Here is a 121,896-nt window from a genome sequence, read left to right as displayed (position 1 = left end):
TCTCAGCAAGACTCCCAGCTTTTTGCTGTTAAGAGGACCTCAGCATCAGTGCAGATCAGTTTTGCTGCGGACTTCATCTTTTCCAGGTCAACCTTAGGGTTGTCCCAGATAGTTTGGGGCCCAACACATCATTTTAAAAGGAAACATGTTGGATTTGCCTCTTTACAAAGGGCAGGATTCTGGTGATCTTGTGTGGCTGGTGGCATGGATAGTAAGCCATTGTCATCGCCTGCTAACTGCCTGATTTAAGGGGTTTGTGGACTCACGGCTCCCCCCCCCCCAAGGACACATAGCCAGTTCATATGATTCATCCCTGGAAACTTTTGGGTCTGCATGGTTCCCATAATGCAAGGATAAGGAACCTCAGGCCAAATGCAACCCTCCAGGCCTTTTTTGTCTGGCCTCTGGGACACTCCTCAGGCCACGTACCCTCTCCCCAGACCACATCCCTCACTGGCCCAAGTGTTTTTGCCTGGTTCGACTACATCCTTGTTTCCTTAAATGGAGGAAACAGTGTAGAAACAACTAGCCCATCTTAAAATTCACATTTGTGGTTGCACCTTCCCACCAGTGACATATGGTCCTCAGAAAGGTGCCCAGGAGGGAACACGGTTCTCAGGCCGAAAGAAGTTCAGCTCACCTGCCATAACGCTTTGGGAGAATTAGATAGCGGCATGTTATTGATCCCATGAGAGGAGGGTGGAATACTTGTTTTAACTAGGCCTATAGACACTGCTGCCCACACAGAAAGACAGATTGAAGGAGACAGACAGATTTAGTTGAGGGAAGATCTAATGTAGACGTGTGCAACTAAAACTCCCATCAGTCCCAGAAAGCATAGTAAATGACCAAGAGTGATGGGAGTTGTAGCTCAGCAACTTCTGGAGAGGCAAAAGTTCCCCACACCTGTGCTAAAGGGAAAGATGCTGAAAGTAACGTTTATTTTTTCGTTCAATAGTTTGTTTTTTAATGGTTGGATTGCAGTTGTTGTTGCATTTGTTTTTATATTTGTAAGCTGCTTTCGGTTTTCTTCTTAGCCAACAAGCTGCTTTGGGCAACTCCGTTGTGGAGGGGAAAGAAGGAATATACCGTTTTTTAAAAACCATTAACCATTTCTCTCTCTTTTTTGACAAAGTTACAAACTTGGTGGATTAGGGGAATGCTGTGGATGCAGTGCATATTGAGTTTAGTAAAGCTGTTGACAAAGTCCCCCATGATATTGTTGCAGAGAAGTTGGAAATGTGGACTGGATGAGGTACTTCTAAGGTGGATTTGTAGCTGGCTGGCTGACCAAACCCAAAGAGTACTCATTAATGGTTCCTTGTCATCCTGGGGAAAAGTGACAAGTGGCGTGCCACAGAATTCTGTCTAGGGCTCGTTGTTGTTCAACGTCTTTAAAAACAACTTGAACAAAGGAACTGAGGGAACGCTCATCAAATTTGCAGATGACACCAAACTGGGAAAGGTAGCTAATGCCGCAGAAGACAGAATTGGGATTCAAGATGACCTCAACAGATCGGAGAACTGGGCCCAAACAAAATGAATTTCAACAGGGACAAATGTAAGGTTCTATACTTAGGCAGGAAGAACCAGCCACACAAATATAAGATGAGGAACACGTGAAAAGGATCTAGGGGTCTTAGTAGACCACAAGTTTAACATGAGTCAATAGTGTGATGTAGGGGGGGGGGGGAGCTAATGCTGGTCTAGGCTACATTAACGGAAGTATAGTGTCCACTTCAAGGGAAGTAATAGTTCTGCTCTGTTCTGTCTTGGTCAGACCATACCTGGAGTACTGTGTCCAATTCTGAGCGTCACAATTTTAGAAGAACGTTGACAAGCTGGAATGTGTGCAGAGGAGGGGACCAAGATGATCAAGGGTCTGGAAGCCAAGCCTTGTGAGGAACGGGTGAGGGAGTTGGGTATGTTTAGCCTGCAAAAGAGAACACTTAGAGGGAACATGATAGCCATCTTCAAATATCGAAAAGGTTGCTACACTGAAGATGGAGCAGGCTTCTTTCCCCCTGCTCTGCATATGCATCCGAGTATTATATTAGTGGCTAAAATTTAGTCAGTTACGAAACAGAACAAGTGGTTGGTGACTTTTCACACTGTAGTGTGCAGTGAGTTCCACGATAGAAGGAAGGGAGGACACACCATAAATGTCCTAAATAAATAGTACGTCAGTGAAGAAACATTCCAGACAGACTTCATTCACTTGCAGGCTGGGGGTGGAGAAGATACCCCTGTACATTTAAAAAAGAAGAAAGGCTCTGGCAGTACATATATAAGGCCCATAAAGCCATATAACATACAGGGGGCAAAAGTACTACAACACCAAGAGTTCAAGGCAGTTTCATTTTAATCCCTGTGCCATTGTGTGCCAATCCAAGCCTCAGATAAAATGTAGGGCTTGATTTAAAAGTGATGGCAGGGACGAGCAAGTACATGGAAACACAGCGGCTGAATTTGATGATGAATTGTGTTCAGAGAACATGGTTGTAATCCCTTTGGTGGAGGAGCTCCAAGTGGCTTCATCTAAGAAACCTAGCAAGGACTTGATCTGATGTGGGTTTGTCAGCCCATAGGGATGAGCAGCCAGGGCAAGCAGGTGTCGCCTGGTGCTTGGATGAAGTGCAGGTAGGTCAGGAAGGCAAAAGGGTACCCACCGTGCTTGGATTTCTATGTGCAGAGATGAGCTCTGTAGAGCTAGTCCCCCCTGAGCAAGCCAGCAGACGGACAGCGGGATTAACAAATGGGATGAGTTTTCTCTTTTGGTCCTGTGCTCTCGGAGGGAAGGGATTAGCAAAGCCTGCATCTGCCATTCCTGCAGAGCTGCAGCTGAAAAGTTGTGACGTGGATGATTCCACATACAGATAGTACTAAGTGTCCCTGGCTCGCGCTTGAACAGTATTGGTTGGGATACAGCTGCTAGAACCAGCTGCCGTCTTTATTCTATGGGGGGAGGAAGGGGGATCTCCCCCATATTAATAGGAAGCTTTTAATTTTGAATATTTTTAACAAGATTTTTTTTTATTTTTATGGATTTAGGACCAATCTTGTACTTGGTTGTCATGGTTAAAAAAATCAGTTTGCACATGCTCATCGCAAAAATAATAATAAATAAAACCCTCACAGAGAGGGATATTTAAATTTAAAATTATTTAAATTTTAGAACTGGGAAAGGAGATAAACATACACATTCAGAATGTCACATGGTGACTACCATTCTACCCCCCCCCAAAAAAGATATATTTTTTTAGAAATAAAAACCACCTATTCTATTTTTCCTGCTTTTCTTTTTCTTTTTTCCCTATGTTCTTACTGTATTTAGATCAATGTTTTCATTTTGGATGAAAAAAATGATATTATGCTTTGTTTTTCTCTGTATAAATACTAATAAAATTTATTTTTAAGAAGAAATAATAATAACCACCAACAGTGGATATCCTACCCATTATAGCAGACATAGGCAAACTTGGCCCTCCAGATGTTTTGGGACTACAACTCCCATCATTCCTAGTGGTCAGGGATGATGGGAATTGTAGTCTCAAAACATCTGGAGGGCCGTGTTTGCCTATGCCTGCATTATAGGGACCACATGCGAAGGAGATCAGAGCACTAAAAGCTCCAGAGGCATGTCTCTGAGCTGAACCGTGTCCCTATCTAAAAGGGTGCCCAGGTTTGTCCTGAGACCCTAGCAGATGGAGGCAATGGGTTTATAGGAAGTGGGAAGAGAAAGTAAACAGTTCAAGGCTATTGCTATCGGGAAAGAGGCAGGACGGATCTTGACCAATCACTTAAAGAGTCAAAGGGCATCAAAGCATCTCATAAAATTAGAGAACAACTAGACTCGCCCAATAAATGAACCACTGTAACTATTAATAAATAATGTCCCAACCCTAAATCAATTACCAGTCACTGGGCCCAGAGAATTGCTGGGCTAATTGGGTCAATGATGTGAAGTAAGTCAGTGGTTTCTCAGACCTCTTTTTCCCCCAGACTTCTTGAAAATTGCTGAGGGTCTTCGTGGACCACTTAATGATTTCTCTGCCTCTGGTAGCAATTGTAACATGCTATGCTAGCTGCTGGACGATCTTTAATTGCGTTTTGATGGCTTCTTTTCGTTTCTTATATATTTTATAAGTGCCAGGCAATATATAAGAAACAAACCATCAAAAGGCAATAAAAAAATCAATGAGAGTATTTAATGCAATGGATGTGCCATCTGCCGTGTTCGGTCGCAAATCCAAAGACCACCTGAATGAAGCTTGAGGCCACAGTTTGGTAACCCCTGAGGTAGGTGTACGATGTCTGATAATGGCTGCTGTTTGGGTGGCAGCTTCTGCCTCTCGTCTTCTCGGCTGGTCAGAATTCACTTTACTTTCTGCTGCCTACTCTTAATCGGTTTGTTCCCTTCTCTCCATTTCCTTCTTTGCCAGACCACTTTCTCTTCAGTTTTTCACCGCCTCTTCTCTTCTCCTCTTCCAAGCACCGCACCAACTTTCTCTCCCTAATTGACTTCTTTAACCCCATTTAACACCCGTCCCAACTGCAGAGATCACAATCCTAGATGCTAGGAGCAGGTGTTAGCAGGATATTACCATGTTCTTCCCTCCTAGGTAAGTGTGTACAAGAGTGCAGTTTTAAGGTAGCTGTGTAGGGTAAGTCTATACAGGGTGGGTTGTTTATTATTATTATTATTATTACCACCACCACCCATTTTTCTGTGTATAAGATGACCCAATGTATAAGTATTTTGAACCCAAAAAAAATTTGAACCCCAAAATTTTTTGAACCCAAAATTAAGAAATCAATATTTCTTGAGTTGTTGAGCTTTTTGGGGGGAGGTCGTCGCCACTGATCACCCGCTTGCCACAGCCACCAATCGCCCACTCACTGCTGCCAATCACCCACCTGTCGTCCCCCCCTACATTCACTACTTTCACATGGCTTGGATTTTTTTAAACAGGAAAATACGGTGTTATTATTATTAACATTTATATGGTGCTTTCCCTCCACCCCCACCCCATGGCAGTGGCTCAAAGTGGCTTACAAATATAAAACCAAGAACAAAAGCGACAGGAGTCCATCTATCAAAACACAAATTAGCAAACTAAACGCAGCAGCAAAATACAACAGGAGAACCCCCACAAACTATGTATCTGCAAGAGCTTAAGATTTACCTAGAAAACAAAACCCCACCGTACTGTACAGTATATGCAAACAGAGGCTCTCCCACAGACCCATCCCCCCCCCGCCCACCACTTTCACTTTGTAGTGGGTTTATATGTGCCAGAGTTCTAGGTCCAATTCCATGATCTGACCTGCCTATCTTGCATTGCCTTGGGCACAATTCTTAGCCACCCGATACGGAGATGCTCAGTTTGTCCTTGGAACAAGGATGATAAAAGGATGACGTCCTTCTAGCTTTGCAGTCTGATTAAAATGCATGTATATTTGGGAAGAGGTCACACAGAGATCCATGGGACTCACTAGGTCAGGCAAGCTGGGGGTATATTAAAACACCCAAGGCCGAATTCTTAAGCTCTGCTCTTGCAGGAAAGATATGCAAAGACTAGTAAACTACAGAATTCAGCCACTAGAGGGCATCCCTTTATTTTCAGATTGCTTTGACTGGACTTGCCTAGATTTCCATAATTTAAAAGTAAGATATGCTTAATAATAATAATAATAATAATAATAATAATAATAATAATAATAATATATTATTTATACCCCACCCATCTGGCTGGGTTTCCCCAGCCACTCTGGGCGGCTTCCAACAGAAATATTAGAATACACTAATTTCTTAAAGATTAAAAGCTTCCCTAAACAGGGCTGCCTTCAGGTGTCCTTTAAAAGTTTGATAGTTGTTTTTCTTTTTGACATCTGGTGGGAGGGCATTCCACAGGGCGGGTGCCACTACCGAGAAGGCCCTCTGCCTGGTTCCCTGTAACTTGGCTACTCGCAGCGAGGGAACCACCAGAAGACCCTCGGCACTGGACCTCAGTGTCCGGGCAGAGCGATGGAGGTGGAGACGCTCCTTCAGGTATACTGAACCGAGGCTGTTTAGGGCTTTAAACGTCATCACCAACACTTTGAATTGTGCTCAGAAACGTACCAGGAGCCAATGTAGGTCAAGACCGGTGTTATGTGGTCTTGCCGGCTGCTCCCAGTCACCAGTTTAGCTGCCGCATTCTGGATTAATTGTAGTTTCCGGGTCACCTTCAAAGGTAGCCCCACATAGAGCGCATTGCAGTAGTCTAAGCGAGAGATAACTAGAGCATGCACCACTCTGGCGAGGCAGGTAGGGTCTCAGCCTGCATACCTAGGTGAGATTCACATGTTCTTAATTGCCCTTCCAACATCAGGCAGGCAGAGAGCATGCATGACTTGTTATAAGATTCTGCTGGAAATTGCCAGATTTATTAACTTTTGTAAATTCTTGGCATTTATCTGGGACCATTTGGGGGCACAAAGCACTTCACAAATTATCTCAAGAATTCTCACATTGCTTTCTAGATAGGGCTCTGAGGCTGAAAGAAAGGTTCACTCAAAGTCATCAAGGGAGTACATGGCTAAGATTACACAAACCAGAGATCTGACAGCTCACACACTAAGCTCACTGCAACTTCCCTCAGTAAAGTATCACTTTTCAGAACGGGGACACAGTATGAATTTGCAAACAGTCTGTTGGGTTCTTTAGACGTCACTGACACTTTATCTTTCAAGTTCACAAAAGATAATCATGTATTCGTGGAAAAGAACATTCCACACCAGTGGGGTTTTGTTGTTTTTTTCAGAGAAGGGGGGAGCTTTCGTAATAAATTTGTGCTCTGGTTTGCTTTTTTGGTTGGTGTACTTGGAATTAAACACATGCACGGGGTCCTAATTCTTTGCTCAAAAATTTGAGATTTTGCAATGGGAATCTGAGCAATTGTCTTTTGCAGAGCAGGATTCAAAGTTCCGATTCTGACAAGGGCCCATTGCATCTTGTGAGGCTGCACCACCTTTGCCGCCTCAGTTCCATATCTGTGAAATGGGATCAATGGGGATCTGCCAGGATGTGATGAGCATTACAAAATATTGTTTGTGAAGGTGTCAAGAGTTTCCCTACAAGGTTGGGAATACAAGCCAGTAGTTAAAAAAAAAAAACTAAGTTTACTATGGACATGCTTTGTATTGGACAAATATTTATTGGCACCCAATGTTTTCCTAAGAAGCATTACAGTGGTACCTCGCTAGACGAATGCCTCACAAGACGAATTTTTCGCAAGACGAATGCGTTTTGCGATTTCAATGGAGACTCGCAAGATGAAGTTTCCTGTGGCGCGCTTCGCAAGACGATTTTTTTCGTCCCATAGGGTGCCTCGCAAGACGAATTTTTTTTATTCGTCTTGCGAGGCACCCTATGGGAAACCGCACTTCAATGCGTTCCTATTGGAGCCGCTTCGCAAAACAAATTTTTCGCTATACGAAGCGACTCGCGGGACGAATTAACTTCGTCTTGCGAGGCACCACTGTATATCCTACTGCGGGTCTCTGATCCAAATTTTGGCCTAATCGCTACAGTAATACCTCCGCGAACGTCCACCTTGCCTAGCGTCCATTCCGGCGAACGTCCGCAGCAAACCCAGAAGTACCGCAACGGGTTACTTCTGGGTTTGTCGCTCACGCATGCGCAGAAGCGCAAACTGCTCCGGGCGAGACGTGGCGCTTTGCCCTGCGTCCTTTTCAGCCGGGGCTCTGTGCCTGAAACATTACAACCGATTCAGGACTTCCTTCTAATTGGCTTCCCAAGAATTGCTGGGAGCAGCTGAAATCGTGTGTCAGCAGAACAGCACGGCATAATCGCAAAAAGCAAATGTTGGTGTTAGATTGAATCCCACAAGGTGCAAAGGCTTTTGCTTTGGCCCATACCCATGTGCATATTCTCCAAAAGATCTAGTTACAATTCAGAACTCATTCTTTTCCCCTGTTTGTACTTTCTAAGAGACCGTCCTTTTCACAAGGCATTTTTGCTGCTGAGATATCAAACTATATTGGTAGAACAGCATCTGTTTACCTCTGGCGCCTGTAGGGTAAAAATGCTGTCACTGGTTATTTTATCGTTCTTTATATTCCGAAGCCCAATAGAAGTATTTGCAATGCTGCGTACTGCCTACCCAACACGAATTTGTTACAGTCAGGCTTGTGGTTGTTCAAAGGTTGCAGAAAACATTTGCTGAGGTCATTTTAGAGTGAGTTGTTAAGGTGTTACTATACCTGATATTTTTATTGATTATAGTCCAGCTCTCATAAAACCAGGAGAAAAAAAAGTGTATCGTTTTGTGGATGCTAGCGGTTTAAAACACACACACACACACACACACACACACACAGAGAGAGAGAGAGAGTGAGAGACTGCTGATAACATGTTTTTTGTCTTCTTTTATTTATAGTATAATTGTTGTAATGACATATTGGTTTAAACAATAAATACTGGAGAGAAAGATACTGTACTAAGTAGATAGTTCCAATGTGTGGGTCATGAGATGCATAGCATTAAAGGTGGGATCTTTAACCAGCAGAAGACCAATTTATTTTCTTCATCTTTTTACAATCTACAGTGACTGGAGACTTAAATTCAGAGGGCCTTTTCAGGGCAGCTCTTCATCCAATAGCAGAAAGGCCTAGGATTCTGTTGCCCCCACATTTTTTTTTAAATAAAAAAAAGCAAGAGGCCACAGGAAACCAAAATTCAGAGCTGGGGAAACACACACATGCAAAACACTAAATGGATCCCTTACTTTACATTTCTGAAAAGTAGTTTTATTTACACCATGGGTGGAACTCAACACCCCACAATGGCAAATGTCTCATCAGCACAAACATTAACCTTGCAAGATGGAATTATCCATCTCCCCCCCCCCATTTTATGGGGGGTGGGCTCTCCTGGAACCCCCCCCCCAAGTCAATATTGGAAGATGCCAGGGGAGGGGAAAGTCCTGTTGCACAAGCTGACGCCCTCGTGCAGGGCTTGTGCAGATGTTGCTCCTTAGGTGAAGCCCATCCTATATTTTAAAGTGTGCATCATATAAGAGAGATTGTTTGTGCATATGCTCAGGGAGGGGAGGGGAAACAACACATGCATTCTCTAGCTGAAGCTTTACAAATGGGGTCTGGGGAGAGGCAGGATTAGCTGCCCTGCAATTTCTCTGACGCATAACAAGTTGTGCTTATTTTTTTTTAACTGATGGTCCGAATGCTTATATACAAGACCAAGCAAGTTTACCTTCTCTCTCCCCCACCCCCCACCCCCCCACCCCCTGCATTTATTTTCACGTATTTACAAAGCACTTTTACATAGAGGAACGGCAGATCAAACTGCGGGGGCCAGACAGGCAATGAAGTTAAGTAAGGGCTTGAGTGGGCAGCGTGGAGATCACCTTTGGAGCATAAGTTTTCTGTGTTAGGTGGACGGGTCCTTTCCCAGGGATGTTTGCTATGAAGGGCTGGTACCCATCACCACAACAGCCGCATCCCTTGAATACACAATAGAAACACCCTGCCTCCTAGCATGGGTGCTGGGTGTTCGAGGGGATCATAGCAGAAAGCAGAGCTTGGTGGAGGTACTAAGCCTCTGTCTCGCCATGGTTTTGGCGTAAGACAAAGGGACAAGTTCTCTCGCTCGATTACAAACACCTCCCTTTTCCCAAGCCAGCCCCTTGCAAAATAATTTCAAGTTTCCCCAGGAGGCATGCCATTTCCTTTTTTTAAACCTGGTCCTTCCCTCCCTCCCGATTCGTCCAGAATCTCTGTCCCAGCTTCGATGGGGACGCAAGTTCGCTACTTTGAACCAATCCCTGCTCTCTGAATTCCGTTTCTCGAGAGCCATGGGATTAGGCTTTCTTTGTACGGCAGGCAGGCTACGGTGCGGAGGAAAGGTGCCCCACACCATGGGGTTTCTAGGAGAGGGAGCTGGGGCTACCTGCACTTCAGAGGTGGTGGGCAGGTTCGCCTCGCTCCCTCGCTGCCAACGCTTTCCTTTTCTCCCTCTGGGTGAATTCAAGGACCCGACTGATATGGGAGGAAGCCAAGGGATGCATCTCACAAACACCCCTAATAAGACAGGGCTAACCTTCCGGTACCCCCTGCCCCTTTTGCATCCAAGATAGTTGAGCCACAATCTCCAGAGGAGTCACTTAGTTACTAAAGCACCTTCTTTCTGTGTGTTCCCTTCGCCCGGGGTTCAATTCCTTGGTGCGACTGTAGAGCATGACCATGGTTCGGAAGACACACAAAGCCACTGGGAGCGATATGGCTTTTTTTGGAGGGGGGGTCTCTCTCCAGTCCCAAAGGCAGGAAATAGCTATCGCTATGACTCCATAGATTGCAGCTAGGTACACAGTTGAGAGAGACCCAGCGCTTGCCCTCAGAGGACTTGGAAGGCAGAGGGGAGGCTAGGACCCAAGGGGAATCCTGGCTTTTCAGGGTTGGCAGAGCTCAGTGAGGATGCCAGCGTAAAGGCACTACCAGCTGGAGAAATTTCACTCTGCTTTCTATGAAGCTCTCTGCTGGTGGCTTTAAGGGGCCCAGGAAAAAAGGAAGGCAGGGCCCCAGAATAGTTTCAAGGGGAATTAAGGCTGTTTATGTTTTCCGTCAACCCAGGCCAAAACTCAGGATGGCAGGATCTCAATATTACTGCTGTGTTGCTAATAACATAATTGATGCAATTAGTAGCAAATTAGCTCTACGCTTGGCAGCATTAAAGAACATGCCAAATACAGAGGGGAGAGAGAGGGAGAGAGAGGGGGGAGAGAGAGAGAGAGAGAGAGAGAGAGAGAGAGAGAGAGAGAGAGAGAGAGAGAGAGAGATGAAGCTCAGAAAGGCACCTCTGCAGAGCTCTTTAGAAGGGGGTGGGGGTGGTGATGATGGCTTGGCCCCATGGCTTATTAAAAAAACCCAAAAACACCCAGGGAGAAAGTCCAGCAAGCTGTTAAAGCCACGTGGCCACTTTAAGCAAAATATGGCTGCTTCAAATGCAAAAACAGCTTGCTGGGATACATCCCTCAAACAAAGGCATACACAGTTTCCGTTTCTAGTCCTCATGGCGGCGAAGGAAAGCCACCGAGCTGTTTCTAGCCAACAGACGAGTGTAGTTACAATTGGCTTTAAATGCATCTTTAAGTCCCAGGCAAGGGATTCAGCGCCCCTCTCCCCTTTTTCAAGGAGAGGCTCAGGCTGTCAGGGGTGCAAAAGGGCTTTTAATAACCCTTCCTATCTCCTGCCCTTTCCCCCTGCTGAAAGATCACCCTCGCCCTAATTGGGCAGCTGGGGCTTTTGTGCATCCAGCCGCATAAGAGTGCACAGCTTCGTCCACAGGGTGAAACTCAGCAGTAGCTTCTTCAGCTGGGGAACCAGGGGCCTTCCAGATGTTGCGACTCCAGCTCCCATCAGCCCCAGCCATGGCTGTCCATAGCCAAGGCTGATGGGAATTGAAGTCCAGCAGCACCTGGGAGACTTCTAGACTTCTGCCTAGAATAATGGCATGCCTTAAGATTCCCACCCCATCTACCTACGGCTCTTACGAAAAGGTAGAGAGGCAAGATTGGAGAGATGGGGACGGAGTTGTACGCATCCCACCCTCCTGGCTAACACTCTTAATCCAGGGTGATGACTTCAAGGGACGTATTTGAAATTAAGGCATTTTGGGGTCCATATAGCAAAATCCGCAAGGACGGAAGGAAAGAACTGGCAGCAGGGAATTGTATGCAGCAATGAGTGTGCCGAAAGAAGGGGAGCAGCCACTGGGTAGACCCTGCTAAAAAGGCTGTGGAATTCAAGGTCCCCAAATTATTTCCCAAAGAGGGCAATGAAACAAGGGAACCAGATCAGAGCACCGGGTGGAAAGAGGTGTCTTATGAAATGCAAACTCGCTGTACCCGACAGTGAGGCTCTAAACACAACAGTTACACTCGCCAAACTATTCAACGCCTGTTTTATAGGAGAGATGATCACATTAACAGCATGCCAAGCAATGCTCCGTAGCCTTCCGAGTCCCCTTCCATAAAGCCAGACTCTGCATAGACTCTGTCCTACGAGGAAAAATCTAGTGGCTTCGTCAAAATCGGAGGCCACCCACTCGCATTTCTGGTAACTTAAGCCCCATAATGGAGAAATAACCCCCCTATCAGATTTTCTCCTGAAAATAACACGTCTCAGGAAGAAGAACACAACCCTGCAAATGCTGGACTTTGCCCTCGGGGTCCCGAGTTCAAATCCCATCAGGAGGTAGCTGTTGGCAGGGAACAGCTCCCCAAAAGTTTAAGCTTCTCTGCTGCAGACACTATGATAAACCAAGAATATGCGCCCGGCCCCACTATGCCCGAGATACCTGCAAAGTTTCCTCCACTTTCTCTCAACCGTAGCATATTGTGCTTCACCTATAGAGACAGGGGTCACTAACTTTTTACCCCTCCCATCACCCCTGACCACACTGGCTGAGAATCAGAGTCCAACTTCTGGAGGGTCCTCCAGACTTCCCAACCATGAGACAAAGGTCATTCCCAGAATCTATGCTGTCCCAGCATTGCCTTTGCGTTTCAGGGTGGTTATGGCAAGAGATTACGGCAGGCTTCCTCAACCTCGGCCCTCCAGATGTTATGAGACTACAATTCCCATCATCCCTGACCACTGGGTCCTGCCAGCTATGGATCATGGGAGTTGTAGGCCAAAAGCATCTGGAGGGGCCGAGGTTGAGGAAGCCTGGACTACGGTTTGCATCCCCTTCAGTTCCTAGCCTACTTCAAGTTAGGTGCCCAAGTGTTTCCTGCTTGGTTCTGTCGACAGAGCAGAGCAAAAGGCAGTCACAGCTATGCTATTTGTGCTCAGTCTAGAGGGGGGAGGAGGGCAGCCAATTTCTTAGATCCCACAGAATGGAACTCATTTAAGAGCCTCCTTAAAAAAAAAAAACCTAACATCGCACGATGTTCAGGGTTGCCCTGTGATGCCTGAACCGAGGCTAAAGGCTGCTCAAGGCGGGCAACCACTCATCAGTGTTAACAGAAGACCTTCCTAACAAAAGCATTTGCATTGCTTTAGAGAACCGCCCCGAAAATATGCAGAGTTGCAAGCAAGGTGTGGGACATTTCAAGGGTTTAGAGCAACCTCTCACGTTTTACCTTTGTTCATTATACTAAGCTAGGCGGCTTCCTCTTGCTTTAGAGAGAAAGTAAATGCAATAGCGTCTGAATCGGTATGACCAACTCAGAGGTTTCCCCCCCTCCGTCTGGCCCCGAAAGAAGAACTTTGCTTTTAGTTGCATATATATAGAATAATAATAATAATAATAATAATAAAGTTTAGTGGGCCTTGTTGACTTAACGGCCACTTCACGCCTCCCAGCGCTCCAACGGAAGCTGAGGAAAATAGTCCACTTTTGGATCCAGTCTGCAGCTTGAAATCTTCCCCCGCCAAAAATAAGGCAACGACTTGCAAGAGGCACGGCTGAAAAACCCAACTGCATTCCCGGGACAAGAGTTCACAGCTGCCGCGGAAGGAGAACTACAGACCAGAGAATCGGCCCCTCTCCATGGATCCCGCCGAGAAAAACTTACATTCAGCTCCCTCTCCTTTGCGCTGAATAGTGAACAGACACCTCTCTGTGTAAACATGTGCACCTATTCAATGGTTATAAATATACCGAAGAGCTCCTCCCTCAAAAAAACATAAATAGATCCTGTTGTGCTCCCACACCCTCCCGGTTCTGTAAACATTTGGCAATACATATCTATATCTATATATACACACATATACACATATACATACAGATTGCTTCCAGCAAACAAATGTGCAAAACGTAGCTGTCTTGTATAGAGGACGAGCAATGAGGTATACTGTGTTTGTGTGGATTACCCGTAAGCTATTCCAGACCTGCTCTTCAGGGCCTCTCGGGAATTGCGATGCCCGCCCTGAGTTGGCCTGGCTCTCGACACCCCACCCCCTCCCACCAGCAGAACGGCTTCCGGCAGGGGAAAAGGAGGATCGTCACATCAGGATGCAGCCGCGCTGTTCGCCGTAGGAGTTGTCCACACGATCGATTTCCTCAATGATCCTGGTGAAAACACCTTGGGTCATCTGCGAGGCACAGAAAAGGCAAAACGCGCCTGGGTTACCCAAGAGCAGAAGGGGACCGCTGCTGTTTTTGTCAGGCTTTGGGGAATCGGATGCCTCTCCCGGCGGGAGGAATTAAGCAGGCCAAATGAAAGGAGGGTTCTTAGAATCATAGAATTGTAGAGTTGGAAGGGACCACGAGGGTCATCTAGTCTAACCCCCTGCAATGCAGGAAACTTTTGCCCAATGTGGGCTCGAACCCACAACCCTGAGATTAAGAGTCTCATGCTCTGCTGACTGAGCTATCCTAAGTTATTTAATAATCACGCTATAAAATGGTGTTGCTTCCAGTAAAGGCTCACCCCACCCCCACCCCCATTAATCTATGTCACTCCTACGGTACGACGGGTAATCCCAGAATACCTGAAGGAGCGTCTCCACCCCCATCGTTCGGCCCAGAAACTGAGTTCCAGCTCCGAGGGCTTCTGGCAGTTCCCTACTGTGAGAAGTGAGGTTAGAGGGAACAAGGCAGAGGGCACCCGCCCTGTGGAACGCCCTCCCATCAGATGTCAAGGAAATAAACAACTATCTGACTTTTAGAAGACATCTGAAGGCAACCCTGTTTAGGGGAGTTTTAATGTTTGGTGTTTTATCGTGTTTTTAATATTCTGTTGGGAGCCGCCCAGAGTGTCTAGGGAAACCCAGCCAGATGGGCGTTGTATAATTAATTAATTAATTAATTTATTATTATTATTATTATTATTATTATTATTATTATTATTACTACTATTACTAGAAGGGGGGCTTCTGGAATGCTGTCCAAGGACACTGAATCTGCCAGCTGTGTCTCCCCCTGTGTTTGCTCTTCTAGCTGCTCACTCAGTATTTCCCAGCTTTACCCCTCTGGACTATGCCCTTCTGCAAACCGCTATTCTAAATCAATACTGTCCTCCTGCCCTTGGGAAGGTTCAGAAAAAAGGGGGGCGCTCCCACCTTCCCTCCTCAGTCCAGTCCCTGACATTTTGAGGATGGCGAGGATCCTTTTTGTGGGATGCAAAGGGTTAAGTGCAGTCAAGTCACAACAATCCCTAGAGAGTCCACTTGGAGGACTGTGGAGGAACACATGACTAGCTTGGTTTCCTGTTCTTCCACATGCAAATGAGTTGGGGAAGCGGCAGATAAATTCACTAGCGAGAAGCCATTTTCTTCTCTTGGACCAGACCTCTTGGACTACACACATCTAAGAAGCAACATCTTAGTGAGTCTCCCTCTAGGCTTCCAGCCCAGAGAGAGATGAGATGGAGTCTCACTTCCTATAAGTGAACTTCACATGTATATATCACTTTTTACCTAAGCCAGTCTACCTCTTGAGTGTGCTGTACCTCGAGATGCTTGTAAGTAAACATCTTTGATACTTTTAAGAGCATTGTGTCATGTCTTTTAAGAGGGAAAAAGGGGGAAATACCAGGAAGATACACTTTATTTTACAGGCTTAAATCAAGCCTGCACAAACGCTTTTCTGCTGTGTATTTTGAAAAAGGGGAATGTTTTTACTCTGCTAAGTTTGGTGCTTGCTAGCGCAAGCGGGGATAGGATATATTAAACAATATCTCCTCATCCACATCCCTGAACATTCCCACACTTTTGAGGTTTGCAAGGATGTTTGCCTTCCTGCTGCAGCGGTACCTATTTATCTACTTGCACTGGTTTGCTTTCGAACTGCTAGGTTAGCAGGAGTTGGGACAGAGTAACGGGCGCTCACCCCATTGCAGGGATTCAAACTGCTGACCTTCTGGTCGGCAAGCCCAAGAGGCTCAATGGTTTAGATCACAGCGCCACCCGCTTTACAGGCAGTAAAGAATAAGCAAGGAAACTGCTCATTCCTAGATACAGGGGCTCTGAAATTCTGGAAGCTGAAACAGAGGCCACCTGCTAATTCCACATCAAAAACAAAGCCATGGCAATGCTCAAACCAATGGAAGAAGAAGGAGGTTTCTGTGGTCACACTCGGTACCCTGTAGACCTCTCTTTGCCTCCCAGTGCAAGAGTACAACAAACAGGTATCGAACCTGGTTTTCTTTTGCTGAGGATTCCAAGAACACGGCGCCCCAAGAATCGGCAAGCTTCCGGCCTTCATCAGTCTTCACCTGACGGCTAAAACACACACACAAAGGGGAGGAGATGAAAGCAGGGCAGACATCAGTTCACCACTATGTTTTAAATCAGTTCACCACTATGTTTTAAATCAGACCGTGCTGTAAGCTGCCCAGAATGGTTGGGGAAACACAGCCAGAAGGGTGGGGTATAAATAATAAAATTATTATTATTCCTATTATTAGGAGAGCCAGTGTGGTGTAGTGGTTAAGAGCAGTAGACTCATAATCTGGTGAACCGGGTTCGCGTCTCCGCTCCTCCACATGCAGCTGCTGGGTGACCCTGGGCTAGTCACAGTTCTTTGAAGTCTCTCAGCCTCACTCACCTCACAGAGTGTTTGTTGTGGGGGAGGAAGGGAAAGGAGAATATTAGCTGCTTTGAGACTCCTTAGGATAGTGATAAAGCAGGATATCAAATCCAAACTCTTATAATAATAATAATAATTATTATTATTATTACTTTGCATGCATGAAAAAAGGTATGGGTGTGTTATGGGAAACATTTGGACAAGTACAGAATTAGTTAGGACATTATTTGGGTTGCAATATTTTGTTTTTAGACAAAGGGGAAAGAATAAACTTGTTCCCATCCCTGCTCAGTTCTCATTTACATTCAAAGCTTTTGGCTAACACTGATGTATCTCGAAAACTTTTATTGCCTCCAGGAGGACTAGAAGCCTCCTTAAAACAACAACCCTAAACCCAGAAATGCTGGATTTCCCCCTATGTCAATCTCAAGAGTCCCGTTTTGATGTAGAAATGTTTTACATTTCAGAAACGCCTGACCCCGATCCCTAGAATTAGGAATCAACAGACTCCTTTGGCACTTACAACAGGGGCCTATTCAAGGCAGAATTCTACTTTGGAATGTTATGAATGTTAGGAATATGGCAAGATTGGAGCCCAGCAAGAAGTTGGTTGGCTCACACAATGCACCATTGATACTATGGCATGGCGTGCGCAAGCATACCTAGTGTAAGAGAATACATGAAAACAAACCCCCCAAGAAAACACCACCCTCCCATTATTATCATCATCATCAAGGAATGATAATAGAAATGATCTTCAATTAAGGGAAGTTGCTTATGATCCTAGTGAGAGACATAAAGAAACAGCATTTGTTCTAAGAGATCAAAAATTTAACCACAAAAAATTTAACCTCCCCAATCCCAATATGGCTGGTTTTATGCTCGGTGTTTGAGAAGAGACAGACTTAAGGCTCAGGCTATATGTTCTCACCAGGGTGGATTTGATTTAAATCACGATTTAAAGCACTAGTCCATAAGACTTGATTTAAATCACCAGGCAGTAAGACTTGATTTAAATCAAAAAAAATTTACAGAAAGACTCATTCTCACTGGTATAATCTTAATATTTACAACCAGATAAAGGTTTCATTTTTGGAATAAATAAATTTTCAGAGTAGTTTTTATGGTTATATCAAAAATTACTGATTTGGTTATACTATCAGAAATACAAAGACAGGCAATTATGAAATTATTGTTTCCATTTGGACAACTTTTCTGCTGTACTTTATTGGAAGGAGGAAAAATAATCATTTCCTTAATAACAATTTAAACAATTTATTTAACTAAAGCAACAACATTGTAGCATATGTATCCATGTTTGTTAACCGATGCGAGTTTTAGCACACATGAAAAACTTAAAACAAATCCTTATTTCTTGATGAATAGCCTTTGGACTATAATGTAACTTAAATAGAAAACTATCTTTAGAAAGATTTTTTTTTCCTCCCAAAAGCATTTTATTTGAAAAATCTGATTTAAATAAAAAAATCTGATTTAAATTTAAAAAATCAGATTTAAAAACCAACAAAACCTTGCCTTTAAAAACATATCATTGATTTTTATCCACCCTTGTTCTCAGGCGGGAGACGGCAAAGCTCTTACCTTTCTAGAGACAGATCAGCTTTATTGCCAACAAGCACTACCGGCATCCTGCCAAAGGAGAAAGGGGACACTCTTAGGGAAAGTGGAGGGTGTAACGCCAAAACCACTCGCCAAAGCACTTCCAACAGCCAGGGGTTCAGTATGTTATCAGCTCCTGCCTCAAAGGCTGCTCCTGCATAGGAGCTGGCAAGACAAAAACTGTGGCACTTCACTTGCAAGGACATGCATTTTGGCGTTTGGGATCCAAGGTACAACTGTATATTGCCTGGTCAAAAATTTTGAAATATTAATATTTACCTTGTCTTCCCTCTGCTTTCATATAACTTGCTGTGTAAAGACTTTACCACTTGAAAACTGAGAAGAAAGAAAAGAAGGAAGAATGATAGGACGTCACTTCTCAGATACAAGACAGTGTCACTCAAGTTAAGCTACACAGACCACATTCACGACATGCATTTAAAGCGCTACGGTACCCCTTTCCTTTCACAGAGCTACAATTCCCAGAGTTCCCTGTGAAGGATTGACTATGACGAAACCACTCTGGGAACTGTAGCTCTGAATGTGGTCCTATTGACTTTGCATGGAAGTAGAAAGCTCAGCCTGGCTCATCTTCTCCCCCATTCAAGTGCTTAGCTCCAACAATTGATTGGAACATGTGGGGGGGAAATAGCATTAATCTGAATGGTTCCATTTAGAACAGAAAAAGAACAGAGGCCATCAGTTGTGGGGCATTTAGAAAGGGTTATGGAAACGTGGAAAACGGGAATTGGGAAGAGAAAAGCTAAGGCTATTACTGGACCTTCTCAAATCATTTGAGTAGATTTGCAAGGCAACAAGGCTCTGTACCGTCAACTAGGGCTGGGCGATATATCGATATATCATCCAAAACTGGTTTTAAGTCCATAGCATGAAACTGGTTTCATAATTTTTGACCAGGCAATATACAGTTGTACCTTGGATCCCAAACGCCGCAAAAGCTGGAAGTGAGTGTTGCGGTTTGTGAACATTCTTTGGAAGCCGAACATCCGACGGGGCTCCCGATTGGCTGCAGGACCTTCCTGCAGCCAATCAGAAGCTGCACTTTGGCTTCCAAACGTTTTGGAAGTCGAACGGACTTCTGGAACGGATTGTGTTTTAATTCCAAGGTATCGCGAATCTGTATCGCGAATCATGTGTGTGTGCGTGCGCTATGCAAAAACCACAATGTGGGAAAAAACGTAAAGCCAGCCAATGCTTCTCTCGATTCCTGCAGCCCATTAACTTTTACCGACTCAGCTCTCCACTTGCCTCCTGCAGGGGGCAGTGAATCACAGGAGCAGGCGCCAGCAAAAAACACAATGCAGGAAAAACCCGTGAAACCAACCAATGCCTCTATGTAGTTCCATCCTTATTTCAGATATTGTGATATATGGGTATACAGTGGTACCTAGGGTTATGAACTTAATTTGTTCTGGGGGGTCGGTTCTTGACCCGAAACCGTTCTTAACCTGAGGCGCGCTTTCGCTAATGGGGCCTGCCGCTGGCGCGCGATTTCCGTTCTCATCCTGGGGCAAAGTTTGTAACCTGAGGTACTACTTCTGGGTTAGCGGAGTTTGTAACCCAAAGTGTTTGTAACCCAAGGTACCACTGTATCATGATGTTTAGCTGTATTGCAATATTGAAAACCAGTTATCGCCCAGACCTACAGTCAACCATCCTACAATGCTCAGAGCAGCCTCCACCAACACACCAAACTCTTAGCCTTCTTACCTCTTGAGAGATGTAACGGAATACACCAGCACGTAGCCATGAATGCCAATGGTAAATGAGTGAGGCAAGATCGTGTATTCATCCTGGACAGAAACAAAACACAAGAGGAAAAGGCACTTTTGATATGTTTTGTGAATCTGAAGACAAGCCAGTTCAGCAACTGGCCCATTTCGAAGCCCATGAATGCACATTAGGGTGACGACTTTTTTACAACCTCATTTCCCTGTATCATAATTTGATGAGCTTTCATTAAAGATTAGATAAAATCTTACTTTCAAAGAGATTTGATTAAAAAAAACCTCACACACAAAATGATTAAAAAAATTATTTATCAGTTTTTGACCATTTTTGAAGTCACTGTAAGCAGATATAAAATTGAACCCAAGCTTTAGAGTCACATATATACAACATTATATAGGGTCATCAAACACACAAGGAGGCTTTTTTTAGCTGCAGTAACAGTATAGACACCGCTAGAGGACGATGTTTTGCTACCTCTCCTGTAGTTTCTTTTCCCAGCATGCCCGGCAGGGTCTGCTGGCTGAGTTTTGAGGTCCAAAAAAGGGGCTTTTACCTTGCGCAGGTGTGACATTTATATACCCTATGTTGCTAAGAACACTCCCCATTGTGGAATGTGGTGTTGTGTCCAAATTTGATACAAACTATATATAGAATTGTTAATACAATTTTATGAAAATGGTAAAACGGCATACAAAAAAATTTAAAACTGTTTGTGCGTGACCTTTTTTAATATTTCAATGGAATATACCTCATTTTAGTCATTACTAGGCAAAAGTTCATCCATTTGTGCTACAGGAAATAATTTTTTGAGGGGAAAAAAGAGAAAAACTCATCACCCTAATGCACATGTGTCCATAGCCCATTTCAGTACGGGATGCTTCATCTAGTGAGGTGGCAGTGACCAGGCTTCAGGAAGTGACTCCTGCGCAGATAATGGGTCTCTGGCAAAATTAAGATGAACTTCCTCGAAATACCTCCCTGTACTATAGGCTTTTCGCGACTATGTGTCAGTGCAAAAAATTAATCCCCTAGGCCACAGTGCTGCAGGAGAGCAGTGAGGTATCAATAGACAAACAAGGACAACCTCTCTTACCTGCCCGGCAGTGTCCACTAGTTGCAGATGGAATTCATCCTTTCCCAGCATCAACATTTTGTTGTAAGCTAAAGTGGGAAGCGAGGGAAGAAGGCAATTTACAGCAATGTTGCCCTGCGCCTGCTGCACCCCTCCCCAAACTAAGCCACATCCTTGGCTCCACCCCAAAGTTCTGTGCTCAAGCTATTTTTATCCACCACCACCCCTTTCTCCCTCTTTCTCCTCCTGCCAGTTTAGTCCTCGGCCAGCCACTATAACCTGTCCCTCGCTTCCCCATCACTCCCTGGCAGGCAAACCAATGCTGTTTCACCTGAGCTGAGAAAGCAACAGCAAAGCCATTGCTTTCGCGGCGTCTTCTCGCAAAACAGACATTGGGAAAACTCTCAGCGAGCAGAGGCCTTGAAAATATAGGCATGTGCTATGTGCACATGCAGGGCTCGTTTGTTGTGGCTTTTCTGCACGTCGTAAAAGTGTTTTAAAAAACCTGGGGAGCATAGCTGTCAAGTTTTCCCTTTTCTCGTGAGGAAGCCTATTCAGCATAAGGGAATTTCCCTTAAAAAAAGGGAGAACTTGACAGCTATGCTGGGGTGTACGGGAGACCCACAAGGGAGATTTTAAGAGTAAATTGGCAAGCAGAGACCATGTGCGTATGTTGCGCACACACAGCTAAAGCAGAAATCAACAGCCACAAAAGCCCAGGTGCAGACATGGATTGTTTTGATCATAGCCATTACGTTTTTTGGAGCATCTGCCTGGAGTAAATTAGCTTTCCCCAAAGCAGCTGCAGAAGACGCTGGCTGCAAAAGGACCCCTGAAACTTTTGGCTCCAGTCACTGCTTAGTAGAAGCAGGCAAAGCGGTTCTACAAAACAGCCCGTTCACACACCACGGGAAAAGATGCTCGTTGTGCGTGTCGTGACAGTTTATATCCGGATCCCATGCAGAGTTAGATTCACCTGATTATTTGCAGGGTAGCACCAGAATTCGCAGGAGCTGCATTTGCTCAATAGGAATGGAAAGGCATTCTGCATGTGCTCAGGGGCACATTTACTATTCTCCCACCGGCTCGTAGAAATAATTGTCAGCTACCAAGCCCAGGAAGTTACAAAGGAACAAAAGCGGCAAGCTCCGATACATGCACAAACCCCAACAGACAATTATTGCTAAAAACATCTGATGCCATACCAACTGCCCTCACGGAAATGTTTTGGGTAGATAAATCTCTCCACCTCCCCAAAAAAATATATTTCCCCATGAGTGATCACCACAAAGGGCAAACTGGAAGTGGACAAGACAGATTTATGGGGAAATCGGCCTTCAGATAACCTAAAAAATATTCCGCTGTATGAAGTGGGTGTGAGTGGCAGCCCCCTTCGAAAACAGGAAAGGACTCTTGCGATGAGGGAGGGTTTGCGGCCTGGCAGGAAGTGAGAAGAGGTGCTACTGAATCCATTTATCACTGGGGAGCAAACTCTTGAGCTTTCCACACAACATCCCAGCTATGCAGAAGAGCTATTTTACTTTTAGCATCACCTGAAACCCAAAACAGTCCGTTTTTGCTTCTCTTGGTACAGAAATAGGGCTCTATTGTCCTGCCCATTGTCAAAGAAAACATTTATCTACCAATGGTCAAGACTTCCCCTTTATCTTGCTCACGGCTTGACTATAACAAACAAGAGCCTAGATATACCCAGAAAAGATTTAACCACAACACTTACTGCTTTCCACTGTAGGATCATAACACTCCACAAACTCCCCATCAATGAACTGGTGTGCAAGGGATGTTTTACCTGAAGAGGAAAGATACGAAAAGAAAGCCTTACTGCAGGTGTGCTTTTTGGATCTCAGCAGCCAATAAACTCAGATTTCAGAGGAAAACAAACACCTCCATTAGGTCCCCCCAAAATTTACACTGATTCCCAGTTTAAGATCACCCCACCTGCCAAGGAAACTCCCATGCTTAAGTTCTGGGGTGAGGCAAAACACAGTGATAAAGCAAAGTAATTTAGTTTTAAACCACTATCGTCCCTACAGTAATTCAAAAGTGGGCAATGGACAAATGGTCGAGAGCTCTAGAATAATCCGGAGGAACTCAAAAGAGGCAGGGGGAATTGTTTCATGAAAACCTAAAAAAATGCAAATGTGAATATTTAGCCTGGTGACAGATCTTCAAAGGGGGGAAAGTAAATAATGAAAGTTGTCTTCATGGTACTATTTGATATACAGAAAACAGGAACACGTTCAGTTGATTTGAAGATCTGATGTGAATTTGCGGAATGGAAGGCTTTTCGGGGGAAACACTTTATCTTTGAATATACTTGTCACAAATTGTAGCTCTTACGTTTCGTGCCTTTTGGGACCCTCTGTTTACAATTTTCTTCGTTCTAGAGCATGTGTATGGATGGGCATGCCCACATGTATTCTTAATACCTGCCAGCCAATTATAAACTTCACACATTCAATAAAAGTGTTGTGAAACTTCCCTGTTTTTTCTTATCCTTTACAGACTGTACATGCAGGTACAACCAGTCCACTTGCGGACTTTCGTACACAAAATGACGTGATAGCAGAAGATCAACGCTAACTCTCTTCAACTTTGTGCACTGTTGGATAAAACAACCCCAGGTGTTCAAGGCGCCATAAAACTCTCAATAGTTCATCCTCAGCGGTGTCATTTCATGCTTTTAATTTTTAATTTTAACAAATTGATTACATCGCTTGGTTATTCAGTCAAGAAAATTAAAACATACTCATTGCTTAATATCAATTGTCTTGTTGATTCTCTCTTAAACAACAGAAGTGTGCATGCGCACGAAAGCTCATACCAAAATAAAAACTTAGTTGGTCTTTAAAGTGCTACTGAAGGAATTCTCTTAAACAAATTAATCTACCGGTAGTAAATTTACAGCTCAATGTATATAAATAACCCTTTGCAGAAGTAAGACCCATTACTTTCAGGTAAATAAGCATAGGACTACAGTCTTAGATATATGTACAGTGGTACCTCGCAAGACGAATGCCTCGCGCAACGAAAAACTCGCAAGACGAAAGCATTTTGCGGTGTTTTTGGTGACTCGCAAGACGAAGTTTTTTATGGCTGCACTTCGCAAGATGAATTCTTTTTGCGGTTTTTTGTTTGTTTGGTTTTTTGCCGCGGTAAACCGCGCTTCGCAAGACGAAATTATCACAAGATGAAGCGACTCGCGGAACGAATTAATTTCGTCTTGCAAGGCACCACTGTACCATGTCTCAAATCCTGCAGTATTAATCCAGCTGAAATGAGAAAGGGTGTTTTGTCCCCCCCTCTACAATCAATATGTCAGCAGCTTTTAGCCAGTACCTATTTGTAAGTCATTGTTTTGGGGTCAGTTCAGGAAACGTTGTTTTATTTAACTCCATCAAGCAAATACAGCATTCAGTATTGCGGATCAATATTTGGATAGCCACGTATCAGCTATGGGATCCTCCTCACCATAAATCGAGTTTGGCAACCCACACACGTCTCTGAATGCAAGGAGACAGGCTCATGGGCTGCAACGTTGCGCCTAATTAGGCTACAAAGCTGGTTCCCCAAGGCTGTTCATGTGTTGCCAAGTAGTCTGGAGGAAAACGGAAGAGCCAGCAGCTTAAACATCTGCTGGTACATGCAGAGTGGGCCTCATCTCATGCCTTGGGGGAAGCTCACAAGCCCAAGTGGTCATCTGGAGCAGAGGATGGGATGAGCAGAAGTGGGGAAACAAAAGGCAAGAAGACGAGGTCTTTGCTCTTTCCTCTTCTTGGTGACAAAAAAAGAAAAGAAAGGGCTGTGCCCAGGTACGTAAGGATTTAGTGAGCTAGCCAAACATGTTGCATCCCACCTGGTGGACCATGGAGGAAGTGCCACTAGAAAACAAGATGATCTGCAAAGATTTGTCTCCTCGATGCAGCTCCGGGGTGTATTAACAGCAGTTAAATTTAGCATATTGCTCCCGCACTTGCCTCATGGAAGTATCTAGGCTCACGTTCACATCTTTGCACATAAAATGTGTACAGAACAATTTATGAATCTGTTTAGCATGTACATCTTGTTGTTAACTCTTGCCCTCCCACACTCAAGATCTCGTAGCTGAGTCAGCATCATTTTTAGTTTAAGCCGGGTGCCTTAGATCTGAGTCTAATGCACTACAACAGCCATTCCCCCAACCTTGTGTCCTCAGACTACAACTCACATCAACCCCAACTCACATGACTCTGCTGGTTCCCACTAATGGGAGTTGTAGTCCCAAACATCTAGAGGGCGCTAGGTTGGGAATCTTAGGTTGGCACGGAATCTTAGAATTCTCCTTGCTGTGTTGAAAGAAATATTTTCAAATTCCTTGAATATTTAGGAACTTGGGCAACCTGATACCCAGGGTTCTTCCAGTCCAACTTACTAGATCCTTCTGATATCTCTAAATTATCTGTGAAGCAAAGAGAGGCTTTTTATTCTTTCTAATGGCTATATGGGCTCTAAACATAGGAAAAAAGGGGGCAGCACGCCCAAGAAACAAAGTACGGTAAATTGAAATGTAAAGTCACTGTCTTAACCTCATTCAGGGGAATCACATGGCTAGACCCTCCCCTAAATCACCATTTGTTTGCATGTGCAAGCAACAACACAGTCCCAAGGCACTGATGTTCAATGCTGCAAGAGAGCAGAGGTGTGCAATTAAATATGGCTGCATTTACCCATTTTGTTTTGCAACAGCCCCGCACCACCAAAGCAGAACTTTTGCTACAGCTCACCCCCTTTTTGACCTGTTCAAGCAAGGCACAGATGGTTGTAGGAGGAGGATCAACAACCCAAACATGCACATTACGCACGCAGGGTCCACGCCAACTAGAAATGTATTAACCCCTTCTGTCGCAGAAAGGACCCCTAGCTTTAAAAGCAAATTCTCACGCACAGGCACATCAAGATTTTATTACCCACCCAACTCCAAGGAGAAAAGGCTGCCAAAGGCTTAATATAAGAAAATGAGCCATTTCACCACCCAGCCTCCCATTATGACCTCTGACCTCTGGTCATTTCCTCCCACTGCATGTGGATTAATAGAAAACAGACCCCAAGTGACCTCTTGCATTTGTGTTCAGGGAAGAGGTCAGATGAGCAGGGAAATGTGCGTGTGCAAATAACTCCCCAAGGATAAACTAGGAAAGGTCAGGCAATAAGCTGTCCAGAAGCTACAAGTTTTCTGGACTCAGGAGCCACTAAAGCTTTTCTGGACAGGCAAGGAGGGCTCCAGTTCACTATAAATAGGTGACTAGGGAGGAAAAGGGGGGTGTTACTCTTGGATGCAAATGCATGCAGAATTTTAACTCCGTCACTGCAGAGCTGCACAAATTCCCCCAGCAACTTATACCTAAACAAGTATTTAATAGGACATGCTAAGATTTGAAGTTTGGGGCAGGGGAGGGGTTGTAATATCGTTGTGATTTTCCCTGAAAACACACACACACACACACACAAATTCCCCCCTCCCCCACACACTTGGCAGAGATTTATGGCACTTTGCAACAACTATTCTGTGCAACCAGCAAAGGGAGAAATGTATCTGTCTCAGGATGTACAAACTTCAAGCTCAGGAAGCTCACAGACAGGAAACCCACAACATAGAGAGCAGGGCAGCCCATCCCCAAACACAGGCTGCTAGGAGAATCAAAAGGCACCAATCCCCACATTGCTCCATTTTCCATTTGGCCTGATCCTGTCAATATTCAAGTTCAACGATTTTGGTGTCAGCCATTCCCGTTATTTTAAGCATTAAGATCAGGATGCAGATGGTGTTACTATTCTTCTTATTTCCCAAATCACCCCTACCGGTACCTACGTTTCCCAAGACCCCAGCAAAGTCGCCCATACCGGTATCAGACCTACCTGACTAGTCCTAGACCAGGGTGGGTCTCTCCACCTCACCCCCTTCAACTTTAAGAGAGAGCTGTAGAGAAAGGAGCGAATCTCGGGCAGGTGCTCCTCGCGCGGCCACACCTGCCGAAATCCTCCCTTCCACGCGCGCAGCACCTGCTAAAGGTGCAGAAGCTCATCTCCGCTTTCTAACCTGGAGATGCTGATTTCCGCCCCCCCCCCCTCGTATTCCCCTAAAACAAAAGCCTTCCCCGATATAAAAAGTCATTTATCCCAGCTCCTGGCAAATCCTCGCCGCCTTCCCCACCCGCGCTCCGGATGGCAAGGGCTGCACCGGGCGCACCACGTGCATCGACCTCGCCACACGCACCAGACCGGCTTCCTCCTCCTCCCCCGCTTTCCGGTCCCCCATCCTCCGGCCATCCCCCCACCCCACCTATGGCATGCTTCCAGCACACCCCACCCCGAGGAACCTCGCTCCGCGCGACCCCTGACATCCACCCGAGATCCTGCACGCCCTTCCCCACGCGCCCTTCGATTGTTTCAAGCCTCCGCCGCCAGCCCCTCGTGCAATCTCCTCTCCCCGCCCCGCTACGCGAGGACCCCCCCCCCCCACTCCCTCGCCGCCTCCCGGGTACCCACCCCGGCCACGTGCCCCCCCTCCCCGCCACGGCTGGCACCCATCTTTTTCTCGATCTGGACCACTTACTCACCCACAGAGCGATATCCCAGGATCACGACCTTCCGATAGCGCACCAGCGGCATGGCCCGGCGCAGGGCGTGGGGAGGGAGGGAGGGGGGCGTGGGGTGCCGCAAGGCGGGCGGGCCGCGCGATAAAAGAGCCCGCCGGAGAGTAGAGCCGCGGGCGCCGCAACTACAAACGCCCACGTGACCACAACACTGGCCTACAGCCGCCGCTCCTCATTGGCCCCGGGGAAGAGGGCGCGTGCGCGCTGCGGAGGGCTCCCGTTCCATTCATGAAAAACGGCGAGGGGGTGGGAGGCGAGACGCGGGGGAGGATGTGGGGGGCGTTTCCCAACGCGCAAGTGAGGAGCTCCGCCGGGCGGGAAACGGCGGGCCGCTTAGCCGGCCCTTCCCTTCTTACTCTGCGCGGTTCCTCCGCGTGTTTACTTGGGAGTAAATGACTCGAGCTCAGTGGGGATTCAATTACGCTGAGCGGCGAGGGGCGGGAGAGAAGGAGCGACGCGGGAGGGGATTACAATAGAGAACTTTCCTCCCCGCCCCCTCCAGCAGATGAAAACATTAGCAGGATTGAAATTTCACGTGTAATCGGTGCTTTTTTTTCTAAATTAATAAAAAAATGCTTAGGGGTACTCTCATTTTGACTCAAGAAAATCACCATTTTATAGTTCAAATGGGTGGAAAATAAATACAGTAAATGGACAAAAGTAGAAAGATTCAGAAAATGTTTAGGGGTATGCGTACCCCCAGAAAAAAAGCACTGCTTGTGATGTAACAAATACTTTGGATAATATGGAGGGATACAAAATATAGCTTATGGGATGATATGCAGTTGTAAATGTTCACAATAGGAACCATGGAGAGGATGGGGGGGGGAGTCTCGAGATTCAGAGTAATCTCTATATATGGATATGTATTTGGATTGTTATAAATTTTTACTTGTAAAATCCAATAAAAATATTTTTACATTATTTTTTAAAAGGAGAGAAATGAGAACTCCCCCCCTCATCCATTCATTCCTCCTTAGATAATGGTTGTGTTGGACGAGCCAAAGCTTATGCACCTGTCTTTTAAAAATATGTTTAAAAAATTTATACTTTTCAAGTTTATACATTTCACTAATTTTATACACATTAAATTTTACCATCATTTTGACATTTCACAACTTGACTTCCTTCCCCCTCTTTCTGTGGTTCCTTAAATTCCTTTTAATATCTTCTGCATATCCAAATTAACCAAATTTGCTCATTTATTCATCTTCTTTAAATATATACTCTTATGAAACTGCAGGTAATTACAATAGTCCTGCCAATGCTTTTATCTGTTTACAGTTTATAAATATTTAATAAGCCATTTCCATTCTTTTATAAAAAGTCAGTTATCTTGATTTCTTTATTCTTCTATCATAACAATGCAGATGATGCCATTTTCCAAGTCTATGCTTATGGAAAAGTTATTGCCTTTATACCAATTCAAACCATTATTAGTCTGTCTAGCTCAGTATTGTGGGCACTGATTTGCAGCATTCCTCCCAGGACTCTGAACCTGGGACCTTTGTTTATAAGCATAGGGTGTGTGCTCTGTCACATGGATAAGGCCCCTCTCTATCTTCACCCAACAATCCAAATTATTTGCATGCTTCCTTGATTCTCCTAAAAAGGTCAAAGTAAAGGACCCCTGGCAGTTAAGTCCAGTCGCAGACGACTCTGGGGTTACGGCGCTCATCTCGCTTTACAGGCCAAGAGAGCTGCCATTTGTCCGCAGACAGTTTTTCCGGGTTATGTGGCCAGCATGACTAAGCCACTTCTGGCACAACCAGAGCAGCGCACGGAAATGCCGTTTACCTTCCTGCCGGAATGGTACCTATTTATCTACTTGCATTTTGACGTGCTTTCGAACTGCTAGGTTGGCAGGAGCTGGGACCGAGCAACGGGAGCTCACCCCGTCGCAGGGATTCGAACCGCTGTCCTTCTGATTAGCAAGCCCAAGAGGTTTTTGTTTCTCCTAGGGATGTCTTTTCCCAGTTGTTTGGATATCTAGAATGCGAGCCTATAAAAGCAGGATTGGGGGAACCTGCCACCCTCCAGATGTTGTTGAGCTCCCTGCTCCCATCCTAAGCTATGCCAGTGGATCAGGGATGGTGGGGAGTTGTTAATTATTAATTAATTATACAGCCCTTCATCACAAGGGTAACAACACATGTACATCATGGCTTTTGGGGTGCTCAAGTTTTTAAAGCTAGGTCACTCCTAGCCTTTCCCGGGTCTGTAGTTACACTCACTGATGCCATTATCAAAATCTGTGAAGTTGTAATGGTGCATTTAATTTCTGACCATTATAATTTTGTTGTTAATAAGAACTAAGACCAGAAGCTGCTTCCATGCATTCTTGGGCTGGGGCACTAGAGGGCATCTGAAACCATGCAGCTTAAAGATTACATGTTTTATCCTGTGTTTCCTAACAAACAAAATCCAGTAGCCACAATCACATCAGTGTTAAGCACATTTGAGTCTGCAGTGATGTCAGTGGAAAAATAATGTATGTGCTTTATTCTTCCATTAAGGTCAATGGGGCTTTGAACCGTATAATATCATGCCCTACCTATGTTTTGGCCAGCAGATTTCCACATTCGATTTCTTTTGCTCCGTTGCTCATTAGTGCATAAGATGTGGCAGTAGTGTGACACTTTGCAAGGTGTCAGGTGCCACATCATTATTACAGCCTCTGCCTCGTCTATCCAAAGTTCTCAAACTATAAACTTCTCCTGACACACACACCTCTTCTTTGTCAAAACTTTTTTTTAAAAAAATCAAACCTTTATTGGTTTTCAGGTCACAACAGGACAGAAAAGCTGTAGGATTATCCCAGCATGAGACAGACAGAATATGTTATCCACTCCTCTGTTTGTATCATTTTGGCTCTTTCCTGTAGTCCAATCAGGACTGTGAGATGCCTGCAAGAAACTCTGATCTCCTCTGTCCTTCCTCTCCCTTAGCGGATGTATTGGCAAGTTCAAATAACAGAGCAAAAGCAAATCAATTCCATAAAATTAAGAGCCACCTTCCCTTTTTATGTGATTGGCCCTTCCCTTCAAATTTTGCAATCCAACCTATGAATAATTGCTGAGCAATTGGAGTGGAACTGAATAGCCAAGGAAGGATGTGTATCTAGGATTTTAGCCTTGGTCCTGTCACCAAGTGAGCATCTATCTGCATACCAACCAAGCCAGAAGCAGTAGGGCACCCATTGGTTCAGTGCCTGATCTTGCAGCAGGTCCACAAAATATGAGAAGGGGATGCACCATTTTTGAACCTGCCGCCTTCTTGTTGCTACAGGGGAGGCTGCCGTCCAACACAGCCACATTTAATTTCCATAGCCTTAAATGCCTGGATTGTTTTGCAAGTTAGTAGTATCTTCAAATTGTATTGTTTGTGGGGAGGAAGGGGGCAGAAATATCTGTCTGGGAGATGCCAAATATCTTCCTGCCTTAGCAGGCTCATTCTGGCAGACTGAGAACCTCAGAACTAACCAAGAGCATGTTTTGGATAGTTCTAACTACTCTTGAGCACAATGAGCCAGGGAGTGTGTTCTGCTGGACCCAGTAGATCATACATCTAAGCGAGCGTGTTTGGAATCGGATCGCACAGAGGAAAGAAAATGTAGGTGCATTGAAGCTGAAACCTTATCGCTGTTCCACTGCGAAAAAGTGCCTGAAAGCATTCAGTCTTCATAATTTTGTGTTTGATAAAAGCCTTTATCCCCCCTCCCTTACTTTTCCGCAGGAGGGATTGATCTATAATAATCCGATGGCTTTTCCTACAAGGTACGGGGGCTGGAGGTTTCGCAGTTCCGATCCAATCTGGTGATTATTTTGGAGGAGGAACGAGCAAGTTGTATAGGCGGGAGAGTCATCGGAGATTAAGGGAACAGGTGAGGGCATTCGTATGTACCCCACACTATCACCACTTTTCTAATCTCACATCCTGTGTACTGGCAACTCCTAAAGCCTTCAAGGCAATACAAAGGAAGCCAAGCCAGCTGCTTCACAATATCACCCCCCCCACACACACACTATGCCTTTAGGGATGGATAAAGCCATTTCCCTCCCACTGCTCTCTCCGCAGACAGGGCTGTGGGTGCAACATTCTCCAAATAAATAAAACTCCTTTCAGGGTTATGGCTTTGTTTGGTGTTCTGATGTGGCTGAGAGGCTACCCGAAGGACTGGCGTCCACCCATTTTTGCAAGATAATGCACACACACACACCAACTACAGCATTTTGTTGCTAGTCCATTCATCTTGCTTTGAAGGAAAGGCGATGTGCATCTTACTTAGGATAATAATGTGGATCAGACGCAGCCATGAAGCTGTCAATGACACGACAGTTTTAAAAAACGACCCTGGGTTGAAGCATTTGTATTGCTTAGTTTAGCTTATAATGCATGCCAGAAATTGTGTGCAAATAAATCTAACTTTTAACATGAATCTCATGCTGTCGCCGTTACCCTATGTTGATCCATACCAGTGGTGATCACCAGAGGAGCAGCTGTGTTAAATCTGTTGTTGCAAGAACAGAGGGTTTTGTGGCACCTTGAAAGGCTAACAAATCTCACGATGTAAGCTATATGTATGCGCGCGCACACACACACACAATCAAGACATGCATATACACGGTTGTAAGAGAAGGAGTTTTGAGCAGTGGAGTCAGAGGGAAATGAAATGTAAAGATGGCGATAATTCAATTAGGACTAGAATGAATGAAAAATAAGCAGCCGTCCTGTACAATGCAGTGGTTGTTTTATTGACTCAATAAACTTCTGTAGTAGGAAAGGAAACTATCATCTCTATTCAGACCCAAATGAATAGAGTTGAACTTCTCGATGAATTGTAATTTGGCAGTTTCATGTTGCAACCTCCCTTTGAAATTCCTTTATTGAAGCATGACCATTTTAAAATCTGCAGTGGACTGCTCTGGTACTCTGGCCTGAGTGGAAAATGGTTTACTTTCCCACTACGTAAGTTAACTAAGTACCGCACTTTTCCATGTATAAGGGAGGACTGGTCTGTCCCCTCGCCCGCCCAATTGCCACAGCATCAGCCAATCAACACCAGCCATTGAGGCAGCAACCAATAACATGCCCAATAGCCGCTGACAGCCAGGGCAGCAACCAATCAAACGTCCATCCTATGCACTATCCATGTATAAGATGACCCCCACTTTTAAGCATAATTTTTAAAGAAAAAAAACCCTAGTCTTATAAACGGAAACATACGGTAGCTTTATTATGTATTATTATGTTGTAAGGGGCTCACTGTGTTTATTACGCATGCTTTCTGGCTAATGGAATTACCGGTTTGCATTTCGTTTCCCTCCCTCTCACCCCACAATTTTAACTCCTTCCTTTACAACTTTGTGTGTGCATGCGCATAACTGAGGATTACACTGGATGCTTCTGATGTAGCGGACACAGAAGCTTCTGTTACAATTTGTTAACTTTTCAAGGGGCCACAAGACTTCGCTTTCATCCCACCCTTGTGCTGTGTGTTATCCAACACACAATGGGTGTTGGATAACACGCTCTGAAAGGTAGGGGATCACTGGAGCAAATGAGCAGAGGGAGGAGAGCAAGGGAAGCTCTTTCACATCTGCTTATGGGATGTTGTCCATTGCCCAGGATTTTTTTGCCATCCATGTGTACAACGCTCTCCCACTTCTTCTCCAGCAACTGCTGTTCGCAGGCCTGCTGCTGCCTCAGAAGCTGGACATAGCATATTGGCCAAAGCTTTGCACGTAGATTGCTTTCAAAGATTTCTGCTAAGAGGGTTTTCTTCCCGGATGCTGGTCGTTCTGGGAGTTGTCACAGGTACGGCTGGTGACACAAACACTCAGCGGTTTATTGATAATGAGGATCATTAAGTGCATGGTGTCGTGTCTGTGGGAAAGCCCTATAGAAAATAAAATGATGAAAATGAAATGTTTGCTGGAAATCGCCTACTTCCTTCCCTGGGGATCCTGCCCACTCCCCCTGAATCCACTTCAACCCGAGGCATAGGTGGTGCCTATTTTGACGAAACGGCAAGTTGGGCATCCTTAGGTACCTTGTCTGTCTCCACGCAGAGAGGAAAAGAGCAAGACTAAGTCATGGAGGGGGCTCTTTAGTTGCAACCATAAAATGAATAGGCCAATTGCATTTTTGGGTGGTGATCAACCTGGATCCAATTTTAAAAAAATGATTACAGTGGTACCTTGGTTCTCAAATGCCTTGGTTCTCAAACGCCAAAAATCTAGAAGTAAGTGTTCTAGTTTTCGAATGTTTTTCGGAAGCCGAATGTCTGATGTGGCTGTCGGCTACTGTTTCCGGGGCACCTGCACCAATCAGAAGCTGCACCTTGGTTTTCGAACATTTCTGAAGTCGAATGGACTTCCGGAACGGATTAAGTTTGGCGCTTTTGTTTTTGCTATTCAGGTTGCGTCTTTGTTTTGGAGGCTTTTTGGGTTAATTTGTTTTTTGTGACTATGTGGAACCCAGTTCAGCTACTGACTGACTGATTGATTGTGTGACTGCGAAAATGGATAAAAGCCCCCCATCCAAACAATGACTATCATCAGTGCAGGTAAGAAAATAATAATAATTTTAATTTTCATCATTTACAGTACTGTCTTATTTATTACAGTACCTTGATTATTGTTTTCATTTTATGAATCAATGTTCTCATTAGATAGTAAAATTCATGTTAAATTGCTGTTTTAGGGGTTGTTTTTAAAAGTCTTGAACGGATTAATCTGTTTTGCATTACTTTCTATGGGAAAACGTGCCTTGGTTTTGGAACGCTTTGGTTTTGGAACGGACTTCCGGAACGCATTGAGTTTGAGAACCAAGGTACCACTGTACTACCTATGCCTGCATGAGATGAGCAATGATGCTACCGGTAGTATGTGTTGGGAAATTGTCCCCTAGGATAAAAATGCACCGATTCCCTGATCCAACCGCCTCCAATGCAGAAATATGCAGCTGCTCCATATGGGAATGGAACTTGCAACCTTGGCATTATCAGCACCACGCTCTACCCAACTTAGCTACGGGAGGTGAACATAGTTTGACAGTGAAAATCAGATTCTCCCAGGCTCAAATGTTGTCATCCGAAAGCCCCGCATCTCCCGCCGCCGGGTCACACACACCTGCTAAGGAAGGCACAGTGACCCCCACACAGGCGTACAGCAGCAAGGGGGGTCGTGCGGAGGAGAGGAAAGTGGGGCTAGACAGAGCAAGAGAGGACATTGAGGCAGCCAGACTTCACGCCCACACAGCCCAGTGTAAACAGTTGCGCCTCTCAGCTCCCGGCTCGCTCTTGACCTTCATTATACAAATGCCAGAGGCAGGAATGCGAAACAGGATCAGGAGGGTACGAAATGGTGGCACAAAGTCAAACCTTCTGGCAGGAGGTGACGGGGCAACCTCCCAGGCGTGACTAGCAGCGCCAACGAGGCAGGCTGCTGCTCTTCAGGACGATGGCGTGGCTACACACCACAAAGGGGAGGGTGGGCGAGCGCCCACCACCTACAGCAACCAGTTAGCAATTCTCCGGCATGCCAGGCAGAGCTCTCGGTCCTCGCCCTTTTCCCCGCCGGCAGCAGCAGGGACTGAACTTGAGACCTCAGGAGCGCACCTGAGTTATGGCCTCATTACTGCCACCAGGGTAAAGACAGAGGATACACTCTAAGGAGTGTATCAGACATAACAGGTGAGAGACAGGGTCACACACAAATGCAGACAGTTCAAAGGCACCCTGATCCCCGGTCCTACATGAGCTCCAGTGACCACATGGGGCAAATGCTGACCTTTTAAGCCCTAAACAGCCTCGGGCCAGTTTACCTGAAGGAGCGTCTCCACCCCCATTGTTCAGCCTGGACACTGAGGTCCAGCTCCGAGGGCCTTCTGATGGTTCCCTCGCTGCGAGAAATGACGTTACAGGGAACCAGGCAGAGGGCCTTCTCGGCAGTGGCGCCCCCGCCTTGTGGAACGCCCTCCCATCAGATGTCAAGGAAATAAACAAGTATCTAACTTTTAGAAGACATCTGAAGGCAGCCCTGTTTAGGGAAGTTTTTAATGTGTGATGTTTTATTCCTGTTTTTAGTGTTCTGTTGGGAGCTGCCCGGAGTGGCTGGGGAAATCCAGCCAGATGGGCGGGGTAGAAATAATAAATTATTGGTTTTATTATGTTTTTATATATGTTGGAAGCTGCTCAGGGTGGTTGGCGCAACCAAATCAGATGGTGGGGAATAATATAATAATAATAATAATAATAATAATAATAGCACGCACACATGTGCTTCTCTTTGGATCATGGTCTGCACTCTTAATGCACAGTGTTTCCTTGTGTGCATGCATACGCCATCCATCACATTCCAGTGAAATGCCCTGTTGGTGCTTCAGCGTGTCCCCCTCCTACTGGTTTGGGAGCCTGTAGCCCAGGCATAGGCAAACTCGGCCCTCCAGATGTTTTGGGACTACAACTCCCATCACCCGTGACCACTGGTCATGTTAGCTAGGGACAATGGGAGTTGTAGTCCCAAAACATCTAGAGGGCTGAGTTTGCTTATCGCTGCTGTAGCCCTTTGTTGCCACATCACGAATTGCTTGGTGTTAGTAGGAAGCCCTGTATTGGGAAGTTTTTAATGTTTGGTGTTTTTAATATTCTGTTGGGAACCAACCAGAGTGGCTAGGGAAACCCAGCCAAATTGGCTGGGTATAAATAAATTTATTATTATTATTATTATTATTATTATTATTATTATTATTATTATTACATACACAGAGTGCCCCATTCTTCTCCTTGAGGACCATGGGTTCATGAACTGAAAAATGGTGTGGGTGCACTGAAATCAGCGGGACAGCAACAGTGAGCTCCGTCTGCACATGCACTTTCGAGCTCCCTCACCCGCAGGAAACAACTGGATTTGGAACAATGTATGGAATCCCAGTGGCGTAGCGTGGGTTGCCAGGGCCCGGGGCACCCCCTAACCCCTGGACTGTGGTAAAGAGCAGGAACAGAAGCGGCTTCCTGCCCAAGCCAGGAGCTCCCCCCCCCAAAAAAAATTTATATTGTGAGAGGAGTCAGAGGAATTATCTTTAGTAAGACACACGTAAAAATACTATTGTAAAAAAAGGGGTGGGGGTGGGAAGGAGACGTTAAAGCACAGCTTACAAAAATAACCCCACCCCTTGCAATCTTCTTCCTGGCAAAACGTCAAATGAATACCCACCATGAGACAAGAGGTGGCAACAGACCACACTTAAATTACTACTTTATAAATACAAAAATAAAAACTCTGAAGCGGCAGCTAAGAGTTACAACAGGCTTCGTAAGTGTGAAGGAATGGACTTTTAAGTTTCAGCAGTGTTAAGTGTTAAGATTGCCCCCACCCCACAAATGCACAGAGTGGGGGTGGGGGGTGAGCTTTGCATGAGGTCCAGGTGGCAGAGAAAGGAAGGGGCTGTGGCTCCCCATCACAGAACCAGCCAGTTGCCCCAGCCTACAGAATAAGAAGATAGGCCCTTTCTCTGCGAGAGACTGGAGTCTTCCTTCTTGAACCCACCCTCCCCCTCCCACCTTGCTTCCCATTGAATCCAGTGTTGTGACCTAGGTTAAGTCAAGGATGCCAGGTTAAAGTGACCCTGTGCACGCCAAGTTTCAAAGCACCCGCGCTGCGAATAGGACCCTCAGGCTCATTGCCCAGCCCTGTCTGAAGACCCCACCACCACCACCACATCATTGCGGACGCACCTCTAGATTTAGGGGCAGCCAATGGAACCCCTTGGTTATTTTTGTATGTCTTCTGAATACTGCAGTGCACCTCTGGAGGTGGGGGGGGAGGTGGGTAAGGGCAAGGGCACAGACCCAGACCCAGACCTCCTTGGCCTGAGATCTCTCATTTGTGCCTCCCCCACCCTTGCCCCACTCATCTTTGTGGAGCGGTCGGGACAACCATCTGGAATGAGGGAAATCCATCCCACCCACTAAAAACCAGACAGTGGGGCTTACGGGCTTTGTGCTAAATTTAGGAGGAGGAGGAGGAGGGACGGAGAGTGCCTTTCGGTGTTTGCAAGTTCCATAGGCATAAAGCTCAGGGCCTTCTGAATGCAGCCCACGACAGGCGCATTCAAGTCAGGCATTCCAAATCCTACGCTGCTCTCCCTGCCGACAAACCCTCTCCCTCTTCTTTCGCTGCAAGTGGGTTCAGGAGGCATCATCTAAGGCAGAGGCTTTCAACCTTTTGGGGCCCAGTTAGGTCACCCCTTGCCTGCAGAGGTGGCAGCCCCTCACCCCTTTCTGTAGTCTTCCCTTGGCCTCCTCTCCTCTCCCGTCTCCTTGGGCGTCCTCTGGGCAGCTGCCGCCACTGCCCTTGGTCTCTGAGCTACCCCCCTCCCCACCCCAAAGAGAGATGCCTCCTCACACTGCCCCCCCAGGGGCCTGGGAAGCCCCCCATGGCCAACCCCAGAGGCACCATTCTGCCTTTGGGAGGCAGAGACGCAAGAGGGCATCAGAGGAGGGAGGGAAGGAAAGAGGGACAGAGGCCAGTGTTGCCCATGACACTCCTGACCATTGTTCAAGGCACCCCAGGGTGCCACGGCACACCAGTTGAAAACCACTGATCTAAGGAATTATTGCCAATAGGGCATGGGGCCAAGCCGGAGTCCAAACTCCCTGTCCTTGTCTTAAGGCTTGATGAGCTTAAATCTGCACGGCAGGCTGGAGTCTCTCTATGGGTGAAGAGTGTCCTGGCCCAGCACGCGCCATGCCAGCCGGTACAGGAACTGTGAATACCAATGCATGCCCGTCTCTTGGGTGCTGCAGTTCCTGGCTTCGCCTGCGAGAGGCAGCAGCGAGAGGAGGCGGTGAGCCAACCTTAGCGGGGTGAAAGCACGATGGGCCCACTGGTGGCTTTCGAGGACGGCGTAGCACGAAGCCAGCACCCCGTTGACCAGAATGGTGCCGTGCGAAGTCAAAGGGGCGTACACCCCGACGCCCTCTTGCCGCCACACGCGGACCACCCGAGCAGGGTGCAGCTGGCGGCCGCCCGCCCGGTGCGCCAGCACAGAGTCCCCCACGCGCACACGGCTGGCAAACACCGGAGAGAAGTCCGCCGTGCTGTTGGCCGGGTCCCGTGCGGCAAACACGAGGTGCGAGGGCGTGAGGAGGAGCCGGCGCACGGGGCCGTCCGTCTCGATAGCCACGAAGGTGGTCCGTCGGTGCTGGTCCCGGTCGAGGAACAGCAAAACCTCGCTGGGAGTCACCTGCCCGCTCTGGTCGACGCTGAGCACGTGGTCCCCCCGCCGGAGCTCCGAGAGGCCTCTCTTCTCACCGTTCCGCAAAGTCACCGCTGCGTCGCCAGGAAAACAGCCCCCGGCACGGATAGCCATGGAGTTATCTAAGGGAGCAAAAGGAGATGATGATGATGATTTATTATTCATACCCCACCCATTTGGTTGGGTTCCCCCCAACAGCAATGCTGGATTTACATATAATCTAAACAAGCTATAGCTTAGGGCCCCACTCGCTTGGGGGTCCCCCCAAAAAATTAAAGGAAAAAACAACAACTGGATGTACATTTCCAAAATATAAGATAAAAAACAAAGAAAATAAGCCCTTTAAATAAATACTTTGTTATGTGCAGATGGCTTTAGGTACCTATTAGGTCCATGGGGTCACGAAGAGTCAGACACGACTCAACAACAACAAGGTCCATAAATTACCATATAGCATATATTCAACATAAAAAACAGCGCAATGTGTTGTTGATAAAGGACAGCTGTACATATAAAGGGCCCCATTACCTTCAGGAGCTTAGGGCCTCATCAAACTAAATATGGGCCTGCCCAACAGAATAATAATAATAATAATAATAATAATAATAATAATAAAGCAATAAAACATCAAACATTAAAAACTCCCTAAACAGGGCTGCCTTCAGATGTCTTCTAAAAGTCAGGTAGTTGTTTATTTCCTTGACATCGGATGGGAGGGTGTTCCACAGGGCGGGAGCCACTACCAAAAGGCCCTCTGCCTGGTTCCCTGTAGCTTCACTTCTCGCAGGGAGGGAACCACCAGAAGGTCCTCGGAGCTGGACCTCAGTGTCGGGGCTGGATGAAGGGGGTGGAGATGTCATTAGAAGAGCTGTGGGTTCCCGGCCTTTTGTCTCACAGCCCCTTCTCTAGCTGCCCCCCTGGTTCCCTCAGACCCTTCAAAAGTCCCTATGTACAGGGAGAGACCCACATTTACAGAAGCCATCCCGGAATGTCCCGCTTTTCCTTGTTGTTGTTGTTGTTTAGTCGTTTAGTCGTGTCCGACTCTTTGTGACCCCATGGACCACAGCACGCCAGGCACTCCTGTCTTCCACTGCCTCCCACTGTTTGGTCAGACTCATGTTCGTAGCTTCCACTGTCCAACCATCTCGTCCTCTGTCGTCCCCTTCTCCTTGTGCCCCCAATCTTTCCCAACATCAGGGTCTTTTCCAGGGAATCTTCTCTTTCCATGAGGTGGCCAAAGTATTGGAGCCTCAGCTTCAGGATCTGTCCTTCCACTGAGCACTCAGGGCTGATTTCCTTCAGAATGGATCGGTTTGATCTTCTTGCAGTCCATGGGACTCTCAAGAGTCTCCTCCAGCAGCATAATTCAAAAGCTTTTCCTTAGGACGTCCCTATTTTCATCGGGAGGAATGTTGGAAGGTATGGAGGTATGGAGTTCTGCAACCCCCCAGCCAAGGAGATCAGCAACTACTGTACTGTATACAGCCTTTAGAAGACATCTGAAGGCAGTCCTGCATAGTTTTATTGTGTTTTTATATATGTTGGAAGCCACCCACAGTGGCTGGGGCAACCCAGTCAAATGGGTGGGGAGTAAATAATAAAATTATTGTTGTTGTTGAATAGAACGTCCCTGTTTTCATCGGAGAAATGTTGGAAGGTATGTTCCTGTGGCATTTATTGAGGCCTGCTGGGACCATACTTGGAATGGAAGGGGTCCTGTCTACTGCTCAAGGCCAGCCCTACCATAGGACAAGCCTTGGCAGCATCCCAGGGCAGCCCTGTGAAGCGGGCAGCATGAATGATGTTGCTGGAAAGTATTTTCTACAAGGCTCTAGAAGCCACGCCTTATTAGGAACAGTCGAAGGAGCTGGGTATGTTCAGCCTGGGAAAGAGGAGCCTGAGAGGAGATGTGATAGCCATCTTCAAATATCTCAAGGGCTGCCACATGGAAGATGGAGCAAGCTCATTTTCTCCTGCTCTGGAGGGTAGGACTCGAACCAAGGGCTTCAAGTCACAAGAAAGGAGATTCCGACTAAACATACGGAATAACTTTCTGACAGTAAGAGCTGTCCGACAGTGGAACAGACGGTCTCCCTTGGGAGGCGGTGGACTCTCCTTCCATGGAGGTTTTTAAGCAGAGATTGGGTGGCCATCTGCCAAGGATGCTTTAGCTAGGATTCCTGCATTGCAGGGGGTTGGACTAGATGACCCTCGGGGGTCCCTTCCAACGTGAAAATTCTATGATTCTTTGGGGAGCAGGAGAGAGATGTATGCAGCCTTAAACTTCTTGGGGGGAAGGGTGGTGTATCATGTAATAACAAACGAAACAGGCGGCAGGCGAAGAGACGCCTTGGGAAGGGGGGAAGCGAGGGGACCACAAGTCAAGCATAAGGTGCATGTTAGCGCATGGGTGCAGGCGCATACACACAGAGAAGGGTGTGGGTATCAGGACTCACTGCAAGCCAAGAATATGTGTGTGTGTGTGTGTGTGTGTGTGTGTGTGTGTGTGTGTGTGTGTAGAGATTCTGTGTTGGAGGATCAAGAACCTGGGGGTGAATGAAAAAGGCTTGTTGTAGGAGCGGCAGATGAAATTAATGGACTACGCAGAATTGGATAAGATCATGACAGGGAGAATTCGAAATCAGCGGGATCAGAAATTCTTCACAGACTGGAGTAAATATATGAGTTATTTGAAAAACAATTGTAATCCACTGACTACACTTGTAGGATTACAAGAGGTTTTGTAAGGAATATGAAGTATTACAGAAAAAAATTATGAGAGTGGATTTTAAGCTATGGATTATTAAGTGGTACCTCTACTTACGAATTTAATGTGTTCCAAACACACATTTGTAAGTAGAAAAAATTTGTAAGTCGAATCCCATAGGAATGCATTGGGAGAAAAAATTCGTAAGTAGAAAAAATCCTATCTAAAAATTCGTAAGTAGAAAAAATCCTATCTAAACCGCATCCAAGATGGCGGACAGAGCTCCATTCGTAAGTAGAAACATTCGTAAGTAGAGTTATTCGTAAGTAGAGGTACCACTGTAATAGTTAAGATATTGAAATGCAAGATCAAGAGATGAAGGTCGAAAATCATTAGACGTGGTTGATGGAAGTCTCAGGCTTATAGCCAAAATGTTGTATAGGATGAGAGGAGATGTTATGTTTTGTTTGGAAAATATATGTAAAAACTAATAAAAATATATAATTAAAAGAAAAGAAAAAGGCCAGTTGTAGGACACAAACAGTTCTTTGCACTGTTGGGCGAAAACCAAACCACACTATTTGGGAAATTATATATAATGAGTTGAAAAGCATGTTTAAAATAACCGTTGTTAAAAAGCCTGAAGCCTTCCTTTTGGGAGTTCTAGGTGCTGAAATCCTAAAGGAGCAGAAAAGACTATTTTTGTACGCGATCATGACTGCACGGATGTTACTGGCCCAGAGATGGAAAGAAGATAAAGTTCCTACCAGAGAAGAATGGCAGATGAAGTTGATGGACTATGCTGAAATGGCTAAAATGACCGGAAGAGCCAGAAATTGGGAATACCAACATTTTTACAAGGAATGGGGGAAAATTTAAACTTTTTTAAAAGACCATTGGAAAGAGTTAAAATCGTTAGTAGGATTGGAGATATCACTTGTAGCTAAAGGTTGAATTCTGGACATAATGGAAGAGGTTAACGGGTTGGATTATCATAAAAAGATGTGGGAGGAATTGATTATTAATAGGACCCACGTAGGGGAGGATGGAAGTCCAGGAGATTCCTTGTAATCTTGTCTTTATGATTTATGTTTGCTATATTTTAAGTTGAAAAACCAAATAAATAAATTTAAAAAACCAAACACAAAGGTAGCAAAAATGTCCCAAGGTTTGGTCTTGCTCCTGTTCCTTAAACGGAGCATGTGATACCTTGCCCTCTCCCAAAACTGGAGATGCATCGCATAACCCTCACATTAATGGCCTCTTGTGCAAATCTCACTAACAGGCTCTTCCACCGCCACCCTTTCTCCAGAACTGGGAACCCCGACTTGAGCTCCTCTCTCCTCTTTACCTGCTCTCACGGACACATGGATGTGCGCCTTGGACTCATAGTAAACCCAGTCGAAACCAGCCTCCACTGCTAAGCGGGCCAGCATGCCGTACTTCTCCCTGTCGCGGTCGGATGTCGTGATGTCCAGCGCCCGGCCTTCGTAGTGCAAGGAGTCGGGCAGGTGGTGCCCGTCTTCGTCCCAACCCTCCGTCACTCGCAGCCTCGTTCCCGGCCACATGTTCATCACCGCAATGGCCAAGGCGTTCACCCGGTCCTTGCAACGCTGCAGGAAGCAGAGGTGGAGGGAAGACTGAACAGTCATGCTTTATACATGGGCGGGGAAAGTGCTCTAAGGGAGAAACTCTGGACATCAGTCAAAAAACAGCATTTTAAATGCGTTATAAATATGCAATGCCAGGTGGCGCTGTAGAGCAAAAAACTTTTCTATGCAATTTTAAATGGAGGTTTTTTTCCATTGGTTATAACATTTAATTTATAGTGCTGTTGTTTTTCCCTGTGAGTAGATCCACCCACACATTGCCTGGAAGAAGCTGGCTTAAGAGAAATTGGGAGCAGAGGAAACTGCCTTATACAGAGTCAAGCACCTGGTTCAACTAAGGCTGCAGTGTCATAAGTTTATAGGGTGCCTGGAATCCCCTTCTGATTTCGGGGAGCCAGATATTGAATTTAGCATGTTGAAATACAAGCAAGGGACCAGCCTGGTGATGGCTTGATAAAGTTGATTCCTTATGTGGGACAATGGAGCGGCTCTGTGCTAGGGGGCAAATAGGGACATGGGTGGCGCTGTGGTCTAAACCACTGGGCTTCTTGGGCTTGCCGATCAGAAGGTTGGCGGTTCGAATCTGCGTTATGGTGGTGAGCTCCTGTTGCTCTGTCCCAGCTCCTGTCGACCTAGCAGTTCGAAAGCACGCCAGTGCAAGTAGATAAATAGGTACCGCTGCGACAGGAAGGTAAATGGTGTTTCCGTGCACTCGGGCTTCCGTCACGGTGTGCTGTTGCACCAGAAGCGATTTAGTCATGCTGGCCACATGACCTGCAAAGCTGTCTGCGGACAAACGGCAGCTCCCTCAGCCTGAAAAGCGAGATGAGCGCCACAACCCCGTAGCTGCCTTTGCCTGGCCTTAACTGTCCAGGGGTCCTTGCCTTTTTTTTACCTAGGGGGAAATGGGAGGTGGGGCCCTCCCTCAGTTAGTAAGACAAAAGGCCATATAGGGCAGAGTTCTTGTAGGATTTCAGGGCAAGGTGGGCAGGCTGTTTTTATGCTGCTTAAAGGAGACGCAGAACATGGCTGATTCCTATTTGAATCCGGGACTGCGCCTATGAGAGAAGCAAGAGCCTTTTGGGGTGTCAGTGCTGTGAACTCCTCTGCGGCAGGCTCAGGTTGCATATAAGCCCCACATAGAAAGCCCATCAACATGGGGGGATGACTCTTTCAAATACGGTATTTACCAATAATTGGGGGGGAGGCACCTAGCCCCCTAGGAGTTGGCTGCTATGCCTAGGAGTAGGACAATTCAAGAAAGCAGAATGATGCATATGCTATGGTAATATATCAATAGAATCATAGAATTGTAGTCGGAAGGGACCACAAGGGTCATCTAGTCCAACCTCCTGCAATGCAGGATTTTTTTCCTAAGGTGGGACTTGCACCCACGACATGGTTGAAATATTATGCTGATATGCAGCAACACCTCGGAGCCGTCGTGACTGCGGCCGTGCCTTGCCTCGCCCTCGCCTGCCCTGCCACCCCCTCTTGCCTGCCCGACCCTCTCGTCCTCTCCAGCCAAGCAGGGTAGCCGCCGACGCTGCCAGCCCCAGAAGCACAAGGTGGCTGCCGCTGCTGCTGCCACGATGTCGCCGGCCCGCTGGCCCTGTAGCCCCGCCCACATTCCCACTTCGTGGCCCCTCCCCTCCCATGCCTTGGCCCCGCCCCTGAACGACCATGGCTTGCCCCCCCCCCTAGTTTTGATCCTGGCTACGCCCCTGGTGTACAGTATGTAAATAAACCATATATCCTAAAGACAACCACACTCTCTGCTGTGCCTCATTTTCAAAGGAAACACAGACGCGGAGTAAATGCCTGGAACCTCTGGAATTTCACACCGCTGTGAAGATTGGGCCAGCAATTGACCCTAAATTCCCAGCAGTGCAGCAAAACAAAGACAAGAAGACACAGAAGAAGCAAGAGATAACCTAGACACATTGGCAACCCACTAGTCATTCTGCTGGACTACGATTATGGCCCCACACTCAACCATGCGTGCAAGGAAAAAACGACTGGACATGTATGGCACGATGATGTCACACATATGATGTCATGATGCCCTCTGGCGAAGACAACAGCAGATGGCATCCTCTGGCTCTTGCAAGAGCTCAGAGCTGAAGTTCCCTCCCCAGGCATATCCATGACTAAGCAGAACTAAGCAGAAACTTAGTTGGTCTTTAAGGTGCTGCTGGAAGGAATTTTTTATTTTTTTTCGACTACGTTAGACCAACACGGCTACCTACCTGTAAGCAGAACAGCACAGGCTTCACATACAGAGTACCAGGTTTGTCCCCTCCTAGGAGAACAGGTTGGAGAAGGCCACATACCCAAATATGAAAATCAGGGTGACTAGCATTTGACCCAGTGCCCTCATTCAGGCAACAGATTTTGTGCATGTCAATGTATCGATAGATGAGCATTTGCAGTTGGAAATCAAAATAGCTAAGTAAGGCAAGAAGGTTCTATAATAGCCTTTTCCTCACCTTTCAAGTCTTTCCTCTGCTAAATCTAACTATCCAAACACCATTATCTGACAAGAAGGAGAGCGGAGGAATCAAAGAAGCACCTTGCAATCAAAAATGCAATTGCAGAAAGTTTTCAGGATCCCAATAAGGTTTTGCTTTAGAACAAACACTAATCTGCTCTGAAAATATTTGTTTATTTTCTCAGAAATATTTTCTAAGCAGCTTTAATACACTTTCCCCTCCACCTTCCAATTGCTGCGAGGTCAGTTTATAAAAAATACCTAGGAAAGCAAGCTTTTTAAAGCAGGGAGTGAGGGAGCCAGTGGGCTGGATCCTGGCCACTGAGAATTAACCATTAACTCTTTGAGATTAGCCTACCTCCTTCCTGGAGCAGCCATGTGGAAAGAGCAGTCCGTTTTTTACTAGCTGCCCTGAGAAAAACACATTCTGATTTGCTCTCTGGTTTTAAATTAACCTGCTTTAGTCTGTGCAGGGCGAAGGGTGGGCAGATACAGAAATTATGGGACCTGAACAAAATCCTGCTCACTTTTCTTTGTTCCTACGGCCACTACTTCCAACAACTCCCCCTGTTGGCCTAAATTGAACCAGGACCTTGCTCTTTAACAGCCTGTTTCAAACGAAATCCCTAGGAGAGAAAACAACAAGAAAAGACGCTTGTGGCATCTTAAAAACACTAACACATGGCTTTCATGGAGTTGAATCGTCTTCGTTGGATGCATGAAGTTCATACCGTAAAGATGTTTTTTTTTAAGCCTTTAATAAAGGTGCCAAAAGACTATTGCTTTTGCCGCAAGACACTAGCATGGTGAAGATAAACGCCATCTCCAACCCCTCAAAAGATTCCATCAATGGTGTCGCCAAATTTATTTACACATCACTTGGGAAGACAGGTGAACTTATGCCAGGGTACCGGAGGAAGCAAAGATCAAATCAATGATTCTTCATGAAGTAAAATTTAGGCTGGTTCCTATGAACCCAGAGAAATGGATCCTGACCCAGGGAGAGCCCAAGGATCCAGGCAAGCAGGCACGATGTTGCCGCTGGCCGTAGAATGACAGAGACCAAACTAAGGCTGTCAAAAGCAAAGTACAGTTTATTAAAGAATAAAAAAACTGTTGCAACAGGGTCCTTCCTCTCACGCAGGAGAACAAGGAAGGAACCCCAAACAAAGGTGTCTTGCCCTTAAAAAGAAATTTGAAATTGGTTTCAGCCCACCCCCCAGAAGCATCATCCATATGTCACAGAAGGGGTGTAGCCCAAGACCCCCCTCCCTAGATTCATCATAGGTACATCATGAAAGGGGAGGTCTGGTGGCAGTAATCTGAGCATCCTGGACCCTGCCCCCAAAACCTAAATCACAAAAAAGAGATATTTACATTTCCCTGTTTCCCAGCCAAGTTAATCACACCCTTTTGTCTGGCACCCAGGTATCAGGATGCCAGGGATTATCACTTTAATTCCTGAGACAATGAGAAGGTTCCCCCCCCCTCTTCCTTGCAGAGGAACGCCAGGTCTGAGAGAGTCAAAATGGTGTCAGTCAGTCCTGTCTTCCTGTGCTGCTTCAGACATGTTTCTGTACATTCATGTACATGTTTTATGAACAATTATTATATTGTTATAAGAATTTTGAGGTCATATCTATATATATATAATAATTGTTCATAAAACATGTACATGAATGTACAGGCACATGTCTGAAGCAGCACAGGAAGACAGGCCTTTCTGACACCATTTTGACTCTCTCTCTGACCAGGTGTTCCTCTGCAAGGAAGAAGTGGGGTGGGGGGAACCTTCTCATTGTCTCAGGAATTAAAGTGATAATCCCTGGCATCCTGATACCTGACTGCCAGACAAAAGGGTGTGATTAACTTGGCTGGGAAACAGGGAAATGTAAATATCTCTCAATTTTGTTGATTAGGTTTTGGGGGGCAGGGGGCAGGGTCCAGACTGCTCAGATTACTGCCACCAGACCTCCCCTTTCATGATGTACCTATGATGAATCTAGGGAGGGGGGTCTTGGGCTACACCCCTTCTGTGACATATGGATGATGCTTCTGGGGGGTGGGCTGAAACCAATTTCAAATTTCTTTTTAAGGGCAAGACATCTTTGTTTGGGGTTCCTTCCTTGTTCTCCTGTGTGAGAGGAAGGACCCTGTTGCAACAGCAAAAATAAAAGTGCCTTGCTTCGTACGTCCTGGTTTGGTCTCTGTTATTTGGTGGGCAGGAGACGCTTAAATTCGTCTGCTTGCCTGGATCCTTGAGCTCTCCCTGGGTCAAGATCCATTTCTCTGGGTTCATAGGAACCAGCTTAAATTTTACAACAATTTGGCGACCACTTCGGGGACCCAGTTTTGCCTTGAGCTCCGGGTTCACTGAGGAAGGGGAGCCCAGCGCGCCCTTGCCTCTTTTGCAGGGGGGTAAACCAACCTCAGGACCCGAGGCACTTGGTAGTAATTGAGAGTCCAAGCGGGACCCCCAGGACGAAGCAACGTTTAAAGGGACAAGGCTGTTTTTTTTTCAGGAACCAGTTGGAAGCTGGAGACAACGGGATTCGACTGAAAGGATCGGTCGTGAGTATTAAAAGGGGACACCTTGGGTGAGCTAAGAACCACAGCAACTAAAAATCTATTTCTCCACTTGGACTATCCTTTTCTACTCTCCTCTTTGGACCTTAGTTGCAGCAAGGCTGCCAGGCACAGTTACAAGGTAGAACTGAGGTCCAGGGCAACAGTCTTTACGTTAAACGCAGAGCTCAGAAAGACTGTCCCAGCTCCCTTCTGCCAAACTGAGCAGAAGTCTGAGCAAACTGTCGCTTTTCTACCAATCTGGGAATCTGGCTATCCCAGCTCTGTTTCCTATTCCTCTGCTCTTAATCTTCGGGTGAAGACGCCCCCCTGCCATGGCGACCTTTGTTAGGTATGACCCATGACCAGAGATTGCAAGTGCGCCCGTTCCTTTCCTACTACTCTGTATCTCTGTATTCCTCAGTTCCGACCTGACATTGCGTAGGCAAGCGTTCAGTAGGACCTGAGTCTAGTGTGTAAGAGGCAGGGAAGTTGCTGTGGAACCCTCAGGCAATTGATGACCAGTGGGAGGGTTCCAATAGGGTTTTAGCTGCACCAGGCCGCCTAGTAGTTAGTGCACGCGAACGGCAGGCAGGAACACCACTAGGACGTGGGGGTGAGTCATAGACTCGGGAAGTTAAGAGTGTCCAGGAACAGGGTCGGGGACCCGAACTGCAGTATAAAAAGGCTTAAGTAAAATGGGTGCAACCCACTCTAAGGAATTCCTTTCCCAGACTCCCAACCGAGGCAAAGCACAACTGAGGCTTGGCTCCGGTAAGGACTTTGAGGATGAAAGTCCACTCCAATTCGTTCTCTTAAATTGGCACGAAATCCCCGGGGCGGACAAGCTTGAAGGGAACCAATTGCAAAAACTTTGTAAGAAAAAAACACTGGGTCCGCTTTACTATGGACCACCCAGATGAGGGGAAATGGCTACCAGGAGGTTCCTTTAACATACAGTGAATCTCCGCTTTAAAATTAACCCTGGTGAACTCTGAATGGGAAAAGTTTTGTGAGGAATCCTGCAAAGTATGTTATGGTATAAAATTATATATGTTTGCATGTTACATGTTGTCTGTGTTGTCTGTGAAGTGTATGTGCGTCTGATCCTTGTGTCTGCTATAGTTCATTGTTCCCCTTAAAGTAAATGAGAGATATAATCCAGGTTTAGGAAATTAGGGGTTTGTGTAAAATTTGGCCATGACACCCACAGACTGCCTTTTTTAAAGCATGCATAGTTTAAAATAATATAATAATAAGGCAAGCTTGCTTAAATAATCTTATGTAAGGGCTTGATCAACCCAAAAACAATGGCAAATATTTAAAAGAGTGGAGGTAGTGTGTAAAGGTTTGTTTTAAAGAGGCTGTAGAAGGCCATTTTTTCCTCTCCAAAAGTAAAAAGAGGGGGCAGGATGAAGGAAAATAAGAGTAGTAAGTTTGAAAATGCTTGCTCAATGCTTTGAAAATATTTTGAAACTTGAAAATGTTCACTTCATGAGGTGTGCAAATGTTTGTTATTGAGAGAGGCTCTAAAAGGGAGTCTTCCTCCAAGTGACTAGAGGAATATTGACTAAAGGAAAATTGAACAGCTATTCCTATAAAGGTGAATTGTTTGTCAAAAGTAGAGCTTCCTTAGCCAGGAATTGTCTATCTGAGTCTAGTTTTAACTTCAATTGTGTTGGGCTCCTGATATCACCTCTTAAGGAAAAAAACTCATCTGCTAAAGGGTTCTATATAAAGTTGGTATTTTCATTCAAATCTTGTGAATCCTGTATCTTAGAGGGTTAGACTAAATGACCTCAGGGTCCCTTCTAACCCCCATTTTAGAGCTATGTGAAAGGCAATGTGTCTGATGTGGTGATGGGTTGAAATTCAGCCCAGCTCTGCTTTCTGGCAAGGAAAGATTATTGGTTTTCAGAGTTGGAACAAGAGTGTAATTGTTGTTTTTGTGGAGTGATTATATAAGTTTTTATCACTTTCTCTATTAAGGGTTAAAGTTTAAGCACATATGAAAGTCTTGAACATTTCCCAATCTTTCTCTAGAGAGTAAAAGTGGGGTGTATGTGCATACCTACCCCTTTCTGTACAGAAAGGGGGAGCGGGAAGGGAAAAGGGAGATTGTAACCTTGAAAATGTTTGTTTGTGAACTCACAATATTTAAGGTCTGTGTCACAAGGGAGCCATGTGCTCTGTATGTAATGTTTCACCATGTGACTATGGAATATGGTGTTCCTTCTAGGGAAATGTTATTAAAAGTAGAGGATCCATAGCCAGCAAATGTCTATCTGAGTCACTTTAACCTTGATTCAAATGGACAGAATGGTTTTAGTAAGGAAGTAAATTCCCTCTTAAACTGTTTATCCAATCTTAAGGTTTGCTAAAGGCTTCTATATAACGTTGGTACTTTTAATCTTCCCCTTCCTTATTTTTCCCTTAGTACACACATGTGCTTCCGTGATAGGGCATAGCCTGTGTTTCCTTCCCAGTCAGGCGTCTGTACTCAAATGTATGTGTATCCTAAGGGCAGTGATAGTGTTGAGATCCCCATATTTCAGAAGGGGTGGACTAGATTACTCAAGATCCCTTCCAACCCTTTCCAAACTTGCAAAAAGGAGGGAGAGAAAATGTGTTTGTAAGCACTGAAAAGTGAGTTTCTGTGTAAAATCTAACCCTATTTTAAAATCTACTCTTTCCCCTTCCCTTCCTTTATTCAGATGGTAATTTTGTCAAGAGGTGCAGCACTTTAAAAAATGGTACAATAGTCTGCCGAATCATGAACTCTGTACATGCACAGAGGCTATGTCAGCTTGAAGAGGAAAATAGAGGAGAAAAATGAGGTTTTAACTAAGGGGCGAAAAGGTTATAATCTGCTCATGAAATATTATTCAAATTTCTTAATGTAAAGCTTTGAACCACTGAGGGAAAACAACCTCATGTGTGTTACTGGTCCATCAAGGTTAAGTGGTTGCCAAGTTCCAAAAATCTTAACATGCCAGATTCTTTCCACAGGTATAAATAGCAGAGTACTACTATAAGTCTGTCTCTTGAGTAGTTTATAAATTAATTAAGAGGTTCAAGGTTATGCTTTGCACATGAAACTTAAATTTAAATTTCCTTATGTAAAAATAAATAGATAAAGAACCATTGAGAACCATCAACTGTTTAGAAGCTGCCAATTCCAGTTCAACATGCAAAACTCTGTACATTTTAGGAACATTTCCTGACTGATTTTCACATGAAATAATTTTCCCTTTCCAGCAGAATACTGAGATTCAGGGTGTGGAGAAATTCTTTCAGAACCTTAATGCAAAATTATCTCCCAATGGGGGGGGGGGGACGCCACCTAAACAAGCCCCTCCACACTTGGAAATTCATAGAAAATTGCTGTCTACCAGTTGACAGACTATGCAAACAAAAGGCTCCATTTCTTTCCTAGCAGGTACTCAGGATGGATACTTATCTCCCATTTGCATTTCACCCCGAAGCATTACCCTATGTTAATATAACCCTCCCTTTTCTAATGTAGCAATGATTGAGTGTTTTGCCAATTCTTTTCTTCCACAGCAAAAAAAAAAAAAAAAAAGTGAGGAGTGAGGAGATACAAACAGTCATTTCATTTCTCTTTGGCGCTTCTCTTTAGCTTATAAATAATCTGCTTCCATTTATTATATCAGTTTTTCCATTATGTCTATGAAATTATTCTAACAATAACCAGGTAAAAATTGTTGTGTGAGTGGTAATCTAAATTTTATTTTGTTTTATTTTTGTATCTTTTTTTTTTGGTATTTCTACTTTTTCTTTCTGTACATACAAATGTAGCATCTAAGTCATTCTTTCCTGTAAATAATAATAATAATAATCCCTTTCAAACAAGATACATGAACCTCAAAGAGAATTCAGAACCACATAAGGAAAATGTTAATAACTTATCGATTGTGTCCTAATTAACAAAATTTTTGTCCTTTGTTTCCTCCACAGCCAAACTAGGTGAAGTAAATTAAACTGACTGAGTAGACAATAACAGCAGTAATTAAATAACTATGATCTTATATTATTTGCAGCTCCCCAAGAAGAAATTTCTAGAATATTCTCCCCTTTCTTGACTATTTATCACTATTATTTTTTAACTAATTATATCTTCAGGCCCCAACCCCCTGCAGGCCTATTTTCAAAAGGATGTTTTACAGGAAACCAAATTGACATTTTATCTCTTTGATCACAACCTAAGAAGGAGGACCTAGAAAGCTATAACGTTTCAGCAAGGTTTAGAAGTGCTGTTATAGAAGTACTGTTAACTTCCTCCCAGTGACTCGAAGGCAGACAAGAAAACCCCCTTGTTGGAGATACATGCAAAAGCAGCAAGAATTATCTCAAGTTCACCTGATTGCCTCAAGATATACAAATGGCGTATAATTAATAATTTGAAGGTTTTGTGCATTATGTGTTATATAGGAATACTGAAATGTGTCAAATGACTTTGGGACAAAGGGGGAAAGTGAATTGCAAGGACATTCTCTCTCCTTGACCTCAAGACTCTGTGCCCTAGGATTTAAAAGCAGCCGGAATTGTCTCAAGATCATGATGGCCTCAAGACATACAACTGATATATAATTATTAGGTCTTATGTTGCGTGATATTCGACAGAAACATTGAACTATGTCTGACAGTATGTTATTTCCACAAGGAGGGGGAGGTGAACCAATTTTGTGTTTAATTGTTGGGTTTTTTTTTTTTTAAAAAAATGTATAGTGTCCCAATGTTTTTTTTTTGTATTATTGCCATGCATTGTATGCCTTTTAAAGGATCAGGATATTGCATAGTTCAGTATTTAGATTAGATCAACTTATGACCACATTTTCTTGTCCCACCTGGCACTCTGCAGTGTGCCAACCTTCTCTACACATTTTTTAAATTTGTTTTTACTCATTTTACCAAGAATAAGCTCCAAGATCCATGAAACACCAGATAAATGAAGGTATTTATGTCTTGATTTAACAGGAATGATCCCTTTTAGAGTTAAATTTGACTAATTTGGACATGTTTTATGGGGCTGTATAAATTTTAATTTGGCTTCAGTTCTAATTGGGCAAGTGTATCCAAGGTGCAAGTAGCTTTCTTCCTTTAAGAGCAACTGGGCAACTCCCTACAGTGCAAGGCCAGAGCCTATAATAAAGGCCCATAGGAAGCCCAAGGCAAAGGCATCTCTCTCATGACATGTCCAAACCTGTGGCAGCTATGGTGAGTGCCAGGCGACATGGTCAATATGAAAGCCCTAAGGGGATTCACCAGGGATTGTTGCTGTTGTGCCACGTTGGAGGTGTGCAACCAGAGGAGAGCTAGCTTTTGACACCTGAGAACACACAAAAGGGTAAACAAGCAAACTGCACTTTCCAGTCAATATTGGTGGACCATCCTGTTAAGTGTAATACATAGACCATTTTTGAGAAATGCTTCTCCCAAAGTACTAAAACAACACATCTGGTTATTCTTTTGTGGGGCAACAATTTTTAAGAAAAATTATAGCCCCAAATGGGGAATTGTTATAAGAATTTTGAGGTCATATCTATATATATATAATAATTGTTCATAAAACATGTACATGAATGTACAGGCACATGTCTGAAGCAGCACAGGAAGACAGGCCTTTCTGACACCATTTTGACTCTCTCTCTGACCAGGTGTTCCTCTGCAAGGAAGAAGTGGGGTGGGGGGAACCTTCTCATTGTCTCAGGAATTAAAGTGATAATCCCTGGCATCCTGATACCTGACTGCCAGACAAAAGGGTGTGATTAACTTGGCTGGGAAACAGGGAAATGTAAATATCTCTCAATTTTGTTGATTAGGTTTTGGGGGGCAGGGGGCAGGGTCCAGACTGCTCAGATTACTGCCACCAGACCTCCCCTTTCATGATGTACCTATGATGAATCTAGGGAGGGGGGTCTTGGGCTACACCCCTTCTGTGACATATGGATGATGCTTCTGGGGGGTGGGCTGAAACCAATTTCAAATTTCTTTTTAAGGGCAAGACATCTTTGTTTGGGGTTCCTTCCTTGTTCTCCTGTGTGAGAGGAAGGACCCTGTTGCAACAGCAAAAATAAAAGTGCCTTGCTTCGTACGTCCTGGTTTGGTCTCTGTTATTTGGTGGGCAGGAGACGCTTAAATTCGTCTGCTTGCCTGGATCCTTGAGCTCTCCCTGGGTCAAGATCCATTTCTCTGGGTTCATAGGAACCAGCTTAAATTTTACAACAATATATATATATATGACCTCAAAATTCTTATAACATTCAACATCAACTTCGTTGGACTGGTCATGTTGTGCGGATGCCTGATTATCATCTTCCAAAGCAACTCCTCTATTCCAAACTTAAAAATGGAAAGTGTAATGCTGGTGGACAACAAAAGAGGTTTAAAGACGCTCTCAAGGCAAATCTAAATAATGTAGGATAAACACCGACAACTTGGAAACACTGACTTGCAACTGCTCCACCTTTACCAAAGGTGTCATGGGCTTTGAAGACGCTTGAACTCGGGACGAAAGGGAGAAACGTGCTAAGAGGAAGGCACGCTTGGCAAACCCTCACCGTGATCAACTCCTGCCTGGAAACCTATGTCCCCACTGTGGAAGGACGTGTGGATCCAGAAATGGCCTCCACAGTCACTTACGGACTCACTTTTGAAAACCGTTTTCATGGAAGACAATCTTATTCGGCTACGAGTGATTGCCAAAGAAGAAGCAGCTTCTGGAAATTGGGAAAGAAAAGCTATCTGGATGATTGCATCCACTTTCTCGCCATCACTTTGTGCAGTTATCTCCTGCGATGACAGAACCACAGGCATCCCATATAGTTCCAACTACATCCTTGGTCCAGTTATTACAGTGTCCTCTGCTGGGACTAGAAAAAATGGAAACGCGTGGAGATAAGTTGTGTCACACAAGGACGACGCACGAGAACGCCTATCTCTGTTCCTAGGGTGAAGCCATAACAGTTAAAACTGTTTGCCAAGGGATTGGAACAAAAACAAGAAAGTTTTTATCGCTTTTATTTGTGCTACCAGTGCAAATAGAGTGCTATCATCGTATCACGGACAGGGTGTAGCCTTGATGAAACAGGAACAACCAGTGCCAATATTCCCAGTTTGGGAGGGAGGGTCGGGTCAGGGTGATGGAAGTGGAACGGGAAAAGCACTTGTCCATTTTTCCTTTGAAGGGAAATGGATTGAGCCTACCGTTTTATGGATTTTGTGTTGGCAGCATAGCAGGAGAGTGGAAGCTGAGGTCACAGGAGCGTAGAATTTGTAGAGCTGCAGGAGCCCCAACTTGTTATTTTTAATTGCATTTAAAAGACGGAAGAAGAAGAAGAAGAAGAAGAAGAAGAAGAAGAAGAAGAAGAAGAAGAAGAAGAAGAAGAAGAAGAAGGAGGAGGAGGAGGAGGAGGAGGAGGAGGAGGAGGAGGAGGAGGAGGAGGAGGAGGAGGAGGAGGAGGAGGAGGAGGAGGAGGAGGAGGAGGAGGAGAAGAAGAAGAAGAAGAAGAAGAAGAAGAAGAAGAAGAAGAAGAACAACAACAACAACAACAACAACAACAACAACAACAACAACAACAACTCTAAAATTAGTGAATCACCAAAACAAAGGCATAAGGTGAACTGAAAAAAAAAAGATTACAGTTTCCAGGAGGGCGCTGCTGAAGTACCACTAACCCATGATCTACAAAACTGGAATTGAGCTAAATGTGCAGGCAGATGCAAATCTGCATACTTTATGGCTGGCCTTGCCGCTTTTGAAAATGTAGGACACAGAATTTACCGTAGAATTTTTTTTAAGTGAATGATCTGCCAGGTCTCTCCGCTCCCCTCCCATTGCCAAGTACATACAGTAGGGTACTACATGCCTGGATTTCCCTGGACATTACTGGGATTTCAAAGGTGGAATTGATGTCCGGGGGGGGGGGGATTTCGGAAAGGTGGCACTTTGTCCTGGATCAACAAAAAATTCACATTTTTCCAAAAAGAAAAAAAAGAAGAAGCTCAATAACTCTGGGGGTTGTCTAAGAAAAAAAAGCTCAATAACTTTTGGGGTGTCCTGGTTCTTACTCTTTGAAATATGGCAACCCTAATATACAGCCCTAAATATTTTACAGGTATAAAACACTTATGGGCTATTTTGAGCGTGCACACACACACACACAACTATTTTTATTAAATTTTCAACAAACAAACAACAACCACTACCACCACAAACGAAGAAAAATATACATAAAAGCAATATCAACTCCATGAAATGGGATTCTCCGAATCCCATGACTTCCCTTCTCCTCGCTCCCCTGGTTCCTTAATTTTCTTTTTCAACTGCATATCATCATTTCTACTCCAAATTATTTTCCCACCTCAAATTTCATACATTTATAAAATTACAAGTGTGCATATACAGTGGTACCTCTACTTACAAATAACTCTACTTGCGAATGTTTCTACTTACGAAAGGAGCTCCGTCCGCCATCTTGGATGCGGTTTAGATAGGATTTTTTCTACTTGCGAATTTTTAGATAGGGTTGCTTCGACTTACGAATTTTTTATCCCAATGCATTCCTATGGGATTCGACTTACAATTTTTTTCGACTTACGAATGTGCGTTCGGAACGCATTAAATTCATAAGTAGAGGTACCACTGTAATCGAAACATCTTAGGTACATATCTTCATGGGGGGGGGAATACACGCAAGGAGCACTTGTGGGGGTGCTGTGACTGGCTGTGGCTTCCTGTTCTGTGCACACTCTTTGGGCACTCCTGGGTTCCCCCTCTGCATCATGTGCAGAAGTGCCATGTGCCATTCAGGGCCCATCACGGGAGGAGTGTTGCCAGCTACCCCACCCTTTGCCCTTGGCAGCCTTATAAGAAACTACTGCAGGAGAGGGACTGTGAGCAATGTTCGGGGAGGGGAGTTTCTCAGGTGAAACAGCGAAGCTCCTTTGTTATCGTTCCTATTGAGTGCTGTTGTTTAAATAATCTTGTTATATTTATGGTATCGGAGTATAGTTTTTTAGTATGTTATTATATTCGCAACTGTTTTGCCATGATTACGAGATTGCTTTCGTTGCGTTTCTTTGAAAGACGTCCCTGTTTCTTTGTTGCAAGCCACTTTGAACCTGATTTTTTTGTGCGCATGGAAAAGCAACATACAAATAAAATGAGTGAGCGAATCGGTTTCATCCGTTGCATGTGATGCAGTTACACACATGCGCACACACCATTCCCGTGACTTATAAAAACAGCCAAATCTGCTTACGTAATTTTTGTGGGGCAGTTTGGCGACGTATGAAATGACCTGTTTATACAGAGATCCTGTGATCAGCATTAAGATGCAGTTACACAGTAGGAGTAACATGGGTGGCGCTGTGGGTTAAACCACAGAGCCTAGGGCTTGCCGATCAGAAGGTTGGCGGTTCGAATCCCTGCAACGGGGTGAGCTCCCGTTGCTCGGTCCCAGCTCCTGACAACCTAGCAGTTCGAAAGCACGTAAAGTGCAAGTAGATAAATAGGTACCGCTCCAGCGGAAAGGTAAACGGCGTTTCTGTGTGCTGCTCTGGTCCACCAGAAGCGGCTTTGTCATGCTGGCCACATGACCTGGAAGCTGTACGCCGGCTCCCTTGGCCAATAACACGAGATGAGCGCCGCAACCCCAGAGTCGGTCACGACTGGACCTAATGGTCCGGGGTCCCTTTACCTTTTTACAACAGGAGTAGCCCTATAACAGGGTAGAAGCTTTTTAATGTGCAATGGGAAGCCTTTTAAAGTGTAATGTTTTATTATGTTTTTATAGAAGAAGTCACCCAGAGTGGCTGGGGAACCCAGTCAGATGGGCCGGGTACAAAAAATGACGTTGTTGTTGTTGTTGTTGTTAGACTACGAGGCACAGATGAGGAAGGAAGGTGTGAAAAAGGCAACTCTCTGATTTTCTCATGATGAAAAATTACAGCAATTTGAAACAAAGGTGGAAAGCCAGATAAAGCTCTATGGGAAGATGATAAAAGCTGTGCCAGCCAGAAATTTTTAACTCCCCTTCAAGGCAACCGTGTAGGTTGTATGCAGCTAGCTCACTGCCTCTGTCTCCTAAGCTCTCTGCCCCCCCCCCCAAATGGCTGGCAAACTGATTTCTTCCACACCCATACAAGGTAAACATCTGGCCAAACAGCACGATCTCTTCTTAGAAAGAGCCAGGAGATTGAGATATGAGCACCGTTCTAGTAGGGTGGCGCAGAAAAGAGAGAGATGGCATTTAATAAAAAGGGAATATAAACCTTATCTGTAGTGAAAGGAGCGCGCTGGAAGCCCAAAGAGGAATGTGCGACACTTTCCGTCGGCTCCTGGGCCAGAGGACAATAGCTGTTTTCCAGGCCCAGAATTACTTAACGCAGCGAGAATTCAAGCTCCTCGGGTAATAACAGCAAAATCATCAACTTTGCCACAAAGGACTCTTTCAGCTGCTCCACACTCCCTGCGCTGGTGTCGATGCAGCGGGGCGAAAGGGCACCGTAGGACGTGTCATAGATGGGACCTTGCCGGGTTGACCAATCCTCCCCCTGCTACTCCCACTGGGGTTCCTTCAGCACCCGGCGAACAGAGCAGAAGGCGTCCAGACCAAGCGGCTGGTTTGTCTCTGCTGATTGTGAGCTGCAAGGAGCCACGAAGCTTGGAGACTTGCTGGAAGGCCAATTGATTAAAAAAAAAAATCATCTCCCTGCCCACTCACATTCATGGGCCTCGTCACGGAACAGCCAAAAATTGTCCAAGCTGGATTGATCGCTGGAGGCTATCGGAGACACCTGCCCTCTGGCACGTTTGACAGACAAATGCAAATCACAGACGGTTCAGCCCCAAAATCTATTAGCCGGCTTTTATTTTATTTTTATTTTTTCAGCCTTAAGCATTTCTTTATTGAATGGTTATGATATTGTACAGTTATTCCATCACAGTTACTATCCAAAACCGTTATACGTTGCTAATATCACAAGTTCTTGCCTCTTATTTCCTTCTTCACACATTATTCACATTAAAGTCATTAACAAAAAATTCTTTTGGCCTCTTCATACTATACAAAAAAGTTAAAGAAAAGAAAAAACAAACCATAACATCAATCCATCTCATATATAACTAATTACATCAATACCGTTGACTTTCCGTCACCTTCCGCCGTGTGTCTCCTTTGAGTTACTCATGTACTAACATTCCTCATCATATTCTTGTTATTTCTTTTGTACATAATAAAGCCGTTCATACCGATTTATCTAATTCTTTGTTGTAAACCAATCATTCCAAGACTGCCATGAAGATTCCGTCGTTATCGTTTTCTTGCATATAATTTCTGAATTTTTCCCACTTTTCCATAAATGACTGTTTAGATTTTCCCTTTAAATTATCTGTTAATTAGCTGGCTTTTAAATCTGTTTTCAGGATCTCAACCCAAACTGAATCCACGTAACAAGGGATGGATGTATAATAGCTCAGTTGGAAGAGCATGAGACTCTTAAAACTCGGGGTCATGGGTTTGAGTCCCATGTTGGGTGAAAGATTCCTGCATTGCAGGGGGTTGGACTGAATGACCTTTGGGGTCCCTTCCAATTTTACAATTCTATGATTCCCTTATGCAAGCCATTCACACAGCTCTGGGAAGCCACTTGGTGGTGGGAAGACTGAGGGAACTACAAAAAAACTAAATCCATGTGTATCATGGGCTGAATCCAACTAAGGCTTCACCCTGTGGCGCTGTGGTCTAAACCACTGAGCCTCTTGGGCTTGCCAATCAGAAGGACAGCGGCTCGAATCCCCGCGACGGGGTGAGCTCCCGTTGCTCTGTCCCAGCTCTTGCCAACCTAGCAATTCGAAAGCACGCCAGTGCAAGTAGATAAATAGGTATCACTGCGGTGGGAAGGTAAATGGCGTTTCTGTGTGCTCTGGCTTCCGTCACAGTCTCCCATTGTGCCAGTAGCAGTTTAGTCATGCTGGCCACATGACCCAAAAAATTGTCTGTGGACAAACGCCGGCTCCCTTGGCCCGAAAGCAAGGTGAGCACCACAACCCCAATTGCCTTTGACTAGACTTAACCATCCAGGGGTCCTTTACCTTTTACCTAAATTTAAAGCACCAACATGCCACTTTAAATAGTCATGACTTCCATCAAAGAGTTCTGGGCACTGTAAGTTTGTTAAGAGTGCTGAGACCCCTAATACCCTCACAAAGCTACACTTCTCAGAATTCCCTAATAAAAGGGATTGATTGTTAAACTGCTCTGTGAAATGAATAGGAGTTTCTTAACAACTCTCGGCACCTTTAACAAACTACAGTTCCCAGACTTTTTGCAGGAGGAACATTGACTGTTTGAGGTGGTATGAGACTGGTTCAGGACAGAGTCCTAAAATGGAATAATGACAGCACAGAAAGCTCTATTCCTGTAACTTTTACTTGTCTTACTGAGGTCCAGCTCCGAGGGCCTTCTGGCGGTTCCCTCACTACGAGAAGCCAAGTTACAGGGAACCAGGCAGAGGGCCTTCTCGGTAGTGGCACCCACCCTGTGGAATGCCCTCTCACTAGAGGTCAAAGAGAACAACAATTACCAGACCTTTAGAAGGCATCTCAAGGCAGCCCTGTTTAGGGAAGCTTTTAATGTTTGATGGATTTCTGTATCTTAGAATTTCTGTTTTGTTGGAAGCCGCCCAGAGTGGCTGGGGGAACCCGGCCAGATGGGCGGGGTATAAATAATAAATTATTATTATTATTATTATTATTATTATTATTATTATTATTATTATTGTCTTGGCAATCTTTTCTTCGGTAAGATCCCCCCCCCACTAATTGCTTTAGGTGACCTGACTCCCCTGCATACAACATAAATTAGTGAGCATCAAAGGTAGACCAGGAGTGTCTCTCTCTTATATTTTTTCTGCACATACCTTTGTAAATCAGGAAATCTTTAATAAAAATACTTTTCTTTTTTTAAAAAAGATAGACCAGGAGAGGGGATTTTAAAGGGTTCCATGGATCTTATCTCTCATTTTCAAGAAGCAGGTTTGAAAGCATGAGAGCCAGCACAAGTCTAGGTGGAATGAGGAGCTCCTTTTACAAAAATAACAACAACATGTAAGTAGCAGTTTGAAGTAACCTTGAAATTATTTTCATATCACAACGGCAAGGCTAGAAGTCTCAACATGAGGCTGCAGACTCACTTGCATGTTTGGTAGAGTTGTCTTGTTTGCATTTGTTCATTGGGATCAAATTATTGAAGCCAGGGATAGTACAAACAGATTAAAAATTGATCCTCTTCTTAGAAGGAGGGTTTCAGAGTTGCAAATCTGCTTTGCCTCTTCCCCAGATTGATTCTGCTACCATTTCCTTAATTTGCCACTGTCCCTATTTATTGGAGCAAGTTTTTACAATGCATTTGTTGGAATTTTGCTCTGGAAAGTGAAAGCATGTCTCCATGCCACTGGTGGTAAGGCTATAACACAGGGGCAGGGAGTCTTTTTCAGCTTGAGGGCCACATTCTCCTCTTGGTAACCTCCCAGGGGCCACATGTTGGGGGGAGGAAGCAGAGGTCAGAGGAAACAGAGTAAGGAATGGAAGAAGTACTGTTAGTACAGGAAAGTATTTTCCACAAGGCTCTAGAAGCCAAGCCTTATGAGGAACGGTTGAAGGAGCTGGGTATGTTTAGCCTGGAAAAGAGGAGCCTGAGAGGAGACTGCCTCAAATGTCTCAAGGGCTGTCACATGCAAGATGGAGCAAGTTCCTTTTCTCCTGCTCTGGAGGGTAGGACTCGATCCAATGGCTTCAAGTCACAAGAAAGGAGATTCTGACTAAACATCAGGGAGAACTTTCTGACAGTAAGAACTGTTCGACAGTGGAACGGTCTCCCTTGGGAGGTGGTGGGCTCTCCTCTCCCTTGGAGGTTTTTAAGCAGAGGTTGGACAGCCATAGATGCTTTAGCTGAGATTTCTGCATTGAAGGGGGTTGGACTAGATGACCCTCGGGGTCTCTTCCAACTCTACAATTCTATGATTCCGTGATACAAACAACCTTTGCTGTCCTCCATCCAGGGAAGCAAAATGCAGTATCAGACTTCAAGGACACATTCCAGCCAGACATAATCACTCGAGAAGGGGTGCAAAACTGAGTTGCGGGGGGGGGGGGGGTACAGTCTGAGGAGAGGGTCCATGCATATATCAGGATGATCCACAAATCCAATATAAAAACTGGCAGGGATGGGTGCAGGGAGGGAGGGCATGTGCCACCTGTCCCGTCCCCCCCGACACCGGCTGCTTCCTCGGACATGGTGGGGGTGGATGCAGGGAGGGTGCACACTGATGGGGTAGGGGTGTGTGTATGCGCGCAGCGTCAAAACAGCCCCTCCCAACGTCTCCGGCGGAGGGTGGGTGGCGATCGACCAGAATTCATCGCAGGATCTAGCCGTCCATCACGATTGATGCATTGGACATGTCTGCTATATATATATATATAATCAGTGATCCCTGCTTTATGTCCCAACCGTAAAACCATCATGGCATCACACCAGAAAGGAATCATGATGGCCTCTAGCCCTGCTCACTGCCCGAACACCCTCTAGGTGTTGCTGAACTATGTCAGCCCCAGGCAGCATGGCCAATGGACTACTGCAGGGGTAAGCAACCTAAGGCCCGGGGGCCGGATGCGGCCCAATCCCCTTCTCAGTGCGGCCCGCAGACGGTCCAGGAATCAGAGTGTTTTTACATGAGTAGATTGTGTCATTTTATTTAAAATGCATCTCTGGGTTATTTGTGGGGCACAGGAATTCGTTCACACCCAGGGCTGGCTCTATGGCTAGGCTGGGTGGCGCAGGGCGCCACGGCACCGGCCTGCCGGGGGGGGGGGCGCCACGCAGCCGCACCTGCCCACCCGCCGGCCGCTCCACCGTGCAGCAGCGCCCTTGGCGACCGCGCTGCGCGCTGAGCCTAGCCGCCCGCTAGGGGCGGCGGGGGGATCCGTCGCACCACGGCGCCAAGGCGCCAAAGGTGCTTAAGACGGTCCTGTTCACCCCCCCAAAAAAAAATATAGTCCGGCCCACCACATGGTCTGAGGGATGGTGGACCAGCCCATGGCTGAAAAAGGTTGCTGACCCCTGGACTACACTCCCCTAAGTGACACCCCCCCCCCAATCCAGGAACCATGGGAGAGAAGCTCTCAAAGAGCTGAGAGCTACTTACAACCTGGGCCAGTGAGACGAGAAATGCAGTATTTTCAGAACGCCCAAACAAACCGGGACCTCTGTCCGATCTGACCTGGTCAACCCCAGATATGACCGTCAGCTCCTGAGCATGAACAAAATACCTCCATAATAGAAGCGCCCTCTGGAATATTTGCAATGGAGCTGAAGCCCACGCTGTCCAGCTTCCTGTCTCCATTTAGGGCAGTCCTCAGTGCCCCAGAGGATCCGGCCAACCTTCCTGCAATTCTTCCCTTTGTTCTCTCAACACCCCCATAGCTATTAAACGTTAAATGCCGGCTGCCAACCCTCACCCACCCTGCCTTTGGATGGCATGTTGTGACTCAGCAGCAGGAAACTGGAATGAAGTCAGCTTTCTATTCACAAAAAGGCGAAATGTCATTGTCCCATTCTCCCCTCCCTCCGCCAATGCCCTGACAAAATCGATAGACAATAAGTAGGACCTTTGCAGGGAAATAGTATGGGGAACAGAATACAGCCTACACCTGTAGGATGCAGACATGATGTTTCTGCCATGTCTGCTCGTGAAATGGTACCGCACAATCGTGACTTAACAGTAGCACCCTTTAGCCCAGTAATTTGCAGCACACAACTGCCCTATTCCAAAGTTCCCTATTTCTTGGGCTACACTGATGTAGAAAACACCCATCCTAGCTTGAAAACGTGATACAGTCATACCTTTGTTTAAGTATGCTTCGGTTTGAGTACTTTCAGTTTAAGTACTCCGCAGACCCGTCTGGAACGGAAAGTGGATTCCATTACTTTCAATGGGAAAGTACGCTTCAGGTTAAGTACAGACTTCCAGAACCAATTGAGTACTTAAACCGAGGTACCACTGTATATATATTTCAATCCTCAACGTTTTTATCCCTCTGCTCCAATCTTCCATTTGAGGTTCTGTCATATCTTTGTACGCTCAATTTAAGGTGGGGGCATTTAACTAGGAATATAGCTCTGCTATATAGCTCTCCCTGGAAAAGACCCTGATGTTGGGAAAGATGGAGGGCACTAGGAGAAGGGGACGACAGAGGACGAGATGGTTGGACAGTGTTCTCGAAGCTACGAATATGAGTTTGACCAAACTGCAGGAGGCAGTGGAAGACAGGAGTGCCTGGCGTGCTATGGACCATGGGGTCACGAAGAGTCGGACACGACTAAACAACAACAACAACAACAACAACAACAACAACAACAACAACAACAACAACAACAACAACATAGCTCTGCAAAACATCAAAACAAAAGCAATCCCATTCACAGCTCTCCAAGCTACTGGGTCAAACAAGTTATATACCATGGTAGATCTGCCCATCTTTGGACCGAGTCAAATGGAGCTCACCAACTGCATACTGTGGACTGTCAAATGCTCGACACACAAACATCACTCAGACTTTGGAGTCCAAGGCAGGCAGAAAAAACTGTGGCACCAATTGGCGTGTTGCATTTGGCTTCAAAGGCAGCAGGTTCTGCAAGTCTGTCCTGCCTAAATCAGACAAGGTGCAAAACTTCATGAGGTCTTCCTTATTCACATTTACAGGATTATATGTTAGAACTGGGAACAAGTAAGGTTTTCACTGTGACCCAAAGGAAACTTCAGATGTTGGTGAGACCTCACACAAATGCAAAGAGACAGACCTCTACTTTTCGAATTTAAGACGTCCTCTAGGATCAGAGTGAAAGAGAACATTATTGTGTACACTTCTGAACTTTCCAGAGCACAGCTGAGAAGACAGGGAGCAATAGGTTTCATTGTCAAAAGACTAACCAGAACCGTATTACCAGTGTGGCTTCTCTTAACAAGTATTTCCCCCTAACTATATACAAATAATCCTGGTGGATCAGACTAAAATGCCTTCTGCCCTGCTTTCCAAAATAGTCAACAAAAATTCCACAAGGTAGGCACAAAGACACTACAGTGCTACCTTGGTTCTCAAACGCCTTGGTTCTCAAACGCTTTGGTTCCCAAACACCGAAAAGGTACCACTGTATTTGGTGCTTTTGTTTTTGCTGTTTATTTTGCGTTTTTGTTTTTGAGGCTTTTTTGATTAATTTGTTTTTGTGACTGTGTGGAACCCAGTTCAGCTACTGATTGATTGATTGATTGATTGTGTGACTGCGGAAATGGATAAAAGCCCCTGATCCAAACATTTGAATGACAATGCCCAGTGCAGGTAAGAAAAAATGACAGTGCAGGTAAGAAAAAAAAATAGTTTTAATTTTTATCATCTACAATACTGTCTTATTTATTTCATAGTACAGTACATTGTTTATTCATAGCTGCCAAGTTTTCGCTTTTCTCGCGAGGAAGCCTATTCAGCATAAGGGAAAATCCCTGTAAAAAAGGGATAACTTGGCAGCTATGGTTTATTGCTTTCATTTTATGGATCAATGGTCTTGTTAGATAGTAAAATTTATGTTAAATTGCTGTTTTAGGGGTTGTTTTTAAAAGTCTGGAACGGATTAATCCATTTTGCATTACTTTCTATGGGAAAGCGCGCCTTGGTTTTGGAACGGACTTCCGGAATGGATTAAGTTTGAGAACTAAGGTACCACTGATCTGGCACTCTGGCAGCAGATATCCAAAGGCCACTTAACTACCTCTTAACATGGAGGTTCTCTTTAGCTACTAAGATTGCTCGCGACGGATACTCCTGTTCTTCATACATTTGTCCAATGCCCAATCGGCTACTGATGGGACATGACTAGGCTCATCCATTTCTACAGGTCGATTCTGAGTAGGACTTCCATTGGATACAATCAAGTTTTTTTAGTTATATACTTTACAGCTCCTGTTTGCTTATGTCCTTTGTGTGTTGTATTGCCTATCTGATCTGGATTTTGTGGGTTAACATGCAGAGATGAGTTTTGATTACATCTTCTTGCAAGGACATCAGGAAACCAAAGAGGAAAAGCAATGAGGAGGGAGTTGGAAATGTCCAAGGGAGAAAACAAAAGCAAAGGTCAGGGCATATTTAACAATTAGGAAATTGGAGAGACAGCCCCAGGGTTGTTTTTTTTCCTAGTTAGAAATTGACCAGACTAAAATGTAACTCTCTGAAAGTTGTATTTTGCCTTAAATGGGAGGTTTGCAAAAAAAAAAAGGAAGAGGAAAAGGCTCTCCTTTTCTCAGCCTGTCTCAGTGGTTTATCACTCACACTGCCCAACTTAAAGCAGGAGCTAGAAGCAGTTTTGTACCTACATTGTGCCAGCTTCAGGAGCTGTATGAGGTCCTGGAGATAGAGGGGGCACTCAGTATTATGCCCTGATTTAAACACACTCGAGTTTAACTTCCCCACCGCTTGATCAATCTACCACTGAAGGGCTCTTTCATGCATTCATCAATCTCCACAGAGAAAACGTGCAGTCCCTATTTTCTTTCCTACACCGAAATTAATTTATACGTTCCATTTAAAAACATTCAAGGTACCTCAAGATCATAGACTTTTCCAGCACCAAAAATTAAATAAAATGATGGCAGTTAAGATGCAGGAATTAAAAACTAACTTCAACAATAAAATACCCTGAGAAAAAAAGATAGCCTGTGTGTGTGTTAAGAAATGAAAAAGTTGCTACAGCTATTAGTAATAATTAATACCAACGACGACAACAGCAACACTTTGGGCTATTCTGTCATTCCTTGCAAAGTGTAGCAAACATCTTGAGATAAGATAGTTTTCCGAACTACAGATTAAAGACCACACATTTCAGCGGTCATGGAATACGGTGTTCACAAAAGTTATCTGCATTTAAGAGAACATCTCGGAGTGCTTTCAGACACAACACGGAGACTTATCTCCTGAGTCTCTCTCGTACTCTGCAACACATGTGAATGTGTTTACTGCAGGGTGGAAAATGGGGAAAAAACACACATCTAAAATCAAGTGTCTGCTCTGGCCGCTGTAGGTGTTATGGATGTGCACTAAAGTCCAGAGGGTGATAATATATCTCCTGCTTGACATCTGAATGCCTCAAAGGTTCTTTTCTCAGATACTGTCAAAAGGCAAAAAGGATGAAGGGGAAGCCATTCACAGCTGGGAAGGAGACTGATAGGGTTAGGTCCTCCTCTCCTTCCCTCACTAGTGGATATGCGAGATTTCAGATTAGCCAAGCACTATAAACCTGCCTGAGGAAGCAGAGGCAGCTGACTCTCCCAGAGGTTCAATAACTTACTCCCTAGTGAAAGTTCATTGCTAGCAATTGATCCCAGACACGGTGAGTTTGCAAATGCCACCTGCCCCTATAGGCTCTGTCACTTTCAAGGTCCCAAAGCCCAAAGTAGCGTAGTCTGAAAATAGGAGGTTACAACTCAGATCTGCCCCTGCCCAGCAGGACGGGACATCTCTCTCTCTGGATGAAACAGATCCACAGAACTAGTTTATCTTAAAAGTAGAAGTTCCCTAGAAAAAGGCTATTCTACAGGTAGCTACTGATTATTTGAGCCCAGCTTCAATTCCTACATGGGAATTATGGGAGAGACCAGCGGTTAATAGAAAGAGATAATGAAACCTAATGAGAGGTCATATCCTCTAGTGTGGCTATCGCAACGATGTGTTAAGACTTATTCTAGTTAGTAGTGAGTGAAAATGTGGTCAGCATATACTTACAGACACTATGCTTTTATTTTGCTATTGCTTCAAATATACTAGGCCGCGACCTGCATCAAATTAAGCCCTGGATGTGTCAAAGGCCCCCGGAGACCAGGGCTCCACCTTTGCCCAACCAACCAGCAGCACCCACCTCAGTCATCAGCCGGTCTGCCCCTGTGTTCTCTTCGTCCTTGAAGATGATGTCCGGGTTGTAATTGGGCACCAGGTCCTTGAAGCGTTCCGAGCGGCGTCCAATTTTGCCCTCCGCCTTCCCGCTGGCGCCCAGGGTCTGTTCCGCCACGTTGGGGACAAACTGCTTGTACTGCAGTGGGGTCAAGTTCTTGCGGCTAGACTGCTTCCGCCCCACCGGGCCCCTGCCCGGGCCGCAGCCCCGAGCGGGGCGCCAAAGGCAGCTGGCCAAGCAAAGCCCAAGCAAGACGGCAAGGTGGCGCCAGGCCATGGCAAGCCAGGTGCCTTCGAGGCTGTCTGGCCCTCTCACTCCCCAAGCTCTCCAGTCAGTCGCCAGGGGTGATGTCCGGCAAGGCGGGCATCATCACCACCACCACGGCAAGGCTGGCCCACGTCAGGTTGTGGCGCTGCCTTGGCACCAGCCCACACATGCAGCTGCCCACCACTGGTGCCAACCAGAGCCTGCGCCAGCACGTGGATCCTCTCTTCTAACTCATGCAGTGCCACCCACCAGTGCCCATAGGAAACCCTGGCTCCTCCCCGTGCCAAGCGCGCAGTGCCCCTTCAAGCCGGCGGCCATCCCAGCCGGGCAACACCTTCCGAGGGCAGCCCGGCTCCCTCTCCCGGGCGATCGGGGCGGCCGGCCGGCGCGACGCTGCCCTCTCGCCGAGGTGGTGGTGGCGGGACACCGCAGCCGGGCTCCTGCGTCCTCCGCCCGGCTCCGCCTCGAAGCCCAGCCCCCGCGAGCAGCTGTGCCAGCGCCATCCCTCCTGGTGCCGCCCTGCCGGGCCCGGAGGGAGGCGCGCCCCGCAGGCACCAGTTGCCCGCCTACGGCGGACTCCCGCCCGCGGGGCTATCGCGCGCCCTCGACGGCGCATCGCCATCCCGACTCTGGCACCGAGGGCCTCCTAGGCCGGCTCGGGGGAGTCCTCTGCTGCCCAGACGGCGTCGGTGCAGGCGGGAGGCTCCCATCTCCCTCAGCTCCCCCTGCTACCGGTAATAACAGAGGGCGATGGGCGTGCATCCCCTCCGACATTTCTCTCATGAAAATAGGGACATCCGAACAGACCCTCCGACATTTCTCCCATGAAAATAGGGTTGTCCTAAGGAAAGACGGGACATTCTGGGATAAAGCGGCTACGTACCTGTAACTTGGAAAATAGGGACACTTGGAAGGTCTGGGCATAGAAGCCAACTCCTAGGGGCTGTGATCTCTTCAGTATCCCCCCCAATAAAATATTTGAGGGAACCAGGCTCCCCAAAATTAATGGGCATTGTCATTCAAATGGTGGGTGTCTGGGGTGCCAACTTCAATAAAATATTGGGGGGGAAGCCCCGCCCCACATAATTGCTCACATGACATCTCTCTCTGAATGGCAATGCCCATTAACTTGGAGGGCTCACATGTTTTATGGGGGGGGGGGTTCAAAGACTTCCCGGCCCCTAGGAATTGGCTCCTATGGTGTGCGCGCACTGCATCTTGTGATTATGTGGAGCAGGGCTTACCTTGCCCCCCCATATTTTATTCAAGTGGGCACCCCTGGCAGTGGGGGTTTCTAGAAGCCCAGAAAAGAAGCCACTACCATCCCTAGCTTTGGCCATATTGGACAAGCCACCTCCTCTTATTTTCAACCAATTTTCTGTCCTGCCCCCTCACGCCAAGTCTCTCAACCGACTTTCCAAGAACCACATTTCCTCCCTCACAAGAGAAAGGCTGGCGGGGAGCAGGTCTAGGTCACTGGGGCAGTGTGCACAGCCAAGGGGAATCTGGGGTAGTTATGGCTTTACTTCCTGCCCTCTCAAGTTGGTTTCCTGCATTCCCGGATACGTGGAAACAAACCAAACAAGGTAAAAATGCAAGACCTGCTCATTCTCTGCAGGCAAACTGCCCATCTTCCTGCCTTCCTGAGAACCCTTTCCCCTTGCCATCAGGGTGGAGCTGATGTGATACCAGAGCAAAAGGCTCTCCCATCCCCCCACCCAAATCCAACGGAGGCCTGCCTTTCCGCTTACCTTCCAGCTAAGCAGAAAGGATGAGAACTAGCTTCCCCCCTTCGAAAAAACTGCGCTTCTTATGAAGAATTGGATTGTGATTATTATTTTCGCCCACAACAGTGGGCAGCCAACCAGAAAACATTAAAGGGGGGGGGGGAGAAAACACCTCCAGTATAGGGCTAAGAGCCAAAACAAACACAAAACACCACAAATTTACCCAGGCGTGTGTGAAGCATAACCCAGGTCCCACCTTTAAGGTTAATGTGGCATTGCAGGAGAGGTGCAGGGATGTGGGTGGCTCTGTGGTCTAAACCACTGAGCCTCCTGGGCTTGTCGATCAAAAGGTCAGTGGTTCAAATCCCTGCGATGGGGTGAGCTCCTGTTGCTCTGTCCCAGCTCCTGCCAACCTAGCACTTCGAAAGCACACTGGCGCAAGTAAATAAATAGGTACCACTGTGGCGGGAAGGTAAAAGCTGCTTCCGTGTGCTCTGGTTTCCGGCACGGTGTCCCACTGCTCCAGAAGTGGTTTAGTCATGCTGGCTACATGACCCGGAAAGCTGTCTGTGGACAAACGGCCTGAAAGCGAGATGAGCGCTGCAACCCCATAGTCACCTTTGACTGGACTTAACCAGTCCAGTCCAAGGGACCCGGGTGGCGCTGTGGGTTAAACCACAGAGCCTAGGGCTTGCCGATCAGAAGGTCGCCGATTCGAATCCCCACGACAGGGTGAGCTCCCGTTGCTCGGTCCCTGCTCCTGCCAACCTAGCAGTTCAAAAGCACGTCAAAGTGCAAGTAGATAAATAGGTACCGCTACGGCGGGAAGGTAAACGGCGTTTCCGTGTGCTGCTCTGGTTTGCCAGAAGCGGCTTTGTCATGCTGGCCACCTGACCTGGAAGCGGTACGCCAGCTCCCTCGGCCAATAACGCGAGATGAGCGCCGCAACCCCAGAGTCGGTCACGACTGGACCTAATGGTCAAGGGTCCCTTTACCTAACTGTCCAAGGATCGTTTACCTTTTACCTAATCCATTGTGCTACCTGTTCTTTCGGTGTGCATTGCAAATTTGTGTTATATGTAGACCACTCTTCTTGCAGTGAATTCACATAAGGATGCGCAGAAGAACTGCTGCTCCCCTTTGTCACTGTGATGCATGTGATGCAAATTGAGGGTGGCGGAAAAGCAACGTGTCGGGCAGCGATTCTCACCTGTTCCAATCAAGAGTAGCTGGTGGTCAGTGCAAATAATACTTGTAACGTGGCTTTACAATCAAGAAATGGTGAGAACACGTGTGTCTGCTGGCTCCTGCCTCTTTTCTACTATCGTGCAAGGGCAACTGGCGAAGTTGCTTTAATTATTTCCTCTACAAAGTCAGCTCCTTAACTTCTCACAAAAACCTTCACGCCCTGTGCAGGTAAACCGGAGCCTTAGGAACAAGCGTGCCATCATTACAAGAACAGCCCTCTGTGTGCAGTGCACAGGCCATGCCAACCAAGTAGCTGTGGTGCAAGGGGCTCGCCACGAAATATGGAGGTCAAAATCTATGTTTCTTAATAAGCTTCGTTTCAGGCTCGGTATACATGAGCAATTGTGCAACACCCTGTTATAGGAATTTTAAGGTCTCAAATATAAAATAAAACGAACAAGGCAAACCCATACATAAGTATATAAATCACGTGTCTGAAATAGTACAGGAGAGCAATCCTGAAGCCATTTTGACTCTCCCAAATTGACCTCAAATATTTCTCTGCAAGGAGGAAGGAAATACGAAAAGCTTTCCAACTGTCTTTGGACTGTAGGGGCTTACACCTCCCTGCAAATACAATCTGGCAAATTATCTGTTAAGCTGAGCGAACTATCAATATGGGTAAGAGATTCAGAAACTAAAGTATTTACCATCTCCAAGGAATGGCCCAGCTACCCAGAAAATGCAACCAAGAAAGGCATTATCAGGTATCCTAGCAGACAGGAGAGAAGCAACTCTCTCAAATTTCTGCTGGAGACCACCTCCTTCTGTGATGTATGTATGATTTTTTTGGCGGGGGGTGGTGGTGGTGGTCTTGGGCTACAGGGTGGGCAATTTCAAATGTCTTTATAGGGGCTTGCGCACCAGTGTTCAGGGTTCTCCTCCCTCCTGCGTGTGGTGAGTGGGGACCCTGTTGCAACAGTTCTATTAATAAAGATCAGGCTTACTAGCCACTTTGCTTCTCAATATACTCTGGTTGGCCTGTTATTTTTTCCCCTACCAATAGGGGACCCACTTAAGGACTCTATACGGACTCTGGAATAACCCATAAGAGAAAGGGAGCAATTTTCTTACAAGACTCTGGGTGTGAGGCCATGTTTCTCACCCGTCCAAAATGAGCCAATACCAAAAATATCAGGGATCCCACGCCAGTCACAGATGTGTAGGCAAGATGACCCCACCCTATGAGATATAACAGAGCCATTCTCCTCCTTTGCACTGGGGTGCTCCCAGTCACAGCCCAGGCCCTCGACAAAAAAAGAAATGGGGCATGAGCGGTGTGTTGGTCTCAAACTACCAGCTAAAATACTAAGGCAGGGGTAGTCAATGTGGAGGCCTCCTGATGTTGTTGGACAACAACTCCCATCAGGCCCAAGCTGACTGACAATTGTCAATCAAGTCCATTGACAGGGATGATGGGCGTTGACATCCAACAATTTCTCCATGCCAGTTTACAGCAAGACAAGACTTTTATCTCCAGTACAGAACCATAGTGATAGAAATAGGCAAGATGTTTGCTCTCTTTTAAGATTTCGTTCTTGTTGTTTTAAATGCAGTAGTAATTTGCAACAGGAGTAGCTAGCTACTTAGCTATAAAGATGCAGAAAAATCACCCTGCCTTATATAATCTGGATCGGCTGTTGTGACTCAAAACAGTCCTTGCTTTTAACTCATTTGCGGTATGACAAACCACAAAATCCAGGGTGCTCATTTGCATGGCAAATGCCTCGCTTCCCCATTAAATAATGACCCAATATTCAAATGAACAGGATTACAGAGGCTCAGAAAGGTAATCTGAGGCTCTCTATGAAACATTCATTGAGTAACAAACAAATGCTCGGGAGATACAGCCAGCTGGAAAGTTTTCTCTCTACCGTGTCAGGACAGACACCATCCTTTTTTTTCATAGCCTCCCACAACACAAAAGAAGCATCCGGAAGAGAAGAGGGGAGATAAAAGAGGACTAGGCAATTTATTGCTTACATGGATACGAGCCCCATGGACAGTATAGTACTGAGATCGGACAGTCACTACATGAAGCAACAAAGGCAGGCGGGGGTCACAAGTCTCCATTTCGGTTGGGCCCCTCTGAAGTGGGGCCTGCAATGCCGCAATATGTTCCTGCAACAAAATAATTCATTCTCACACAACCCTTCCCCTCCCAATCGAAGTCTGATCTGCGGTGAGGATGCAGGATTTCTGTGTGCAGCCTCCTATGTTCAGCTCCGGCTGTGAAATTTATGGAGATTACGGTCGCCACAATAACAAGAGCGCAGCAACCTGTCGTTCTTCAAAACTGCACCCACACGCCTCGAAGCAAACTTCTGCATTTTCTGCAAACATGGGGCATAGGCAGTTGTGGTCTTGCCCAGCACACATACACAGACACTGCAGAATGACGGTGCCACAGAGACAGGGAGGGAAAACACACACACACACACACACACCAACTCCTACCATAAAACTCAAAAGACATAACTGTAAAATGGTCACTCCCATCTGGGCTGGTAAATTTGATACCTCCCTGCTTCCTGCCCTTTAGGCTCAAACTTCCACATTAATAGAGAATTAAAATAAGGGATTCAACTTCCTCATATAATTCCTATCCAGCACTGGGTATAGAGTCCTGACAAACTGGAGAACACAGCCTGGCATCCAAACACTAAGAGATGCCCAAATGATGCACACACAGTAGAGGGGGCAGGGGGGGCTGTTTCCCACTGCACCATTCTTCCACATTAACCGTGTTCTAACATGCCCCTGCCATTCCCCAGATTTTTAAAAAATATACCTCCATGTTGAACAGATTCACCTTCCAAGCCACCCACCCAAATAACGGGAGATCTTCCTGCAAGCTGGGAGTATCTAGAGCAGAAGTTGTTGAAGTGGTGTCCGTTCTCCAGCTGTTCTTGAACTCCAACTCCCATCAACCCCTGCCAGCCAGGGATGATGGGGGACATAGTTGAACAGCACCTGGCTCCCTGTGATCTAAAGCAGTGTTTCCCAAACTTGGGTCTCCAGTTGTTTTGGACTACAGTTCCCATAATCCTTGACCACTGGGTCCTCCTAGCTAGGGATGATGGGAGCTGTAGTCCAAAAAAATAGCTGGAGACACAAGTTTGGGAACACTGATAGAGTGTGGAGAGCAAAGCAAGTTATACAGGCTGTGAAGTTTGCCCTTGAACAAGGCATGGGGGTCACAGGGCAAGAGAAGAGCTGCGTCGGTGTTCTTGAGGTCCGTTCTTAATTTCGGAAAACATCAAACTCTGCAACTGCTTCTCAATGGTACAAGAGTTGGAAGGGTGGCCATTGTGGCAAGTTCTCCCTTCTTGCTGGGCAAGGGCACTCTCTGTGGCCTGCTTCCCCTTACACAGTTTCCATTAGGAAACTTATTAGATGCGTCCACCATTACTTTGAGTCGACACCCAGCGTTACGGACAAGGGAAGCTTACATGTTGCAGGGCAAATTTTAAAGAATATGAAGCGCAAGCGCAAGCGCGCACACACACACACAAAATAGTCTCTCACAGAGATGGCTGCTGAAACAGAAAGCCATGGATAGATGGCTCAATAGCGCCAGCTTATATTGCACTTGAGTGAGGTATGTAAACAATGGAACGGAGTTCGATCTACAACACAGAACTGGCTCAGAATTCCTAACTGGAAAGGTTTTCGGCCCTACGGTCTAGTGAGAGGCCAACATGGACATGAGGTTTAAGACAATGTCAAATGTAAACAAGGGAGAGAGGGAGCTAGAGCAGGAATCTGCAGCACCCCTGCGGGGGCAAGGGACTTCCCCCCGCAGCCTGTCTCTCCCGCGTTGCTCCCTAACAATGCCCCCCGGGGCCAATTCTACATCAATCTCTCTCTAAGACAGTCCACAAGGCCTCTTTCTCCACAACCTATTCACACTGCCCCAGTTCCAAAGTCACAGTGTGGACTACTGAGACGTTCCCTCAGCTGGCAGGAACAGGGACCTCAGAGAAGACAGCAAGGTCTCAAGAGTGGTTCAAGTCTATCGCCCTCCTCGGGCTTCTGGGAAATAGGGAGGAAAGGCTGAAAATGCCACCTTCCCTCCTTTCCGACAAGTCATTGGTCAAAATGAAGGCAGGGCAAAGGCAGCTCTCTGCCCCGCACTCGTCTGCTGCAGACCGATGGCTCAGAAGACAAGCAACAATCACGACGTCAAGGTAAGGATGTCCCGGCTGCGGCTCACGGGCAAGGTGCGTGGCCTTGCCAGGCTCGGTTCAGGCACCAACGCTGATTCTAGCTGAGCTTGCACGGCTGGTGGGATCGAGTCACAGGTAGAGGCAGCTTGTGGAGGCCTGGAGAGAGAGGAGAGGAGGAGGAGGAGATTATGGATTAAAGCCCAAAGCCTGCAGACTCTCATCCCAATACCCAGGCAGGAAGAAGACCAACTGAACAAGTTGTTCAGTCATTGCAATTTTATTACAGTGGCACCTTGGTTCTCAAACACCTTGGTTCCCAAACACCAAAAACCCAGAAGTAAGTGTTCCAGTTTTCGGACGTTTTTCGGAAGCTGAACATTCAAGGTGCTTGTTGGCTGTTGTTTCTGGGGTGCCTGCACAAATCAGAAGCTGCACATTACGGTAGTTTTTGAACATTACAGAAGACAAATGGATTTCTGGAACGGATTAAGTTTGGCGCTTTAGTTTTTGCTATTTATTTTGCATTTTTGTTTTGGGGGCTTTTTCGGTTCATTTGTTTTTGTGACTGTGTGGAACCCAGTTCAGCTACTGATTGATTGATTGATTGATTGTGTGACTGCAGAAATGGATAAAGGCCCCCCATCGAAACAATGACTATCATCGGTGCAGGTAAGAATTTTTAAAAATTCTTTTTTATCATCTACAATACTGTCTCATTTCTTTTATAGTATAGTACATTGATTATTGCTTTCATTTTATGGATCAATGGTCTCGTTAGATAGTAAAATTCATGTTAAATTGCTGTTTTAGGGGTTGTTTTTAAAAGTCTGGAACGGGTTAATCTGTTTTGCATTGCTTTCCTTTTTTTAAAATAAATAAATTGAATTTTACATATTTTTTATCATCATTACATCATTCACATTACAGAAAACAAAAAGAATGTTTTGCATTCCTTTCTATGGGAAAATGCACCTTGGTTTTGGAATGGATTTCCAGAATGGATTAAGTTTGAGAACCAAGGTACCACTGTATTTGTTGCAAGCCTTTCCAAGTGTGTGGCTGGAAAGGGGCTAATAAGAATAGCAAATAAAATGAACACACACAGTGAGCCTGCCCAGACAGGAAATGAACTGGGGGCGGCGGGAGTTTCCTCACATGCAAAAACGGTTGTTCCTTAGGCAGAAAAGTTTTCCGGGCTATAACAGACAACCCTAGGTAGGTTCAGAATGCTCCAAGCAACCCCCAGGGCCCACCACACTTCGGCCTGGTTCGTGAATCAGGTGAGCCAAATTATGGCCTAGCAAATTGTCCAAACCAAGGCTGGTAGTTTACCTGCCCCAGATAAACCATAGGGGAAAACCTTGGTTCCAGCTCATGGTTTGCTTGGAGAGAGCTGAACTTACAAAGCCATGTTCAGATGATGTGCTAAGCCAAGCCAAAGCACAGCAAAGCGGTATGACTAAAGAAGAGCAAGTGGCTCTCCTCTTCTCAAGCCCATGTGTTTGCACCAAGCCATGGTTTAGCTTAGCATGACATGTAAACTAGGTCATAGTCAACCTCCGCAGAAGGAAGCCGCAACCCGAATGGGACCACATCTTATGCTCTTTCCCTTATACCCAGGACATGGTGGTCCCTTTGTTGCTGATCAGACTACGTAGCAGTTCTCTTTCCCAATACCGCTGTAACAAATAGACAGAGGAGAGCTTGAAGGGGGGGGGAACACCAGCACTTACCAAATGCCCTGATGAGTTCAGCTTGCACGGCCCAGGTGAATTTTTTCACCAGGCAAAGAGTCGTGAGGCCAGCAAAGAGCATGTTGTAGAGAAAGACAATGTAGAAGTTTCCTAGCCAGTTAAACCTCCCAAAGTCGCCAAGCAGGTCAAACCTCGTGATTCCTGAGATGGAGATAAAGAAATAATAATAATAATAATAATAATAATAATAATAATAATAATAATAATGCTGGCCATGCAGCACACACTTGAATCTTCAAGGTCATCTGCAATATTTTAAAGATCTGTGATTCATTGTACCATCTACTGATTTACGCTCCTTGCAAGAGTTTTTGCACGGGGTTTCCGTTCCTGGCCCTTGCACACGTCAGTAAATTGAGTATAAGCGTGCCCCATTCTGCCCTCTTCCGGGTCCAAAAGGAAACACTGTTCTAGTCAATAATGATTCTGCAAGTAAACATGAGGGGCAGTACATTACCCTCTTTGAAGCTACATAAACTTTGCAGGGGACAGGCCTTCAACACCCTAATACTTTTTGCCTCCACCCAGAGGATCAGTGGAAGCAAAATAGTGCAAATCAAGTAAATGAATACACAAATACAGTGGTACCCTGGTTCTCAAACGCCTTGGAACCCAAACACTGCAAACCCGGAAGTACCTGGTAAGTATTCCGGTTTGTGAACTTTTTCCAGAAGGCGAACGTGCTCCATTTTGAGTGTTTTGCTTCCGCTTTGAGTGTTATGCTGAGATCTGTCTGTTTTTGCTATTTATTTTGCGTATTTTGTTTTTGTGTTTTTGTGGAACTCAGTTCAGCTACTGATTGATTGTGTGACAGCAGTACATTGTTTATCGCTTTCATTTTATGGAACGATGGTCTCGTTAAATAGTAAAATTCATGTTAAATTGCTGTTTTAGGGGTTGTTTTTAAAAGTCTGGAACGGATTAATCCGTTTTGCATTACTTTCTATGGGAAAGTGTGCTTTGGTTTTGGAACGGACTTCTGGAACGGATTAAGTTTGAGAACCAAGGTACCCCTGTATGTGTAGCCCGTATTACTTATCAAAAAGAAAAGAGGGGGGGGTTGCTTGAGCTGGGTGTAAAGGTAAAGGTAAAGGGACCCCTGACCATTAGGTGCAGTCACGGACGACTCCGGGGTTGTGGCGCTCATCTCGCTTTATTGGCCGAGGGAGCCGGCGTACAGCTTCCGGGTCATGTGGCCAGCATGACTAAGCCGCTTCTGGCGAACCAGAGCAGCACACGGAAACGCCATTTACCTTCCCGCCGGAGTGGTACTTATTTATCTACTTGCACTTTGACGTGCTTTCGAACTGCTAGGTTGGCAGGAGCAGGGACCGAGCGGCGGGAGCTCACCCCGTTGCGGGGATTCGAACCGCCGACCTTCCTATCGGCAAGCCCTAGGGCTCTGTGGTTTAACCCACAGCGCCACCTGCGTCCCTTTGATCTGGGTGTATTTGTTTTGAAAACACACAGCCCTGCCTACACGGGAGTTTTTCAACAGCAAGGCTGAATTTTATTGATGCACTCTGAAGAAGATGAGGAGGACAGAGTGAAGTAGGCAAAACTCACCCAAAGTCCGAGACAAAACTGGGAGGGCAGAGCTCAACACCAACAACGAGACACAGTTCCCGATTATCTGCAAGGAAAAGCATCTTGAAATAAACACAGCTCAGAGACAGAGCATGCAGAGAGAAGTCCCCAGGTTCAAACCATGGCATCTCCAGGAAGGGAGGGGAGGGACCCCAGCCCTGGAACCCTGGAGAGCCCTGTCTGCCAATCAGAGTAGACAATCCTGAGCATCCATTCCAATGACACTAGAAACCCACATGACTTTTGACTGGAGACTAGCAAGGAGGTAGCGCCACAGCCGCAATTATTCCCCACCCCTCAAAGAGGAGGCTCTGTGCCTTAGCTCTTACGGGTGCGAGCTGTAACTCACTCAGCCCCCACGCCTCTCTGCAGTTCGCAAGACCTACTCTCAGTCAGATTAAATCAAATAAACAAGGAAGATTTGGTGTCATCTTGGAGGGGATGCCAGGAAACAGGGAATTATGTTCACGTGGGGTGGGGGTGTAAATATGTACAAATTTTTCTGGCAAAGGGTGTTTAAGGAGATAGCAGAAATCACTGGGTTAAAGCCGACCAAAAGTCCAGAGGTAGCATTATTATCAATTTACGATGGGGTGGGGGGTTTGCAGGCTATGAAGGACTTGCTCACAAATTTATTGACAGCTGCACGAATTATGATAGCTAGGAAGTGGAAGGGGCAAGCAGAATATAAAATGGAAGAATGGTATACAGAGGCGTGGGATATAGCTATTAATGATAAATTAACAAGTGCCATTAAGGTAAGATGGGGAATATGCAGGAGAAATGATTTTTGAGAATTAGAACAGTACTGTTAAAACGGAAAGGGGTCAAATCATTGCAAGAGGTGTTGAAATTTTGGGAGGCTGGATAGCTACAATGGAATGGAAATCATTTATTTATTCATGGAATGGAAATCATTTATTTATGATTATTACTTTGTCAAAATTAAATTTAAAAAAAAGAAAGGCAGAGAATAAACCATTAAACCCGCTCCTGCTTTCAGATCAGTAAGCTCCCATTATTAACATGCTGTAAATCAGGTTTCCTCAAACTCAGCCCTCCAGGTGTTTTTGGCCTACAACTCCCATGATCCCTACCTAGCAGGACCAGTGGTCAGGGATGATGGGAATTGTAGTCTCAAAACATCTGGAGGGCCGAGTTTGAGGAAGCCTGCTGTAAATGGTCCCCCCTCTCACAGCAGCTGAGATATCATAACAGTTTTTGTCTTTCTGCTTTTTTCCAGCCGAGCGGCTCAGCCAATGGGTTGGGCCAGGGATGTCCCCAGCGACAGTGGTGTCAATTAAAACAAAACAAAGCAGCCAGATATATATACAGTACCTTGGTCATGGCTGTGTCATGTTGCTCAGGCAGCAGTTTGGTAAACAGTGGGGAGCTGTAGAATCCCACCACGGAGGAAATCATTAGGTAGCTAATACAGCAAAGGGTTAAGGAAGAACGATGGAGAAATTGTCACCAACATGGACAGGCTGGGAAGCAGGACTTCCGAAGAGAAGCATGCGTGCGCGCACACACAAATCATGCACAGAGAAACTTATTTAAAGCAAACCTTTCGCTTCCCACAGAAGTTAGGCTCAGAACAGGAATCCTACTATGATGCTCTGGCAATGAGTCTTCAGTGCAAGAAAGGTCTTGCCTTGCCAGAGTTTGACGATAGCCAAAGTAGCCAAAGTAGTGCTGCTCGGTGATGAAGAAGAAGGCCAGGGCAGGGCAGATTAACCTTAGGAGAGTCTCACACCTTTTGGCTGACGAGGAGAAGGTTGAAGAGAAACCAGCAAGGGGGAAGCAACTTTTTTCAAACCTGCCTGGCAATCTTCGTGTCGCAAAGTAACAGGAGGGAAATTCCAAAACGGACAAACTGCAAAGGATACAATATGAGGATCACCTGCATGGCTGCCCCAAAAGAGCCAAAGACAGAGAAAGAAACTTTTCCCAACGGTGCATCCTGGGAAGGGAGAGACAAAAGGAGAAATGTGTGATTAGGTTCCTTCGGGGAGGGAAGAGCTGAATAAAACAATATGCTTTCTGCAAGTTAGACTTATCTTGGTACCGTGTACCCATCAGTCTAGACCATTGTTAGAAACTGAGATACGAAAGCTAGGACCTAATGGCACCTTAAACCTAGGATATGGCCGCAACAAAGGAATGTCTGGGTGTGCTTTTTTTAAACAAGAATACAAAGCTGAAAATGAATGAACTGCAGCTAAAATCTTATGTTCATTTTTAACATGGTCTAGTCCTTCCCCTGCCCACCCCCCTAATATCCTTAAGAGGGTCTCTTCTCCAGTCTTCAGAGAGTAGCTGGAAGTGGGGAGGCAGAAAAAGGTCCTTCTTTCCTTCCACTCTGCAGTTTTAATCTGAAATCTCAGGCGCAGTACTGTGCCCAGAGCTCAGAAGCTGCTTGCGCTAATGAAATTCCCTGTTGCAAAATGCGCCTAGAGCTTTGAACACTGGTCTAGACGCATGCAAAGTAGGCATTTCAGTGGCTAAACCTCTTGAACAATTGAATTTAATCTATGTCTTGCAAGTGAAATAGCAACTAGAGAAATTAAGTAACTCGACAGGGTGAGACAGGAAGCCTGAGCCATGAAGAGAGAGCGGCTGGAGAAAGCTCCAGTACAAACGATTGGCTTGGGAGACTCCAACAAGACAGTCCTTTCTCTCACCTGGATCCCTCGTGGCATGGCTGCATCATCCAACAGCAGCTCCAAGACATGAAAACAGACAACCAGAACAGAGATGCCCTGGAAAAGATGGCAGGAAGGGGGAAGTTATCAGTATAAGGTAAAGGTAAAGGATGGTTTAGTTAAGTCGCTAAGTTAAACGACGGATGGTTAAGTCCAGCCAAAGGCGACTATGGGGTTGCGGTGCTCATCTCGCTTCCAGGCCGAGATTACCTTCCCGCCACAGTGGTACCTATTTATTTACTTGCGCTGGTGTGCTTTCGAACTGCTAGGTTGGCAGGAGCTGGGACAGAACAGCGGGAGCTCACCCTGTTGCAGGGATTCAAACCGCCGACCTTCTGATCAGCAAGCCCAAGAGGCTCAGTGGCTTAGACCACAGCGCCACCCACATCCCTATCAATATAGCACCAGCATAAGAACCTAATAAGAGCCTGATGGATCAGTGGCCCAACTAGTCCAGCATCCTGCTCCCAAAGTGGCCAACCAAACACATACAGGGAGCCTGCAAGCAGGATCTGAGCGCAACAGCACTCTTCCCTCCTGCAGCTTCCAGCAGTATTCAGAGGCAGACTGCCTCCAACGGGGAAAACGCCCGTGGTTTCGGCCTTTAAAAAAGGACAGCGCAACATACAGAAATGCCCTGGTGCTCCCTTGTAACACATACTGTATTGTCTAAGCAAAGGAGCTTCCCATAAATACGAGGAATCCAGCAAACGTGCAGAGAAAGGACAGTATCCTTTCTGGGATATACACCTACTCGTCCGCAGAATCAGTAAACGAAAAGCTTGGCTCCCTATAGCAAGAGGCTCCGCTGACAGACACAAACTCCATTCTACCTGTTACCAAGCCTCTAGGGAACGGGCTCGGACCTTTTGCTCACAGACATGAGGGAGCCACCGCTGCCTGTCGAGCTACGAGCCTTCTTCCCAGCCTCGGAGCTGCAGAGACCAAGTGGGATGGCACAGAAATTCCCACCCCAGCCAACTCTTCAAGAAGAGGAGGGAGAAGACTGGGAGTGGGCCTGGCCAGGCCTGTGCAGAGCTTGATTGACTGAGGCCTGGGGCTGGGAGTCGTGTTAGAACAAAGTTATAAACTGAAACAGGGTAAGTCCGACAGGCCCGTAGCAGTGTCCCCCTGGCAAGCTTAGCCCTCCGAGGCCCAGGGCAAATGTAACCGGCTGCCCCCAGCCTCTGCAGGGGGCCTGGCTACCATGGATCTGGGGCGATCGGAGCACCTTGGTGGCACAGGACCGCCCAGTGGGACACCATTTCCTTCTCTGGAGAGGTGGAAAGCAGGTGGGGGCCTTTGCCGAGCCACTGCTAGGGCTGCATCACCAATCAAGCTGCGTCAGTCAATCGCCATTTTGATGGAGAGTCCAAAATGGCAGGCTGTTGTTGAACGCATTCCCAGAATCCTGCTTTCTGACATTCATTTTTTTCTGACTCAAGAGATGGCGATCAGCCACGATGCTGTCATTTAAAGGCTTTTTTTTTAAAAAAACAAAACACCAGACTTGCCAACCCCAATTTCAGACCAGACATTTACCGTTAGAGATAGCAAAGAAAGCATGGCCAGTGGGTACCCCAAGTTCCTTTGCCAAGCAGAGGCTTTGCGGCGTGTTTCTGCGAAAACAAAACACAAAATAGGGAGTTGAATGGCTAGACATTGCCCCAGCCAAATTCTGTGACCCGCATCATACAGGTAATTAAATGCGAAACATCCTAGGGCTGGGATGGATAGCTTTAAAGGTAGACTGATGTGGATTTGCTTGATCCACATAATCAATCCAGCCACCACTTCATTCTTTCTTGGTGCAAAACGGGATTTGTTGTTTTTTTAACTGCAAACTACAAACAGAGACTGGATGAGAGGAATCGTGGTAAGTTTAATAATGCGGACAACAATCTACGGATGTTTGATCCCATATCCCACAGCTGTCCAGTGATAAGTTAGATACATGGAGCATATTTAAGATCCAGAGCTCTTGCCTTTCCCCTGCTTTGCTCTTCTTACCCAGTGTTATCCTGTGTGCGTGAATCGCTAGGTATTGTTGCCTCAGCACTTCCATATCAAAGTTGAGCCAGCAGGAGGTTTTCCCTGTGCAATGCAAAGACAATTAGATAGATAGATAGATAGATAGATAGATAGATAGATAGATAGATAGATAGATAGATAGATAGATGATATACAGTGGTACCTCGGTTTAAGTACACAATTGGTTCCGGAAGTCTGTACTTAACCTGAAGCGTACTCAAACCGAAGCGTACTTAAACCGAGGTATGACTGTATCAGATAGATAGATAGATAGATAGATAGGTATGACTGTATCAGATAGATAGATAGATAGATAGATAGATAGATATACAGTGGTACCTCGGTTTAAGTACTCAATTGGTTCCGGAAGTCTGTACTTAACCTGAAGCGTACTTAACCTGAAGCGAACTTTCCCATTGAAAGTAATGGAAAGTAGATTAATCCGTTCCAGATGGGTCCGCAGATTGCTCAACCTGAAGCGTACTTAACCCGAAGTATGAGTGTAATTGGTTCTGGAAGTCCGTACTTAACCTGAAGCGTACTTAACCTGGAGCGAACTTTCCCACTGAAAGTAACGGAAAGTGGATTAATCCGTTCCAGATGGGTCCGCGGACTTCTTAAACTGAAAGTACTCAAACTGAGGCGTACTTAAACCGAGGTATGACTGTATAAACACCCATTACTGTTTTATTTGAGCACTTCTAGATCACCCTCTGCCAAGCCATTTCTCTCCCCTCCTCAGACACTGTTCTACAGTGGTACCTCGGTTTAAGTACACAATTGGTTCCGGAAGTCTGTACTTAACCTGAAGCGTACTTAACCTGAAGCAAACTTTCCCATTGAAAGTAATGGAAAGTGGATTAATCCGTTCCAGATCGGTCCGCGAAGTACTCAACCTTAAAGTACTCAAACCGAAGCGTACTTAAACCGAGGTATGACTGTAGATATATAGATATAGATATAGATAGATAGATGCTGTCAGAGGGCCTGATGTGGCTACTCTAGAGTAACGACTCCAGCATGGTCTTTTTAGGCTTTTATTAAGTGCTGATTATTTACAGTGGTCAGAGCGGTTAATATACATCCTTAAGGTGAGGTGTCAGAACCTCCGAATGGCGATTGGCGCGTTTTCCTCCAGCATAGAAGCTTTGGAAGACCCAACCTCTTCCCCCTACGTTTGCGTCGCAATTCCGGAGTTGGGGGAATTGGCCTTCCCCCCCTGCTCCCATCTTCCTGTCCCACCTGGGGCCTGGGCTCCGCAACCTTGCCTGAGCCTCGGACACTACTTCCTGACTCTCCGCTGGAGGCAGAGCTCTCCTTGCTCTCTCCAGCGCTTGGGGATGGGCTGGAACTTAAGATGGAAGGGACTTCCCTGTATCCCTTGTCCCTCACAGATACCGTAATATCTACACCAATACTCAGAGAAAGAATCACCTTTATTAGCCACCATGCCCAACTTTCAGGGCATTAACCAAATCAGGTGCCAAGTCAGCCATTTCCGGCCAGCTTTGTACCATCTCGTATGAGCACTTACCAGAGTGGATCTTACGCGAAATGGCAGCTTCCTCAAACCCTGTACAGTTCAGTTGCTCGTCTAAATCCTCCAGCAGCTACAGGGAAAGAGGAAAACGTACGTGAGAGAAATGAAGCAATCAAGAGCACTAAAAACCCCACCCGCTGGATGAAAGACATGGGCCTCTTACTCTTTACAGAGCTGGTTTTGCATGGTTCTAGCCATGCAAAAAATCTGAATTGCACACGCACACACACACACACACACACACGTCACAATTTTTTATTTATACCCCGCCTATCTGGCTGGGTTTTCCCAGCCACTCTGGGCGGCTCCCAACAGAATATTAAAAACACGATAAAACATCAAACATTAAAAACTTCCCTAAACAGGGCTGCCTTCTAAAAGTCAGATAGTTGTTTATTTCCTTGGCATCTGATGGGAGGGCGTTCCACAGGGCGGGCGCCACTACCAAGACGACCCTCTGCCTGGTTCCTTGTAACCTCACTTCTCGCAGGGAGGGAACTGCCAGAAGATCCTCGAAGCTGGACCTCAGTGTCCGGGCTGAGGAATGGGGGTGAAGATGCTCCTTCAGGTATACTGGGCCGAGGCACAAACACACACCTGCCACCCAGGTAAGGCAGAGGTGTTAAGGACACGTTCTAGGCAGGTAAAAGCACCTGAGGAGGGGGCAGAGCAGGGTCTGTGAGGGGCATGGCCTGCGCAGAGCTCCCTAGGGCTCAGAGGGAGGGCCTGGAGAGCTGCTTTCGGACTCTGGGCCTGAGACTCCCCAATCCCTGATCTAGACAGTGTCGACTATCCTGCTGCTGCTCATTCTGTTTCCCACTCCCAACTAAATACGTTTGGTTCCACCTAAACATTAGGAAGAACTTCCTGACAGTAAGAGCTGTTCGACAGTGGAATTTGCTGCCAAGGAGTGTGGTGGAGTCTCCTTCTTTGGAGGTCTTTAAGCGGAGGCTTGACAGCCATCTGTCAGGAATGCTTTGATGGTGTTTCCTGCTTAGCAGGGGGTTGGACTGGATGGCCCTTGTGGTCTCTTCCAACTCTGTGATTCTATGATTCTACAAGCAACCAGGTTGCTTTATTGATCATTCCCCTCTTCTCTTTTGTACTAAAAGGTAAAGGTAAAAGGTAAAAGGAAGGACCTCTGGACGGTTAAGTCCAGTCAAAGGCTGGGGTTGCAATGCTCATCTCGCTTTTCAGGCCGAGGGAACTGCCGTTTGTCCACAGACAGCTTTCCGGGTCATGTGGCCAGCATGACTAAACCGCTTCAGGACACCGTGACAGAAACCAGAGCGCACGGAAGCGGCGTTGACATTCCCTCCACACTGGTACCTATTTATCTACTTGCACTGGTGTGCTTTCGAACTGCTAGGTTGGCAGGAGCTGAGACAGAGCAGCAGGAGCTCACCCCGTCACAGGGATTCAAACCGCCGACCTTCTGATCGGCAATCCCAAGAGGCTCAGTGGGTTTAGACCCGCGTCCCTTCTACTTTTGTACTAGGCCTGGCAATTCCAAAAGCCTCCCCTGCTCTTACCCTGGGCTTCACCAGCAGTGTCCCCGTGACGGTGAACATCCGCGACAGGCCAAAGGGGGTGCACACTGTGGAGGGAGAGAAAGAAGAAGAAGAAGAAAAGAGCTGTGAACAGCAACACCAGCATGTAATTCCAACATGGCCCCTCCTGCCAGGAGGTGGCACCATTCTCCAAGTTCAAGGACCGGCAAGGCTCAAAGAGGGGGGGGGGGGAAACAGGCCTCCACAGGGTCAGACACACAGAGAACATCTCTTGGAAACTGTTGCAACTTTGGGGATCCAGCTGGCCTCCAAAACCTGTACTTAAGAGTCGCCTCATTCCGCAGTGCAACAAAATCTCTGGTCTGGGGCTGTTTGCAGAGATGCCTCATCCCTGTCTAACATTTATTAGGTTCTTTGTTTTGTTTTGTTTGGAACCAACGAAGAACCAAGCTCCAGAAAGCTTCAAAAACACTCTCTGAGCTGCAAGGCACACCCTCTGGCAGAAACCCAGGGGGATTATAAGACCCTCCTTGGAATATAGATTTTCCCAGTGCTTTTTTTTTTTTTTGCTGTCGGTACTCAAGAGTACTCCGTGCCAGCAACTCCCCAAAATGTTAAAATGGTGGCACTGACTGTAACAACTTCATGGTGAGTAACCAACATTTTTTTCCTTCTTAAAAAAAAGGCAGCACTGTTTTTCCCCAATCAGGACAACACCCAAAGCGAGAGCGCAATAATTTTGCTCAAGGGAAAATAGCCATTTCCTACTTCCGCCACAAAACTATTCAGCAAGCATTTATATCCCTCTGTTTCATATGCAGAGAGATACACATGCAAAAAAAAAGGGGGGGTAGCCTGGGTCAAGAATTGCCACCTATGTTTTGACAAAATACAGGATAGGGTGGGCCGGGGCAGTTGAGGGGGGTGATTCACCCTCCCCCCCCAAAAAAAAACTGGTGCTGAAATGACTTCAGGGCAATCCACTACAATCTATTGCAGCTTTACAAGATGCCCCCTCTGGAATTTGTCACACACACACACATACACATGAATTTGTAGGTGTGTCTGTGTTTGGCTACCCAGAGCTTAAATATATGACCTTTTACACACCCTTTTTCAAACATATGCATTTGGGGGGAAAGCCCTAACTTGGCAGAGAGAGAGAGATGATATATAATAAATTGAAAAGGATGTTCAAAAATAACCTTTATTTAAAAAAAATCCCAGCTTTTCTTTTGGGAATTATAGGGACAGAACTACCTAAACTGTATAGAAATTTATTTATGTATGCTACTACTGCAGCAGCAATAATGTTACTTGCCCCAAAGCGGAAAGAAGCAGAAGTCCCAGTAAAGGAAGAATGGATACAAAAACTTCTGGAATATGCAGAAATGGTGAAACTTACTGGAAGCGTACGAAATCAAGATAACAAACCTTTTTTTAAATAAAAGAATGGAAATGGTTTATTGAATATTTACAGATAAATTGTAAACAGTAGCAGGATTATTGTAATAACCTGCAGTACTGTATATATTTACAGCTGATAGTTAAATGAGCAAGTTAAAAATGAACTTGGATGTGCAGAAAGTATTAAAAAATAAATTCAAGGAACCGCAGAAAGAGGGGGAAGGAATTCAAATTTTGAAATGTTAAATTGATTGTAAAACTAATGAAACGTATAAATTTGAAAGGTATAAAAAGAAAGAAAGAACTGAAATAACAGGACAAAACTGTATCAATACAAGATGTGCCATTTTACACTGAAATACGGGACAATCCTGTATTATACAGGACAGGTAGCAACCCTAGGGCTAGGGGATGGCTCTAGGGCAGGCATCCCCAAACTTCGGCCCTCCAGATGTTTTGGACTACAATTTCCATCATCCCTGACCACTGGTCCTGTTAGCTAGGGATCATGGGAGTTGTAGGCCAAAACATCTGGAGGGCCGCAGTTTGGGGATGCCTGTTCTAGGGTTTCAGACAGGTGCTCACTACCTGGAGATTTTGGCTATTAAACCTGGGATCTTCTGCATGCAGCAATGATAGCTCAGTGGTAGAGCAGCTATCTCCGCTTTCTTTAAAAAATGTAACATACACCCCCCCCTTTTTAATGCAAACAAAGTTCAGAATACTTGGTTTATCCAACAGATCCTGTGGAGCTGGCAATTCAACCCTAGGCATTTAGGAACCCCTCTCTAACCTTCCAGATCGGATCTGTGCTCATGGCCCTGAGTTCTCCTTCCTCCCCACAGCATCCCAATAGTAGCAATGACAACAATGCATTTAAAAAAACACACCAACCGACTTACACAAGAGCAGCAGCACACCAAACAGGGAGATGCACGAGTAGAGGTAGGGGAGGTAGTATTCCCATAGGTCTGCAGAAAGAAAGGCAGTCAATGTGTGGTTCGGGCAAATAAAACAGGCCACTTGGGGGCAGTGCTGGAGTGGGGAGCCTCCAGCCCACAGACAAGCCCATTTGCCCCACCTGCCCAACACCTAACAGCTGGTGAAACTTCAGCCAGTGCGAAATTCAGCGGCCAGGTTGCTCACCGGAGCAAGATGGTTTGAGCACATTCCACTGATCCTGGTCCGACTGCACTGGCTACCAATGAGTTTCCAGGCCGAATTCAAAGTGCTGGGTTTGACCTATAAAGCCTTAAACAGCCCAGGACTGCAATACCTCAAGGACCGCCTCTTTCCATATGAACCTACCCGGACCCTGAGATCATCTTCTGAGGCCCTTCTTTGTGTGCCTCACCCATGGGGGGTCCGGAGGGTGGCAACACGAGAACGGGCCTTCTTTACAGTGGCCCCTCCGTCTGTGTAATGCTCTCTCCAGGGATGTTCGCCTCCATTATACACCTTTAGGCGTCAGGCAAAAACGTTTCTTTTCAAGCAGGCCTTGGGTTGATCTGATTTACATACCCTTTTAAAATGTGGTGGTTTGGGGGGGGGGCTATTGGGTTATTGTTTTATTTTTATTAGGCATTTTGTGGTTTTATACCTTGACTTTATTCTGTGAACTGCCCTGAAACCGGAGTATAGGGCAGGATATAAATTCAATCAATCAATCAAAATAACTAAATAACTAACATCAATTGTGGGCAGGGTACAGATGCAAAGGAATTATCAGGAGCCTAACTTTGACTTCCTGGTTGTTCCTTGGCAAGTGACCCCGCCCCTTTCGAAGCTGTCTGCTTGCAGGCATGGCTCCATGGATTCAAACTGTCCTGCAAGCTGACACCCCCCCCACACCCCACGCTTTGCAGACAAAAATTGCTGATGCACAGGGAATACTTGGGCAGTATCTCTCTCCACCTGCAGGGGGCAACCTTGATAGACGGCCGGTCTGGCCCACCTGTCAAAGGTTTGATGTTTTATTATGTTTTTATATGTGCTGTAAGCCACCTAGAACATAGGTGCCAAGTTCTGGATTGAAAAATCTGGGATCAGCAGCGGCGCGGCACCGGAAGTCACTTCTACGCACTTCCAGACATGCATAGAAGCGACTTCCGATGCTGCTGTGCCCATTTCCAAAATGCCCGCAGCGCCAGAAGTCGCTTCTACGCATGTCCGGAAGTGCGTAGAAGCGACTTCTGGCGCTGCGGACATTTTGGAAATGGGCACAGCAGCATCGGAAGTCACTTCTACGCATGTGTCGGCACGGCACCGAAAGAACATGGCCACCAGCAGGAGCTCTGTAATCCGGGGGAATACGGGGTATTTTGCCATTTGGGACACCTGCGGGAAATGGTAAGAAAATATGGGGGTTTCCCGGGGAAAACGGGGTACTTGGCAGCTATGACCTAGAATGGCTGGGGAAACCCAGCCAGATAGGCTGGGTATAAATAACAAAATTATTATTATTCACTGGGATGAATATATACTGGACCCCATTAATTTTGTTTTTAAAAAGGGCTATCTAAAGTATCTAACCATTAGAGATGCAATAAAGACAGTGCTTCTCTAAAACGTATGGTTTTTTTCATTGTCCTATATTGAAAGATTTTTAGCAGAAGGTAACTGAAACCATCAACAGAACTGTACGGAACAACCTTACATTTACAGAGCAAAATATCCTCTTGAATTATGTACCCAGCACCTGGACCTTTACAAAAAGACAATAATCACCGTGCCCTGACCACAGCAAAAAGACTGATGCTGATGAATTGGAAAAATAAAAACGCAGGTCCCTTCTATGATTGGATTGAACTTATACAAACTTGCAACATATGAACAACTTGCATATAAATGCAGACTTGCCATGGACAAGTTCAATGATCTTTGGAATCCATTCTTAACAAATATTGTAATAGGTTAAGATCTGGTGAAGTACAATAACAAAGTAAAAATAAATAAATTCACTGGGGTGGAAGAGAAAGATCTGGCCTATCTGGTCAAAAAGGCTCCCCCCCAAATATATATATATATATATATATATATATATATATATATATATATATATATATATATATATATATATATATATCTGGCCATACTGCTTCCAGTTACAGCTGGCAGGATGCAGACCAGGTGGCCAAGAGTTCAATCCGATGCATGTCTAACCAGCAATATTGACTGAGCCTCGCACACAGATGGGTTCCAGTCTCCCTTTTGGACACAATCCCTGGGAAAAGCAAAAAGGGAGCTAAGGGACACAAACTCACCATAGAGACTCTCCCTGCTGGCTGCGTTGTTGTCCAGAATGGCAGATGCGACCCAGACCATTCCCAGCACCAACAGGGTCAGTAGCAGGAGCACCACAAATGTCTCATAGACGCGAGCCATGATCCCCTGGAAAAAGGGGAGGCGGCAGGGGGGGGAAAGGATCAATCGCTGCTTTGATTCTGGGGGAGGAGGAAGGGTGGAAATAGCAGAGGGGCAGCCGTTACCTTCTTTGATCCCGCAAAACCTTCGGATTCAGTGAAGAAGTAGGCGAAGGGCATGAGGAAGACGAGGGAGAGGTTGGAGAAGAGGAAGACGAGGTTCCAGAGCCCTGGTGGGAACGAGAGATAAGGCCTGATTTAAGCAACGGCAAATCTCTATGGACATACAGCTCAAGCTTCCTTTCCTTCTTATCTGAACAGTGGTGGATGACCCACTCCCAACCCTCAGCCTAACCTACCTTACAGGGTTGTTGTGAGAATAAAAATGGGGAGGGGGTGAACTTCCTTGCTGGAAGGGTGGGATACAACTGTATATCGGCGTTTCCCAAGCTTGGGTCTCTGGCTGATTTTTTGGACTACAACTCCCATCATCCATTGTTAGCAAGACCACTGGTCAGGGATGATGGGAATTGTAGTCCAAAACACACACACACACACACCCAAAACCAGCTGGAGACCCACATTTGGGAAACCCTGCTGGAAATAAAGAAAAGGTAGCTTGCTTCTTAAAACTTGTCTGAGCTAAACTAAAGTGTCCCCAGCTTGCGAGTCTCAAGGCTGGGGTACTCAGAAACCCAATTAATGCCCTGAAGGCCACAGTCATTTTCAGTGTAATGGGAAGTACAGTGGTACCTCGGTTTATGAACACAATTGGTTCTGGAAGTCTGTTCACAAACTGAAGCGTTCATAATAAATAATTTAATAAAAATTTAATTTTTATTAAAAAAGAATTAAAAAAATATATCTTCCAGGCGGTCCGCGGAGTACTTAAACTGAAGCGTTCATAAACTGAAGCGAACTTTCCCGTTGAAAGTAATGGAAAGTGGATTAATCCGTTCCAGACGGGTCCGTGGAGTACTCAACCTGAAGCGTACTTAACCCGAAGCATGGGTGTAATTGGTTCCAGAAGTCTGTTCATAAACTGAAGTGTTCATAAACTGAAGTCAACTTTCCCATTGAAAGTAATGGAAAGTGAATTAATCCGTTCCAGATGGGTCCGCGGCGTTCGTAAACCGAAAATTTGTAAACCGAGGTTCCACTATATTCAGCAAATAATTTCCCTGGATATTGATGAAGAGGCAATGCCACACAACTGCTCTCTCTAACTCCCCTAGTCGCTCTCTCTTCCCAAAGAGCAGCGCACTGAAGACCCAGGCGCTCGAATGTACAAGCCACGGCACGGAGCTCACCGTGGATGAGGGACCCATTGAGCCACTGGATGTAGTAGTTTTGCGGGAAGGTGAGCAGCACTTCGTTGCTGATGATGGAGAAGGGAAGCAGGAGCACAGCTCCTAGAGATACTGCCAAGGTGAAGGTGCAAAGCCAGAGTCTGGGGAGCACAGCAAAGAAAGAAAGAAAGAAAGGGGGATTAAGACCTGTGTCTCACGATTGACAGCTTTCCATCCGCCCACTGCCTCCTTTCAAGCTGATAACATTTATTCCGCACCAGGAATTAAGGTGAGCAGCAGAGAAGCCAAAGATGCTCCACAGATAGAGAAGCCCCAATATTTAAAAAATACATACAGTGGTGCCTCACTTTACGAATGCCTCGCACAACTAAAAACTCGCTGCGCGAGGCATTCGCAAGATGACAAGGTTTTCTATGACCGCCGCTTCGTCTTGCGAAGTGCGGCCATAGAAAGCGGCAAAGGAAGACAGGCGGGAGGCGGAGGGAGAGAGAAGCACTTCTTCCCCCCGCCGCCTCGCCGCACAGCGCTTCCTCGGCAAAGGCAAGCAGGCGGGCTGCCTGCCTGCTTGCCTTCGCCGAGGAAGCCAGAGCGCAGACGGGGTGGGGGAAAAGCGCAGGATCTTTCCTCCACTCCCCCCCCCCGCCGCCGCCTGTCACACAGCGGGGAGAGGACGAGGCTTCTCAAGCCCCGTCCCATCCCCGCTGTGTTCCTCGCGCTTCGGCTCGGGGACTGGCAGCGGCAGCGCTTGCTCTCTTGGCTCAAGGCAAGCAGGCAAGAGAGCAAGCGCCTGCCTGCCTTCCCCGAGCCAAGAGAGCAAGCTCCGCCACCGCCGCCAGTCCCCCGCCCAGTCCCCCAGAGTTTTAATGCATTCCTACGGGAAACCGCGACTCGCTAGACAAAATATTCGTTACACGAATTGACCCGTGGAATGAATTAATTTTGTCTAGCGAGGCACCACTGTACTGTGGAACAGCTATTGCAAGAGTGTCTATGTATGTATGTGTGCATAAAACAAAATAAAATACAGCCCAAGGTGTCTAACGACCGCAGAATGGCTGCAGCTCTCATTGACTACTTTTGGGAGTCTGTTGATGACTGTATATGAGTTTAAGGAGACATGTTAACTTAATTCAACAGTGTAAATAAGTTTTGATGGATGTAATAATGGAATACTGAATGGTTTAGTCTATGCAGGGATTTATGTTATGCAAAATGAACCATGGAAAGAGAAGAAGGGAAGTCATTGTTATTTTAAGGTTGTTTAAATGAGTATTCTAAATTGTTAAACAGAAAATTTAATAAAAATGAGAGGGGGAGGCGGACACATGTTAAGTGCCTTTTTACCCATATAGAAATGTATCTTGTGAATCATCTCCTTAAATGTAGGTGAGACATAGGGCAGAATCTAACTAACGCATCCTGTCAGCACAAGAATTTCCACTTGTACAGTGAAGCTTCCCCATTCCAACTCTCTGGACCCTCCCCCAAATCTGATCTGGAGGGTTGAAGGAACCCCTAGAAGAGATTTAGTGGCTGTGTGGGAAAGAGAGAAGTTCCGTTGCGCAAGCAGGAATCTTGGTGCCGACACAACACATCAGTTGGATACTGCCCATCTCAGACATATAAAGATCAACTGGTAACCATAATACGCATACAGATATGAGAGAACTAAAAAGAACCTGCATTTTAACAATGGTCACAGAAAATGTGTACAGTAATTGTCTTAACTGGCTGATAACTCCTCCAGTACACTCTTTCTTAAAAGTACAGTATATTCCTGCGTATAAGACTACTTTTTAACCCAGGAAAATCTTCTCAAAAGTCGGGGGTTCGTATTTCTTATACGGCGAGTATATCCCAAACTCTATATTTTAACTGGAAGAGTTGGGGGGTCGTCTTATACGCCGGATTATACGGGCATACCCCCAAAATGCATGAAATTGAAGGATTCTGCTCCATTTTTCAGTCGACAAATTCAACAAGTAATGAGCAGTACAGTCCTTTTGCATATTTCCTCCGAAGTAAGTACGGCTGAATTCAACAGGACTTACATCCAGGCAAGTGTGGATTGCAGCCTTAATTGTCATTTATAGTCGGCTTCTTGTTCAGCTATTTACAGATTATACTTAAAACATTTTTAAAACATATGTACCGGGGGGGGGGGAGAGAGAGAGCAGGAGGATGGGAGAGAGGAAAGAAAGGATGCCAGGAGTTTTAAGTACCAGGAATGATGAGGAAAGGAACTTACGCAATTCTGTTGACAGCAGCATCTTCGTCAACTAAGAAAGAGGGAACAACATTACTTATTACATTCACATCCAACTTTCCTCCAAAGGAGCTCAGGGTAGCAGACACCACTCTCTTCTCCCCCCCCCCCTTTATCCTGCAAAGTTGATCGTGCCCCAAAATGTTGGCAGGCCCAGTTTGTTGCACAGCTGAGTGGGGATGTGAGCTCCAGCCGGGTCTCATTTTAATGTTCCTGCTATATCAGATCTTTTATTACAATCCTGCTTTTATAGGCTCGCATTCTAGATATCCAAAAAACTGGAAAGAGCCATCCCTAGGAGAAACAAAAACCTCTTGGGCTTGCTGATCAGAAGGTTGGCGGTTCGAAGCCCTGCAACGGGGTGAGCTCCCGTTGCTCGGTCCCAGCTCCTGCCCACCTAGCAGTTCGAAAGCACATCAAAGTGCAAGTAGATAAATAGGGACCGCTCCGGTGGGAAGGTAAACGGCGTTTCCGTGCGCTGCTCTGGTTCGCCAGAAGCAGCTTTGTCTTGCTGGCCACATGACCCAGAAGCTGTCTGCAGACAAACGCCGGCTCCCTCGGCCTATAGAGCGAGATGAGCGCCGTAACCCCAGAGTCGGACACAACTGGACCGGATGGTCAGGGCCCTTTTACCTGGTATTGTAATTAATTTATATTTGTAAAATCAAATAAAAATGATTTCAAAAAGAATATTTCAAAAAGAATATTTGCACTGCTTGCTTGGCAGGAATGAATTACCATTAATGATGCAGCTTTAAAAAAAATATACAAACACACACACACAAAACCCTACATAGATGCCCCTAACACTCCAGCTGCTTTAATGGAACGGCAACCCTCTCAACTAGGAGGGACAAACAGCCACCCCCTTCTCTCCCCATTCTGCAGCCATGTTAAGCCCTTTAGTGTGCAGCTGGTCTCCTTGGTATCCCGAATACAAGGCACACATTGTCCGAAAAGACATAGTTCTCTATAGAGAAACGGAACTAATCCATTCTTTCCTGGGTCCGGCAGCCTGTAACCCAGATGCATTGTGATGGAAGTTTTGCTTAATTGCCATTTTGGGACTGGCAAAACGCCCGACAAGTAGCAGACTATATTCTGTGGGAACTGGGGGGGGGAGGGGGGAAAGGAAAGGCAATTCTGAAGGCAGGACTTATTTCCATCCTCTGCCAAGCCACTTCTCTCCCCTCCTCAGACCCTGTTCTACAGTGGTACCTCGGTTTAAGTACACAATTGGTTCCGGAAGTCTGTACTTAACCTGAAGCGTACTTAACCTGAAGCGAACTTTCCCACTGAAAGTAACGGAAAGTGGATTTATCCGTTCCAGATGGGTCCGTGGAGTACTTAAACTGAAAGTACTCAGACCGAAGCGTACTTAAACCGAGGTATGACTGTATAAACACCCATTACTGTTTTATTTGAGCACTTCTAGATCACGCTCTGCCCCTCCAAATTGTTTTACAGCAACAAAAAACAAAATTTATTTATTAAATTTATATCCCACCTTTTCTCCAAGGAGCTCAAAGTGGCATACACATTTCTCCCTGCCCCCACCCTCTCCATTTTGTCCCCACACCAACCCTCCAAGGTAGGTTAGACTATGAGGCTATGACTGGCCCAAGGCAGTAAAATGCTCTTATTTTGTTGAGCTTCCAGTGAGCTTAATGGCCAAGCGGGGTTTGGAACCCTGGCCTCCCAGCTGCTGCTACGACACTCTCGCCGCTACACCAAAATCAAATTAAACAAATTTATAAAGTTATGGAATCATGTAAAAGAAAGATTAAGAACAAAGATTGAAAACAGGGTTGAAAAAAGTAAAGCTTCCATATTCTAATTCAACACCACTGAAGGCTCAACAAAATAAAAAGGGTTTACTGCCTGCCACTCCAAAGGTAATCAGGGCTGGGGATTCCAGAACTGAGGTGCCACCACAGAGAAGGCCCCATCTTGAATTCCTCCTTTGTTAACTGCTCCCATGCCAGCACATTATGTTCTTTGATATGTGTGTGTTGTTTTCTCCATAGGCAAGGGATACCTTGCCTCAGTTGACATCTTCCCAGAATTCCTGTACTTTTCCGTCTATAAAAACCTCGTCCAATACACGGAAAAACATGGTAAGTTTCTAGTCCTCCAGATAATCAGGAGCAGCCCTGATGAAAGCTATGTAAGGAGGAGGCTGGAAACACAAGGGGGACAAGCAACTGCTTGATCAGGGGATTCAAATGCAGGCAATTGGGGGGCAGAAATTACCGCAGCGCCTTTAGTTCTATGGGCCAGCAGCACTCCTCTTGACTACTCCGGTGCTTGGAGCTGCGCATGGCTTCTTCCTGGTCTAATCACGGAACCTGTGCCTAGGAAGTCATCACCAGCATCAGATTGCATAAACAGTTCCAGTGCTCATTTGAAGGGATGGAAAATGGTTCTCAAAGAACCGTACTCCCCATGTCCCCGTGTTGCCTAGGCCAACCGCTCCTGGGACAACTAGGCTAACCACAGCGTAAACAAACAGAAGTGTGGAGGAAAAGGACTTTTCCACAGGGTTTAGCTGCATGTGTGTGTGTGTGTGTGTGTGTGAAAGCTGCTGCAAAGATATCAGACACGGGGGCCTAGGGCTTGCCGATCAGAAAGTCGGCGGTTCGAATCCCCGCGACGGGGTGAGCTCCCGTTGTTCGGTCCCTGCTCCTGCCAACCTAGCAGTTCGAAAGCACGTCAAAGTGCAAGTAGATAAATAGGTACCGCTCTGGCGGGAAGGTAAACGGCGTTGCCGTGAGCTGCTCTGGTTCAGGGGTACGTCCCAAACATGCGCAAACATCGGATGCACAAAGGACCACAGTCACACTTAGCTGAGTTGGCATCTCCTGGCACAGAAAACAAACACTGCTTCCCAGGTCTCCCTAAGGTAGGCATCCCCAAACTGCAGCCCTCCAGATGTTTTGGCCTACAACTCCCATGATCCCTAGCTAAGAGGACCAGTGGTCAGGGATGATGGGAATTGTAGTCCAAAACATCTGGGGGGCCGGAGTTTGGGGATGCCTGCCCTAAGGCATCAAAGCCACCCTTTTTTAAAAGCCGAAACGTTGAGCAAGACATGAACACAGGGGGTTAGATCCTGTTCACCCAAGTTCCTCCCCCCCCCCCGGTTACCTGTTGTGAAGTCTGTGTTCCTTTTGAAGCGAGTTAGGATGAAGTAGCACAGGATGTAGAGGCTGGCAAAGAGAAGGGCACAGATCTGCAGGAGGACAAGGAAACGCTGGTGAGATGCTAGTTAGAAGGCAGTGCCCCTCCAACACCCCAAACACCTTCCCATCTCCCCCAAAGCAACAGCATCACATGAATGGATTTCAAGGGACTGGTGGATTTCAGCGACAGGACGACTGCAACCCATCTAGACCAGTGGTTTTCACACTTTTTTCCTCTGGGCCACACCAAATTTGGTGTGCTTGCACCATACCCTTAAGAAGCAATACAGGGCCATTGGCAATGCAACTGTCCTTCCCCCCTTGCCCTGAGGTGTGAACAGAGACTGGGGGTTTGGAAGGTTGCCATGGTAATTGGGTGTGGGGGTGACAGGGAAAAGAGTATTAAGCAAGGTTTGCTGGCAAGAAGGAAGAAAGGAAGACTGGGATTCATTTGGGGAATGCTTGCTGCAAGCTGGCTTGGAGAGATGCCTTGGACCAGGCACCCCCAAACTGCGGCCCTCCAGATGTTTTGGCCTACAACCCCCATGATCCCTAGAGCCAACAGGACCAGTGGTTGGGGAAGATGGGAACTGTAGTCCAAAACATCTGGAGGGCTGAAGTTTGGGGGTGCCTGCCTTGGACTCTAGGGCTGACCTACTGCGGGGTTCAAGCCCCTCTTGAAATAGCCATGCTGTAAGATCTGGACTCCCTCCATGCAAAGTGAAGGGGAATAAACCATACAGTGGTACCTTGGTTCCCGAACAGCTCAGCTGACGAAGAAATCAGCTCCCGAACATCGCAAAGCTGGAAGTAAGTGTTCCGGTTTTCAAACGTTTTTCGAAAGCTGAACATCCGTTTTGGTTGTTGGCATTCTTTCTGGGGCAAATCAGCCAATCAGAAGCCGTGCCCTGGTTTTCAAATGTTGAATGGGCTTCCAAGTTCGAGAACCAAGGTATCACTGTATTTCTTAAAGCTATAACAGTCTCCGCCATGTCTCAATTCTCCAAAGGAACGCAGACCCTTGGTGAATGCCTGGAATCCTATGGGCTCCTGCCACGGCTCAGCAGAGAGAAGGGATGGCACCCAACTTTTGTAACAATGCTTAACAGCTAAAGATCGGTTAGAAACAAAACGGCAATAAAGGCAGAAGACTACAAGGGCTCACTGAACAATACTATGAAAGGAAGAATTCCTACTCTCCGAACTACTAAAAAATGAGCGCTATGTCAGTACTGTTGTTTTCCAATCTCACACAATCAAAAGCAAAGATGCGAAGAAGGAAGAGGTGGCACCTAGGATGAGGATAGTGGCAGCAGCCAGTTCCCTAGCTTCCTACCCCCCACCGCCACGCCACCCCTAGCAGGAAGACTACATGGGCAAGGCTGGAGGCGAAGATGTCTGGAACACAGTGGTCTTGCTGCTGAGGGAGAATCACAAGCTTGAGGTGTGAAAGGAAGATAGGAAAATACAGCCCCCCTGTCTCCCCCCAAAAAGCTTCAGGAGGTAGGGAGATCAGAGCCGTCTTTCCCATAGGGCTTAGTGGTGCATCGCGCCAGGGCGCCAGCCTCTCAGGGGCACCACAGCAAGTAGGGGAGCTGCGCGGCTTTGCTGGTGGCCTCCCCTTTCCCTGCATACCCGCCAGCTGTGCCCCACCAACCATAAGGCTGGTGGGTGTGCAGCTTCCCTCCCAAGCCTCCCAAACCTCTGCGGGGATCGCTCTCCTCCTGCAAAGGCTTGGGAGGGGCGCAACATCACTCCCAAGCCTCTGCGAGGATCACACTCCAGCAGCATGGGGAAGAGTTGTGTCCCCAATGGCTGACAGTGGGCAGCTACAGACATCCCAACACTATCCGTGGTAATTTGGGGGCGCTGGGTGGATATTTGCATCCTGGCGCCGCATCTGCTAAAGACGGCCCTGAGGGAGATGCTGTACCAGCCAAAAGCTACTGGACAGAGAGAAATAGCTGTAGCTCAGTGTTGTAGGAAGGCATAGAGAGCATGGGGGGAGAGACTCAAGCTTAGAAGCCATCCCATGTGTTAAGGCTTGGCGGATGGAAGGGACGAAGGAGATTTTATTTCCATTTGCCTCCCAGGCCAGATGCCAAAGCATCCTTCCCCAACCTGGTACCCTCCAGATGTTTTGGACAATCATTCCCATCTTGCGTAACTATCAGCCACACTGGCTGTGGCAGACAGGCTCTGGAGCTAAGCTCCATCACCAGCCCTCAGAACTGCAGAGATGCAAAGAAAAGGAAAGAAAATTAATTGGCGGAATTGCAAAGATGCAAAGAGAGGGAGAGAAACAGATCCCTTTTTAATGCATTATCGAAGGAGACATTTAGGGAAAGGGATTAGCAGCTGTTGGTTTAACCCTATCAGAACATTCTTTTCGATTTAGGTCACAGTTGCTGTTTCTAGAGGAGCTAAGCTCTTGCTAACAGCTATTTTTATCTGTTTTAGAAAACTTAGAGCCTGGTATGTGAAATCAGCCACACTTGGTTCATAACCAGCTCATTTTATTTGGTCTGCAGACCATAAACATCAAATGCTTTGCAGGACTTTTAAATCCCTTCTTTAGAATATTGTATTGGTTTTATAGCAAGATGGCATCGATCAACTTCCAGAAAACCTGCAGTACTACATGCCTACATCTGTCACATACTAGAAATTTGAGCAGGGATACACTGTCTAATAACTGACTCACTGAATGTCTCACCAAGCTTCTCCATAAGTTAACTGAGTGGCTGGAGGTCCGACACTGACATCACTTCTATTTGCACAGCTGTGGTGGGTTATCAAGACAACCACAGCAAAAAGGCAAAGTTCAAGGCATGCACAAAAATGGCACCTTTCAAAATGAGTGCGCAAGAAAATATACAAGCAATCGGAAATGGTGAAAGAGAAAATTCTAAAGGTTCAAAATCAATGTTTCATGTACTATTAAACACTGCCAGGACTGGTACAAGACATTTTGACACCTGAGGCGAACAACATTTGAAATTCAGCAGGCGGTTGCACCTGGCTATCGGACACTTGCGACCAAGTGAATATGCCCGTGTGTCAGGCTGGTGCCTGATGTCTCCATCATCTGGAGGTGCATGCCTGGGGATTCTTGGATCTTGCCCGTTTTCACAAACTAGCAACGTATCAGAATTCTATCTGCGATATTTCATCTGCACAATCAGAACCAATTTCAGGAACCAAGAGGTGGTATTGGGGGGAAAGACTTCCGAGGTGTCTGGCTCCAAAATGGCAACTAGACATTCCGTTTTGGCAACTGTAATCTTGGTTGAAGGAGGAATTGGGTGCCTAGCTTATACGGTATACAGTGGTATTTTGGTTCTCAAACACCGGAAACCTGGAAGTAAGTGTTCCGGTTTTCAAACGATTTTCGGAAGCCAAACATCCGATGCGCCTGTTGGCTATTGTTTCCGGGGCGCCTGCACTAAACAGAAGCTGTGCCTTGGTTTGCGAACCAAGGTACCACTGTATCTGAGTTTCTAACACTGAACCTTGGAAAGAGTCCACATTCCATGTACTAATGTGGCTACGTAAACAAGCTGGGGCTGGATCTGAAGAGATTACCGTTCTGTACGTTCCACAAACACTGGAAAACACCCCACATTAACCTCTTCCTGCCAGGCTTGGAATGAGCAATAAATCGCTAATACAGAGCTGTGCTCTCACAGGTCTAACACATAGAGGTCACATGCAAAGGAAACATGGATGTTTCATCTGTCACATGATGAAGGGCCGGAAGAGGACATTCCGGCTGTGCTGTTCAAATGCACGCCGGGTGTGTTTCAAGTGTCATTTACTCTGAGGCACACACCTCAAAATCCCATTTCTATAAACACTAAGCACTCCGTGATGTGGCAACCAAGGGCTACAGGTTCCCAATCCAGGAGGAGGGCGCACACTGAAGCAACAACAGGGCATTGCACTGCAATGTGATGGATGGCGCATGCATGCACACAAGGAAACGGCGCGCATTAAGAGTACAGACCATGATCCAAAGAGAAGCACATGTGTGCATGCAAATAATAATAATATAATAATAGTTTTATTATTTATACCCCGCCCATCTGGCTGGATTTCTGCAGCCACTCTGGGCAGCTCCCAACAGAATATTAAAAACAGGATAAAACATCTAACTTTAAAAACTATCCTAAACAGGGCTTCCTTCAGACGTCTTCTAAAAGTCAGATAGTTGTTTATTTCCTTGACATCTGATGGGAGGGCGTTCCACAGGGCGGGCCCACTACCGAGAAGGCCCTCTGCCTGGTTCCCTGCAACCTCACTCCTCGCAGGGAGGGAACCCCCAGAAGGCCCTCGGAGCTGGACCTCAGTGTCCAGGCAGAACAATGGGGGTGGAGACGCTTCTTCAAGTATACTAGGCCAAGGCCGTTTAGGGCTTTAAAGGTCAGCACCAACACTTTGAATTGTGCTCAGAAATGTACTGGGAGTGTTACTGTTCTTGCACTAGCATGGCAGCAGCTAGTTTTTCCTTATGGGAGGCAGCCCTTAATGTCCCTTCGGATGCTACACCAGAATGTTCCTCCTGATGTTTAGGAGAAGCTCTTAAGGAGGAGTGGAGGGCATCGAAGAAAGTTGAGGAGCACCTGTTCACGCATGGGGCTGTGCCCAAGACTCTTCAGCTTCATCCCACTTTGGCCTGTATCAGTTCACCAAAACCCAGAGCAGGGCTGCTTTAAGGCCAATACAGATCCCTAGTCCTGGGCCATTTGGTCATGTGATGTATGTTACCAGAACAAAGGCCGGATTTGTCCTCATCTACTGGAAAAGGGAGCCTTCCTTTCTCTTTCTTCCAAAGAGGAAGGGGAGGGGGGGCGACAGAGAAAACGAGGAAGCAAAACCTAAGCAAACCTTCTACGTGGTACTTCTCTCACAGAGCAAAAGTCAAGGATGTTTTCCTCAATGTCCAAAGAGGGTGTAAAACACCACTCAAACGGCAAGGGCCCTTGAGCAGAGGTAGCCAAACTGCAGGTGATATTGGACTATGACTCCCATCACCCCCAACCATTGACCACGCTGGCTGGGGCTGATGGGAATTGTAGCACAAAACAACCGGAGAGGCGAGCACCGTGTTTGGTTACTTCTGCTCCAGACAAAGACACTGTTTTCGGAGAATGAGGCTTGCAGCTCCACAGTTTAGATTCTGTTTTGGGGCTTCGGTCAGGAAGAACCATTTCAACCCAAGAGTGATAGTTCCAGAACCTGACCCCTAATAAGCGAGCTGGAGCTGCACAGGAGTGCATGTTCACACCCTGCTTTTTAATCCCCAGTTGGCTCCTCAAATTATGACCCACAAAAATACACAATACTGAATTTGTGTCACGCTTCACAGCAGAGAGAAATTTCAAGGGCAGGGCTGGGTTTGGCCTCTTCTAGAGGGAAGATTACTAGAAACAGATCTATAAAAACATTGCAAAATGCCATAGGAGGTTACTGCCACTTGCCTCCACCTAATAATTATAATAATTTTATTATTTATACCCTGCCCATCTGGCTGGCAATAAACCCACTACCTCTCAAACTAGGTTCCCAGAGTCACCCTGTACCCCTACTCATTTTGGACCAACATATATACTAATATAGACACAATTATTTGAGAGCCACTTCTTATGTAGCCAAAATGCGGGTGGGGGGGGGCACTTCAAGGTTTACAGAAGTACAGTGGTACCTTGGTTCTCAAATGACTTGGTTCCCAAAAACCAAAAATCCCAAAGTAAGTGTTCCGGTTTTTGAACGTTTTTCGGAAGCCGAACACCCGATGCAGCTGTCAGCTATTGTTTCCAGGGCGCCTGCACCAATCAGAAGCTGTGCCTTGGCATTCAAACATTTCAGAAGTCAAACGGATGGGGGGGGGCTTTTGTTTTTGCTATTTATGTTGCGTTTTTTGTTTTTGAGGCTTTTTCGGTTAATTTGTTTTTTTTGTGACCGTAGGGAACCCAGTTCAGCTACTGACTGATTGATTGATTGTGTGACTGCGGAAATGGATAAAAGCCCCCCCATCCAAACAATGACTATCATCAGTGCAGGTAAGAAATAATAATAATAGTTTTAATTATCATCATCTACAATACTGTCTTATTTATTTTATAGTACAGTACATTGACTATTGTTTTCATCTTATGGCTCAATGGTCTCATTAGATAGTAAAATTCATGTTAAATTGCTGTTTTAGGGGTTGTTTTTAAAGGGTCTGGAACAGACTAATCCGTTTTGCATTACATTGTATGGGAAAGCACGCCTTGGTTTTGGAATGCTTTGGTTTTGTAACGGACTTCCGGAACAGATTAAGTTTGAGAACCAAGGTTCCACTGTATTAAAAAGTCTTGTGAAAAAGTCGACAGGGGTGTGTGACAGAAAACATCCCACTGTCTGTGCTGAATAGACATGGGATAGTAATTGTTGCTGGGGTGGGAGAAGGAAAATGGAACGGCATGGCTGGAAACCCGAACAGGAGCAATTCCACACTGCAACTTTTTGTTGCAGACTCCACTCGCCAACACACACACACACACCACCTCTCCAAATGCCTTTGGGAAACCCAACGTCCCATACCAATAGGCATGTCAACTAAAAGCTGTAACCCCTGCAGCAAAACAAAACAAAATTCTCTAGACTTGCATCAGACCCCTGGAGGACCGAAATAATAAAGCACAGAGGGAGCAGCTTCAAAGAACTCAAGTGTGGCAGTTCAGCTTGCTTTGTAGGGTTATAAAAAAGAAAACATAAAAGCCATGATTCTAGCCCTCATTGTTTCAGGAGCTTGGAAACATTTGGACAATGAAAGCTTGGGTGGGTGGGAAGTGTTTGCAGAGACCAGGACGTTGTGTTTATGAATTTGGTCTGTCCCGGGGCTTATGCTTTTAAAAGGAAGTGCCAAACAGTCAACTCATACGAAAAGGGCATCCTTGAGCTTTGAAGGGGGTGGACTGTCCTGCCTGGGAACTGGCACACCAGAAAGCTATGCAGCAGGACAGGTTGGAGTGGTTTTGTTTAGAATCTTCTAAAAGATGCCCTGAAGTTTTAACGTTTCCGAATGCAAAGACTGGGAACACACAAGAACATTGTACGGCCTACCCCACAGCCCTACCCCAACTGAAGGCAAGATGAAACTGTGATAAAATGTTCACCTACACACCGTTTCACTCCTACGGGGGGAAATCGTTGCAAAAACTTTCTGGAGATGCACAATTTATAATGTTTTAATGCAACACTCCCTCCCCCCTTTAAAAATATTGCATGCAACGTGCTAGCCAATAACTACTGAAGAGCCTGCCCACAGGGGTGGGGGAACTTTGTGGCTCCCCAAAGCTTCTCAGACTCCAATTCCCATCAGCTCCAGTTGCCATGGCCAATGGTAAAGGATGATGGGAACTGTAGTTGAGAAAAACAAAAATCTGGAGAGCCCCCGATTTCTCCTCCTGTGTTTGAGGGAGAGGTTGGGCACAAGACACAGACCAGTGTCTAGATAATAAAAGGATCTCTACTGTACATTATTAGGGTTGCCATATTTCAAAAAGTGGAAATCCAGATACAATTGTTGAGCTTTTTTTGGGGGGGGGGAGGTTTTGACCTATTAAGGAAATTTGCCAAGAAATCTACATTTACGACATTTTGCCGGCAACCCAAGTTGCCATACACCTGGGTTTTCCCGGACATTTTTCCTGATTTTTGGACATTTCACTCAGATGCTGTTTCCAAAGGATGAATCACAGGTGCTTCTGGGAAATTCTGGATGTTGGGTAGCCCTAGTTACATTATCCTATTAGAGGGTTCGTTTACCTGCTGAATTGCTTAGGTGGAGCTGACTTGGAAGGAAGACAAGAAGCACCTGGAAGACTTGATTTGGTAGGGCAACCAAAGGCCAGCTGGCCAGCCAGCATTGCTTACACATATACACACAGACAAGAGTCCAAGCCAGCCAGGAACCTGCTATGAGTGGAACACTAAACCTTCCAATAAGCATGCCTATCAGCATCGACCTCTGGCATGAGATTTCTGAACTTCTTTCAGAACCACTAGAGATTATCTTGGCATGCAAAATTTTTTTTTTATTGCTCTGCATATTTGTATGCAGTAAGATGCTCCCTGACGCAAGAACAAGCAAGTAATCAGAAGCTTAAAGTTCAGGTTTGGAGTTCCACGCTGTCTCTGCTGAAGCAAGGAGTTTGGCTCAGGAGATTTGGCCTGTTGTGGATGGGTGGAGGGAGCAGTGAATATAAAAAAAGGACAACTGTTCAGAATCTGAGTGTGGGAGGGAAAAACAGGTCTTAGCAACCAACTGCCTCTCCCGGATTCTCAAGTGATACCCAAATACCTGTGCCCTCCCTCAAATGGAGACTATTGCTTCAGTTGGTATTTGCACAAAGCTAAACGCAGAACTGGGACGCGGGTGGCGCTGTGGTCTAAACCACTGAGCCTAAGGCTTGCCGAATCGGAAGGTCGGTGGTTCAAATCCCCACGACGGGGTGAGCTCCTGTTGCTCGGTCCCAGCTCCTGCCCACCTAGCAGTTTGAAAGCACATCAAAGTGCAAGTAGATAAATAGGTACTGCTGTGGTGGGAAGGTAAACGGCGTTTCCGTGCGCTGCTCTGGTTTCGCCAGAAGCGACTTAGTCATCATGCTGGCCACATGACCAGGAAAAACTGTCTGCGGACAAACGTCGGCTCCCTCGGCCAGTAAAGCGAGATGAGCGCCGCAACCCCAGAGTTGTTCGTGACTGAACTGTCGGGGTCCTTTACCTTTACCTTTTTTTAATGCAGAATTACTCTTCCAGATGCTTGAAAGCTGGAAGGAAAGGGGGGAAATGTGAATGCTTTATAATCGGAGGTATTTGGGAAGACCATGCTGATCTCAAAAGTTCTTTTGTCTCTGCAAAATGCACCTTGATCATCAGGAAAAAGGTCTGTCTTCATAGAAGCACTAAAAGGCAAAATGCACATGCATGACTCCAGCTCAGCACCCCACTTGCTTTCCAAGACTATCAGGCATTTTCTAAACCAGCTTCTACAGCAACAGAGTCTAGTTAGAAGCTTGCTTTCAACAAGAGAGAGATTAAAATTAAGAGCAGATATGGTTTACGATGCCGATCTCTGCAATCCAGAAACAAATTGTCGCCATTAACAAACATGGTGCCATTGTGGCATTGTAGATTGCACACAGCCCTGTTTGAGACTGAGGCATCCAATGACATTACATTTCAAACCAAGAAAGCAGCAGGTTATCGGCTTCTCTCAATAAGTAGAGCAGAACGCACACCGGTGACTCAAGCAAGGGTAGAGGATATGAGTGCTTGGGCAAAGAGGCATCGTGAAGAATTCAACACTAGGAAGAAAAGCGATCAAGGCTGTTCTTGATAGGAATAACAAAAGAATAACACTTTGGGCTTTTGAAGCTCTGGATGAATATGGTATTTAACAGGAAGTGTGTTTTCCTGTTATCGGTTCCATTTCCCCACAAAGACTGCCAAGTTGGGGAATGAAGTGCATAGCCCGCCCATTTGCCCGTCCTTCAAGTCGGCTGCCACATCCAACTATTCCGGCAGAAGGACTCCATGTGCAGCATTTATTTGGGAGCGGCGGCGGTGGCCAGAGCATTTGCCAAGTCAGCTTTTCTGCAAGCCACAAACTGCTTTTACTCTCAAAAGGCCCGTTGCAAAGTGCAAAACCAACTATGCTGGGGATCTCAACACAGACAGCTACAAGGCAGGCCATGCCTATAGCACAGACCATTTTAATAATATCAATGAGCCCAGGTGCCCAGCATTGATGACTGCAAATGCTGATCTATTTTGGCTGGGGGAGAAATGTGCTTTGCAGCAACAAGCCCACAAAGGTTAACCTCAGAGCGCAGCAAGGCCTAGAGCAGGGGTCGGCAATTTTTTTCCCGCCGCGATCCAGTCCACTGTCCCTCAGACCTTGTGGCGGGCCAGAGAAGCGGCCCCGGGGTGAGGGTGGGAAGCTGGAAGAAGAGGCGAGGGGGGCAAGTAGTTCTCCTCCCCACCCCCAGCCCCCAGCCCCAGCCACTGTGCTTACCTTCCCTGGGGCTGCCGCCGCCACCGCTTCTCTTGAGTGGACAGAGCGAGCTCGTCCGCTCCGCTCTCTGGCCCACAGAAGCACCAGGGCGGTGGCAGCAGAGGGAAGATGAGCGGCGCAAAAGGGCTGGCTCCGGGGAGGGGCTGCTTAAAATGGCACTCAGCCAGCTCAGCCCAGCCCCCTTCCTCCTCTAGGCAGGGCGGGGAGAAGCCAGGAGGAGGGGGGGAAGGAGGAGGTGCTACCGTGGTGTGTGTGAGGGAGAGGCGGGGGAAATGGCACAGCCCGAACGAACAGAATCCCCACGCCAATCCACGGACAGTCTGCGGGCCGGATCCTGAAGGCAATTGGGCCTGATCCAGCCAGCGGGTCTTAGTTTCTTAAACCAAAGCATTCTTAAACCAAGGTGTGCTTTCCCATAGCAGCAGGGGACTCAATTTACAAATGGAACACACTCAACAGGAAGTGAAACATGTTCTTATTCCAAGGCAAAGTTCACAAACCAGAACACCGACTTCTGGGTTTGCAGCGTTCTTAATCCAAGTTGTTCACAAACTAAGCTGTTCTTTAAACAAGGTACTGCTATACTGAAAGACATCCCAGTGGTACATTAGCTTGAGCCCTCTAGAGAATGGATCGTTTCTTAGAGCTCTGCTGGGTAAGCAACAGATTGAAAATTGGAAGAATGGAGCCTATGAAACAGGATTATAGCAGCTATAAAATGCTTGGAACACCCTTGAACTGACTGTCCTAACCCAGAGGTTTCTGGGTTTTGCTTGTTAAAAGGCTTACTGGAATCTGCTGTCAAAATCCATCATTTAAAATCAATGTTGGAGGCTGCCTTGCACAAACACCAAATTCCACGGTCCATTAAAAAAATTACTCTTCGCTGTTCTTACAAAAGGTTCCATCTGCTTCTGAAACTGGAAGCTGCTATTGAAAAGATTAATCAGGCCTGTAGGAAAAAAGCCGCGCACACTTCTTGCTCATCAAAAGGTTGGGGGAAGGTTTCACAATGTTATGTCTCCCCTATTTTTTGTTAACCTAGGGAGAGCAGAGCAGAGAAAAGATAACATTCAACTAACTTTTACTTGGAGTAGACCCATGACAATTAAGGTACCTAACATTGTGATGTACATCAATTTAAACGGGTCTACTCTATGAGTAGAAATTAGAGGAAGTTCCCACCAATAGTACATAAAGTATTCTTTCGGTAGTACAGTCGTACCTTGGAAGCTGAACAGAATCCGTTCCGGAAGTCTGTTCGACTTCCGAAATGTTCGACTTCCAAAGTGCGGCTTCTGATTGGCTGCAGGAAGCTCCTGCAGCCAATAGGAAGCCGTGGAAGCCCCATCGGACGGTCAGCTTCTAAAAGAACATTAAAAAACCCGGAACACACACTTCCAGTTTTCGATCGTTCGGGAGCCAAAATGTTTGACTCCCAAGGCGTTCGGGAGCCAAGGTACAACTATACTTTTATGAACCGAGTTTACATTTTACATCACTTTTCCTGCCAACATGGCCCTCTAGAGAGATACACTCGTCTTACGCAACTCCCCAGCATTATCCCTGCTAAGCAGATTACTGAAGCCGTTACAGAACTCCAAATCCCTGCTAACGCTCCGGAGTCCGCAGATGGGACTTCGGACTAACCTTTAGCACACAAAGCCACGTTGGGAAGGCTGAACTCGCTGCACCAGAGAGAGAGAGGGATGCCAGGAATCTCTCGGCTTGCCAACCTCCTCATATCACGGATAAGCTGCATGCGGAGCTGTCTCTGGGCAGAGACAGGGCCACAAATAGAGATGCAACTCTTGCTGATGCTGCCATCCAGGGAAAAAACAACATCCCACCCAGCACTCTGAAACTGAGCTGCTTGTGCATCAGGTGCCAAAATGGAACCCTTAGCAAGCATTCAAGAAGCTTCACCTCAGAAGTCCCTGTGTGACACAGCAGTCTCCACTTAAATCTGGGGAAGGGCGGGGGACAAAGAGAGAGAAGGGCCATTACCTTAAAGACCATTGTAAACAGTTAAAATCATTAGTAGGATTTGAATAACACTTGTAGTTTAACGGTGAATGTTGGATATAATGGAGGTGTAAAATATTTGGATTACAGTGGTACCTCGGTCCTCAAACAAAATCCGTTCCGGAAGCCCGCTTGGCTTCCGAAATGTTTGAAAACTGAGGTGCGGATTCCCATTGGTTGCAAGAGCTTCTTGCACTCAGCAGAAGCCGCGTTGGACATTCGGGTACGGAAAAACGTTTGAAAACAGAAGCATTTACTTTTCGGTGTTCTGGAACCGAGGTTCCACTACATTATAAAAGATGCAGGAGGAAAGGGTTAATAATAGGACCCACAAAGGAGAGGAGGGAAGTCCAGGGGATTCTTTGGAATCTTGTCTTTATGTTGTGTATTTGTGATTGTAAAAAATTTAATTTGAAAGCTGTTGTAGGAATTCTAAGGTCTTATATATGTTATAAATTCATATTGGGGGGGGGGGGTTGCAGGACACCATTATTAATGAACAGAGAGGGGTGACAGAATTTGACAGCTGCAATACCCAGAATCCTGTTCAATGCCATCTTCCCTGTCTCCCCACCCCTCCCGCTAGGACGGGACCCTGCCTGAAGGAAGGCTTAAGGATCTGCATATGCACAACAGTTAGCATAAACTCACACATTTCCCCTCTCCACCTCCCCTCCGCCCAGAACAAAACAATGTTTCCAGAAGAAGGGGGGGGGGAAACCGCCCAAATCCAAAGTGACACTTTTCTACTCAAGTTAATAATACAGCCTATTATACCATGTTCTCTTACCATGAAATCTCTATCCGCTGCCTCTGTATTAGAATTGCTGTTTTATATCTTAGAACTGTATATGTCAGGACTGCTACCTCTTAATTAGAAATCCCTGTATTAGGTATGTTTTCCAGGTATATTTTCTGTATGAACCCTGTATGATCCCAACCCACCTGAACCTTGCCCTACTACCACCCTATACCCATTCAAGGACACATGGACAATAGAGGGATTAGCTGGAACAACTTTATTCAAATAAATTGCCATCCTCAACGTAGCCCACCCTTCCATGGCCTGGAGGAAAACACCTGCCGGGTGGACTTCCACCCCACGGAAATTGCCAGGAACTGCCCCACCTCTGCACCCATCTCGACTGATTGCCCCTCCTGCCAAACAAAGGGAAATGCCATCAACGACAGGGGAAGAGCGATTGACATCTCCCCATCTGAAAGGAAAAGTCATCTCCGCACCCAGCTAATCCGATCCCCCACCCGTCGCCCTTGTCTCCCCCTCCCTCCCAGTCCAGAGATTTCCATGCAGGGACAGGAGGGTATATAAGGGGACTTTACCATTTCCCGGGGCTCCTTCCTTCTTTCCAGAGGCAGGGACCCTACAGCTGTAGCTTTGCATTCTGCAATAAAGGGATCAGTTTGTTTTTCCTGACAGCATCGTGTGGTCTCTGTCATTTTCCCGGCGGAGCTGAACTTAGTGCAAATTTTGGAGCTTCTGACCCACGTCTGTCCTTCTTAAAAGGCAACGCATTTTGGGGTACATTTTTTCATAACATATATATATAAAATAAATGTTCATAAATGTACAAGGCAAACCCATACATAAGTATATAAACCACGTGTCTGAAATAATACAGGAGAGCAATCCTGAAGCCATTTTGACTCTCCCAAATTGACCTCAAATATTTCTCTGCAAGGAGGAAGGAAATGGGAAAAGCTTTCCAATTGTCTTTGGACTGTAGGGGCTTACACCTCCCTGCAAATACTGTCTGGCAAGTATCTGTTGAGCTGAGCACACTATCAATATGGGTAAGAGATTCAGGAACTAAGTATTTACCATCTACCATTCATGGCCATGCTACCCAGAAAAGGCAATCAAGATAAGGCATTATCAGATATCTTGGCAGACGGGAGAGAAGCAACACACTCAAATTTCTGCTGGGGACCACCTCTTTCTGTGATGTATGTATGATTTTTTTGGGGGGGGGGGTCTTGAGCTACAGGGTGGGCAATGTCAAAAGTCTATATAAGAGCTTGCACACCAATGTTCTGGGTTCCTCCTCCCTCCTGTGGGTGAGCACCCTGTTGCAACAGTTTAATAAAGATCAGGCTTACTAGCTGCTTTGCTTCTCAATATTCTCTGGTTTGTTATTTTCTCCTACCGATAGGGAACCTACATAAGGACTCTAGACGGGTACCCCATAAGGGAAAAGGAGCAGTTTTTTCTTATAGCAAAAGCCAAATAAATATATTTTTAATGAGAGAGGGAGGGAGGGAGGGAGGGAGGGGGAGAGGGAGAGAGGGAGAGAGGGAGTCCAGGAGAATATCTCATGGAGGTCTAACACAGGCTACTCCCCACCCCCACCCCATAGCTTTAGGGAAGCTTCTCCTGGAAAAGATTTGGGAAAGGGAAAATCCACAAGTTGAAGGAGTTTGTGCAAGTCTCCTATGAGGAAGGCTTGCAAGACTGGCAGCTTCCAAGTAAAGGGGGGGAAGGCATCGTAAGAGGTGTGCAAGATTAGATATAGAATGGGGAAAGTGAGCAGAGAGGTGCTTTTCTCCCTTTCTCAGGGCATCCAATGCTGCTGAACGCTGGTAGATTAAGAACAGACCAAAGGAACTACTCTTCACAGTGCATAGGTAAACAATGGGATTTGTTTCTACAAAATGTAGTGATGGGCACCAACTTTAAAAATGAACTGGATGAATTCAAATGGAGAATAATGCTCTCAGGGGCTATAAGGTGGCTAGCTTCCCCCTCCACTGTTGGAGGCATTACAGGCAGCCCTGTTTAGGAAAGTTTTTAATGTTTGATGTTTTATTCTGTTTAATATTCTGTTGGGAGCTGCCCAGATGGGCAGGGTATAAATATATTATTATTATTATTTCTGTTGCCGGGGATCACAAATGGGGACAGCACTCGAGTCCTGCTTCTGGGCTTCCCGTAGGCAACTGGTTAATCACTCGTAGAGTCATAGAATTGTAGAGCTGGAAGGGACCCCTAGGGTCATCTAGCCCAACCCTCTGTAATCTCAGCTAAAACATCCAACCTCTGCTTTAAAATCTCCAAGGAAGGAGAGCCTGCAACCTCCCAAGGGAGACCATTCCACTGTCAAATCAGCTGGGACTAGATGGGCCTTTGGCCGGATCCAAAACGGCTCTTCTTGTATTAAGGCAACCAGACTTAGGCGAAGCTTAGTTGTCTCCACCAAGGATAAATGTGGGAGATTCCACGGAATACTTTTTGCTGTATGCAAGTTTCCCAATATTGCGATGGACTTTGTCCTTTGACTGACATAATCCCACCTGTCTTCCAGGAATAGAGATCCACATATGTGGATTTTGGCAAACCCCAAAAGGACAAGTGTTGTTGTTGTTGTTGTTAAAAAAATACAAACAAAAAACTCACACCTTTAATCAGAAGTATCTCTCCTCCCACCCACCCCCAAAAAGGACAAACCAGGCTAAATCCCCATTACATTTTGTTGTGGCATCAGCTTTCATATCCCCACAAAATAGTGTTTGAAATTCACCAGGCGCATTTTGCACCTGCATTTCGACCACTCACAACCAAGTGTAAGTGCCCTGGCACCAGGATGGTGCCTGAGTCTCCAACATCTGGAGGTGCATGCCTGGGGATCCTTGGATCTTGACCATTTTCACGCACAAGCAGAATTCTATCCGTTATATTTTATCTGCACAATCAGAATGAATTTCAGAATTGAGAAATACGACTTCTGAGCTGTCTGGCCCAAAAATGGCAACTAGGCATTCTGTTTTGAAGACTGTAGCCCTGGTTTAAGGAGTCATTTGGCACCTAGCTTCTATATACAGATATCTAAGTATCTAACACTGCCACAAAACTAATGTTTCAGATAACAAAAACCTGCCAATATAAGGGAACTTTATAATGTGCCACAGTGGGGGTTTTTTACAGCTGTATCTTGCCCTTCCTTCTAGACACAGAGAGAGCAGTGTGCATGGCGTTCCCAAATGGTCTTTCATTCAGGTCCTGATCTTCTGAACTTCAGAAATACACCAAGACAACAAACGCTCATTCAAATGTACAGATCATAGAAAAGGGAAAGCTCCCGAAAGCAAGTGTCAGTATGGCTGTGAACAGTTATGAACACCTTTGAGGCTTGTTTGGCTAAGCAACGTTTGCCTCCCAAACATACACCTTAACAGCAAAATAGGGACATGTATGCCAGTCCTTCACAGACACAGATAGCCATCTGCATGCATTTCTTAAAGGTTGGCATCCTGGCCAGGTCACACGCTAGAGTTTCTCCCACACACCTTTAAATTGGCATCTAAATTGGGATATTATGTAAGGACAGTTTCTCCTCTCTCTCTCTCCCAAACCTGTTTTTTAAAAGTACAGTGAGAAGTACCCAGGCTGCGATCTGGAAATGCCAACTTTATTTGCACAAAGGCCAAGCGACCAGCTCACCGAAAGAAAACATAGGCAAGATGTTTGCTGTCACATACTCTATTATGAAGCAAGCCACGGTTATTCCAATTTCCAGAAATGCTTGAAGGTGGGACTAAGGTGCCTCAAGGTTACCCAGTCAGAGAAGATGCTGTTTGAAAATGGAGGCACAAGCACTTAATATAATTTTGAAGCCTCTAGCCCAGAAATAGAGAAACAGCAGCGTTTCATTTTATGGAACTACAGCTCCCATCGTCCTTTGACCTTTGGATATGCTGGCTATAGGGCTGATTGGAATGGGAATCCAGCAAAATCTGAAAGATCATAGTTTCCTTATTCCTGCACTAGACCACCTGCAGTATCACCAAGGGCAAATCAAGTGCGCGCACACATAAATCCTCCAGAAATTAACACAAACATGCAACCTTCTGCTTTCATGAACCAGCTTGGAATAAGTATTTGAACATTACAGATGGTCTGGCCTGCCAGGTCCTGACTCAGCCAGTCCATGACACGACATTTCTCTTGGTCAGGACAAAACACAGCCATGAATGCTTCTTATTTCAGCTGTCTAGGCACACACATACACCCTAGACCACAGAACTCACCCGTGCCAAACATGCTGTTGGAGAATGCAAAAACAAAGCAGTCAGCAGACTCTAGGCTTCTCAAAGCAGAGGCCAGCCTGCTTTTGCTCACCAGAAAAGTACAATGTACACCAATGGTTCCAGAGAAATACTATTAGGCACCTGGGCAAGAAGAATGGGGCTCCAATATCCACTCGGTTGTGAAGCTCACTGGGCTGCCTTGGTCAGCTCAGGTCAGTATTTAATTATATTAGCCATTGTTATATTTATATCCCACCTTTCCTCCGAGCAGCAAAAGGTGGTATACACACATCCCCCCCTTCTCCTTTTTATCCTCACAACAACCCTGTGAGGTAGGTTAGGCTGAGAGGTAGTGACTGGGCCAAGATCACCAAGTGGGCTTCAGCAGACTCAATCAGTAGAGCATGGGCAAAATATTTTTGCATTGCAAGGGGTTGGCCTAGATCACCCTTGCGGTCCCTTTCAACTCCACAATTCTATGATTCTATATACTGTACAGCAGTTGTCCCACGAACTCCTGTTATGAGGGCAGCTCTATAAATGGGAGGGGGGACACACAAATAAGTCACTCAAAAGGAACAACTTTGTGCAACATTAATTTAGGCTTTTAATTACTGCAAAATTACAGATTAGGTATGTGGTTGCGAAGTTAAGAACTCCACGAAGTCCTCGGAGAAACAGAGATTAAAAACAAACAGGGGGAAAAGACGATCCCGGTTGTCTCACCTGCCGTAAATAAGTTGACTCACTGCTTATTCTCACTAAGTGAGCAAAACTCTGCAAGTGACATACTCGACCTCAATTTCTCAACCCGCCTTCTCAACTACCGGAACCAGGTTATGACAGCACAATCCCTGGGTGGGAGAGATGTTTCACCGCAGAGGAGGCCTGACGGGACTTGTTGCTCTCTCTCCTACCTGAAAATCGTGGGCTTTTCCGCTTCGCCTTTCACAGCCTGTGTGTCAAGCAGCCTACGGTACCATCCCAACCGGCTCTACACGGGAAGTAAGCGCTGCTGACCCCCCCCCCGGTCTAGGGTTCCCATATTTCAAAGACTGAAAACCGGTAGACAGAAAAGTTCTTGAGCTATTTACTTACGCCAAAGTTGTTGGCGTCTTCTAGCTATTTTAAGCGGAAATCGGCATTGCCGACGTCGGTCGCCACGCATCCAGATTTCCCCGGACATTCGGCCGTGCCGTTATGTGTCCGGAAAATTCCGGGCGCGCGGCCACCCGAGAACGGTTGGTCAGGGGTGCAGGCTGGCAAGTCGCTTCTTCTTCGGTGACCCAAAGCCAACTCCCCCCCACCCACCCCGCCTTTGCCGTCCCGGGAACATCCCCGCACCGCCGGCCGTCTACTCACGAGGCACTCCCGGACCCGCTCGTGGAAGAGCTGCTCCCGCGTCGACAGCACATCGCCTTCCCCGGAGTCCATGCTCTGGTCAGCATGGCTGAAGGCGAGAAGGGCTGGCGCGGGAGCCGGGGGAAGCAGCGCGCGGGAATCCCAGAGGCGGCCCAGGGCGGGAGCCACAATGGAGAAGGGAGAGCTCCGTCCGCTTTCCTCCTGCGGCTTCGCAGGCGCCTCTTTTTGGGGGGTCCGTTTCGACGTCACAATGGCGCGGCGACGTCACACGGTATCCTCGGCCGCAGCCCACGGAGCTCCGCGTTCCATTCTTAAAGAGACACGGCCCCCGCCAGCCAACTACGCCACTCTTGGAGCAAAAGAAAGAGGTAGCCTGACGACGCCAGCTCCCCTGCGACGGAAACCCGCCGATTGGCTGGAGAAGGGCTCGTTTTCATTGGCTTCCTTCGAAGACCGCGGCTCAACCTGGTAGGCTGAGCGGAGCGTCCATTATTCCGCAGGTAGCCGTGCCCACCCCCGCCTGTGTCCATAAGGCAATTTATAGGTCGGTATCTCTTCCTTTCTCTGCCCGGGTGCGGCGCCCTTGTTGCTGCTGGTAGCCCTGCGGAGACAGGAGAGCTCTTTTGAAGTTCGAGAGAAAGTTAGAAGATCATAGACCCTGAGGATCATCTGTGGGAAATAATTGTATACAGCTGAAAACGCTGGCAGCCTTAAGATAAATTCAACAGCGTAAACAAGTTTTGATGGATGCAATAGCGGAATACTGAATGGTACGTTTTTTGTAAAATATGCAGGGATATATGATACGTGAAATGAACCATGGAAGGAAAAGAAGGGAAGTCATTGATATCTTAAGGATGTAAAATGAGTATTTTAAAATAGAAAATTTAATTAAAATTATATATATGATCATCTAGTTCAACCCCCTGCAATGCAGGAATATGTAGCTGTCCCATATGGGGATTGAACCTGCAACCTTTGGCATTATCCACACCATGCTCTACCCCAAATCTGCTGGGAGCTCAGACGCAGCTGCTAAATTTAATTGGGAGCATTTAGTCCATCTGCTAAAGATCTGGGTCAGTTTGCTCAATAAAGTTTTTTGTGCTCTCTGGAACTGTTGAACTGCTGGTTGGAAAAGCACTAAATGTTATCCCATGAAGCTCGCACATCTTCTGTTCTCAGTGTGACTCTCCCTGTCCGAGAACCTGAGTAACAAGACACAGTTTGACACACACACACACATAACAACAACAATTTATTACTTATACGCCACCCATCTGGCTGGGTTCCCACAGCCACTCTGGGCGGCTCCCAACAGAATATTAAAAACACGATAAAACATCAAACATTAAAAACTTCCCTAAACACGGATGCCTTCATATGTCTTCTAAAATTCACATAGTTGTTTATTTCCTTGACATCTGATGGGAGGGCCCTCTGCCTGGTTTCCTGTAACCTCATTTCTCGCAGTGAGGGAACCACCAGAAGGCCCTCGGAGCTGGACCTCAGTGTCCGGGCTGAATGATGGGGGTGGAGACACACACACCCCACACGTGTTTACATACACATGCACAAACACACAACATGAACACACACACCCCTCCATACATTTTTTTGTTAAAGGGCATAAATGTCCAACATAACTTAGACTCTGTAGAGTTGGAAGGGACCTTGAGAATCATCTAGTCCAACCCCTTCGTTGACAATGGAAGAGTGCGCCATTGGGAGTAAAGTCAAACCATTGGAGAGTTACAGTGCCTGTTGTGGCCATAGGGACCGATACCAGAGAGACATGCTTTCTTGCAGGTTGGTGCAGATGCTGTGACAATGTCCTGCTTGGGGCACTGCCCTCCCACTGAAAATGTCAAGCATTTTTTTTTAATCTGAAAATCTCAAAACCACAGATTGAAATATTTGAAGTGGGATCTTGCACAATTGTAATTATGCAATAAAAGACATCTGGAAGTGCCATAAACGCTCAACGCCTCCCTATGGTGCATTTCACAGTGTGGGCAGCTGGTTGTAGCACCTTGCCATGCGGCAGAGTCAGGGCAAGCATCCAAGGTAGGCATTTTGGGCTCATCTGGATCCATGGGGCTGCCAACTCCAGAGCCATGGCCGTTCCCCGATGCCCTCTGAAAATACAAGCAATAACAAGTGTGAGGGGCCTCTTTCACTTGCCTTGCATTCTTCCGCCAGTCAGTTGTACACATTGGGCTGATAGGCAGTGAGGAAGAGAAGAGCGCTTAACGGAGAAATCTGAGGGCTCCCTCGGACAAAAAACAGGGACACCAGCCAGAAATACCAGAGCAAAACAGCAGCCAGTAGGCTTGGTCTTTAATGAAGACTGCCGCGACAGGACTCCCACCTGCCACCAGGTGAAACAAGATGGGAGCCCCGTACAAAAGAGAACCCAAACTTTTATTGGCTGCTAATTCCCATGTTACACCCCCATGGTTACATCATGAAAGGGGAGGTCTGGTGGCAATAATCTGAGCATCCTGGACCCTGCCCCATGCTCCCCCTTGCCCTCCACGGAACATCCATCAAGTGTAACAAAAGAGATATTTACATTTCCCTGTTTCCCAGCCAAGTTAATCACACCCTTTTGTCTTCAACTGGGTTTGTTATTTCTGGAATGGCTACACTCAGGGATCAGGAAGCCAGGAATTATCACTCAGGCAGAGGGGCTGCTGAGTAGCTGAGCTCACATGTCTACATGAATTTCTGAAGTTTTCCCAGTGAGCCAGTACATAGATACATTTATCAGTGAATTTTGTACATTTGGTATTGTGCAGCAGAGGCCCTTTGAATAGATAGGAAGAAACTGTGATGAAGTGTTTTGTGGGGACAAATCACAAAGGTCACAAAAGTGACTGATTTTGGTAGTGGGCTGCATGTGCTGGAGGGTCAACACACACACCCAAACCTATTCATAAATTCCTGTAACAGAGCCTACTAAGGGGATCTTGCTCAGGGAGCCCCCAAAACCTGGACCCAACAGTGGATGAGACAAGCATTGCCTTATGGCTCTCTGCACAAAGTAATTGGGGCACCTGACTCACTGCCATGCGCTTAGCTTGAGACACCACACCATATAATTAAAACCACTAAAGAAGGGTTTGCATCACAATTAAGATTCTGTGCTCTATTACACTGTCGAGGGTTCGCTGCCCAGCGTGACCTATAAAAACATACAGCATTCCGGTTTATTGTTCTCACGACAGCTACTCATTGTGACCAATTTCCCAATTTCACCGTGCATAAGTTCAGGCCTGCTCTCATGCGCACCCCGGAAATAACCACATGCATAGAGTGCCACCTAGAGGCCTTGCAGGAATTAGAAAAGCAACCAGGGGGTTTTTCTTCCGAGAAGGCACGACGTTGGAAAATGGTATTCCTCTCAAAAGACATTTAGCCACATTGGCACCATCTATTTGAAGCAGAACGGTACCACTCTAAACACTCACAGCCCATGAACGCCCAATTATGAGAGCTGTGGTTAAGAGTGCTTGAGCATTGTTAGGGAGGTCCCTATTGACCTCGCATCACTACTTAACAATCCCTCTTCAAGGGGAAAGAGAGGAATTGAGGGCTGTTGTGCTCATGTCCTGCTTGCAAGCTTTCCACACACATCTTGTCGACTTCTGTGAAAGCAGAACTAGATGGACCTTTTCAGTGTATCTGAAGAAGTGTGCATGCACACGAAAGCTCATACCTATGACAAACTTAGTTGGTCTCTAAGGTGCTACTGGAAGGAATTTTTTTTTATTTTTCCTTTCAGCAAGTTATTCTTTTGTTCTTGTGTTCATTAAGTTCCATACCTCTCCCAGGGCAGCCTTGTAGGTCCTTTACTGCCAATGAATCCAAAATGCAGCAGCTAGACTGGTGACAGGGATTGGCCGCCGAGACCATATTACACCGGTCCTAAAAGACCTATATTGGCTCCCAGTACGTTTCCGGGCACAATTCAAAGCGTTGGTGCTGACTTTTGAAGCCCTAAATGGCCTTGTATACCTGAAGGAGTGTCTCCACCCCCATTGTTCAGCTCCGAGGGCCTTCTGGCAGGTCCCTCACTGTGAGAAGTGAGGTTACAGGGAACCAGGCAGAGGGCCTTCTTGGTAGTGGCGCCTGCCTTATGGAATGCCCTCCCATCAGATGTAAAGGAAATAAGTAACTATCTGACTTTTAGAAGACACCTTAAAGCAGCCCTGTTTAGGTAAGTTTTTAATGTTTGATGCTTTATCATGTTTTTAATATTCTGATGGGAGCCACCCAGAGTGGCCGGGGAAACCCAGCAAGATGGATGGGGTATAAATTATTATTATTATTATTATTATTATTATTATTATTATTATTATTATTATTTATTATTCCCTTCCAGTGCCACCTCTCCTACCTACATCTTCCTCAATCTCTTTCAACATCTCTGTACGTCCAGCAGGCTGCCAGTCCTCCCCTCAATGCCTGGGCTAGCAAGTCCCATTTTGCCACTTGAGGCAGTGGCAAAATGGTACAGGGGCAGGCAGGGCATCCATAAGTTTCCCTCTTATACATGAGAGACACATTTGGGCCAGCTGCAGGTTTGAGTAGCTCCTCAGCCAAGTGTCCTCTGGCAGACTTCCATTTCCCACAGTGCCCTGGGGTGCCCCACACCAGCATAACTCTGGGGCACATGAAGTCCACAGCTGGGGGATGAGGCTAGGTGCTAGTGCCCAATGGGGTCCAGCAGGACTGCTGAGCCCTGGCACCTGTTGGTGTGTAAGGTAAAAGGTAAAGGACCCCTGGACAGTTAAGTCCAGTCAAAGGCAACTATGGGGTTGCAGCGCTCATCTCGCTTTTCAGGCCGAGGGAGCTGGCGTTCGTCCACAGACAGCTTTCTGTGCCATGTGGCCAGCAGGACTAAAGCGCTTCTGGCACAACGGAACACCGTGATGGAAGCCAGAGCGCATGGAAACACTGTTTACCTTCCCGCCGCAGCGGTACCTATTTATCTACTTGCACTGGTGTGCTTTCGAACTGC

At 46.2% G+C, this 121,896-nt stretch overlaps 3 protein-coding genes across 3 annotated transcripts; all 3 read right to left on the bottom strand.

The window, feature by feature from the left end:
* Window positions 1-11,273: 11,273 nt before the first annotated feature.
* Window positions 11,274-27,773, bottom strand: RHEBL1 (RHEB like 1). Its single transcript, XM_035107950.3, has 8 exons — window positions 27,620-27,773; window positions 22,741-22,812; window positions 21,024-21,091; window positions 19,910-19,992; window positions 18,458-18,514; window positions 18,161-18,208; window positions 16,167-16,251; window positions 11,274-14,121 (listed from the first exon to the last, which is right to left on the bottom strand). Exons 1-8 carry the CDS (start codon window positions 27,669-27,671, stop codon window positions 14,032-14,034), a joined length of 555 nt encoding a protein of 184 aa, XP_034963841.1. The 5' UTR covers window positions 27,672-27,773; the 3' UTR covers window positions 11,274-14,031.
* A 9,125-nt stretch (window positions 27,774-36,898) lies between these two features.
* On the bottom strand, window positions 36,899-68,714 carry DHH (desert hedgehog signaling molecule). Its single transcript, XM_035103906.3, has 3 exons — window positions 68,276-68,714; window positions 42,976-43,237; window positions 36,899-39,039 (listed from the first exon to the last, which is right to left on the bottom strand). Exons 1-3 carry the CDS (start codon window positions 68,582-68,584, stop codon window positions 38,372-38,374), a joined length of 1,239 nt encoding a protein of 412 aa, XP_034959797.1. The 5' UTR covers window positions 68,585-68,714; the 3' UTR covers window positions 36,899-38,371.
* A 4,784-nt stretch (window positions 68,715-73,498) lies between these two features.
* Window positions 73,499-117,263, bottom strand: LMBR1L (limb development membrane protein 1 like). Its single transcript, XM_035103905.3, has 17 exons — window positions 116,871-117,263; window positions 98,340-98,424; window positions 95,175-95,205; window positions 92,927-93,066; window positions 91,743-91,846; window positions 91,518-91,644; window positions 89,157-89,225; window positions 86,869-86,933; window positions 85,331-85,406; window positions 83,776-83,859; window positions 83,308-83,384; window positions 81,745-81,822; window positions 80,950-81,023; window positions 80,399-80,489; window positions 79,040-79,106; window positions 77,453-77,614; window positions 73,499-75,875 (listed from the first exon to the last, which is right to left on the bottom strand). Exons 1-17 carry the CDS (start codon window positions 116,940-116,942, stop codon window positions 75,817-75,819), a joined length of 1,461 nt encoding a protein of 486 aa, XP_034959796.1. The 5' UTR covers window positions 116,943-117,263; the 3' UTR covers window positions 73,499-75,816.
* Between the last annotated feature and the right edge of the window lie 4,633 nt (window positions 117,264-121,896).

Source organism: Zootoca vivipara, chromosome 2 (assembly GCF_965207765.1).
Source record: "Zootoca vivipara chromosome 2, rZooViv2.hap1.1, whole genome shotgun sequence".
NCBI lineage: Eukaryota > Metazoa > Chordata > Lepidosauria > Squamata > Lacertidae > Zootoca > Zootoca vivipara.
Note: the sequence above shows the minus strand (reverse complement) of the source record. Positions and strands in the feature narration are given on the sequence as shown.

What these genes read in the sequence shown, in the direction of transcription:
- DHH (XM_035103906.3), bottom strand. Translation starts at nt 68,584, where the DNA reads ATGGCCTGGCGCCACCTTGCCGTCTTGCTTGGGCTTTGCTTGGCCAGC. An exon ending in CAGACCGGCTGATGACTGAG is followed by an intron (nt 43,238 to 68,275) that starts GTGGGTGCTGCT and finishes TGCTTCCTGCAG; the next exon opens with CGTTGCAAGGACCGGGTGAA. An exon ending in CCATGTGTCCGTGAGAGCAG is followed by an intron (nt 39,040 to 42,975) that starts GTAAAGAGGAGA and finishes TTGCTCCCTTAG; the next exon opens with ATAACTCCATGGCTATCCGT.
- RHEBL1 (XM_035107950.3), bottom strand. Translation starts at nt 27,671, where the DNA reads ATGCCGCTGGTGCGCTATCGGAAGGTCGTGATCCTGGGATATCGCTCT. An exon ending in TGATCCTACAGTGGAAAGCA is followed by an intron (nt 21,092 to 22,740) that starts GTAAGTGTTGTG and finishes TTCCCACTTTAG; the next exon opens with CTTACAACAAAATGTTGATG. An exon ending in TAGTGGACACTGCCGGGCAG is followed by an intron (nt 19,993 to 21,023) that starts GTAAGAGAGGTT and finishes GTTTCTGTCCAG; the next exon opens with GATGAATACACGATCTTGCC.
- LMBR1L (XM_035103905.3), bottom strand. Translation starts at nt 116,942, where the DNA reads ATGGACTCCGGGGAAGGCGATGTGCTGTCGACGCGGGAGCAGCTCTTC. An exon ending in GTTTTGCGGGATCAAAGAAG is followed by an intron (nt 91,645 to 91,742) that starts GTAACGGCTGCC and finishes CCCTTTTTCCAG; the next exon opens with GGGATCATGGCTCGCGTCTA. An exon ending in CAGCAGGGAGAGTCTCTATG is followed by an intron (nt 89,226 to 91,517) that starts GTGAGTTTGTGT and finishes TTCTTTCTGCAG; the next exon opens with ACCTATGGGAATACTACCTC.